Source organism: Microcaecilia unicolor, chromosome 8, assembly GCF_901765095.1.
Source record: "Microcaecilia unicolor chromosome 8, aMicUni1.1, whole genome shotgun sequence".
NCBI lineage: Eukaryota > Metazoa > Chordata > Amphibia > Gymnophiona > Siphonopidae > Microcaecilia > Microcaecilia unicolor.
In genome coordinates, this window is record NC_044038.1 from 71,226,839 (window position 1) to 71,359,678 (window position 132,840).

Below are 132,840 nucleotides of genomic sequence, written 5' to 3' on the forward strand. Positions count from 1 at the left end.
AGAACATGACAAATTATCCTATGGATTGCCAAACTAAAACACAGAGGGCTAGGTGCTCTAAAACAAATTACCAAGCATTGTTTACTACAGGTCCCATTTCATGCAATGGGACCTATTGACTAATGCATGGTAACAGATTTAGGGGAGAATAAAATGGGACCTGTGCTATAATAGCACAAGTTGATGGTAAAAAATAATATGGATTAACAGTAGCCCACGTTGATAATTTCCCCCCTCAGTGTGAAAGTCTGTGGTAACCAGAGCTCATATTGTGATGTCATAATACCTCATTCCACTAATACCTAAGAGCCAACTTCATCAGTGATGTCACAATGGCTTGATTGCCCTATACTTGGCTCACTTTTATTACATATAGCAGTGATTTTGATTTTCTAGAGACACTTCTTTTTTCTTTAATTACGGGGGAAGTTATCAATGTGGGATACTGTTAAGACATGTTATTTTACTGTTAACCCTAGTTATTTATAACTAGAGGTCTGATATTCAGTCGGTGGTAGTGAGTTTTGCTCACAGCTGGCAGAGTTATTCCCGAATATTGAAAGCCAGACACTATCGGGGCTTTGGCTTTGAATATCTGAATATTTTTGAACTGGCTAACACATATTCTCAGACAGCCTGAAAATTCTCGGAGTAACAATTGACCGTAACCTATCACTAGAGACCCAAGCAAAATCCACTATAAAGAAAATGTTTTTCTCAATGTGGAAACTCAAACACGTAAAACCATTCTTCCCGAGGGAAATATTTTGTAACCTGGTACAGTCCATGGTATTAAACCACGCAGATTACTGTAATGGAATCTATGCAGGATGCAAGGATCAAATCATAAAGAAACTTCAGACCGCCCAAAATACAGCAGCCAGGCTTATACTTGGAAAAACACGCTTTGACAGCGCCAAACCACTCATAGAAAAATTGCACTGGCTACCAATCAAAGAATGCATCACTTTCAAAATCTGCACGACTGTTCACAAAATTATTTACGGTGAGGCACCGGGATACATGACAGACCTCATCAACCTGCCAACCAGAAACTCCACAAAATCTGCACGATCATATCTAAACCTCCACTACCCAAGCAGCAAAGGACTCAAATACAAATCCACCTATGCAACCAGCTTTTCCTACCTAAGCGCACAACTATGGCACGCATTGCCAAAAGCAGTAAAAACTATACTCGACCACCTAAATTTTCGGAAAGCACTAAAGACAGACCTGTTCAGAAGAGCATACCCCACTGACCCAACATAAAAATATCGATCACTTGCGACACAACATAACCAAAGACTGCAACGGACATTATCCGACTCTTCTTCCCCCTTTCCCTCTCTAAGTTCCCCCCAACTGTTTCCTACCATATATATACCACAATATCACTTTGTAATCATTCATACTATGTATTTGTTCAAACCGTAATCGGCTAACACCGTTAACGGTTATATGTAAGCCACATTGAGCCTGCAAAAGGTGGGAAAATGTGGGATACAAATGTAACAAATAATAATAATATTCAGCATTTAAGTGTCCATGTAATAGTGTATAAAAATAGGACAGGCTTTTTTATGGTCCCATTTATGTGCTAAACCTGGCCGCTTAGGGGGAAATTCTATATATGGCACCTAGAAAATCTGAACACGCACAGCAAAGAATGGCAAGTGACTATTTTTTTTAGAGAAAGGGAAAAAGTCTCATACACATGTGGCAAAACTGTAACTTCTCATATGCACACAGCGCAAAAAGTAATCATACACATAAAAACCCCAAACACTTCTTTTGGTGTGTTTTTCTTTTGCAATGTGCCAAAATCTTTTTAGTTTTTTATGAAAAAATCTCTTTGAAATGTGCAAAAATCTTTTTTGAAAAAATGTCTTATTGATTTATACAACAGCGTGCTATAATCAAAATATAAATATAAACCACTTATCTTAAACATGCTGTCCAGTTGATGTGAAGAGTGGTACACCCCAGCTTCCAGAATGTGCAATCCCAACGGTCCCGTTTCGCTCCGCTTCTTTAGGGAACCACACTGCAGAACTTCAAAATTATGAAAGCGCTAGAGGATCCAGTGCGTTCATAATTTTGAAGTTCTGCGGTGTGGTTCCCTGAAGAAACGGGACTGTTGGGACCGCACATTCTGGAAGCAGGGGCATACCACTCTTCACATGAACTGGACAGCGTGTTTAAGATAAGTGGTTTATATTTATATTTTGATTATTTATTTATTTATTTGTATCCCACATTTTCCCACCTATTTGCAGGCTCAATGTGGCTTACATAGTACCGTGAAGGCGTTCGCCAGCTCCAGTAGAGAAACAAATACAAAGTGATGTTGTAGTCTAATAAGGTTCATGTGTTACAGACACATTGGGAATAGCAGAGAAGGAGAGTTATATAGTGTTCATTACGAGCTTTGGTTACGTTGTGTTGCAGGGTTCAGGCACTTAAGTTGGGTCGGTAGGGTATGTCTTTTTGAACAGGTTGATCTTTAGTGATTTCTGGAAGTTAAGATGGTCGTACGTTATTTTCACCGCTTTTGGTAATGCATTCCACAATTGTGTACTTATGTAGGAGAAGCTGGATGCATAAATTGATTTATATTTGAGTCCTTTAAAGCTTGGGTAGTGGAGATTTAAGTATGTTCGTGTTGATCTGACTGCATTTCTGGTTGGTAGGTCTATGAGGTCGGCCATGTATCCCGGGGCTTCGCCATAGATAATTGTATGGATCAGGGTGCAGATTTTGAAAGCTATGCATTCTTTGATTGGAAGCCAGTGCAAATTTTCTTGGAGGGGTTTGGCGCTTTCGAATTGTGTTTTTCCAAATATAAGTCTGGTTGTTGTGCTTTGAGTGGTCTGAAGTTTCTTTATCAGTTGCTCTTTGCACCACGCATAGATTCCATGGCAGTAGTCAGCATGGCTTAGTACCATTGATTGTATCAGGTTGCGAAAAGTTTCCCTCGGGAAGAATTGTTTCACACGTTTGAGTTTTCTTGGTTGTAGAGTTCACTTGGTTTTCGAGTGTAAGGTTACGGTCGATTGTGACCCCGAGGATTTTCAGGCTATCTGAGATAGGGAAGGTGTAATCTGGGGTGTTTAAATTTGTAGGTTTGTTCGTGTTGTGTTGGGATGAGAGGATCAGGCAATGTGTTTTTTCTGTGTTGAGTTTTAATTGGAATGCATTTGCCCATGAGTTCATAGTATTCAAGCTGAGCGTGATTTCATTGGTGATTTCGTTGAAAGGAATGTATATTGTAACGTCGTCTGCATAAATGAATGGGTTGAAGCCTTGGATGGCTAAGGACTTTGCTAGTGGGGTCACCATTAGGTTGAAGAGGATCGGTGATAGTGGTGATCCTTGCGGTGCTCCGCAGTCTGCTTTCCACGGAGATGATATGGGGTTTTTTTCATATTTTTATTAAAGGTTTTTTCAAAACATAATACACAAAAGCAAACACAAAGTCAAACATTATCAACAATCCATGGCAAATAAGCGTAAATAAAGATCAGAACAACATTATCATCTTTCCATGACAATACCTTTAGACAAATAGCATAAATACGTAAGGTTAATTAGTGCTATGGGATTCCTGACAAAATAAGTCTAAGCGAGTCCTAAGACAGACTTAACTCTGTTTATGGGCCAGAATTGTTTCATATTTTCTTATCACACAGATGTAACTCCACCATTCATTGTAATTTAGATTCACATTATTTTTCCAAGTTGAAACAATTAAATGCAGAGCAACAGCTAACAGTATATTGAACAATTTCTTATCTGAATCTAGAATAGAGATATTAGGAGAAGAAGCTCGCAAAATCACAACTTCATAAGAGATTGCTGTAGACTCAGGCAAGTGAAAAATAAGACACATTTTTGCCCAAATAAGTCGCCAGTATGCTCTAACGTTTTTACAGAAAAAGGCCATATGCGCTATTGATCCATCTTTGTCCTGACAAGACCAGCATTTGAAGTTGACACTCTTAGTAATCCTTGCTACTCAAGCAGGGGTCCAGTAGGCTCTGTGGAATGTAAAATATGAGGATTGGGATATCGCTGCTGACTTAGTGGGACACATGGAGTTAACCCAGAAGGTGTACCAATCAAATTCAGACGCATCTAAACTGAAATCCTCTTCCCAAGACAGCTTTACGGGAGCAACAGTGTCAACATACAAATCCTGAAGTATTTTATATAGTAAAGATGCCTTCTTAGCACCTGAGACATGTTGCGGCAGAAAGAGATAAAATCTGAAGGAGTCGTTAGAAGAGAATTGGAGACTTGAAAGGTGGAAATATATTTAGATATGTCCTTCCATGTGTGAGAATCTATTAAAGAGACATTATATAATGCAGATAAAGCATCAGGTGATAACAGATTACCAGCGATATATAGTTGAGATAACAGCCATATACCCCTTCCTATCCATTCCGCTTTTTGAAACTGCAGGAGAAAAGCTTGAAAGCCAGAGTTATACCAGAGAGAGACACCTTCTAGTGAGATAGTGCTAATTCCAAGACCAGTTCTAAACATGCGGATATCAGAAGCAGAGGCCTTTAACAGCCTAAGGCGTTTCGTGTATGGATACAAATCTGCATATGGGAGAAGATATAAAGGGCAAGGGTGCACCAAGGCGGCCTCAAAAATCTGCCACCTGGGCGTGAGATGAGAGAATTCCCCTTGGAACCACATTAAAGATTGTGCAAGTCGAAAGGCCATGTGATATTTTTTTAAATCAGGGAGATGATATGTTTGAGTTTGATTTCACTTGGTATGTCCTGGTGGTTAGGAAACCTTTGATCCAGCTACGTATATTTCCACCAATCCCGAAGTAGTCTAGGAGTCTTAAAAGTATATTATGGTTTATCATGTCAAATGCACTAGACATGTCGAATTGGAGGAGAAGTATGCTTTTGCCTGTTGCTATTTCCTGCTTGAATTTGGCTAGGAGAGTAGTTAGTACTGTTTTGGTGCTATGGAGGGGGCGAAATCCAGATTGTGATTCATGTAATATTGAGAATTTGTTTATGTAATCCGTAAGTTGTTTTGTTACCATACTTTCCATCAGTTTGACTGCTAGTGGGATGGATGCTACTAGGCGGTAGTTGGTGAGTTCATTTATATTTTTCTTGGTATCTTTTGGTATAGGGGTGAGTAGGATGTTAGCATTTTCCTTAGGGAAGAGACCTTGTTGTAGCATGAAGTTTAGGTGGGATGTGAGGTCTGTTATGAAGCAGTCGGGGGCGGAATTTATTAGATAGCTGGGGCAGGTGTCCAATTTGCAGTGAGTGTTGGAGAACCTGCAGATTGCATGGGTAATTGTTTCGGCCAAGACGAGAGTGAAGTTTGACCAGGTTCTGTCCGCTGGATATTCTCCTGAGGTTGGGTCCAGACCATTGATGAAGTATTCAATATCCGGTAGTGTTCTGAGGAAGTGAGTTGCGTAGTTTTATGATTTTTTCATTGACGTATTTGGCAAGTTTGTCTGCCATTGGGATGTCTTTATTGGTTGTGGTGACCAAGGTAGTGTCTAGTAGTTTGTGTACGAGTTGGTATCGTTTTTTCGTGTCTTTGTAATCTGGTCCTATTTTAGTTTTAAAGTATGACCTTTTGGTCTGTCTTATTGTGCATTTGTATTTTCTTTGCATTTGTTTCCAAGCGTTGAGTGTGTGATCATTTTTTATTTTTGTCCATGCTCGTTCAAGCTTTCTGGTTTGTGTTTTTAGCTTTTTCAGTTCGTCGTTGAACCATGGTATTGAGTTATGTCTTCGTGATGTTCTTGTTCGTAGGGGTGCTATTTCATCTAGTATGCTTCTGCATCTTTTGTCCCATTCAGAGAGGTAGTTTATGGAGTCCGTCTGTGCTGTCCATTCATTATTGTATATCTGTTGCCAGAATGTTTTCAGGTCTATTTGCCCTCTTGTGCTGTAGGTAGTGTGTTCTTATATACGGTATGAGCCCTTTTTCCACCAATTTAGGGATAGGTTTAGTTTATAGTGATCGGTCCAAGGTGTTTCTGACCATTTAATGTCTGTTATTATCAGGTTCTGGTCTGTGGACTATTTGTGTGCGATGAGGTCAAGTGTGTGCCCTTTGACATGGGTTGCTTGCATGTGTGGCCATTTGAGGTCCCATAGGTGGAGGAATTCCTTGCATTCACGTACGTTGGTAGAGTTTGGATCTTCTAGGTGAAGGTTGATGACTCCTAATACTAGTATATTGGAGTTGGCAACACAAGTATTTGAGATGAAGTCCGTGAAGTTTGACTGGCTTTTGTTCCAATTACCTGGTGGTCTGTAGAACAAGACACAGTTCAGGTGATCAAGAAGGGATTTGTTGTGGATTCTTATTGAGGCGATTTCAAGTTGGGTTGTTATGGACTCGGCAATGGTTTCGGTGGTAAAGTGGGATCGGTAGATTAATGCTATGCCTCCGCCTCTCTTTTCCTTTCTGGTCCAGTGAGTGATTTTGTATCCTGGGGGGGCAAAGGTCAAGGATTATGGGGTCCTTTTGATCATGGATCCAGATTTCGGTGATGAAGATTAGATCAAGGTTTTCTGACGTGATCCAGTCTGTTACTGTTGTTGTTTTGTTTACAACGGATCTGGCGTTAATATAGCCCACTTGACTTTTTTGATATGGGGCTACTAGGTTTGGTGTTGTGTGGATTTTTGTTAGTTGTCGTTTCTTTGTAAGCATGTGGTTGTTTTGTCCTTTCATTCTATTCTGTTGATGTTGTCCACAAGTTGGTATTCTTACTTTGTTTTGGTTATTATCAGTTTGGTGGGTTGAGGGGTATCTGGACAGTCTTTGATAGTTGTGTAATATCGGTATGATGTTGTTTTCTGAGAGTGGGGTGGTTAATGTTAGGTGAATCAGTGATAAGGAGTAGATTACTAGGAGTGATTTGATGGTATTCATTTTGGATCGGTACAGTTTGGGCTGGAGTAGACCGTGTACAATAGGGAGGGGTGAGGTTCTTATTTAAATTGTCTCCTATCGGTTAATTGCATCCACTGTGAGGAGATGGAATCATTGGAGTGAGCAGTGGCACACCAATCACACCTGGGTCACTTTCTTAACTTGGGTTTCTTTTAGTGAATAGATACAGATATTTTACTCACAGTCAGATGTTCGGAAGTGATGCTCCAGGACGCAGAGACTCCGTAATTCTGAATACTGTATCTGTGGTTTGAGGTAGGGGTCAAGGGAGACAGTTAAATTGCAGGATGAGAGCCATTTTCGATCAAATTGAGGTAGATCAGGGTTGGGTGGCTGGAGAGTACTATATCTCCTATGGAGAAAGTAGGACACAGGGGTTCCGCTTCGAGTGAGTGTGGGAACAACGTCCAGTGCACTTTCGTCCTTGCCCCCACTAGCCTGGGTCAGTGGCGGTGGATCAGCTGTTCAATGTTGTGTACCCGGTTCAGGAACTTTGGCTGCTTCCGGAGTGGCTGCAGGCTCATGGACTTGGCTGCTCTTGGATGGAGGCAGGCTGCTCCCTCTGCAGCCGTGGTGGGTGTCGTGGGCCCATAGAGCCAGTCCGTGTGCTGCCCAGGTCCCCGTGTTGTGCCACGAGGTTGCCATCTGGCTGCTCCCTTGACTGCCCTTTCGTCTCTGCAGCTTCATGCTGCTGGCGGCCGACCAGTCAGCTCTCTCTTGCACTGCTGCCAGCTGGCGACACTGAGCCTTGGATTGGTGTCAGTGTCCGCACCGGGTAGCACCGCAGTCCTGTGGCTGGGAGAAGCTGCGGTCGGCTTCCAACACCAATCCGTCCATCCGATTCCAGGTAGGAGCACCCTTCCGGATTGCTGGTGGGAGCTGGGGTCCCATCGGGCAGCGCCCCAGCCCTGCTGCAGGGAGGGGGCCGCGTTTGGTTTGGGCGCCCTTCCGGGAGCTGGAGTCTTGTCGGGGAAGCATCTTGGCCCTGTTGCAGGGAGGAGGCCGCGTTCGATACCCTGTGCCGGTCTGCTCAGGAGTAAGCCCGCTAAATTTACAGGGGGTGGCAGCTGACTGCTAGTATGCTGCTGTTGTATGGATCAATAAGATGTTTTTTCAAAAAAGATTTTTGCACATTTCAAAGAGATTTTTTTCATAAAAGACTAAAAAGATTTTGGCACATTGCAAACGAAAAACACACCAAAAGAAGTGTTTGGGGTTTTTATGTGTATGATTACTTTTTGCGCTGTGTGCATATGAGAAGTTACAGTTTTGCCACAGGTGTATGAGACTTTTCCCCTTTCACTAAAAAAATAGTCACTTGTCATTCTTTCTGTGCGTGTTTTGATGATTATCAGTTGGTTATACAGTGAAGTCGAAAAGATCACGTGATGTGTTGAGAGGAGCGGAAGCAGAGAAGCTCCTCTCTTAGGCCGAACCCTCCCCCGCATCGCTCATAAGTGCCGATTTGACCTCTGATACCGAACGAGTTCGATAAGAAGGACCCGCGAGTGCATGGACCAATTTGTTACAAGATTGGAGCCCAAAATGCCACCGAAAACAGGGAAAAAAGAGGCGGACAAGCCCCGCATTTCAGATCCCAAGATGGCGGCGGGCGCTTTGCCGGATGGGCAGGCGGTGATGTTCTCCCCCCCGCAACTACAGCAGCTGGCGGAGGCCGTGAAGCTGGCCCTGCAACCAGACCTGCAGCAACTTTCAGGTCAGCTAGCGGCAATGGAGAGCCTTTTGGCGGATACAACGAGGCGCACAGGGGAATTAGAGCAGCGAGTGTCAGCCGCCGAAGACGAGCAGACCGGAAGGGCAGCAGAGCTCGAAGACTTGAAACGGACAGTGAGGAAACAATCACAGATGCTGGATGACCTCGAGAATCGATCCAGAAGAGACAATCTTCGTATAATTGGCGTTCCAGAAACAGTACCAGATCGCTCATTATCCAGTAGGCAAGAAAAATGGCTGCAGACGGAATTTGCGCTGACGGACAGCATTGGAGCAGTATGCCTGGAGAGAGCCCATAGAGTCGGTAGGAGGAATAACACCGACATGCGGCCTAGAGTGGTTATGGTGAAAGTTCACAACTTTGTTCATAAAGTGGAAATCTTGAGAGGAGCGAGAATGAAACGAGACTCACTGACTTTTGAAGGAGCGTCCGTTAAGATTTTCCAGGACTACTCCCTGGCCTTACAAGAGAGACGACGGGCCTATGGGAAAGTGTGCCAAAAACTGGCAGACTCCAGCCAAAAATTCATGCTAACATACCCGGCCACTCTGCGGATCAATCAACAGGGTAAATGGCATGCCTTTAATTCTCCAAAAGAAGCGCAAGATTGGATGGCCGAGAATTTAAACCTTATTATGGACTCCAATAGCTATCAAAGCAAGCTCAAGTGAGGAGGAAGAAGGAAAAACAGAAAAGAAACTGGGGCTTGAGAGTTTGCCATTTTCCAATGAAGGTATGGGGGAATCAAAATATTATAGATGGGGGAGGGGGGGACCTCACGTCATTGATCCCACTGTTCTCCCGATAGACATCTGAGGGGGATAGAATGGAGACTGGAGGGAAAATGAAGGGATTGGGAGGGGGGGGAGAGGGATAGGGAAAGGGAAAGGGAAGGATTAGATTGTCAGAAGGGAAAGCAGACCAGAAGACTAAGGGAATCACTCCTGATGTCTAGAGTAGGACATGAAGATGAGAGGTGCCCTTTGTTGCAAGGGGGGATCTGGGAAGAAATAGGTAATAATACACCCTTGGGCGAGGCTGGGCGCCCGAGGAGACCACAGACAAGAAGCGCTAGAGTACACACAACCGCAGGAACACTTTAATACTAGGTCTATAAGGTTCGCCTCCTGGAATGTAGGAGGTGTCTCCACCCCGATCAAGCGAACAAAAATTTTAGCAAGCCTAAGGCGTCACAAGGTCGATATAGGTTGCCTACAGGAGACCAGGCTCACGCCCGAGGAACATGATAAATTAAAGAGGCAGTGGGTAGGAGAAGTCCATGCCGTGTCGTCAGGGGATCGAAAAGCTGGAGTGGCAGTGTTGATTCGTAGGGGGCTAGCCACAAAATCGGAGGTGGTAGAAGCGGATCCAAATGGGCGTTACATTTTGATAAGGCTATGGGTACATCAAAGAGAATTGCTAGTATTGGGGGTATATGGACCTAACACATATGACCCAAAGTTTTACCCAAATTTAGTGCGGGTGTGCCTCTTACATGGGTCAGCTCACCTTTTAGTGCTGGGAGATTTTAATTTGGTAATGGATCCTGGTGAGGATTGCTCAAACCCAGGGGCAACTTCGAGAAGGGGACCCAAAGCGCACGCCCTTTCTTATTTTCAAAGAGCCCTTAACCTCATAGACACATGGCGATGTTTGCACCCAGGGGAACGCGATTACACCCATTTGTCAAGGGCCCATGGAACATATTCCAGACTAGATTATATCTTTATTACCCAACCGGCCTTCCCCTGGGTCCTGGCCTCTACGATTGGACCAGAGGAGATAACAGACCATTCGTTAGTCTGGATTGACGTGGAGGTACCAAATTTTTACCAACAGACCCGTAATTGGCGGTTCCCAGGCTATCTTTCACAAAATAACGAATTTCGAGAATTTCTTAGACAAAAGTGGGAAGATTACCTTCAAAATAATAGAGAGCACATGGGTCAACCTGAATTGTTATGGAGCGCTGCTAAGGCTGTTATAAGAGGTGAGATAATCGCTTATGTACATGCAAAAAATAAAAAACAGACAATAGCCATAGTAAGACTAGAGCAAGATCTAAGAAAAGCAAAGGCCCAACATATTAGGCAACCATCCGCAGAGACAAGAGAACAGTTGAAAGCCATTCAAGTAACGCTTAACGCCTTAATACATGAGAGAGGGCAAAAATACCTAAATTCCCAACAATATAAATTCCGTAGATATGGAAACAGATCAGGGAAAATGTTGGCACAATTATTCACGGCATGGGGCCCTCGCCGTCCAATTTTGACACTTAAAGATGAGCGGGGACATATCCAAAATAAGAGTGAAGAAATAGCCCAGATCCTCACCAGGTTCTTTGCTTCCTTATATACAGCAGGGAAAGATCCAGATGAAGAGCAAATTAAAAAATTCCTGGATGAGGTAGAGATGCCAAAATTGACTGAGGGGGAACAGGAGGAATTGGAAGCACCCTTAGAGGCTAAAGAAATACAGGAGGTAATAAAAACACTGCCCATGGGATCCGCACCCGGACCAGATGGGTTTCCTGCAGAATTTTATAGAGCTCTACCCACCTCCTTTATCTCGGTGATCAGTGCTTACTATGAGCAGGTGATTGATAACGGCCGCCTACCAAAACATGGAAATACAGCATCCATTACACTGATTCAAAAACCAGGGAAACCAGCTGATCAGGCAGATTCCTACAGACCCATTTCCCTGATCAACGTAGACCTAAAGATGTTAGCGAAGATCCTCTCCAACCGACTAGCTAAGATACTACCAAGGGTAATAGGAGAGGAGCAAGTGGGGTTTGTTCGGTCTAGGCAGGCAGCTAGGAATGTTCGCAGGCTTCTATTAGCTATGTCCACAGCTCAAATATCGGAAACACCAGCCTCTCTATATGCCTTGGATGCCGAGAAGGCATTTGATCGGGTGGGGTGGAGATATCTGTTCGCAGTCCTGCGATATATGGGAGTCGGGGGTTGGTATTATAACGCGATAGCCACACTGTATACGGAGCCGAAAGCTTTAGTGTTAGTGAATGGAGTGAGCGCACAGCTTTTTGAAATTGCCAGAGGCACTAGGCAGGGTTGCCCTATGTCCCCGGCCCTGTTCATATTATCTCTAGAACCATTACTGAGGGCCTTAAAGAAAACAGACAACATTCCTGGGGTTGGGGTGGGGAGCACAATCATCAAGACACTAGCATTTGCGGACGACTTGCTGGTTGCAACCACACGTCCAATAGACTCTCAAAAACATCTGTTGCAGCTCATACAGGAATTTGGCGAACTCTCGGGATTCACCCTAAACATCAAGAAGTCCTTGGTCATGGAAGTATACCCTGATAGGGCGCAGCCGGGAGTGGACGGACCTCTAACAAGGGCAGACGACAAGATAAGATACCTGGGGACCACCATTCCGAAGAACTTAGTGCGACTGTATCAGGAAAATGTGGAACCATTGTTTGAGATAACCCGCACTAGATTACGGCTCTGGGAGAATCTTCCATTATCCTTAATGGGTCGAATAGCAGCTTATAACATGCTGATTGCGCCCAAATGGATGTACACGTTTCAGACCCTACCACTTTTTCTCAAACAGTCAGATGAAAACCGTCTAAATAAACTTATACAAAGATTCCTGTGGAGAGGGCGCAAAGCCAGACTTTCAGTTGCAACATTGCAAATCCCACGAGAATTTGGTGGCCTGGGCCTACTAAGTATAAGATGCCTCACCGTGGCCAGCGGCATGCGCCATATCTCGGACTGGTATAGAGCAACCTCAGATTTCTCGGACACTCAGTTGGAGATGACTCTAACTCAAGGAATACACTTCAGCTACCTGTTGCACATGGGAGGAGGACTCGTTCCCCAGGTCTTGCAACAATCACATATATTACCAGTGGCGCGAGCAGTGTGGAGATGGGTTTGCAGATATCATCATTTCAAAAGTAAGGTCAGCCCCTTTCTGGCTATTTGTGATAATCCGGCATTTCCGCCAGGCACTATTCATGGAGCCTTTCGCAGGTGGAAGGGTAAAGGCCTAGTGTATCTATATCAAGCTATAACTGCAGACGGGCAACCGAGGTCATTCGAAGACTTGCAGACACAATTTTCCCTCCAATCGATGGATCGTTTCCACTACTGGCAACTGAGACACTATATTAAAAGTCTGCCATGGGAATGTCTTGCGGAGGACGTGCAGGAAGAATTATCGTCAGCCTATTCCCTACAATCTCAGGAAAGAGTATCACTGACAATGCACCATCGACACCTCAGAGATATGGTGGTGGAGCCTGATTATGAAACTTTATCAAAAAAATGGAACAAAGAATTGGGCACAAACCTGACATCAAGAGACATACAGGAGTTTATATATAGGATACACAATTCATCCAAGATGGTCACGTACAGTGAAATGGAATACAGATTAGTAATGAGAACACACATCCCCCCAAGACGGGCGTTCCATATGGGAATTTCCCCAGATGGCGCCTGCCCCAAATGTGGAGCAGAGGGAGCGACACTTGGACACATGTTCTGGGTATGCCCTGATGTCCAAAGATTCTGGAACTCCCTCATACAATCGACATCGAAGATGTGGGGGGCAACCTGGAAGAGTGGACCCCAGACTTTGTTTGGGCGGCAGAGATTGGTGTGTCCTGTCCCTAGGGGCTTCAAGAGCTTTACTCATAGAGCCACACTGGTAGGGAAGAAGCTGATTCTCACTGAATGGATTACAAATAAAGAGCCAACATTACAGCAGTGGCGTTGCCTGATGATAGAATATATGAGATTCGAAAAGAAAATGGCAGACGGTGAAGGGGACCGGAAATTTACGGAGAAAGACTTCCACAGAATCTGGACACCATTCTGGCAGACTATTCCCTCAAAGGGCAGAGGACGCATTCTGAATATGTAAACCAGACATTTGGACATGAGAGAAGAATTCCCTGAGAGATTTTCCCTGGGTGGGGGTGGGTAGGGGGGGAGGTAGAAGAGGGAGGGGGGGAGGGATAGGGAGGGGGGATTTCTAGGTTAGCAGGAAGGACAGCAATCTGCCAAGATGCACGTAACTTATGGCGAGATAAGGAATGGACTATAGTAGTGTTAATAATGTTTTCATCTAGCTAATTCTCTCGTGTTCTAGGTAATGGTAGATGAGTTTCTTAACTAGATTAAGATGTTTAGGGGCAATGTATTTTTGTTCTGACTATTGAAACCTAATAAACAAATTGAAAAATAAAAAATACAGTGAAGTCGATCTGTGTTTGTGTTTATACCTAGAAAATCTGTACAGAAAACATTTCTGCCTAAGCTTATTCTATAAGGGGTGCCTATATTTAGGAGCAGTATATAGGATACACATACACTTAATTGATATCCTAAAACTATGTGCCTCCATTTACATCAACAAAACATGGCGTAAATCCCAGTGTATAGATTTAAGCGCATTGGGCCATATTCTATAACAATGCATGTAAATTTTGGAATGTCCAAAAAATGCCCATTTCCCTGCACATAACCACACCCCTTTTTGCCTACATGGATTAGAATTTAGGTGCAGTGTGTTACAGAATACACTTTGCAAGTTATATGCGTAACCTCTAATTATTGCCAATTAGTACTCATTATTGCTTGTTAAGTGCTGTTAACAATGCTGATTGGCTTGTTAAGCCAATTAAGTTATGCATATTATTACAGAATACGCTTGGATTTCTGCATGGAATGTGAGGTGCGCTATATAGAATCCGAGGGTTAAGGGCTGAATATCAGCTTTGAATTAGGTGCTAATTGCGAATTTCAGAGGCACTTAGCCAGTTAAGTGACACTGAAATTTAATGGCTAGCTCTGGTAAAGCAATTTAACCAGTGAGCAGCTGGCTAAATCGCTTTCAATATCAGCTGGTAGGACTCATTGCATAAAATGGGATCTGTGTTAAAATAGCATAAGTAAGTGTTAAAATAACAAGTTAGTGTTAAAATAACACATTTTAACAGTAGTCTATGTTGATAAGTATGTCCTTTTGTGGTAGCCCTCGTTGATAACTATGCCCCTACATGTTAGTATAACTAGCCTACAGTGATTAAAAACTTAAAGAAAAAATATTTATATAATACTAATAATGGTAACGTAAAAATATATTGATAGATAATATAAGATAACTGAGACTGAAGAAAAAGAATTAGAAACAGCACCTCCTCCTCTCCAAACTGATATGGATTTTAACTATAACAGTTAGCTAGAATGGTTTAAGAGTCTGATGCTTGGATCAAACTGAAACAGCTGTTGTTTTGAAATGAAAACTAAGGGGGTCTTTTACAAAGGCACAGTAGCGTCTCTAGCATTTAGCGCACACTAAAAACGCTAGTGCGTCATTGTAAGAGAACCCCATAATACAAAAAGTTCTGTGTGACTGACCAAAACTAGTCAACTTCACCCCTCATCCCCAGTCATTTTCTACTGTTTGTTCATCCAATCCTTCCCCAGACTCTACGATGTTGTCTGTCCATCTATTCCTCCATCAAGCATCTACTTTGTCTTTCCTTCTATCCATCGGTTCATCACCCTTTCTCATCATTCCATCATTAATTCACCCTTCTAGGACACAGAGAGGTTAACAGATGCCATAGACAAACACATACATGTTCAATGTACCAAACCATTCACACATTTCCAAACATGCAAAAATAGTACAGTGTGAGAGTGAGAAAATGCAGGGCCCTCACTGCAGCTGTTCTGCTCTATTTGCCACAGTCAGTCTGCACCACCTCATCTTATTGACTGCTAAACAAGCCACCGCTCTCCCCAGCAAGGCAAGAAGATAGCTGAAAATCACAGCACCAGAGTACAGCCATGCACGAGAGGAAGGCAAGGTCATTTTGAAATGCTGATGTTAGGGGTTATTCCTGGATGCTGATGAGGTGTGGGGAGCAAACGTCGAGATGTGAGTGTTTCTTCCAATCAGAGCGTCACACCACCTAATCTCCCTGTGGGTTAGACATTGAGATAGAATATGGAATTTTTAGCAATGACAACAGGAAGTTGTGCCATCTAATACCTTCAAGGATCGGCAGCTGTGCAGCTCCTTAACAGAACATTTCTGTTTGGCCATTTGTGACCTCCTTTTTTTAAGAGGGTGATGTAATCTGAGGATTTAGTTATCTTCATATTTAAAATGTGTATAGGCATATGAGTCTTTTTCAAAGAAGAAAGTTTATTATCCACTTTGTTCCTGAAGAAAATTCATCCAGTTCCATGGCTTTCTTGTTGTATCAGCATATTTGGATGGCTGATTACGTGTCTCTATGTATCCCTATATATCCTATACATAAATTGAGATACATAGGCATACGTACCAACACATAATCATCCTTCTATCTTCCCCCTAATAAAAAGAGGTCACAAATGGCCAAAGAGAAATGCCAATGCACTATCTGATCCATGTTAATGAGTAGCACAGCTGCCAAACCTTGATGGTAATGGACTGTCTGGGCTCCCGTTCTGATAGTGATAATTTAATGCGTTTTACCATTTGTTTGCTCTGTCTCAATGTTGTTTGTTTTCTTGACTTTATTATGTATGTTTCTATTGTAACCCACCTAGATTGGTAGTGCCGATAATAAAATGTATTAATTAAATAAATAGATCTAGCAATTCCACATTTCCTCTCAAACTGTGACCCTCAGGAAGGATAGGTGGTGTGACTCTCTGCTTGGCAGAAACATCTCTATTTTTTACATCCAGGAATAGCCCCTAACACTGGGATTTCAAATTAGCGTTGCCTTCTTGTACATACATACATACATGGGAAGATCTACAAATGTATGAGTGTGTGTGTGTACGCTTTGAGAATGTATGAAACCTTGTCTGTGTCTGTTTAAAAGACATCCCCAGTCCCACCCTAACCTGCCCCCTACTCCAGTCCTCACAGTTCTCTCCACAGAAAGGCAAGCTCAGTAACCTAGGGTGGGGTGTTCCTGGTGTGTGAGATGAGGGTGGGGTTAGCTGGAGGGGGAGTTGGCTAAAGATACACCAGGCCATGCATGCCACAGATCACCCATCACACCTTCCCCCCACCATGCCAGCCACCTTGAAGAAGGTGAACTCTGCAGTAAAAGAGGCGTGGCCCAAGAGAGGATGGAGTTTGGTTTAGCTTCCTGATTGGCTCTCAGCCTCCTGCTAGGTGGAGCTGAAGGGGGGCTGCAGCAGATCCCTCTTGCGTCGGGAGTGAAGAGCTGAGAGTGGGGTTTGGTCTTTTGCTGACCGAGGCTGGGAAAAAACATAGCCAAGTCCAAGCAGAAACCATCAAGGATTCCATCCAGCACACCTCCTCTCCTTCTTTTTAGTTCTATTTCTCTCTCTTGTCACATCTGCTTCTCCTGCTTCTCCTAGCTGTTATATTTTATTTATAAAATTAAGCATTTGTAATTTTTTTTTGTTCTATTTTGGCTCCGCGAAGATTTTCCGTTCATCTAAAGCTGTTGTGCCGGAATCAGGATGGGGGTATGTACTTGCACAAAATAACGGGGGAAAACTGAGGTTTTGAAAGGGCAGACTAGCTGTGTGTATGTGTGAAATAGCAAAGATAAAAGCGGTCTGTTTTCTATTTCCAAAACAATGCAAAACAAAACCCACAATTGAAGTTTGAAATGTCTCCCGTTTTATGCCTTGGAGAGATCGTCAGACATTAAATAATCATACGGAGAATCATAAGGAAATAATCTTTAGTCATTTGAGTCTTTAGTTGCTGGTGGAAAATATTCACAAGAAATGGGCATTTTTTTTATCTTTTGCAACAAAAAACCCCGGAGCATTCCATTTAAAAACAGGTAAAACATAAATCGTGTTATTTCATATCCAGGCGGAGGGTGAGTGTATGCCTGAGAAAGAAATGTGGAAAATATTCGTCTGTTCTTCGTGAAATACAGAACCGGGGAATTTGGTGATTCAGTGGCTGTTTTTTTTTTTTTTTGGGGGGGGGGGGGGGGAAAGGATGAACAGAATGAGCTCATGAAACAAGGAATTATAGGGGTGGGGGATGGGCGGTTGATATTTCCTTTGCTGATTGAGGGTATTCTGCATGTTAGAATAGGAAGGGATGGGGGGGGGGGAAAGAGAGAGGAGCGTGGACTGTGAGGACTGGAAAAAGAGAATGTTTGCATAATGAGGGAGAATGAAAGAGGAAAGGCGAGAAACAAAATGACAGATGCAGAAGAAAGTGCAACGGAGGAGGGGGGGGGGGGATGATAGAAAAGGGAAAGAAAGCCAGATAAGGGGTAGGAAGTACAGGAAAAAATGGAGACAGATGAAAGGTAAGAAAGAAAGGGGGAGACAGAAGAGATGGAGGGAGATACAGAGAGGAAGGAGAGAGAGAGAAAAAAGGATGGAGAGAAAAAGGGTACAGAGAGGCAGATGGAAAGAAAGAATTGGTGGTGGAGGGGGGTGAGAGACAGAAGAGGGAATCCAGGAGATGTCAGCATTCCTTGCTCTTGGTGTCACTGCAGCAATAATGAGGACGCTCAGACCTGCTTTCAGGAAAGGAGGAGGGAGAGAACAGGAAGATGAGGAGGAGGAGGGGGGAGAGAAGAGACATAGAACGGCCCCTTCTGTGGACTGGAGGTCTGGTCGCTCAGTCATTGACATTCTATGGAAGTTGCTATCTGAAGGTGCCCTGAGAGCCGGCAGTGAGGCAGTGTGGGAATGGATATGGGACAGAAATCATCTTGTCTGTGTAACCCCCTCCCCCCCCCCCCCCATATTGCAGAGAAGGACACTTCAACCTATTTGCTCCTAGGGTGGGGAGGATTGCTATCCTAGTAGGGATGAGAGATCCCTAGATCCCTGATATACAGTTTCCATTTTGTGTTTCTTGTAGTCCCAACACTACTGTCTCCAATCTATGGCTAGTGCAGCATTTTACTGTAGAAATCAGTCCGCCATGCAGCTGGAATCATGCGATAGTTTTGGTGAGTGCACAAGGGATTCTCATTTGCCTGCTCCCAAATCCAATATTCTAAACCTTTCTACAGCACCAAGATTACTGATGCCTCTTTTCCTGCCCCTCCAAACATCCAGTTCCGTTCAATCCCCTGCACCTTTTAATCCCTCACCTAACATCTGTCCCCCCCCCCCTCCAGTAACCTGCACCCTTCCTACCTCCACCAAGTGCTTAGTCCTCATCCAATCCCTAGAACGTTCTACACACCTACTCAATACCCAATCCCCATCTAGTCCCATGCATAAAAACCCCAAGCCTCCATCCAGTCCTGTACAGTCTTTACATGTAATGGGGAGATGCAGTGCTTACTAGAAAAATTATATACCACACTTCCCTATGCAAGAAATTATAGTGTGTAATTATATGTGAACTTCAAACCTTTGAATCACATATATAGCCACTGAAGTAATATGTAATGCTCCTTTATTTATACATACAAATTATTACCAAGATACTGTCTCCAGTAATAAATGAGAAATTATACCTTTACTTACAAACATCCCCACCAAGATCCCAGGCTCCATTCAGTCCCATGCTTACAAGGTACTCTTTACATGACACTCAACTCCAATCTCCTACACCTTTCCTATCTCCAGTTGACACCTAGCCACCATCCAAATCCCTTTATTCTTTCCATTTCTATTTAATTCTTATCCTCCATCATACCTTGCACCCTTCCTATCTCCAGCTGACGTTTAACCACCATCAAGTCCCCTGCATCATTTCATTTCTCACCTGACAATCAGCACTCATACAGTACTTTGTGCTATTACTACCTTTACTTGGTATCTGTCTCCTACAGAACCCCCACTCAGTAATGAGCCCACATTTAATCCACTATGGTTTGCTCATCCTCTAGACCCTTCCATCCCTGCATCTTCTCCATTCCCACCTGACATTCATCCCTCATCCAGTCTCATGCATCATTTTACCCCTCCAAATAACTAGCCCATATCTAATCCTTTGCTCTCTTTCTACCCACCTAAAATCCGCCCCCCCCCCCCACTCAATGCCTTATATGCCCTATCAGCTCACATTTAAACTCATACACCCTAATTACTCTGCATCTGACACATAATGTGATTCAATCATCCACACTCTTCTTACCCCACCTAATATCCAGCATGCATCATCCCCTGCACCTTTGTACCCTCACATAACACCCAAGTGTCATCTATTCCCCTGCATCTTCCCATTCTTCATCTAACACTGAACACCCTGCAGCCCTGTGCATCCTCCTGACTCCCATTCTATTCTTTACACTATTCCATCTTTATTCCTAATACCAACTCCCACATGACACACTACATTCTTATAACCCTCTATTTAAGAATGAGGCCTGAATATAAGGTGGGGGTAGTAAAGGTAGAAGGGACCGGATAGTGTATGGGTATCAAATAGAGCAGGGGTTCTGAAATGTATTATGGGGGAACTGCAGCCAGCCAAGCAATTTGGAGGAAATGTATGTAAATGTCTTTCATGAATATTCAATGTGGATATCCTGAAAACTTGACTGGCTCAGGGCCTTCCCCCCAGGACAGGTTTTGGAAATGCAGCTCTGTCTGACACCCAGGTAACTATCCAATCCCATGAGTCTTTTCCATCCCCACCTGACATTTCAACTTCATTCTGTCTCATGCACTCTTCCACCTAACACCCAAGCACTATCCAAATCTGTGCACTGTCTACTAGTCAACCCAGGTCTAATCCTTTGTTCCTGCTTACTTCTGATATCCAACCCCTACATATTTGCATGCATCCTTTTTGTATCCTGCCAAACACTTAACCTAATCCAATCATCCAAACCCTTCACACCCCTTCTAGATGCCTACCTATTGCATTCAGTTCCAATCAGCCTTTCCATCCATTGTTTTGTCCCTTCATCCTATCCCTTGTATACTTTTAATCAGCCACCTGATGCTGACCCCATCTAATTATCTCCTATGCTTTTCTCAATACAGTTTTATCCAAATAGCATTCAGTTTGCTGCAGCCTTCCCAGTGCCATCTGGTTTCCAAAGCTGATTCATTCCAATGAAGGCTTCCCATCTCCATCTGACATCCAGCACCATTCCTTATTCAGTTCAATTACTACTCTCATGAGTCATCTGGAGGGGCATAATCGAAAGGCAAGCTCAAGTTTTCCTGGGGAAACCCGTATTATCGAAACAAGATGGGCGGCCATCTTTCGTTTCGATAATACGGTCGGGGACGCCCAAATCAGCAAATTTAGGTCGGCCTTAGAGATGGTCATCCCCAGGACTTGGTCATTTCTGATTTTCAGCAATAATGGAAAGCGAGGACGCCCATCTCAGAAACGACCAAATCCAAGCCATTTGGTCATGGGAGGAGCCAGTATTCATAGTGCACTGGTCCCCTTGACATGCCAGAACACCAACCGGGCACCCTAGGGGGCACTGCAGTGGACTTCACAAATTGCTCCCAGGTACATAGCTCCCTTACCTTCAGCCAGATGCACTAACTGAATGGAAAAAGCCTTTCCCTTACCGATCTCTTAGCGATTCGGAAAGGAATGGGCATGCATGAAGGAAATCGCATGCAAATGAGCTGATCGCTGTTAGGTCATTTGCACACGATTTCCTTCCTAAGGAGAGGAAGCCAGTGCAGAGCAGCCAAGCATTATGCTTGGCTACTCTGCACATGCCAAAGACGGCTTCATACATGCAGACAAGCTGTGTGCATAATAGCCGTCTACAACCTTAGAAAAATACAGGTCCAGGTGAAAACGTCCAAGTGCTCTTCAGGGACATCTTTTTTTTTTTTTTTTTAGAGTATGGGTGAAGGATGTCCTTCCCGTCCAAAATGAGGATGTTTCAGTGAGAAGGATGTCCATGCCTTTGCTGTGCCTCTGATATTCCCTTTATTTATTTGGATTTTGGATCACAAGTAGCAGCAGTGGGATTTGAACTGGCCACCTCTGGATTGCAAGACCAGTGCTCTAACCACTAGGCCTCTTGTCCGCTCCACTCTCCCCCCCCTTGAAATTTGGCCGTCCCTGTGGGGGGGGGGGGGGGCAGTTCAGGATGTCCAAAATGTTTGAAAGAAGGATGTCCACGCCATCACACACACACCTCCCCGCTCCAGGGACCTGCATACTGCTGCGATGGACCTGAATATGACATTTCAGGCTGGCAAAAAAAGTTTTTAAAGTTTTTTTTTTCAGGGTTGGAGGGGGTTAGTGACCACTTGGGGAGGCAGGGGAGGTCATCCCCGATTCCCTCCGGTGGTCATCTGGTCAGTTCAGGCACGTTTTTGAGGCTTGGTCGTAACAAAAAATGGACCAAGTAAAGTCGCCCAAGTGCTCCTCAGGGATGCCCTTCTTTTTTCCATTATCGCTTGAGGATGCCCATCTGTTAGGCGCACCCCAGTCCCGCCTTTGCTACACCTCCGACACGCCCCCGGGAACTTTGGTCATTCCCGCGACGGAAAGCAGTTGGGGAAGCCCAAAATCGGCTTTCGATTATGCCGATTTGGGCGACCCTGAGAGAAGGACGCCCATCTCCTGATTTGTGTCGAAAGATGGGCGCCTTTCTCTTTCAGAAATAAGCCTGCTGGTCTCATGCCATTTCCCTGTAAGATTCTCACCTCCATCTTAAATCCAGCCACTGTCCAGTTCCTGATAGATTTTGTATCTTCCATCTGACATTTAAGCCTCTCTAATCCTTTGCCACATTCCTTTCCAGCTCCCAATACTCCTCTATATGCCCATCCAATACCATGCATCCTTCCAGGCTCCACTTGACATTATTCACTACCACTGTGTGCTTCCCATTCTGACCTGACACCAAGCCCTCATCCAGTCCCTTACAGCCTTCTTATCCCTGCTTGACATATAATCCTCATGTAATCCCTTTTATTCTTCTAAGCTACTTAACTGTCAAGCTCCATTCATGCACCCTTCCAGCTTCCCATCTGATACCCAGTATTCATCAACTCATCATCATCCTTCTTACCCCTCCCATTTATGACCCAGCCCCAATCAGTCATCTAACCCTTTGTGATCTCCATCTGACCCACATTCCTTTTTCCAGCCCATGCATCCTTCCCATCCTCCACCTGATACTCAAACCTTCATCTACTTCCATCCTTCTTACCCCATTCACTATTTAGCACCTAAAGCCCCCATTTACTCTCCTACAGTCTTATTTTTTATTTTTTTTTGTTACATTTGTACCCAGCGCTTTCCCACTCATGGCAGGCTCAATGTGGCGGGCAGTGGAGGGTTAAGTGACTTGCCCAGAGTCACAAGGAGCTGCCTGTGCCGGGAATCAAACTCAGTTCCTCAGTTCCCCAGGACCAAAGTCCACCACCCTAACCACTAAGCCACTCCTCCTCCTCATTCACTCATCCCATCCCCACTTGACACACCACGCAATTCAGTCTTATTTCTGTTCCTACAGTATGGCCAGTCCACAGCTTCTTCCTTGTACCTGCCCCATATCTATCTGACACAAGCCTTTCTCCAGTTCCTTGCAACCACCCAATCCCCATCTAACACCCAGTCCACATCCAGGTCCCTGCATACTTCAATACTTAGCTCTAAACCCTGCCCCTTTTCTAGGAATTTTAGATCCATTTATGTATACTGAGAAGGTTTTTGTCATGTGGTGGCACTGGTCCTGGATGAATTTCTGATAGTGACTCATTGACTGAGTGGAATCAGTCCAAAGAAAAGCTAGCAAAATGGTGCTGGATCTACTCCAAGAGTTGTCTGTAGTCTATCTCCAGTGACACCCAGTCAATGAGTGATACTTTCTGCTGTTTCCTATGACAAGGGGTGGTCCAGTCCACACAGGCATGGATTCCAAAGTTATCATAGGACTGAAAACGTGTTAACTGAAATGCTGGCAGCAGATGTTGGCAAGAAAATCTGCTTAGGTTCATGAGATTAAAGGTTTCTGGAGCAATGTAGGTGTTTGTGTGGGATCCATTAGAGTAGCTCATGATGTCCCAGAACAGGCTGAGAGACTTCCTTTGATTCTCAGCAAATCTCAGACTCAGTTGCTGTAATTTCTATTTAAGAGAACAGTATGCAGGGCCACTGAGAGACAAAGCCAGGCTTAGGTCAGGGCCACCATCCCTCCACTTGGGCTGCAGCTGCCACCTCATCCCCTCCCATTTGGTCTGCCACCACCCCCATGCCCTTACCTTCCTGTGTCTGCTACTCCCTCAGACTGTCACTCTTCTGTTCCTGTTTGCTGGGACCGGGTTAATGCGTTAGCACAGTCATTTGGGTCCCAGCACACAGGAGCAGGAGGGATAGACTAAGGAAATAGAAACTTCTGCCTGCCTTTGGAAACCTTGCTGGCGCCGGGCCTCCCTTGGAGGCCAGGCCCAGGGAATCGCCCCCTATCTCCCCTCTGGGGGCCACGACTGCATGCTGGGATTGTTAAGGAGTTCAAGAGCATAGCTGTTGTGTGGGGAATTTGGAGTGTCTTGTGGTATAGTCAACTGTGGCTGGAATTATAGGGTAAGACACAATCCTTTGGCTGTATCTGGAAGGGGTCCTGTAACAGTAGAAGGGAAAAGTAAAAAGAATTCCAGTGTTTTAAAACATGACATCAAATGCAAGCTGGCAGGTAGCAATTGTAACCTTCCACTGGTAATCTGGGGAGAAGGGTTAGGAACATAGATGGAGAGAGAAGAAATGCAGCAATGAGAACGAGAGACAGAGCAGGGCGAAAAGACATTGAGAGAGAGAGAGAGAGAGAGGGGAAAAATACAGGGAGATGAAGGGAAATGAGGAGTGACAGAGGGAAGAAGAATTTGAAAGATAGATTTATCTGCATAAATATAAGATCTATCTTTCAAATTCTTCTCCCTGTCATTCTCTCATTTTCTTTAATCTCTTTCTCACTTTCCTTCTTCTTTCTGTGTGTATATTTAAGGATGTAGAAGAAGAGAGGCATATTGGCACAAAAGGAGAAGCAAAGAGGCAGAGAGAGAGAGAGAGAGAGAGAGAGAATTGTGGCAGATAATGGAGAGAGAACACATGGAATGAAGGAAAAAAGAAGAGACAGTAGGTGGGAGGCTGAAGGTGAAATCAGTCTCTATTATTTGTTCAGATTTGTGTTTGTTGGTTCTGGAGGGCCTATTAGTATACATCCATCAAGAAATCCTTCTCTGGCTCAGGCCCCCTGACCAGACCTGGCATGAATGCTGGGAGATTGGAGTGGGGAAAGACCTGTACCAGTAGATAGCAAACCTTGCAGCGTTGATGATGAGCAGGCGAGATCTCCATTGCTATGCTAGGAAATGGCTAAGCAGTAAGAGAGAAAGCTTGGGCCAGAAGAGGGACATACACAGGATGTAGAAACCATGAAAAGAAAATTAGCAAATAGAAAAGAAGCAGGAAGAAAAGGATGAGGAACATGGAAACAGTGGGACAAGAAAGGACATGGGTGTTGGGACAAGTGAAAGGACAAAGGGATACAGAGAGTGAGACAAAGGGAGAGAATAATGAAGGTGTTATTGGAGGAGAAGAGAAGGTTGTGGTGGGAGGGAAGAAGGGAGGGGGTGGTGAGTGTGAGACAGCTAGCAAGTGAGTGCCAGACACACACATGCTGCTCACTCCTTACTGATTACTACAGTGTTCAGCCCTCTGTCCCAGCTGTCTCATGCATACACAGTTGCCTCATTTTATCTCCTTTCAATCAGCTTCCATCTTTCACAGAGTTTTAGGGGGCTCATGGTGTCTTCCTTCGGGACTAGGAGTCTCACAGCATCACTGTCAGTTATGAATAGTCTCATGATGTCTCTCCCCAGGAATCTTATGGGATCTCTTTGGTATTGGGAATCTAATGGTGCTTTGCCAAAAGTGTATCCCCTTTTGGTCTTTTCTTGGGAATGGGCATCCAAGCCTACTAGGATAAATATATAATAGGAAACGTTTTTGGTAATTGCTACATGTATTAATGAGAAATTTAAGTCTGTAATTCCTTTCTTTGTGCTCAGACTTTGAGGCAGCTTTGTCCTGAATTGTGTTGGAAATAATGCTGATGTTAATGAATATTTGTATATATATATATATATATATATATATATATATATATATATATATATATATATATATATATATATATATATATATATACACACACAGTGCATTTTGTCTAGCAAAAAAGGTGCCGGTACTCAAATGCCAGGCCACCCTTCAGGGGTGGAGTGATCATTGAGGGACTCACCCCACAATAGCCAGGACCCCTGCAACCAGTCATAGAATCTATGACAAGGCAGAATTTGTATGTAGAACCTGAGCTCTTTCATTAAAATACGAGAACCATGGGTCAAGTTTAGCAGACAGTGGAAAAGGTGCCGGTACTCAGTACCCCCAAGTACCCCCTCAAAAAAAGCACTGTATATATATCAAGTTCAATTTCACAGCACTCAAGAGAGCAGGGGAGCCAAGGTCAATATCACAGGCACTCATGATCATCCTGTCCTTGGGCTGACCTCTCAGCAAAATGTTAGATCTATTCTTTGAAGAGTAAAATCCTCTCTAACCTTCCCACAATCAGTCTTTGGGAATTTCAGGCACAGGGTGGGAATTAGGGTAGAGTGACTGGGGTATTTCCCTATGTGCTGGATTTTTGTGTGCAGCAACATCTGTTCTTTGGGAATAAGAGGGTCACTGTGGTGTTGTTTTAGTGTGGTGGTGCTCTAGACAACACAATACCTGGTTCTGACAATGCTGAGATAACTAGACTGCATGATTTGTGGCTATTTTTAATAGAAAGACATCTCCTCTGGACAGAACTAGGGTCAGCTTATACCCCAGAGAAGCTTCCTTTGTTAGTCTTTGAACATGTACTATTACTGCAGCTGGGTTTATTTGTACCAACTTCCAAAGATTCAGAGTGTCCCCTATTTTCCTATTGTGACTTAATATCCATTTATGCAGTGACCACAGTGGCACCTGACATTCTGTGGTACCGCAGCACTGGCTCTCTGCCAGCTGAGATATTCTCTCTCTCAATCCTTGTCTTACTGCCTCCCTCCACCTTCCACCGCAGCACTGCAGAGGGAGAAAGCGAAGACAGGTAGACACACAGCAAGGTCAGAGCGGGATTAACACTACTGGCAACTGAGCTTCCGCTAGAAAGAATTGAAGTGGCGTGAGTTATAATCTGGAGACAGACATAAAGAAAGAAGAAAAGTAAATAACAAGGTATTAATGAGAGAGAAGGATAAATGAGAAAATGCGAAAAGCTTTTCCATAAAATATATTGTAGTCTGTCTTTGGTGATGGGATTTATTCAGTGCCACTAAATGCTTCCAGGCCAGTAGAGACAGGTTGAGCCAATCTCGGTTATACCCAGTTGACAAATAGCTGCAATTTTTCTTAAGAAGCAGGAACTACAGGTCCCTCAACTCACTGGAGTAAAGGCACAACTTCATTAACTTCTACTCATAACCTGAAGCTAACTGGTCAGCCTAGAATTACTGTATGGGAAGAAGGCTTCATTTCCCTCCCCCCTTTAGTTTATGGCATCTTGGAGAATGACAAGCTGGTACTGGTAGACCTGCCCTCACATGAAGAAGGGCCATTCACTCTATGTCATAAGGAACCTAAACACCAGTCTAAGAGTTCCAACTACATCTTGGGAATGCTTCAGTAAGAAACAATTTGCAAGAGAATGTCCAACATGACTCACCTTTGAACGTGAAGTCAGGAGTCACTACAGATGTGCAGAGGGGTTAAACCAGATGGACTTTGATGACCTGGAGCCATCTGCTGACTCCATATGCCTTGAACAAGCCTATGGGAATCACTGGGGCAAGATTGTCATTTATTTATTTATTTGTTGCATTTGTATCCCACATTTTCCCACCTTTTTGCAGGCTCAATGTGGCTTACATATTGCCGTTATCGGCGTTAGCTGATTTCGGTCTGAACAAATACGTGGTTTGATTGAATACAAAGTGAATTGTGGTAGAATGAGGTACACGTGAGGTATGTACAATTAGGGGAACTTAGAGAGGGAGAGGGGAGGAAGAGTCAGATAATGTCCATTATGGTCCTTGGTTACATTGTGTCGCAAGTGTCCGGTATTTTATGTTGGGTCGGTGGGGTATGCTCTTCTGAACAGTTCTATCTTTAGTACTTTCCGGAAATTAAGGTGGTCGAGCGTAGTTTTTACTGCTTTTGGCAGTGCGTTCCACAGTTGTGCACTTAAGTAGGAGAAGCTAGATGCATAGGTGGATTTGTATTTGAGTCCTTTGTTGCTTGGGTAGTGGAGATTTAGGTATGAACGTGCAGATTTTGTGGTGTTTCTGGTTGGCAGGTCGATAAGGTCTGTCATGTATCCCGGTGCCTCGCCGTAAATAATTTTATGAACAGTTGTGCAGATTTTGAAAGTGATACGTTCTTTAATTGGTAGCCAATGTAGTTTTTCTCGGAATGGTTTGGCTAATGCAAATAGTGCTGCATCACACCCCACATCTGAAGGGGCCCCTTCATGGTTGCACTGTACAGGCATTAAGATGGTCTTGCAGAGTGGCACTGATAGGAAAAATAGCTAAGTGTTAATGGTCAGAATGGCAAGCTTGCATTCAGGATTGGGGTCAGGCAAAAACTGCCAGAAGAGTAGGCTAGCAGGGTAGAAGAGCCAGCCTGAGCTAAAGGAGGGGAAGAGGAAATGGGCAACATGACAGTGAAGAGGGAATGGAGGATCTGAGTGGTGAAGCCAGATGAAAGTGGTAGAGAGAGAATGCTGAAAGAAGAGTGGTGAAGGTAGAAAAGAGAGTGGGCGAATAAGAATAAGGAGATAGAATGAGAAGGAAGCTGGGGAGAGAAGTGTTGAAAACAGAGAAAAGGAAGGGGATGGGGAGAGAGGAAAGATGAATGGGAAGACAGAGGAAAGGATTAGTCAAGAGAAGAGGAGGGGGTGAAGGGAGTAAGAGAAGAGCAAAGGGGAAAAGATAGACTTCAGACAACTCTTGAAGTACACCCAGCACCATTTTGCTAGCTTTTCCACCACTGAGAGGACTATCTGGGACAACTTCTGCAATCAGATGGTGTACTTCTTTGCTAGAAGACATAAAAGCAGCAGATGATACCCCAAATGACCTGCCACTACTCTGTCAGTTTGAAAATGTTGATGCCTCAGAAGAATCCCCCATGCACCCTTCAAAGGAATATGTGACCTGGATCTCCCCAGAAGAGGACAGAAAGAAAAGATTTATAGAAAGGAGGGACTTTTTCTTTTATATAAAAAGATAGTCTATTTAATTGAAGTATTTTCAGTTTATTGATGTAATATTGCAATTTGTATGTATTTGTTTACTTTGTAAACCACCTCATGTTGAAGCTTGGTTTAAAGAAAGAACAACATAAAGTAGCACAGAAGGAGAAGGTGGGGAGAGAGATATGGAGGATAAAGAAAGAAGGAAGGAGACAGAACAGGCGAGGGAAAGGGATGGGAGAAGGAGAGATAAAGGAAGGTTTGAGAGAGGAGAGATAAAGGGTTGCCAACTTTAAACTTACTGACAGTCATTAAAAAAAGAAAAAAACAAAGAATGATGTAATTTCATTGCAGTAAAAGCAGCCTGAGTAACGGTGCCTCTAGTGGTGGGCTCAGGCTCTGCAAGGCGGTACAACAGAGTTAAGAACTACATATTGTAGTATAAAGAGGTAAATCTCTTACAGGAAATTCAGCTGTCCATAATAAGGCAGCAATAAAACATGTTTTCATAAAAAACATAGACTATCAATAAAATGTATTTTCATGCACTAGCAACCCTGGTGAAGAGATGAAAGAAAGGGATGGGGGGGGGTAAGGGAAGTATGAGAAGTGAAAGAGGCTGATAAAGAAAATGGAAAACAGGAACAAAATAGACACAAAAGAAATAAAAGAAATATAAAATGGTGGAATGAGACATGGAGAAAGTGAGGAAGCAAAGCCTGGAGCAAAACAGGAAAAGACGGGAACAAAATAATACAATTGCAAGATGAGGAAATGAATTGAAACACTATAATTATAAGAACATCAAACAGAAGAATACAAGAAACCAAATCTAGAACTAGGAAGAAGAGAGAAGCAGAAGAAAAGTGACCCAAAGGCTAGAGCAGAGTTAGATTATTGCTAATTGTTAATGTATTAATTACAGTATAAAGGGAAGGGAAAAGAGGGTGAAAATGTGCAGGAGTAGGGGGAGAGGCTTTCAATTCTTATATCCCAGTATATACCCTGAGTGAGGTATAGGAGAGGGGGCAAGAAGATGCCAATTTAGGCAATGGGCAAAGAGTGAAAACAACATAATGTAGGACCCCATCTCCTCACTCTTTCCATATATGTATAAGGTTAGGTATATAAAGAATATCAGTCATGCATTTAAGGTGTTTTTATTTGTTATATTTGCATTTTGTCCAGCCACTGAAATGCTCTAGGTGAGGTATAGCATTAAAATAATGAAGTCCGAGGAAACAATACATAGTAGGGGATGAGATGTACCAACCAGCAGAGAGAGAGTACACGGTAGTGAAAATTGTGATAAGGTGCTAGCAAGATTCAATGGAATGCTGGACAGCATTGGGAGAAGGATAAGCAGTAGAGACAAAAGACGTGATCTTGCTTTTTCATGGGTTCTTGGTCAGATCTCACGTAGGGGCCTGTTTACTAAGCTGTGTTAAAAAGTGGCCTGCACTAGGGTGGGCATGTGAAATGGGCACGCGCTGGGCCATTTTTTACCATGGCAGGTAAAAAGGCCTTTTTAAAAATGGGCAGTAAATGGTCAGGCACTAATATTAAAAGTAGCGCATGGCTATTTACTGCCTGAGCCCTTACTGCCACCTATTTACTTGGCGGTAAGGGCTCACGTACTACTCATGCAGTAATCAGGCAGCGCATGGCAAAGTGGCTGTGCTGCTGATTACCATCGGGAATACCCCCACAGTAGATCAAAAATTATTTTCTACCATGGGAAACTGCATGTGCCAACTTCAGAATTATGGTCGGACGCCCAGGTTTAGGATCGATTTGGCACATGCTACCCATGCAGTGGCCCTACTATGGCTTAGTAAAAGGGCCCCCTGGAATATTAGGCCAGATTCAGTAAATGGTGTCCAAAATTAGACACTGTTAAGATCCGTGTTAAGTGCCAATTCGTAGAACTAAGTGACCTTTATAGAATAACACTTAGAGCGGATTCCCATGTGAGGACTTATGCCTGCTGAAACCTGGTATAAATCATCACACATAATTGATGGCAGTTGGGCATGTAAATACAAGTATTTTATAAGGTTGTGCCTAATTTCTGGGAACACCCCTAACCTGCTCGTGCTCCTCCTATGGTCATGCCCCCTTTTGAGTTGTACAATATAAAATTGTCTATTAGATTGTAAGCTCTTTGAGCAGGGACTGTCTCTCTTTGTTAAATTGTACAGCGCTGCGTAACCCTAGTAGCGCTCTAGAAATGTTAAGTAGTAGTAGTAGTAAAATTTAGGACTTAGGTTAGATATGCATGTTAATCCTAATTACTGCCAATTAAATGCCAAATGACTCCAATTAATGCCAATAATTGGTTGTTAGCACCTAATTGACTAATTAGTTTATTCGCACATTGGGGATCTATGGGTGCCCAACTTTGGGTGACCTATATAGAATCCATGGGATTGCGTCCAGTTCTGGAGGATATACCTCTGAAAAAATATAAACAGGCTGGAGCTGGTCTCAAGAAAAGCTACCAAAATGGCAAAAGGTCTGAACTGAAAACATATGAGATGAAACTTAGACCCAAATATGTCTACCCTGGAGAAGAGGAGAGAAAGAAGAGAAACAGACATTCAAATTCCTCAAAGGTATAAATCAAGGAAATGGAAATCTCTTTCAGCAGAAAGAAGACTCTAAAACAGACTTGTAAACTATGCCCAAGTGCTACATATAGGCTACAGACATCCTCCTCCTAGTATGTAACAACAACATCATCACTTTCACTAGCCTGCTCGAGAGGAAGTGACATCTGCAGAGTAGTGAAAGTGATATCACTACTGCTGGGCAGTGGCGTTCCTAGGGGGGCTGACACCCCCCGCCCCCCGGGTGCAGCACCCCCCCCCCCCGGATGCAGCGTGACCCCCTCCCGGCGAAAGGACACCCCCCCCGCAAAAGAACCCCCCACCCTGGTGCACGCCACTGGGGGAGTGCCGCACACGCCTGTCCGTTGTTCGTTCCATGCTCCCTCTGCCCCGGAACAGGAAGTAACCTGTTCCGGGGCAGAGGGAGCATGGAACGAACGACGTAGGAATGCCACTGCTGCTGGGTGGGCTAGAATGTACAGTAAGTCTCCACCCACCACTGCTTCTCAATTGGAGCCTAGATGGCTGAAGAACCCCCCTATTCTGCAATTGGAGCTTGATTTTCCCTGATTGAGCAGCCCATCATTTAGGCAAGCACACCAATGTAACCTTCAGGCCAGTGGAGGTGATGCAAAAATGGTAATACAATTATTAAGGGCACAGGAGAAACATGGAGAGTTTTTACCAATGAACAAGTGAGGGGAAATTCAGAGATCAGCTGGAGTCTGTAGCATTTTATCAGCAGTGAGGCTGGGGAATTGTACTTGATTGACCAAATAAGAGGAGATTGCAGTGCCACAGGTAACCCACCCTTCAGACTCTTCAGAGCAGAAGCAAGGGGAGAGCTGCTAAGGACAGAGCAAAGGGACAGAAAAGGAACACACAACATAACAATACTGAGCTAGGCTGTTAGTCATAGGCAATAACTTCCTAGAAACCAACTAGCCACTGCTAGTGGCCAGGTACCATCCGGGAATGCCACAAAGACCTTGATGGCAAAACAACAACAACAAAGCAGGCCAAGAAAGCCCAGTGATTATCAAATGAAGGCTGAAGTACAGTCTAAATAAAAGCAGTGATTATTAACATAAGATCACTCTAGTGACCATATTTTGGCAACTGCCTGTATCAAGGGTTATTGAACTCTTGAACTGCTGTAACACATAAATGTGAGACCAACGATGGATGATCAAAAAAAAGCCAATAGGGAGATTTCCTATGTCCAATCTTTCTTTAGCCTTTCTAGGGATAAACAGAAATGCCTCCACTTGACATTAAACAAGTGCAGACAGAGTAAAGGGGATTGAATTTTGGACTAAACAGAAGCTCTCATTCTAAAAATCTGATATCATAGCTGAAACACAGATGCACAGGGCTCTCTGGCAGGCTATGCAGAGTGAGAACCTGGGAAGCCAAGCAGTGTGGCAACAACAATAATACTAGGCTGCGATGATAGAATTTAACTAGCAGCTTGGTCTATCTGGCAGGCTACAAATGCCATTAAAGCTAGAGTTGCTTATGTAACTGGACCTGTTTGATAGGCTGTGTAGGGGAATTAAGAAGCTGAATACTTGGGCTATGGTCACACTAGTAACTATTCAGACCATTACAAAGCTTTGTAGTTAGACAAGGAAAGGCATAGGTGTGAACTAAGTAGGGAATTTGAATGTCCCTGTACTCAAGATGATAGAATACGAAGGTAAGCAGTTCTTTCCATGGCTGGCACATAGAATATAATGTTAACAATGCAGACAGGAATAACTAGACGCATTAGATGGGATTATTGATCTTTTCTGCCATCATCTGTTTTGTTTCCATGTTTCTGTATGTATGTGTGTGTACAGATGAAAAATGATGGTCCCAAAGTTCATTAATGCCCCAGGTCCCACTCCAGTCACTATATTCCACTGGCCAATATAGGCATCTTGGTTTATTTAGGCTGTTACAGTGTCAGTGATTGGTGGATTTTTATGTGGATGATAAAAATGGACTGTAACAATATCAGTAATTGATACATTGTGGGATAAATACAAACTCCAAACCCTTTATGTTGCTAATGGTTGCTGTGTTCAACAATTTACGGTAGAGCATTACAGTGATTGGTGGAACATTATTCTGTAAATGATTGGTGGGTTGTGTTGTTGGTGGCTGGTATTCTGTTACATTGTCAGTGATTGGTGAGTTGGCATGTTGCTAGTTTTTGTTAATATGTTGTTACAATGCTAGTGATTGGTACCTCCTTCGGCATTCTTCACCCCTACAGCCATACGTGAGGTTCCATGTCCACCACACCCGTACTCAGTACTGCAATCCAGGGATGTACAAAGGAAAATTTTTCTTTTCCTTTAAAACAATTTAGCCTGTGGTAACACAAAAAAAATTATTATTTTTTTTTTTTTTTTGGAAGGGGGGGGGGTGATTTCTGTCATTTTGGATGCGAACTAACAAAATGAAACAACAAATGTCAGTGTTTTCCATGTCATTTTTAATAATTGTATATCACTAATACATCCATATATGAGGAGCCGAACAGCTCTCCTCAGTACTACAGTGATATGTGAAAGACCCAGATCCTCTGCAGCACTCCCCGGTAATACAGTCACATGTGAAAGTCCCAAAACCTTGCAGCAATCTTCGGTACAACTGGCACCTGTTTGAGTCCCATAAACCCTACAGCACTCTCCAGTAATACAGAGACATGCGAGTCCTACACTCTCTGCTGCGCTCTGCAGTAATACAGAGACATGTGAGAGAGTCCTACAATCTCTGCAGCAGTCTCCAGTAATACAGATATGTGAGTCCTATACTCTCTGCTTTGCTCTGCAGTAATACAGAGACATATAAAAATCCTGTACCCCCTACAGCTCAATACTGTAGTGATATGCAGTGTGTTTTTTCTAGCAAAAAAGGTGCCGGTACTCAAATGCTAGGCCACCCTTCAGGGATGGGGTGATCACTGAAGGGCCCACCCCACAATAGCCAGGCTCCCAGCAACCAGTCACAGAACCTATGACAAGGCAAAATTGGTGTGTAGAGCCTGAGCTCTTTCATTAAAACTTCGGGACCCTGGGCCAATTTTAGCAGACAGTGGAAAAGGTGGTGGTACTCAGTACCCCCAAGTACCCCCTCAAAAAAAGCCCTGGTGATTTGTGAAAAATGAACCCTCCCCCCTCACACACACAAAAAACAGTGCTTACCAGTAATATAGCCACAGAATCCTAACTACATATACACAATGCTAGATTCCTGTTTAAGAGTTACCATCCAAGAAAGGATCTTGGGTTAACTGTGGATAGCATTTTGAAAGTCTCAGCTCAGTGTGCCACAGCAGTAAAAAAAAAAAAAAAAAAAGAAAGAAAATCAAATAGAATGTTAAGAATTATTTGGAAAAGAATGGAAATTAAAACAGGATATTTATAATAGTTTTGTACAGATATATGGTGTGCCTGAACCTTGAGCACTCTGTGGAGTTCTGGTTGTCTTTTCTCCAAAAAAGATACAGCACAAGTAAAAAAGATAGAGGCCAAAAATAAAAATGATAGAAGGACCCCCTCTATGAAGATAAACTAAACAAATTAGGGCTCTTGAACTCGGAGGTGAGTGTGAGGGGATATGCTAAAAGTTTATACAATGATGTGTAGTGTGGGAAACGTTAATAGGGCATAGTTACTCCCTTTCAAGTCATTCTGTGATAAGACAACACACAATTAAGCTGTGGAGTTTGCTGCTGAGCCCACAGATGTGATCAAGATTCATAGTGTAAGTCTTGAAGGACAGATCTATTAATAGTTACTAGCTAGGAATATGAAGGATCATCTCTTCTTACTTCTGGGAGTAAGCAATAGAGTACTTCAAGTGACTTGGATTGGCCACTGTCAGAGACAGAATGCTGTGCTTGATGACCATTGGTCTGATCCAGCATGACATGTTTGGTTCCAAATTCCTTGCAGCTGTACTACTACTACTACTTATCATTTCTATAGCACTACTAAACAGTTGAAAGGATGGAGTTGACTCTTGTGGCACCCGATAGCTCAGAGGAAGAGTGAAATTCATCCAGAATTACTCACCAAGGTCTTCCTTTTAAAGATGGTTTAAACCATGCTAAATAGTACTTGCCAACTGAAATTCCAAAAACTGAACTAATAAATATTGTGATCTAAGTGCATTTGTCCAAGAGAGCGAATGCACAGGTCATCCAGTACTGTCAACTAGATAGTCTCAACCCTGAAATTCAACTGTTCCTGGCATTGGAGTTGGAAAGTATCCATGAATTTGAAAATATATGTAGCCATTGTCCATTTGATTGACTTCCTGTAGCTCTCCCCCATACTACAGCCACATTTCTCCTGTCCTGCAGTGCTCCTCAGTAATTCAGCCACCTGTGAGGATCTCACGATCCATGTAGCTCTCCTTAGCACTTGAATACATGCAGAAATTCTGTGGAAGGGGTGTGTGTCAGAGGCAGCTGCCTCTGGATAGCAGTAGAAGTCTTGCTCTGTGTACACAGATTGAACTATTTATAGATAGGGATTGTCAGTGCAATAAGGAACAAAGCCCATTAGGATTAGGTGAAAGGAGCTGCAGGCAGGACCAGCAAGCTATATTTAGAATGACAGAAGTTTAAGTAGGATCAGAAACACTGTCCTGAGTAAAACTGGGCCAGCCATAGCAGCCTTGTGACCCAACTCACTCTTCTGACAATATGACAAGCTGAGGAAGTGTTTCTCTACCTGCCTCTGTTCCCTGGCTCTACATGCCTATTTTAAGCACCACCACCACAACTTCCAGACTGTTCTCTCCCTGCTTGACTTAAATGTGGCTGCAATAAATGGCTTCCTGTTCCTGCAGCCAAGGCTGGAGGAGCAAAGGTACTGTGTGTTCTAGGTAAATCAACTTGTGTCCTCTGCTGTCGCCTTGCCCTACTGGCTTGACGTACTTGCTGTTCTTAAGCAGATTCAAAATGAGTGTGTGCATGGCATCAGGAAATGCAGGTCCCACCACCCCATGCTTTCAACATGCTCTCAACTTGTGCACTCTGCTGTCCCCTTGCCCTACCAGCTTGACGTACTTGCTGTTTTTCAGCAGATTCAAAATGAGTGTGTGTGGGGCGTCAGGAAATGCCGGTCCCACCACCCCATACTTTCACCATGCTCTCTGTCTGATCTTAAGGAAGAAGTAGAAGAATGGTAAGAGCCACAGGAGATTTCCACCACCCCAGCTGGCCAACCCACTTCTCTATTCGGCTGGTGAGTCATGGGGATCCTTGCTAGTCATACTGCTTAATTCAACTGGTTCTACTGGCTGTTGACTGTCTAGGTTTGCCTAATGGTAGGGCCAGTCCATCTGCAGCTGTCCCTTCCCATCTTGAATCTGCTTCTTGATATACATGGACTGGAGAAAGAAAAAGGGAGAAGGAATAGCTGGAGGTGGAGTGAAGAGCAGAAAGACAGTATGGAATTGTCAGGAATCAATTTTTTTTTAACAGAGAAAGAATCCATCTCAGGGAAGAGGCACTATAGGAAATTTAAGGGTGGTGGTCTTGGATCCTCTTCTGCTGTGCTTTCAATGTGGCTACCACCACTACTGTGAGCTCCCTCTTCTCCTACCCCTCCACCACCCACATTAATAAGTACTCTACACTTGGTCATTGGTGTACAAGGTTGCAGTGACATCATAACTTGAGCCAGTCCCAGTTTTCATCAGCCAATCCCCTTACCAGTCCTTAGCCTACTGTCCAGGGCCAGCCCACACCCCTCCAATCAAGTTTTTACCCAGTCGACCAGATAGTGCATGCCTCCCACCTTTACTTGTTTACATCACTCACTATACCCCTTTTTCCTGGGGTCAAGCATACTGGCTAAGGTATCACCACAGCCTCGGGGGCAGTGGTTGTACTTCCTTAGGCCCTCTAATATGAATTGTGAGTTTACCTACTGCGGCCTCACAACTCTCTTAGTTGCAGCCATTTTGAATATGTTGTTCCCAATGTCTGTCAGCTGCACACCATCTGCATGGTACAACCCTTTCGCGTCAATGGTCATTAGTTGGTGTCAATCACATCTCTGCCTCTCTGGTGTATAAAGTCACTGTTTTGCATGGTGGCCTTGTGGCAGGCTCAGTCGAGCTGCTTCCAGGTGCCCCATGCTGGGCCATGGTATTTGACAGATGGGTAAGTAGTGCATGGGAAGAATGAAGTTGAGGACTGTTTGATGGCTTTTCAGGAAATGTCCTTGGAGAGACTGAGGATATTACTCCATTCTTTGAACCCTACTTTTTCCAGGTTGCACCTTGCACCTAAAAGATTATTTAAGCATGTATCTGATATGATATTCGGTAGCCAGCTCTTTGGGTACAATGGGTGCTGAGCACTCCCAATATTGAACAAACTCCTTTACTTGTGTCAAGGGAGGGTAATTTGTATTGTATTTGTCATCTCCAGTCATAGTGAAATGTTTGAGCCTTTGCTGGGTGTTGGATATAGTGAACACTTCCTATAGAGAAGGAATAGTTCCACCCTGGCTTAAGGAAACAGTTGTTGCCCCAGTTCTGAAGGAGTCAGGAGCAGATAGATAAGTTTGTGCTAATTTTAGGTTGACCTCATTTGTTAATGCTTGCTAAGTTGAAGTGGGGGATAAATTAGTGTATTTTTAGAAATTAGTAAATTTAAAACAAACTGAAGAAAATATTTCTTCACTCAATGTGTAATTAAACTCTGGAATTTGTTGCCAGAGAATGTAGTAAAAGCAGTTAGCTTAACAGGGTTTAAAAAAGGTTTGGCTAGGTTCCTAAAAGAAAGTCCATAAGCCATTATTAAGACAGACTTGGGAAAATCCACTGCTTATTTCTAGGATAAGCAGCATAAAGTCTGATTTACTGTTCTGAAATCTTGCCAGGTACTTCTGACCTGGATTGGCCACTGTTGGAAACAGGCTACTGGGCCTGAATATGGGGGCCTTTTACTAAGCCGAGATAAGTGCTTACTGCAGCTTAAACGGGCTTAATGCAGGATGCACAAGCACTTAGTAGGCCTTTTACAAAGATGTGCTAGCATTTTTGGAGCATGCTAAAATTAGCATACGTTAAACACTAGAGACGCCCATATATTCCTATGGGCATCTCCAGCATTTAGCATGTACTAATAATTAGTGCTCACTAAAAAAGCTATCTTGCCTTTGTAAAAGACCCCCTTAGCTGGTTAGAGGTGATTTTCAGTCCACTAACTGGCTAAGTAACTGCATAAAGTTAGGACAGAACAACAGATGTCCTAACTTTGTGCAGTGAGTTAACTGGGCACCTATCTGAATATTAGCCAGCATCTGGTTAACTTCTAGACTGATTGACATACCTGCTTATTAGTTCCAGAGGCCATATTTGCCCTGGCATTGAATATCCAGGGTTCAGCCCGCGGTTAGAAGGGGCTTATCTGCCACTTACCATCATGGGCTGAATATTGACTCTTAAGTTGATATGACAGATGGCTGTTCTTAGATGACAATGCATTAAGGGTGGTGGTCCAGCCTGCTGTCTTGGTACATTTGGGTACCAATGACACAGGAAAATGTGGGAAGAAGGTTCTGGAAGCCAAATTTAGGCTGTTAGGTAGAAAGCTGAAATTCAGAACCTCCAGGGTAGCATTTTCAGAAGTGCTTCCCATTCCATGCGCAGGACCCAAAAGACAGGCAAAACTCCGGAGTCTCAATGCATGGATAAGACGATGGTGCAGGGTTTTAGATTTGTTAGGAAGTGGACAACATTCTGGGGAAAGGGAAGCCTATTCCGGAAAGATGGGCTCCACCTTAACCAAGGTGAAACCAGGCTGCTGGCATCAACATTTAAAACAGAGTTACAGCAGCTTTTAAAATAGAAATTGGGGGAAGGATGACAATCGCTTAAAAGTGCATGGTTCGGAACAAGGTATCTCTTAATAATATCACCAAAACAGGGAATATAGGGCATCCTGATAGTGAGGTTGCAATAAAGACCATAGTAGACCAGGTGTCTTTAAATAAGAGCAGATTTTAAAGATTGCAAATTATCACTGTCAACTGCTGAGCAAGTTGTAAATAGGAATAGCGAATACTGTTTGAAATGCCTGTATGGAAATGCCAGAAGCCTAAGAAATAAGATGGGAGAGTTAGAATATATTGCACTAAATGAAAAGATAGATATAATAGGCATCTCTGAGACCTCATGCAAGGAAGATAACCGATGGGACACTGTCATACCAAGGTACAAATTATATCACAGTGATAGGGTGGACTGAATTGGTGGAGGTCTAGAGTTATATGTTAAAGAGGGCCTTGAATCAAATAGACTGCAATCCCTATGGTATGGATTGAAATTTCATGTGTGAAGAGGAAAAGGATAGTGATAGGAGTGTACTACCATCCACCTGACCAGGATGAGCAGACAGATACAGAAATTAGGGAGGCTAAGAAACTGGGTGACATAATAATGAGAGTGATATTAATTACCCCGATATTGACTGGATAAATGTAACAACAGGGCAGCAGGCTAGTTCCTAGATGAAATCAAGGACTGCTTTATGGAGCAGCAGGTTTAGGAACCAACAAGAGGGTGAACGATTCTGGACCTAGTCATTAGTGGAGTGCATGATCCGGTGCAGGAGTTAATAGTGTTGGGGCTACTTGAAAATAGTGAATATAACATGATCATATTTGATATAATATCTGGAGTAAATACACACAGGCATTCCAATATGTTAGCATTTAACTTTCAAAAAAGAAACTATGATGAAGTGAGGAAAATGGTTAAAAAAAAAAAACTTAGAGGAGCAGTGCAAAGGTCAAAAATTTACATCAGGCATGGAAGTTGTTCAAAAATACCATCCTGGAAGCCCAGACAAGTTATATTTCACATATTAAAAAAGGTGGAAGGAAGACCAAACAACAGCTGGCAAGCTTAAAAAGTGAGGTGAAGGAAGCTATTAGAGCTATAAGAACGGCCTTCAGAAAATGGAAGAAGGATCCAGCTGAAGATAATAGAAAACAGAATAAAGAATGGCAAGTCAAATGCAAAATGCTGATAAGGAAGGCAAAGCAAGACTTTGAAAGGAAGATTCTGTTGGAGGCAAAAACACATAATAACAAAATTTTTTAGATATATTAGGAGCAATAAGCTGGTAAAAGATTCAGTTGGACTGCTAGATGACTAAGGGTTAAAAGGGTACTCAGGGAAGACAAGGCTATAAAGGAGAGACTAAATTAATTCTTTGCTTCAGTTTTCACTGAGGAAGATGTGAGGGAGATACCAGTGCCAGAAATGGTATTCAATGCTGATGAGTCAGAGAATCTGAAGCACATCTCTGTAAACCTGAAAGATGTAATGGGGCAATTTGATAAATTAAAGGGTAGCAAATCACCTGGACTGGATGGCATACATCCCAGAGTACTGATATAAGTAAAACATGACCTTTCAGAGCTATTGCTAGTAATATGTAATTTATTTTTAAAATCAGGCATGGTACCAGAAGATTGGACAATGTAATGCCAATTTTTAAAAAGGGTTCCAGAGGTGATCTGGTAAATTATAGATTAGTGAGCCTGACATTGGTAATGAGCGAAATGGTACAAACTATTATACAGTATAGGGGGTGAAGTGCTTCTGTGTACAAAAGAAGAGCGAGACTTGGGGTGATTGTGTCAGAAGAGCTTCAGGTGGCCAAGCAGGTATAAAAGGTGACAGTCAAAGCCAGAGGGATGCTTGGGTGCATAAGGAGAGGGATGACCAGCAGGAAAAAAGAGGTGATACTGCCCTTATATAAGTCTCTGGTGAGGCTTCATTTGGAGTACTGCATGCAATTCTGGAGTCTGCACCTATGGAAAGATACAAACAGGATAGAGTCAGTCCAGAGGTTGGCTACCAAATTGGTAAATGGTCTCTGTCAAAAAGCATATAGGGACAGGCTTATGGACCTCAACATGTATATGCTGGAAGAGAGGTGGGAGAGAGGGGCAGTGCCGTAGCGAGGGCGGCTGACACCCGGGGCGAGTCACCGCTGCACACCCCCTCCCCGGGTGCAGCACGGCGCACCCCCCTTTGGCGCGCGCACCCCCCACAGCGCATTCTTACCACTGGCGTACGAAAGGGGATGGGTGGGAGGGCCGCTCCACCCCGATTGCACGTCGCTGGGAGCTGCGTCGGCTCTGCTGGTTCCCTGCTCTCTCTGCACCGGAACAGGAAGTAACCTGTTCTGGGGCAGAGACAGCAGGGAACAAGCGGAGCCAACACCTCCCCAGCGGCGTGCACCCGGGGCGGACCCCCCCCTTCCTACGCCACTGGAGAGGGGATATGATAGAGATGTTTAAATACCTCAATGGTGTTAATGTACAGGAGGAGAGCCTTTTTCAAATGAAGGAAGACTCTGGAATGAGAGGGTATAGGATGAAGTTAAGAGGAAATAGGCTTAGGAAGAATCTGAGAAAATATTATTTCATGGAAAGGGTGGTGGATACATGGAATAGCTTCCTGGTGAAGGTCATGGATGTGACTGTGTCGGAATTTAAGAAAGCATGGGATCCCTTAGGAAAACAAGAAGCCAGTGGTTAATAAGGAGGGGCAGACTGGATGGTTCATTTGGCCCTTATCTGCCATCATGTTTCATGTTTCTATGTTTCTATAAAGAACAAAATTACTGAGCATATACATAGGCATGGATAAATGAGACAAAGCCAAGGGAAATCTTGCCTCACCAATTTACTACGTTTCTTTGAAGGGGTGAATAAACATGTGGATAAGGGTGAGCAGGTAGATATTGTGTATCTGGATTTTCAAAAGGCATTTAACAACGTACCTCATGAACAACTCCTGAGGAAATTAGAAAGTCATGGGATAGGAGGCAGTGCTCTATTGTGGATTAAGAACTGGTTAAAAGATAGAAAACAGAGTTGGTCAATATTCTCAATGGAGAAGGGTAAAAAGTAGAGTTCCCTAGGGGTCTGTGTTAGGACTACTGCTTTTTAACATATTTACAAAAGATCTAGAGATGGGAATAAGAGTTACTAGTGAGGTAATTAAATTTGCTGATGACACAAAGTTATTCAAAGTTGTTAAATCACAAAAGGATTGTGAAAAATTGCAAGTGGACCTTACGAGACTGGGCGTCTGGGCATCCAAATGGCAGATGATATTTAGGGCCCTGTTTACTAAGCAGTGCTAAGAGTGCGTTAGCGCACACTAAAAATGCAAGCACAGCTTAGTAAACAGGGCCCTTAATGTGAGCAAGTGCACAGTGATGCATGTAGGAAAGACAAACCCAAACTATAGCTACAGTATATGAAGCAAAGTTCTACACTAGGGGTCACCATTCAGGAAAAAAAACCTAGATGTCATTGTTGATGATAACGTTGAAACCCTCTTATCAGTGTGCCACAGTGGCTAAGAAAGCAAACAGAATGTTAGAAATTATTAGGAAAGGAATGGAAAACAAAACTGAGAATATTATAATGTCTGTGTATCGCTCCATAGTGTGATTGCACCTCGAATACTGTGTGCAGGTTTGGTCACCGCATCTTAAAAAGATATAGCAGAATTAGAAAAGGTACAGAGAAGATTGATGAAAATGATAAAGGGGATGGGAGAACTTCCCTATGAGGAAAGGCTAAAGCGGCTACGGCTCTTCAGCTTGAAGAAGAGATGACTGAGGGGGGGATATGATAGAGGTCCTCATGTTTCTTTGCTACCTGCCGTAGCATTGACTGAAGATGAGTCTGAAGAATTGGAGGAGGTTCTCCTGCTGAGTGGTGACAGAACTCCAAGAATATCTTTCTATTTTTAAGGTTCTAAGAGCCGATTTACCACCCCTGAGTTGTCAAAAGCAGGCTGAAGCCTGGTCTAGAGACTTAGGGATGTCAATTTCAGCAGATTTATTACAGCAACTTTTATGTAAACCTTTAGTAAATTTTACTTCTATAGTATATTGGGAACAGCAATATAAATTTCTCTACAAAGCCTATATATCACCTCATAGAACGTTCCTAATGGGAGTAGTACAAAGTAGTCTATGTTTAAAATGTGTGGAATGTGAATCCACTCTAGGCCACATGTTTTGATCATGTCCTGTGATACAGCACTTTTGGTCAGAAGGTCTTACTTAAGATTCAACAAATTCTTGATTTACATCTCCCACTTTTGGCTACTGTTTACTTGTTTGACTGCTATGCTACTGTTGTACCCAAACCAAATAAGACTACACATACTCTGCATTATTTGTCCTTGGTGGCCAGGCGAGTCGTTTTGATACAGTTGCTGAGTGATATTGCATCCACTCGGACTCAATGGCTGAATTTGCTGTAAGCTGTATTGATTATGGAATGCCACAAGGCGGGTTGGAATCATCCCGCTCATTGGTGGAAATTTCAACAAATCTGGGAACCCTTGTGGACGGAACTACCACATAGGGCATGTAGTTGGATTTTGAACTGTTAATTTTGTAACTCAGTACATGGCTCTTAAACCATTATGTATACTTTTGGGCTTGGATAAGAGTCCACCAAGCCTGAAAGTTCAGTTCATCTGTCAAGGGGAGGAGGAGGTAGGTGGGTTGAGGGGTGTGGGATGTAGGATATGGGAGAAAAGGAAAGAAAATTTTGTTATCCATCTTGCTGCTGTTGTTATCCATCTGTTTCTTTTTCAATAACAAAATATGTTTTTAAAAATCCTTGAAACTTAATGCAATGGTGGCAAAGGATCCCTTAGCTTGCTGTGGCAATACAATCTATAGGCCACGGATTTCCATGTCCTAATCTTCTGAATGGTGGCCCTTGGCAATCCCTGATGGGCCACCTCTGATGCTGCACCTATGTGGAAGGAATGCGTTTCTAAAGCTCTCAGTTCAAACCCGATAGCATGATCAGAAATCTATTAAGAGGGGGTTCATCTTCATATGCTAACATATGGGTTCCCCCACCAGGCTTTGACTGCCGAGTAAGCCCAGATATTGCTATCTGGGCAGGTGCCCAGTGGAGCTGATCTTACGTTCAGGTAAACCCTTTTGCTCTCCTGGTCTGTCTTGGACCTTAACCTATGGTGTTACCAAGAGGAACAAACTTTTCAAAATGATTAGGGTGCTAAACTCAACAGAAATGAACCCCTCCAGACACATTCAAGGAGTTACTAGGCGTGCTCAAGTACCCACAGAGCTGGCATCTGTGGTATCACCTGTAATAACCACATTGCCCGTAAGCAATCCCATTGGACCTGTCTCCATATTCCAGCTGTCCAAAATGCTACTGAGGAGGCTGGGTTGAATAAGATTGTCTCATACCCAGGGTGGCAAATTCATGACAAAACATTCCAGAAGGGAATCAAAAAATTTCTAGTTTTAGCCCAGTGACATAACTAGGATTGAATGGTTCCCAGGAGGAAAAATTAAGATGAGCCCCTATAACACCATCTTTCATCTTGTCGTACATAGTGGGTACAGGAAAGGATTGGGGTCCCCTCAGAGCTCCAGACAGAGAGAGAGAGAGAGAGAGAGAGAGAGAGAGAGAGTGTTAGGGGTGGGGTAATATAAAAATTAATGGCTATCTGGGACAGCCATAATCTATAGTTTACCAGGTGATGAGGTAAAAGTGTGTGGGGGCCAGGGTTCTGGTATGCTGGCAGGGGGTTACATGCAAAGTATTTAGGGAGGTACCTAAGATAGAAGGGGTGTGTAGAGTATGTCTGCTGTGAGTAAGGTGTCTGAGGTGGGGGAGTAGAAGCTTGTGTATGTTGGTTGCACAGTGGTTGTGTGATTTGTGGGAGTATGTATAGGTGAGGCATGTTAATGTGGGGTGTCTGGGGAAGTAGTGTTGGGGGGAGGGGTGTTCAGTGCTCAGTAAAGGCGTGGGTCAGCCTGGTTTGAGGAGGTGACAAGGCTGGGAGGGGGGGGACTAGTGTCTACAATTTATGTAGTAATGGTTTTTATTTTTATGACACTTTCATTTTAGAGCTTAGATTTGTAGGAATCATTCCATTTTATATCTGTAAGAAGCTCCTAGTTACACTGTGATGTCATTGGAATACATTTGCGTTCCAGTGCCATTTCTGTGAATACTAGGATTATTTATCGTAACTTCTACAACAAAAGACATCTCTTTATATTCTGGATTTGACTTTTTACTTGGTTTTACTTAATTTTTTATTTAGCTATTTTTGCTGCTCCACCGTACAATCGGGGTTGGAACACATATGTGTTCTAAAAGCATTTTCATTTTATTTTCAATATCGTGCTCAAATAATCTTTAACCTTTTGGTTTGTTAAATCATATGTGTGTATACATAAACAGGTATTAATATGTTTGATCTACGTTTTTGCTACTTTTAAGAAATACGCAGGCTGGAATGCATGTGTGTTTCAAAACATAAAATAGCTACAATAGACGGCATCTGCATTTTCTGTTTGTACGAATACTGCTTGTTAAGAGTATTGCTGCATTTTGATTTGGAATCCAGTCAGGTAAGACAGGGTCCTTTATGTATTCATATGCTTAATTTATGCAAGCTTTATCAAGGAGAAATTTGCTGAAAACATTCACACTAATGCTTTTTTCGGTTTTAGAATTTGGTCTTGAAGCGACTTTGATACATGTATGCAGAGTTGATCCTTATGACAGTTTACTTGCGTGTTTATGTCTTCACATTATGTTTTACTAAGCTTATATTATTTTCTGTTTTATAAATTTATCCTTTAAATTTTCATCATTCTATTTTTGAGGTAAAGCATTTTTCATTTATATTCTTTATGTATTTTTATGATTTAGTTCATTTTTATGTATGCATTTTTGTCATTATATATGTTTTTTATTTGTGGTATTCCCATGATGAGTTTTATTGATTTGCTAACAAAGGGGCCCTTTTATTAAGCTGCCTACTTGCGCCCAAGGCACGTCAATTTTGAGTTACCGCCCAGCTACCACATAGCCCTTGTGGTAATTTCATTTTTGACCCTCGTCTGCTACGCGCACTGGAAAATAGTTTTTATTTTCTGGTGCGTGGCAAAAACCAGGTGGTAATTATCATTCTACGCACTTAGATGATTACTGCATGGTTACCACGTGAGACCACGTGAGACCTTACCGCTAAGTCAATGGTTGGTGGTACCAAGGTCTCAGACCCAAAATGGACGCGTGCCAATTTTTATTTTGCCGCACATCCATTTTTGGCAAAAAATTTTAAAAAAGGCCTTTTTACAGGTGCGCTGAAAAATGGATCTGCGCATGCCCAAAACACGTGCCTACACCAGCACAGCCCATTTTTCGGTGCACCTTAGTAAAAGGGCCCCAAAATGGCTAACATAAACTATGTGGGGGGAGGGGAACTACAAACATCTCAAAATGTAAATAAACAAGGCCTCAAAGCTCAAAGAGCATCAGTCAGACCAAATGTGTCAGTTTTCCCAAAGGAATTCCCAGATATTATCATTGGCCTCAATAAATCATCAAACTCCAGAAAAAAGAGAGCAATCAAAAAACTCTCAAAAATGGAGAAAAAAGTTGCTCATCAAAAAAAACAAGAGAAAAATAGACAAAACCCACACAATCTCTTTTAGTCATCAGAAAACAAACATTTACACATCAAAACCCCATTAGTCCCAATAAATGCCACTGGTAATTCATGAATTATATCAAAATACAGTTCCACAGATACTTAGCTTGAATAAAGACCTGTTCCCATAGGCGGTTGGTGGCCCAACTGTTTGGGGAGGCTAAAGGGGGCGGGGTTGGGGGTGGGGCCAGGGGTGGACCTTAAATCCATAATTGTCTTATAACATGCAGAAAAAATAAATAAATAAATAAAAATAAAAGTCACAATTAATACCTTTTATTAAATTTAGATATTAGATATGTATCATATGTCAAAGAATAAAGTGGTTGCTCAACTAACCACAATCGCCCAACTACAAAACACTATGCACAACTTTGTGCAAAAACACACTCAGAACCTTACTGTACCATAAATATTACACTGGGCAGACCTAATACACCAATATACCACCCATACGGAAAATGCAGACTGTCAACAATATGAAACAAGGGATCATATCATCACAATTCTCATGTAGAGCCACAAAACACCCTAATTCATGTTTAATGTGGGATAAAATGCCATAAATAAGTAAATAAATATAAACTTTTAATGTTGAGCACCTGATTCTCAAAGTGGACATATTCCAAACACTATAATGAAAATAAAATGATCTTTTCTACCTTTGTTGTCTGGTGACCTTTTCTGATCATGCTGGCCCAGTATCCGTTCTGCTGCTATCTGTCCTCAGTGCAGGTCAGGAAGTCATCCTCGTTAAATATCTCCCTGGCAACCCAGGACACTTCCAGCCAACCCCCCCTGCTTTCCCAGCAGTAAGGTAAACAAACCATAAACCAATTTCTACAACTGCTAGAGGGCTTTCACTGCAGCTCCTGCTGTGAGGATGGAGGTAAATCAACAATTTAATCCCCTCAGAGCAGCTGGACTCCACAGCTGATCCATTCTGCTGCAGCAGGGGGGAGGCTTAGCCTCTCCAAGCCTCTTATACCGGGCGCCTATGCCTGTTCCCATACCGCATCATCAAAACCACTACTGCTCTGGTGCATAAGACAGCTCTCTTCCAGTGCTGTGATGCATAAACATATTCCAGCTATCCAAAACCTCGACAAGGGTCACTTGTTTTGCATACCTGCTGCTTCAGGATATGGAACCAACTTCAAAATATGTCCAAAATGGCCACTGGCTTTTATAACAAACACTCGCAGGAACAACCAATCACAGACTGGCCAATTCTTAAAGGTATAGTATTCAATAAAAGGCTTGCCACTCCACAGTCATATTCAAACCCCTAGGTTCAACAGTGTTAAGAGAAAAGATCCAGCGTTTCTCTCGCTGTCTAAATACTTTGTAAAAATCCACACCTCCCCCACCCTTTGGGCACTGTTTACTAAGATGCACTGGCGTTTTTAATGCGCACTAAAATTAGCATGAGCAAAATGCTAGCCGCTCATATGTTTCTATGGGTGACAACATTTAGCACATGCTAATCATTAGCGCACGCTAAAAACGCTAATGCGCCATTAGCACTGTTTAATAAACAGGGCCCTTAGTCATCTGTTCAATCACCCAAAAGCACAAATCAACAAATTCATGTTTAGCCTTAATACAATATTGAGCAAGAGGGGGTTTGACTATTTTTCACAGGTTTTTTTTGGTGAGCAACCTTTTTCTCTGATTCTGGGAGTTTTTTGGTTGCTCCCTTTTTTCTGGAGTTTGATGATTTATTGAGGCCAATGATAATTTCTAGGAATTCCTTTTGGAAAACTGACACATTTGGTTAGACCAATGCTCTTCGAGTTTTGAGGCCTTGTTTATTTAAATTTTGAGATGTTTGTAGCACCCCCCCCCCCCCCCCAATAGTCTGTGTTAGCCATTTTGGGGTCCTTTTACGAAGCTACGGCAAAAGGGGGCCTGCGCTGGCATTGCCATGTGTTTTTGACATGCACCAAGACCCCCCTTTTAACACAGCGAATAAAGGACAGTCCTTTGGGTTTTTTTAAAGAAATGGTTGCCCGGCAAGTGAAGCACTTGCCGTGTGGCCATTTCGGGGGGAGCACTTACTACCACCCATTGAGCTGGCGATAAGTGCTCCCACGCTAACCTGGTGGTAACTGGGCAGCACCAGAAATGGTGCCACTGGGGGAGAGAAATGGTGCGTAACTACCACCAGACTGCTGTGGTAACCCGTGGTACTTCCCTTTTAGTGAGCAGTAAGCCCACGTCAGGCCTACCGCTGCATTGTAAAAGGGCCTGTTTGTTAGTAAACTGTTGAAAGTTTGCTACCCCTTGTGTATTTTTTCTGAGTTTTATTGATTACCATTGATTCATTTATGTATTTTATGTTTGTTTTACAGATTAACCCTTGTTGCAGCCCATGCTGAGTCTCAGTTTTAATATTGGTTTATGTTGTAGAATAAATTTCATTACTGAACAGACATTTGGGGCCCTGTTTACTAAAGTGCACTAGCATTTTTAGCACGTGTTAAAAATTAGCACGCACTAACCGTTTAGATGCCCATAGGAATATTATGGGCATCTACATGGTTAGCATGCGCTAAAAACGCTAGCACGCCTCTAGCGCGGCTTAGTAAACAGGGCCCTTGGTCTGTTCTTTTATGCCTTTGATCCCACTGTATTTTTATGTTTAACTAGCCGTTAAGCCCGTAACAACGGGCTAGCTTTTTGTTTTCCTATGCCCCACCCACAGCCCTGCTCTCTCCCCTGCCCTCCCCCCAGCGTGTTTCCCTCAGTTCCGCCCCCTCCTTCCCTCCCTGCTCCCTCCTCCTCCGATTTCCACGCCCATGTCCAAGCCCTCCTCCCTATTGGGCTGTATTGCTGGTGGAGGCGGGGCTTGGACTTCTACACTCTTAGTGTTCTAACTTCTGACTCTACTGCGCATTTGCAGGTGAGTCGGTCACTTGCCGTTTATATGTTTGATGTTTGGGTGTAAATTCTAAGACCTGTCACCCCTGAATTTATCGGGAATCAAACTATTCCTAGAAAACACCAGGAGACAGCTTTTGGGGAAGGGCCCTTTCCCATAGCAAGTAGGGAACCAGTGGTGGATGGACGATTGTACTGGCTTTGCCCACCCTTGAATATTTACATTTAGATTTGCATTTATATACTGTTAACACCATATAGGAGTCCTTTTACTAAGCCGTGGTAAAAAATGGCCTGCGTTAGAGTGGGCACGTGTTTTTGGCACGTTCTGGGCCACTTTTACCATGGCTGGGAAAAAAGGCTTTTTTCAATGGGGGCAGTAAATGGCTGTGCGCTAGAATTAAAAGTAGCATGTGACTATTTACTGTCTGAGTCCTTACCCCCCATCCATTGACCTAGGGGTAAGGGCTGCTGATTATTGCTGGGAACGCTCCCTGTGGTAGAAAATAGAAAAATATTTTCTACTGTGGGAAACAGCATGCACCAACTTCGATATTACCACCAGGTGGGCATGCTAACTGAGTGATAGTGTCCATTTGGTACATGCTACATGTGTGGTAGACCTACTACTGCCTTGAAAAAGGGCCCCATAGTTCTTAACTGTTTACAATAGGTTTAAAAGAAAATCAAGACAAACTTTTGGGAATTACATAGGATAGCATAATTCTATCCAGAATTTAGTTATCAATGACTGAGGTAAAAAGCAAAACTTCAAATTTGTCCTAAAAATGCAATAATTACATGAATGATTAAAAGAAGGCAGTAATAATTTCCAGGTTTTCATCACATGGAAGGCAAGACATTTATCACAAAAGCTAATTCTTTTTATACCTTGAGTGATGGAAATGTGAATGGAAACTAATTACACAACCTTCTGGACCTATTAGGAGTCATAAACTCAAAATGAGAGATTAGTTCAGGGCATTCTCCATTCAAAATTCTATACAGCACACATGACAATTTAAAATGAATTCTGGCCTCATCGGGTAACCAATGCAGATCTACATAATAATTTGAAATTATACCATACTTATGCAAAGAAAAAAAATCAACCTTACCCCTGTATTTTGGATTGCAGTTTTTGAATAATCCATTTAGAAGCTCCCAAGTATATGAGATTACAATAATCCAATTTAGATAAGATTAGGGATTACATAAGTAATCTAAATTGTTCAAATACAAAACAAATGTTCTAATATGTCTCAATTTCCTCATCAAAAAGAATGATCCTTTTCTCATGGTGTGAACATGATACTCCAAGGATAGGGTTTGATGTAAATAGACACCCAATATTTTAATCACAGATGAAAGTGGATACTTATTGTTGTCTACTAGAATGTGACCTACCTGCAGGTCTGGACTCTAATAACAAAAGTTTAGTTTTATCTGTATATATTTTTAATTTATATTTCCACATCCAGGAACTTATTAACTTTAAACACTTGTGAACAATCACAGGTATTTGCACTAAGGTCGAACAGACAGGAATCAGCACTGTGATATCATCAGAGTAGCTATGAGTAAAGAAACCGGCATTAACTAGTTGATTGGAAATATCATCAAGATTCTCTGAGTGACCAAGGAGTTAACCCTGAGTAAATGTTAGGGATGGCACTGTCTTTGTGGGATCCTTTTACTAAGCTGCAAAATGCTGGTAAAATGCCCCCCCCCCCCAAACAAAAATGGCCACTCGGTAAGATAACTCTTACAGTCTGGCCATGCAGCAAGGAACATTTACCGCCATTTACGGTAGCCTGGTAGTAACCACCTGATTACCACCGGGTTAGCGTTGCTCTAGGGAAAATAAAGTTTCATGGAGCACCGGAAATGGTGCACGCTCCAGCCGGAACTACTGCTGGTGGCTGCGTTGGGCTGCTAATAGTTCTGTTTTAGCATACGGTAAGCTCGCATTGAGCTTAACATTGCTTTGCAAAAGACCCCCTATGTGAGACGTTCATTGTTTATTTATTTATTTAATTAGTTTATTTGTTTATTTGGATTTTGCTCACACCTTTTTCAGTAGTAGCTCAAGGTGAGTTACATTCAGGTACACTGGATATTTTTGTTTGGTTAATGAGTTTATTGCTTAAGATAGTTTTTGATATTTTCTCATTTCACAAGAAGAAACGTGAAATCTAGTAGTTCAGAAAGATCTTCATTGTGATTTAGTTCTATGATTCACAGGATAATCATGTCTTTATTGCTGTTTGGCAGCTGTTCTGATGATTTGAAGCATGCGTCTCCTTCCAGCAGTAACCTTGAAAAGAAAGGCAATGAGGAATCCAGGAAACACATAATGGAGGCCATTCTTGTTAGAAATGGAATTCTAATTTTTATGGGTTTCTTCAGCAATGGATTGGATGTATTTATTATATTTACTGGCTATTATTATTTTCAGTCTGCTAGCTATTGCCCTATGAGTTTTTTGTTTGGGTTATTTTTCTTTATTTTATAGCCATCCCTCTTTATTTATTTATTTTTAGATTTCACTGATGATGTACTTTCATTACCTTTTACTTTTACTCTTATTATGCTCGTGGCCTGTCTTTATTGATTTTTATGTTTATTTATTCACTGACTAAGCAGTTTCTAGGAAGGTGCTTTATAAATTAATAAATCAAACTATATGAAATAGCTACAATTTGTATCTGAATTTTGAAAAAAAATGTTTGTCATATTTTTATTCCCTAATAAAAGTGCTTAAATTGGAAAAATGATTTGGTATACAGTTTTTGAAATGCTATTAAACTGTGAGTGAAGGAGTAGTCTAATGGTTAGTGCAGTGGCCTTTGATCCTGACAAGCTGGGTTTGATTACCACTGCAGCTGCTTGTGACCTTGGGCAAGTCACTGACGGGTCCTTTTACTACAGTGTGCTGAAAAATGGGCTGCGTTAGTGTAGGCACATGTTTTGGATGTGTGGAGATCCAGTTTTCAGCGCGCCTGTAAAAAAGGCCTTTTAAACATTTTTGCTGAAAATGGATATGCGGCAAAATAAAAATTGGCGTATGTCCATTTTGGGTCTGAGACCTTACTACCACCCATTGACTTAGCGGTAAGGTCTCATGCGGTAACCGTGCGGTAATTGTCTACGTGCGTAGAATGACAATTACCGCCCAGTTTCTGCCGCATGCAGGAAAAGAAAAATGATTTTCTGATGTGAGTAAAAAACAAAATTACCGCCTGGGCCATGCGGTAGCTGGGCGGTAACTCCAAATTGATGCATGTAAGATGCGTGTACTTGCCTACGTGGCTTAGTAAAAGGGCTCCTTAATCCTCCATTGTCCCAGGTAGAAAAAATTTGTGAGCCCTCTAGGGACAGAGAAAGTACCTGCATATAATATATACAGTGCTGCATAAGTCTAATAGCGCTATAGAAATGATTAGTAGTAGTAGTAATTGACTGATACAGTATACCCCAAATTATATTAATGGCGTTCAAAATTTTGCACAGAAACTTAATTGAATAGCAAGCCAATTAGCACCAATAATTGGCTGCTAGCAATTAATTATTGGTGCTAATGGGCAACAATTTGCATTTATGTGCGCATCTTCCTAGTCGGTGTTCTATACAGATGCGCATGCAAATTTTTATTCATGCATCTGATAAGGGGTGATGCCATGGGAGGGGCATGGGCAGGTTAGGGGTGTGCCTAGAATTTGTGCGCAGTGCTATAGAATACAGCAGATTCACATTTAATTTAGGGGTCCTTTTACTAAGGTGCGCTGAAAAATGGCCTGCGCTGGTGTAGACGCATGTATTGGAAGCATGCAGATCCATTTTTCAGCATACCTGCAAAAAAGGCCCTTTTTTCACCGGACGTGCGACAAAATAAAAATTGGCATGCGTCCATTTTGGGTCTGGGACCTTACCACCAGCCATTGACTTAGTGGTAAGGTCTCTCGTGTTAACTGTGCAGTAATCGCCTATGCACGTCAAGTCAGAGTTATCGCCCATTTTTTAAAAGTTGTTTTTTTGAGGGTGGGAGGGGTTAGTGACCACTGGGGGAGTCAGGGGAGGTGATCCACGATTTCCTCCGGTGGTCATCTGGTCAGTTTGAGCACATTTTGGGACTTGGACCTGAAAAAAAGGGACCAAATAAGTGGACCAAATTCTCGCCAGGGGACGCCCTTCTTTTTTCCATTATCGGGCGAAGGACGCCCCTGTCTCGCCTTCGCTACCCTACCGAAACGCCCGCTTGAAGTTTGGCCGGCTCCGCAACGGAAAGCAGTTGGAGTCGGCCAAATCGGCTTTCAATTATACCGATTTGGCCAGCTTCAGGAGATGGCCGGCCATCTCTCAATTTGTGTCGGAAGATGGCCGGCAATCTCTTTCGAAAATAAGCTGGATAGCGGACGCACATAAAAAATGTAATTACCGCACGGGCTATGCAGTAGCCAGGTGGTAACTCCAAATTGACATACGTTGGGTGCACTTAGGCACCTACGCAGCTTAGTAAAAGGGCCCCTTAGGCACAAGGAATCCTTGCACCAATTGCTATTCTATAAATGGTGCCCAACTCAAAGCACAATTTATAGAATAGCGCTTACTGCTCATTTTTTTTCAGTGCCCAAATTTGGGTGCCATATACTGAATTTAGCCTACATGTAATAACTGACAAGTGATACTGCTTGCAAGTGATATGTAAAATGCAATAAATGCTATTTTTGCTATATTTTCTCAGGGAGGAGATGGAGTCAAAAGGTGCAATTTTTCCCATCCCCTATGAAGTCAGTAAAGCAAACATGGAGTGTCTTTCAAACAATGTATATTAACTAGGGCTGCACTTTAATTGCACTTACATATGCAATTAATGCATGAAATCATCCAGCACAATTTTAAAAATTAATCGCGATTAAAAAACCTAATCACACTACAGTGTTTCCTGTCTCCTCAAAACACCTTTTCTGCTCTCTTCCACTCCCAGCCCCTGTCCTTGGTGCAATCCAATATCTCCCCCCCCCCCCGATCACGATTGAACATCTCCCAATCACCCCCTGCACCAGTCTACCTTACAGGTGGTTTTCTGTTGATCCTCGTCAGTAGCAGTGTTGCACATATGCTTCCTGCTGCTTGGTCTGAAACATTCCCTCTGACCTGTCCCATCCAGGCAGAAACAGGAAGTGATGTCAGAGAAGGCAGGATGGGCCAGAGGTAAAGCTTTGGTGTAGGCCACAGGCAGCATATGTGCAATGCTGCCACTTCCAGGAGCAGCAGAATACCACCTTTAAGATAGACCAGCGGAGGTATTGAGAGAGATGTAGATGCTGAATCCTGGGTGGTGGAGAAGTGTGAGCTGCAGACTGTGGTCTTTGAGAGACAGAGCTGGGCCAGGGGCAGGGCTGCCGCCACCGCCACCCCTGTCCCCCTTGTCTTCCTGTGTCTGCTCCTTCTTTGCTCTGTCACTCTCCTGCTCCTGTGTGCCGGGACCGTGTTATTGCTTTAACACAATCACCTGAGTCCCAACCCACAGGAGTAGGAGAGAGATAGACAAGAGAGCACAACCTTCTGCCTGCCTCTTGAAGCCTTGCTGGCATCAGGCCCCCATTGGAGGCTGGGCCTGGGGAATCTTGCTCCCCCTCTCGGTGGTCCTGCTGCAGACCCACAAGCAGAACTGGAGGGGTCACCAATGACCAAGGTAATTAGCTAGAAACGCCACAAGAAGAGCTCAGTGCTATTCACCACCAAGTTTGTGTCACTACTCATGGGGGTGGAGGGGAGGGATGGAAAGGTGCTGGACAATGTGAGGGAAGAAGGAGAAAGAAAATGAGAGTGAGAGAGATTGACACAGAGAGAGAGAGAGAGAGAGAGAGAGAGAAAATAGACCCCAGGAAAGAAAGAGATAATGGACCTGGGGGAAGAGAAGAGGGAGGGAAGGTTGAGAAAGGGAAGGATGTTTAATCTAGGGGTGGGAAGAAAGGAGATTATCAGTCCTTTAGGGAAGAGATGGGAGATGGGATGTGATATACCACCTTTCTGTGGTTACAATCAAAGTGGTTTACATATTATATATAGGTACATATTTTGTGTGGCAATGGAGGGTTAAGTGACTTGCCCAGAGTCACAATGAGTTGCAGTGGGAAATAAGTAAATAAAATACCTTCAATTGTGTGATTAATCACAATGAAAAAAAATTAATTACATGATTAATCACAATTAAAAAATGTTATTGAAATGTAGCCCTAATACTAACAATAGTAAATAGGAAAAAGATGTCCTGCCATCAAAGTATGACAGAAGTGAGGACTTCCAGAGCAGGACAAATCTTCATTGGTAAGTTATTTGCTGGGCATTTGCTTTTAAACTTGGGAAAGGTAGATTTAGAGATAAATAGGTTATCTCAGTGTCCTTATTTTTAAGTTACTCTACTTATTTAGCAAAGGCATTTTAAGGAATTTAGGGATTTCTTTGTTTAGCATTTAAAGTCTCTATTCCAGTTTCATAGGCTAGCAGTTAAGAGGCTATTCTAGAGTTTACCATAGCATCAGTGTACAGCAGAGCTGATAGTCACAGGAAACCCCACTATAGAATTTTAACTTTAGTTTTGTAGCACAGCTTAGCCAGTTCAAATAAGGAATGCAGGTTGATAGTCACAGGAAACCTCAGTTTAGAGATTTAACTTTAGGTTTGCAACTCAGCTTAGTTTCCATAGTATAAAACCCTTTTCCCTATAGTTTTAAAACTTTAGAACTTTCTGCCACAGCCTACAACATTAACAGATAGCCTCTAGAAGGCACAGCAAGGTCTAGTTTAGTCTTCATTTCCACCACTCTCCCCAACTCCTGCCCACCCCTAGCACAACTTTTCATTTATGGTTAATTACTCTAATTAGGTTAACAAGGGAGAAGTCCTCTTACAGAGTGTTAATTACATTTTATCTTCCAGTTGGTGAGCGATTATATGTGTGGCCTGATGCAAAGAGCTCCTAGCTCTCAGAGAATGGGTCCATTCTCTTGAGGCTAGAGTAGCAGACTTGGAGGATCTGAGGAAGACAGAGAGGTACATAGAGGAGACCTACAGGGACATTGTAGAGAAGTCCCACCTCCACTCTGGCAGCCCGTGTGCTGCCTTGGAGGAGAGAGGTCTTCTAAAAGGAGAGCAGCACCATGGTGAAGTACTCCTGTAGCCAGGACCTGCCCACTAGGAGATGCACTATCCTCTTGCACTGAGAATACGCGTCCAAGAACTTCTGCCCAGGTGGGAAGGGTTAGGACAGTTGTTGTAGTTAGTGATTCAATCATTAGGCATGTAGATAGCTGGGTGGCTGGTGGACATGAGTATCACCTGGTCACTTGCCTGCCTGGTTCAAAGGTGGCGGACCTCACGCATCACTTAGACAGGATCTTGGATAGTGCCGGGGAGGAGCTGGCTGTCTTGATACATGTGGGTACTAATCATATAGGAAAATGTGGGAGGGAGGTTCTAGAAGCCAAATTTAGGCTCTTAGGTAGAAAGCTGAAGTCCAGATCCTCCAGGGCAGCATTTTCATAAATGCTCCCCGTTCCACATGTGGGACCCAAAAGGCATGCAGAGCTCCAAAGTCTCAATGTGTGGTTGAGACGATGGTGCAGGGATGAGGGATTTAGATTTGTTAGGAGCTGGGCAACATTCTGGGAAAGGGGAGACTGTTCCAAAAGGATGGGTTCCACCTTAACTTATAAAAAGGAGATAGAGCACCTTTTAAACTAGAAAGGGGGGAGGGAGTCGACAGTTGCCCAGGAGCACATGGTCCAGTGTGGAGTATCCTTGAAGGGTACAATTGAAACAGGACATTTAGGAAATCCCAGTAGAGAGGTTTCCATATTGCTGAAAGTAAGCCAGGTGTGCTTAATGAGAGAGCAAGATAAAGGATGCACATTATCCCCATCAACTTCTAAAGCAGCTTGTAGATCAAAGGAAAAAACACAATTTGAAGTGCCTGTATACAAATGCTAGAAGCCTAAAAAATAAGATGGGAGAGTTAGAATATATAGCACTAAATGATGAGGTAGATATAATAGGCATCTCAGAGACTTGGTGGAAAGAGGACAATCCCGGGGCGGACTGACCATTTGGGCAACCAGGCAGTGCCCAAGGGCCCAGAGGCTCTGGGGGGCCAGAGGCTCTGCCCGGATGCCTGCCACTTTCCCCACTCCCACATAATACCCTCCTTCCAGAAAAAAAGATCACGGTGCCGCACTATTCCTGCTTGCAGCTGCTGATCCCACCTTCCTCTGACCATTTCCTGTTCTGTGGAAGAGCCAGTCAGCCAAGAGCGGGAACAGTGCAGCCCCATAAGCTTTTTTTTCTATTTTTGCCACCACTGCTGAAACAGCAGCAGGGCAGCAGCAGTGGTGCCCACAGCAGGGGGATATTGGGTAGAAGTGGGGAGAGCCTGGTGTGCCAGTGGTAGTGGGGGTGTCCGGTGGGGGGAGGAGAGAGGGTTTAAGTGTTGGGTGGGGGGGGGCTGAAAAAAAGACTGAACCTGGATGGAGGAGGAGGGGGACAGACGCTGAATGGAGAGTTGAGTGGGAAGAGGGAACAAATGCCGGATGGAAGGGAGAAGAGATGGGACAGATGCTGGATGGATGGGGGAGGGGGACATGCTGGATTGAGAATGAAGTGGGGAGGGGTACAGATGCTGGATGGAAGGAAGGAATGATGGGACAGATGCTTGATGGAGGGGATGAAGGGAGGACAGATGCTGGATGAGAAGGAGAGAAAGGACAGATGTCAGATGAAAAGAGGGAGAGGAGAGACAGACACTGGATGAGGGGGAGAGAAGGGGGAGAGAAGGGACTGGATGGAAGGGGGAGAGAGAATGCAGATGTTGAATGGAACTAGGGAGAGAAAAGGGGCCTGAGTGGATGGAAGTGAGGATAGAGAGGGGCCAGATGCTGGATGGAGGAGGGAGAAAAAGAGGAGAGACTGTAGATGGAAGTGAGGAGAGAGAAGGGTCAGATGCTGGATGGAAAAGTGGGAGAGAGGGAGCAGGAGCCGGCTGAAAAGGGTGAGAGAGGGGGTAAGCACTGGATGGAAAGGGTGGATAGAGGGGGCAGACGCTGGACAGAAAGGGGAGAGAAAGAGGGGACAGACACGGCATGGAAAGGGGAGAGAGAGAGGGGACAGACACTGGAAGGAAAGGGGAGAGAGAGAGGGGTAGACACTGGCGAGAGTTAAGAAGAGATCGAGGAAAGAAGAAACAGACTGGGACCAACACAACAAAAGTAGGAAAAAATGAATTTTATTTTTAGTTTAGGATAAAGTAGTGTGGTAGCTGTGTTAATACAGAAAATGGAAAAAAAGGTGATACCTTAACAGCAGTATAGTGCCTTGACCTGAGGAAAGAGGCTTTGGCCTCTGAAAGCTAATTGGAAAATGTATTTAGTGCAATAAATTTCCATTTTTTGTTTTATTTGTATTTGTTAACCTATAGTATAGTGATTTGAAATATGTCAGTTTTTGAAATTTGCATCTGCAGGCAGGAAAGAACCGGGATGGCGGGGGCATCGGCTGTGGCTGTAGGGGGGCATGGGACAGCGGCCAGGCGGGGGACCCAGACTACTCTCAGTCCGGCCCTGGGACAATCAATAGGACACTGTGCTAACAGGGTACAAATTGTATCACAATGATAGAAAGGATCAAATTGGAGGGGGGGGGGGGGGTTGCGCTATATGTTTATGAGGGAATTGAGTTAAATAAAATAAACATTCCACATGAAACAGATAGCAGCATGGAATCATTATGGATAGAAATTCCATGTGTGAAGGGAAGGAGTATTCTTGTAGGGCTGTACTACCGTCTGTCGGGACAGATGAAGAAATGTTTACAGAAATTAGGAAAGCTGGCAAATTGGGCAACACTATAATGGTGATTTCAATTACGCTGATATTGACTGGATAAATGTTACATCAGGGAGTGACAGGGAGATAAAATTTCTAGATGTAATAAATGACTGCTTCTTGGAGCAACTGGCCCAGGAACCGACAAGAGGCGGAGCCATTTTGGATCTGGTCCTTGGTGGCGTGCAGGGCATAGTATGAGAGGGGGAGGTGTTGGGTCCCCTGGGAAACAGTGATCATAACATGATCCAGTTTGAGTTTCTATCTGGGAAGAACCCACAAAGGAAATCTACTATAGCTGCATTTAATTTTCGAAAGGGCAACTATAATAAAATGAGGAAAATAGTTAAAAAGAAGCTAAAAGGATCAGCAGCAAAGGTTAGGACACTAAATCAGGCGTGGATGTTATTCAAAAATACCATATTGGAAACCCAGACCAGATGCATTCCATGTATTTGCAAAGGTGGAAAGAAGAGAAAACGACAGCCAGCTTGATTAAAAGGTGAAGTGAAAGAGGCTATTACAGCCAAAAGAATATCCTTCAAAGAATGGAAAAAGGACCAAATGAAGAAAATAAGAAGCAGCATAAGCACTGACAAGTCAGATGCAAAGCATTAATAAAGAAGGCTAAAGGAAAATGTAAAGAGAAACTTGCTACAGAGGCTAAAACTCAGTGTAACAACTTTTTCAGGTACATCAGAAGCAGAAAGCCTGCAAAGGAATCCATGGGATCATTAGATCAGGAAGAAGAAAAAGGGGCACTCAAGGAGGACAAGGCCATAGTGGAGAAACTGAATGAATTTTTTGCTTCAGTCTTTACGAAAGAAGATGTAAGAGAGCTGCCAGTACCGGAAATGGATTTCAAGGGTGATGATGCAGAGGAACTGAAAGAAATCTCGGTGAACCGGGAAGATTTACTGAGCCGAATCGACAAATTAAAGAGTAGTAAATTACTTGGACTGGATTGCATATATCCAAGGGTACTCAAAGAACTCAAGCATGAAATTGCTGATCTGCTGTTAGTAATATGTAACCTGTCGTTAAAATTGTCTGTAGTACCTGAATATTGGAGGGTGGCCAATGTGATGCTGATTTTTAGAAAGGGTTCCAGGGGTGATCTGGTAAATTACTGACCGGTAAGCCTGATGTCGGTCCTGGGCAAAATAGTGGACACTATTATAAAGAATAAAATTAAGGAACACGTAGACAAACATGGTTTAATGGGACAGAGTCAGCATGGGTTCAGCCGAGGGAAGTCTTGCCTCACCAATTTGCTTCATTTCTTTGAATGCGTGAATAAACATGTGGATAAAGATGAGCCGGTTGATGTAGTGTATCTAGATTTTCAGAAAGCTTTTTACAAAGTTCCTCAAGAGAGACTCCTTTGAAAATTACAGAGTCATGGGATAAGAGGCAATGTTTTGGTGTAGATTAGGAACTGGTTATTCGACAGAAAACAGAGGGAAGGTTTAAATGGTCATTTCTCTCAGTGGAGGAGTGTGAACAGTGGAGTGCCGCAGAGATCAGTATTGGAACTGGTGCTATTTAACATATTTATAAATGATATGGAAACCGGAATGACTTGTGAGGTGATTAAATTTACAGATGACACATACTATTCAAGGTTGTTAAAACATGTGCAGACCGTGAAATATTGCAGGAAAACCTTAGATTGGGCATCCAAATGGGAGATAAAATTTAATGTGGACAAATGCAAGGTGATGCACATTGGAAAGAATAATCTGAATCATAGTTACCTGATGCTAGGCTCCACCTTGGGGGTCAGCAACCAAGGAAAAGATCTAGGTGTTGTAGATAATACACTGAAAATCTTCTGCTCAGTGTGTGGTGGTGGCCAAAAAAGCAAACAGGATACTAGGAATTATTAGAAAAGGGATGGTGAATAAGACCAAAAATATTATAATGCCTCTGTATTGTTCTATGGTGCAACCTCACCTTGAGTACTGCATTCAGTTCTGGTCACCATATCTCATAAAAGATATAGCAGAATTAGAAAAGGTTCAAGGAACAACAACCAAAATGATTAAGGAGATGGAACTCCTCTCATATTTATTTATTTATGCACATTTACACCCCACTTTTTTCCACATGCATGCGGACTCATAAGTACATAAGTACATAAGTAGTGCCATACTGGGAAAGACCAAAGGTCCATCTAGCCCAGCATCCTGTCACCGACAGTGGCCAATCCAGGTCAAGGGCACCTGGCACGCTCCCCAAACGTAAAAACATTCCAGACAAGTTATACCTAGAAATGCGGAATTTTTCCAAGTCCATTTAATAGCGGTCTATGGACTTGTCCTTTAGGAATCTATCTAACCCCTTTTTAAACTCCGTCAAGCTAACCGCCCGTACCACGTTCTCCGGCAACGAATTCCAGAGTCTAATTACACGTTGGGTGAAGAAAAATTTTCTCCGATTCGTTTTAAATTTACCACACTGTAGCTTCAACTCATGCCCTCTAGTCCTAGTATTTTTGGATAGCGTGAACAGTCGCTTCACATCCACCCGATCCATTCCACTCATTATTTTATACACTTCTATCATATCTCCCCTCAGCCGACTCAAAGTGGCTTACAATGTACCAATAAGGCAATCGCCAGACCAGTGGATATACAATTACAATGACATAAAATAGGATAGAAGGAACTGGGAAGAGAAGGATGAGGGGAGATATGATTGAGGTCTACAAAATCATGAGTGGTGTAGAATGAGTAGAAGTAAATCAGTTTTTTACTCATTCCAAAAGTACAAAGACTAGGGGACACTCAGCTTCTTCAGAGTAAAATCAAGAAAGAAAAGCAGTCTTGTTGACAGCCAGTAATACATTTATTAAAAGAGCAACTTTAAAAACAAATAGGGATCTAACAGGTCCTTTTACTAAGTTGTGGCAAAAATTGGCCTTATTGTGCCTTTGTGGGGTTTTTTCCTGCATGCTAAGGTCATTTTTGCTGCAGTCGTGAAATGACCGATTTTCTATTTTTTGAATTAATGGCCATGTTCTAATGCTGCCACAAACGCATGGCCATTAATAAAATTATCACATTTACACTTACCTCCACCCATTTTGTAGGTGTTAATGGCTCACCTGGTAATTCTGCACTAATCAGTTAGCACAAACTAATGTAGATACTCTAACAGATTAGCACGGGAATGACCCCTCAAAAAAAAATGTAAAAACGTTTTAGTGCGCAGTTAGCAAGTGCACATTTTGAAGATACCACAGAATGCTTGAGCATCAGGGCAGCTGGGGGGGGGGGGGGACAAAATTCCCTGAGCCAGGCCTCCAAGGGGGGGCAGGTATGGGGCCGCCGCAGACAAGCTTCTTCCTGCCTGCTTCAGGGTCCTCTCCTGCTCCTGCATGCAGCTCAGGACCCAGATGATTACATTAATGTAATGTTGCATTAATACAATCATCCGGGTCCTGACTCCCGATACACAGGAGCACTGTAGCAGGAGAGGACAGAGCAAGGGAGCAGCGTAACACTGACTCAGAGACAGAAAGGTGTATGGGCGGTGGTGGTCTGGGGAGGGGGGTGGTGCACATGGGTGGTGGTCCAGTCCTACCCCGGTTGTGTCTCTTGGCGGCCCTGCTGAGCGTGTCCCACAATATGCAATTTTAAGCTGTGTTAGGTACGTGTTAGCACCCAACACAGCTTAGTACAAGGGCCCCTAAGTGCTCACGATAATCAGTGAAATGCCTCACAGGCAAATTCAACCTTATTAGGATTTTGATCCGATTTATGAGAACCTACAAATAAAGGATGTATAAGAACAGAGACAAATCAAAAATCAAAACATACAAACAGAAAATAAAAAGGAAGAAACCATAGGACCCATGAAGGATTAAAGAAAAAATCTTAAACTGCACCCACACCATTATAAAATTGTTAAAATACAGTGGAAATGAATTTATTTGTGAAAATATCTTTGGTGTAAACATCTGAAATTCTCAAAAGTTGTCACAATGAATCCCAGAGCAAATTCCTAGAAAAAATAACTAGATAAAACTCAGTTTCTTTTCTGTTTGTATGTTTTGATTACTGGTTTGCCTATAGAAGTATTTTTATATGTCCCTTATTTATATGTTCTCATAGATGGGATCATAAGCTGATAAAGTTGACTTTGCCCCTGAGGCAGGCAATCTGTGCCGAAACATGTCAGGCATTTGTCTGAATATCTTGAACACTTAGATCCCTATTTTTAAATCTGCTCTTTTTAATAAACTTATTACTGGTTGCCAACAAGGCTGCTTTTTCTTCCTTTCTTTTACTCTGCACTGTGGTTGCATTTTAACTCTTGTTTTTCTGCTACTCCACCTCTTCAGGTCTGGAGAACTGCCCAAGACTACTACTACTATTACTACTATTTAGCATTTCTATAGCGCTACAAGGCATACGCAGCGCTGCACAAACATAGAAGAAAGACAGTCCCTGCTCAAAGAGCTTACAATCTAAGACACCTTATAGCATATGTAAAGATGCATTCATATCTGTTATTATTTTCTAAATTTACATAGGATATTACAAGGGTGAGTATGAGAAGATAGCAGTCAGGGGACAATGCCTGACCTGTTCTTCCAGCTTCTACTTACTCACCAGGTTCTCCAGACTCTGTTCTTTTGTAACCAATGGAACTTCTTTGTCTGTCTCTCCACACAGTATGGACGGTCGGACAGTTACCGTGTGGCTACCACGCAGGACAACAAAGATAGCACCGATTCACCTAAGACAGGCAAAGGGATGGTCCCAAAGAAGGAGATGGATGATTTGAAGAAGGAAGTGGCCATGGTGAGTCAGGTCAAATAATGAGGAAATAGTGCTGGGAGTAGCAGGAGAGCTTACCGCTATGCCAACTGCAGCCTGCAGGAGTGCTGGCTGTGGGAAGACTCACAGTTGAAGGTGCTGTAGGTAAATAATATCTTCTATATATCACAATAACAATTAAAATCTGTTTTTGTTGTTGTTTTTATCCTTTTTGGACAGACGGAGCACAAGATGTCAGTGGAGGAGGTCTGTAGGAAGTATAACACAGATTGTGTGCAGGTGAGTAAAGGAGAGAAAAAACTAGAGACAAAATACACTGTGTCTTGAAGTTCATCCTCTGAGACATCTAGTCCTTGCATTGAAAGATGCTGCTTCCTTGTTCCAATCCTCCGAGCCATGTGTTCCTATAGATGACAGGCTCTGTATTCCTTTGCCAATGCTCTGAGTCACCCAGTCTTAAAAGTGAAAGTTTTTGCATCCCATCCCCATGAGTTACCCAGTCTTAGAGATGAGGGGCTTTCAATTTCTAAATTGTTGTGTGCCTCTGGTCTTGCTCCAGCCGACTTGTTGACAATTTATTTATCTGAGTGTATTTGTTACTCTCCCAGGGTCTGACACTCAGTAAAGCTGCTGAGATCTTGGCTCGTGATGGTCCAAATGCCCTCACACCACCTCCTACTACCCCAGAGTGGATAAAGTTCTGCCGACAACTCTTCGGAGGCTTCTCCATTCTTCTGTGGATTGGTGCCATCCTCTGTTTCCTTGCCTATGGTATCCAAGCGGGCATGGAAGATGATCCAGCTGGAGACAATGTGAGTGAAAAAGCAATCATCTTTGTGCCCAGGGGCATAGTTCTCCAGAGTATTTATATGATATCTGTTGTTAGGCTGTAGGGATTTTGTACTTTTTGTCATTAAAAAGCAGAGACTATTATCTACTTGTGTGTAACAGTCCCCATGCTGCAGCATCACTGCAGATTCTTACTATTCTCTGTCTGTCAAACCTTTCAAATATTTTTTCTGCTTTCAGCATAATTTCTTGAGAAATTCTCTCTCTTTCTCAGTCTGGCTGTTTTGTCAAAGTTTGTCTAGTGTTACTTGTAATTTTTATTTTAGTTATTTTTAAAACCTTATATACCAGCAGTGCCATCAGTCATTCAAGCTGGTATACAATATAAAAACATATCAGAATAGAAATAAAACAATCATATCTTCAATTCTTCAACTGCAAGGGAACCTCCAGCTTGGCCATTAAGTCCTGCCACCCACAAGCAGGAAACTATTGTATTCCTCTACCAAATCTCTGTCATGGAAACAAGACAATTTTCAAATGTTTACCAACAAAAAAAGCATTATTCATTGACACAAGAGGGCATCCCACAACTCAAAAGCCACCACTGAAAATGTCTTAGCCCATCTAGTCCAAACATTTTGATAGAACGTTAATCGGGATATTATGCAAAGGCTGATGGCGTCTACCCAGTCTGGTTTCTGAGTACTGTGAAAGTAGAATATCTGTCTTTCAACGAGAGCCAATGTAATTTGACCAATGTTGGGTATGCACTCTCTTTCCTCCATACGTTTGTAAGAAAACGTGCTGCTGGGTCACAGTTCATCTGGAATTTCCAGATTACTTTATTAGAAATGTCAATGTACAGAGCATTGCAATAGTCTAGAACACTTATTACCATAGTCCGTACAACTACCTGAACAGCCTTGTCATCCAAATTAGGCAATAGCTATTTTAGCAATCGTAGGGCTCCTTTTACAAAGCAGTGCTACCGATTAGCATGTGCTGAATGCAAAGAAGCCCATTCAATTCTCATGGGCTTTTCCGCATTCAGCGCACGCTAATTGGTAATGCTGCTTTGTAAAAGGAGCCCATAGCTTGTCATAAACACTCCTTAATACACTACCAGTCTAAGCTTCACTCACTGCATTGTGTCCTAACTACACCCACACTTTGTTCATCTCAGTCCATACCTCCAGTACAGAGGCATTCAGATGTTAAAACATTCAAAACGGTCTGCTTTCCTGCTTCCAAAGCTGATTGCATATCAGGCATTTATGCAGCTGTTTAATGAACCCATTCACATCCTTACCCAGTGATATCGCCAGCTGTATATCAGCTGAATAAGCAATAAAGCCCAGCTCAAACAATCACACTAATTCTCGCAATGATTGCAGATAGATATTAAAAAGCAAGGGGATCAAAGGGGAATCCTGCAGTATACCCCAGTTTAACTATTTATCCTCTGACCACTCACTCCTATATCAAACATGAAATCTGTCAAAAAGGAGGTGATCCAGTCTGAAACCTTTCAACTTATCCCCAAGTTTCTACACCTGGGACTCAATAACATGGTGTCCACTAGAGCAAAGGGTGAAGAAAGTTTAAAGAACACCAACAGCACTGATTCATTTTTATCAAGATGATAATACACCAGATCCATCAGGATAGCCAATAGGATTTTGGCACATTTCCATGTTTTATTACTTTTCCAGATCTCTGCCTTGCTGGTCTGATACTTTCAGGCTTATTTTCAAAAGATAAGGGCGCCCATCTTTCAACACAAATCGCAAGGTGGGCGTCCTTCTCCCAGGGTTGCCCAAATCGGCATAATCAAAAGCCAATTTTGGGCATCCTCAACTGCTTTCCATCGTGGGGACGACCAAAGTTCACGGGGGCGTGTCAGAAGCATAGCGAAGGCGGGACTGGGGCATGCTTAACAAATGGGCATCCTCGGCCAATAATGGAAAAAAGAAGGGCGTCCCTGACGAGCACTTGGCCAACTTTACTTGGTCCATTTTTTCTTGCGACCAAGCCTCAAAAAGGTGCCCGAACTGACCAGATGACCACCGGAGGGAATCTGGGATCACCTCCCCTTACTCCCCCAAATGGTCACTAACCCCCTCCCACCCTAAAAAAAAACTTTAAAAATATTTTTTGCCAGCCTCAAATGTCATACCCAGCTCCCTAACAGCAGTATGCAGGTCCCTGGAGCAGTTTTAGTGGGTGCAGTGCACTTCAGGCAGGCAGACCCAGGCCCATCCCCCACTACCTGTTACACTTGTGGTGGTAAATGTGAGCCCTTCAAAACCCACCACAAACCCACTGTATCCACAGGTAGGTGCCCCCCTTCACCCATTAGGGCTATGGTAGTGCTGTACAGTTGTGGGGAGTAGGTTTTGGGGGGGCTCAGCACCCAAGGTAAGGGAGCTATGCACCTGGGAGCAATTTCTGAAGTCCACTGCAGTGCCCCCTAGGGTGCCCGGTTGGTGTCCTGGCATGTGAGGGGGACAAGTGCACTATGAATGCTGGCTCCTCCCATGACCAAATGGCTTGCATTTGGTCGTTTCTGAGATGGGCGTCCTTGGTTTCCATTATCACTGAAAACCGGGGATGACCATCTCTAAGGATGACCATCTCTAAGGTCGACCTAAATGTTGAGATTTGGGCATCCCCGACCGTATTATCGAAATGAAAGATGGACGCCCATCTTGTTTCAATAATACGGGTTTCCACGCCCCTTCGCCAGGACATCCTGCGAGGACGTCCTCAGGAAAACTTGGGCGCCCCGTTCGATTATGCCCCCCCCCTTTATTTAGTAGGACTGTCCTGGCAAGCCAGTGGTCAAACTTCTTTGGGGTGCCTTTCTTCAGTGAACAGGAACATTTCTTTATTTGGCATCAATTTTCTTCACCATATCCTAGCAAGAAGCCAGTAGCTTTATCAGAAATTCAAATAAATGTTTGAGACAAGAGCACGATGACTCCAGCAGCAGGTGTCCTAGCACAGATGTCACTCAGAGTGGCTCAGAAAGATAGCTGTGAGTCTCTTAAGTGCTACATATGTTTTGTGGTGCTATATAAACAATAGCGGTAGTAGTAATAAAAAGACTTTGGAGGAAAAAAGTGTTGATCAACCAATTGTGATTGGAGCTGTTGGAGCAATTCCAATTGGACTCCCAAAATACTTGGAAACTTTAAATTTAAAATACATACAGTAACTCCATCAATTTTGTAAAAAAAAAACAATCCTACTTGGAATAGCATACATTCTATGCCAATATTTCTACGATTCTCAGAACTTTGAGTGGGCCCGAATTAATGGCGTTACAACCAGTCAAGACTGGTTGTGATGTGCCACACATGAGGGCATAACCAACATCATCATTATCACCATCTGTGTTGCAATCACTAACTTTTACCATCCATTTTCCTACCAATTGTCAAAATAAGGTAAAACATCTCTCACCTTTTCTACATAGACAATCAAAAATTATATGCTAAACTAAACTTGAAATGGAATCATTACTAAATACTGTTTAGTGATGACAGGGGTGGCCCTAGGCAATCTGCCACCTGAGGCAAGGATGAGTTGGCGTACCTGGACCCCTGCCCCCACCCGCACCCATCCTCTTGCCCTTCACTCTCCCATCTTGCTTCCCCCTCTGCCATGGTCTGGCATCTCCCCCCTACCTTTCTCAACCTCCTTCCCTGAGAGTACCTTTTTTGGGGGTTTTCCTGCACTATTACTAGCATTTGGGTTTCCCCCGCACTGAGGCCACCTTTTAAAGCAGGGTTAAATGGCCGATTTTTGTATATTGGCAATAATGGCCATGCGCTAATTTTTTCATGAGCGCATGGCCATTAGTGCATGAGCCCTTAACTACATCTAAACACGCCCACTCTCTGTCCCCAAACACATGTGGGAAGTGTGCATACATACCAAAAGTACCACGGGATACCTCAGTGTGCCCTGTGGTAGGTGTTTTTAACGTGTGGTAAGCTCCTAAATTACAAGATTGCATACAACTTGCCAATGCAACAGCCATCAGATGTTTAGCACCTGATGAAGCTTATACATATTTGGGCATCCTGGAAGCATCAGATATTTTGCACAACCTAATAAAGACAAATATAAGCAAATAATATTGTAAACAATGAAGGAAAATCCTTAAGGTGGGCCTAACTCTATTTGATACACTGCAAGAATAGTCAACTGGAATCAGATAGACCTCAAAAACTTAACTAACAAGTCAGAAAATTGATGACTCTTGAGTCATGCCCTGCACCCTCACAGTGACATCGATAGGCTACACATTTTAAGAAAAATAGGTGGACAATTCTGCAGGTAAAACAAACAATGGAGGAGGAAAAAAAGAGGGCTAAACAATTATGGGAAAGCAGCACTGAAAAGATACTGACTGAAATTCAAAAGGAAGGACTATATACAGAGCTGGATCCTAAACAAGAATATGTAAAGCAACAACTTGAAAGAGATTAAAGAATTGGAAAACCAGGGAATTTGTTTGAAAGATACAGAAGGAAAATTGGATATCAGAGCATGGCAGTGGCAAATGGGATTGATTTTTGCTGTCCAAGAACCAGAATTATGCATAAATGTCATCAAAGCAAAACCAATAAAGAACAGCAGTGATAGTAAATGTCAGTTGTCAAACACAAGATGAAATGGTTGATCATACTAATTGAATGTAGCAAATGTGCGCAGACTGAGTATATAACCAGACATGATCGAATGGGCAAAATAATACAGTGGTTTTTATGCAACAAATATGGATTCCCAGTCAATAAGAACTACTGGAAGCATGAAATTATGGATAAAGTTATTGAAAATCATCAAGCAAAAATGTATGGGATTTCAAAATCCATACCGACAAACACATAGAGCATAACACCTTGGACATTACTGTCATTGAAAAGAGCAATGTTTGATTAGTCTTCTAAGAGACAGTAATGTGGAAGATACGACATTTCAAAAGGTCACAAAATACTGAGATCTGCAAATAGAACTGGTGAAAATTTGGAAAAAGAAATCAATAGTGGTACTGATTGTCACTGGGGCACTAGATGTAATATGGTGAGGACTCAGAAGAAATTTGGACTACAGACAGCAGCACGGTTGGGAACTTCATAGATTATTAGTTGCCACCTGTGTGACTCCCAAACCCTTGGGTAGAGCTCAAATCATGATGAAAAGAACCAGCCTGTGACATACTGTTTGTGAATTGTGGATAATCATCACCTTCTACATGTTGCAGTCAGTAGATTTCATCATTCTTTTTCCTAAGTCCAATTGAGCCTGACACTTCAATTGAAATTTTTAGGGGGTCTTTTAAATATGATTTTCAAAATATAAGCTGTTTGTTGTGGAAGAGATCATTTAGAGTTAGCTGACATCCATGGTGAGAATATTGAACCTAATGGAATGCTCTACATGGATGGACCCTGAAATCCTAGTGAAACTAAATTGCCAAGAGCTTTAGGGAGAGCATATATGTGACAGAGGAATAGAAAGACTCCTTATCCTGGTGACTTCTTCATTCCAATGGGACCTTGGGTTTACCCTTCCAAATCCCTCCTCACTAAATTGTCTTTGCCTCAGATATATTCATTCTGCACTATGGAGTTTCCTTGAAAGGGCTTCCATGAAGGTAGAGCTTGGGAGCCATGCAATAGGTTTACATTTTAACACTTCTTGAATTTTTAGATCTTTATGCTTAGTGATATTTAATTTTTTTGAAGGTTTTTGTCCACAGTGCTGCTTTTTTGGTTGTAACTGGAGGAACATCTAACATGTGATCAGACCAGCAATCTGCACCTCTAGTAATTTATCTGATCTTTACATCATGAACATCCCCTCTATCTGGCAGTGTTATCCTCTAGAAGATTGCTCGAACTTGGAGCATGAAGCATCCAGTTTGTCTTTTATTTATTTAGCTGCTGGAGCATAGTGTTGGTGATTGGAAGCTTATGCTCAGTGCATTTGGACAGAAGTGGTAGACCATTTCCATTGGTTCTGTCGATGCCATAGTGCCTCAGCACTCTGGTCCATGAGACTGCTACCACACACAATTCTGGCACTGAAATTACCTGTGATTATTGATGTATCATTACAAGGGATGTCGCTTATGGCTTTCTCCAGCTGATAAAAGAAGGCATCCTTGACATCATCAGTGTGAGTTTTGGTAGAGGTGGAGGTTCTAATGATGGTTGCATACCTACTTCTGGGGAGACTTATGTGGATGGACATTACTTTATCATTGATTCCTTTTATAAGTTTGTCCAAATTATATTCAAGAGATATACAATGTTTGATGGACAGCCAGGAACAGTAACCTCACAGGCTGTATGTATGTGTGTTGAGGGGCAGGGGCAGGCATGGTCCCTTTTTAGTGTTTATCTCCACGTTGGGAGAGCATTGCTATTCCTGAAAAATGTTACTCTTTCACCCTGTAGGATGAGTGTCATGCCTACCCTAATCTGTGAGAAATGACTATCACACATGGGCCATGACTGGAGACTCCCAGCAGCATCCTCAGGCCATCCCCATTGGTATTTGACATTACTACAATATTTGGAAGATATAGTAACTGTTGCTTAGTCACTTGATGTTGCTGAGTAGTCTGCATGTGAGTAGATTATAGTGAGAGAAGTTTGTGCAGTCCCATTCCCACTCTTTCCTCTACATACATGATACAAAGGATGCCACAAGTTTAGGAGTGCACATGTATGCAGGTTTTACACTGGAATAGCTTCTCCTTGGAAAGTTGCAAAACCAAGGCTCAGGAGACCCACCTGCTTATATGTAATAATGCAAATATAATAATCTCCATACCAACCTAACCACTTTCCAAAAGAGCATGGTAAACTCGGAATGTTCCCCCTGAACAGGGCTGAACATTGCCAAAGAGCCAGGTTTTTAACTTATGATGGAATAAATGATAGTGCTCTGCAGCTTTCAATCGCAGAAGTAGCTTACTCCAGACAATAGGTTTCTCCAGCTGAAATGTGTCTGGTGAGGGCAATACCGGGTTCATTGTCTGAACTACAAAAGACAAGATGACTTGTATTTGGGGATTTTCTCCCTTAGGGGTCCTTTTACCAAGCGGTGGTAGGACTACTGTGTGGGCAACATGCGACAAAAGAGCACTACCGCTGGGCACTTAGCTGCACCCGGAAGTAATTTGAGTTTGCCACACACCATTTCCCGCACTAGAAAATCAAATTTATTTTCTAGCATGGGGGGAGTAGGAGTTCCCGGTGGTAATTGGGTAGTGTGGGCACATTGCTGTGCACTGCTCAATTACAGCCAGGTTAGCGTGTGAGCCCTTATCATCTGCTAAATAGATGGCGGTAAGGGCTCAGGCAGTAAATGGCTGCATGCTAACTCTGATGTTAGTGCACGGCCATTAATGACTCAAATGTCTTTTTAATGCTGTTTGGTAAAAGGGTTCCTTCAATAGCTAAGGCCCAGATCAGAAATAGACGGATAGACCAAATACACTGATTAAAATTATATATAAGATTCTTTTGATAAGCAATGTAGAGTGCAAGAGAGGAGATACCTTATCCCATCTAGTACCACATGTAAACACCCTAGTGGCCACATCCTGAACTATCTGTAATATACTGATCATGTTTATGTTTGAGTAGCCTAGTGGTTAGTACAGCAGACCATAATCCTGGGGAACTGGGTTCAGTTCCCACTGTAGATGCTTGTGACTCTGAACAAGTCACTTAACCCTCCATTTCCCAAGGTACCTGTATATACTATGTAAACCACTTTGAATATAATTACAGAAAGGTAGTATGTCAATCCCTTTCCCTAAATAGTGTTACAGACTCCCTGTAGCTAAGAACAGCAGCAATAATCCTATGGTTTCAGGACAGAGCAGATCTCAGTGCTTTTTCTTTGAGACTGCTGACATCTGAGCCTCTAGGTTTAGAGTCAGAATAGAATCCAAATGACACCCATGCTTTTTTACATATGCTTTAACTGTAAACCATTACAACTAAGCATAGAAAAGACTTCTAGTAGAGAAGAATTACTGACTCTTAAAATGTCTATTTTCCATGATTTTATTCCTGTTCATTCAAAGTTGAAGGGCATTAGAACAGTTGTTAAATTATTTTAATGATTCCGTTGAATTCCAATTCCAAGGGAACAAAATTTGTATATCATCTTTCTAAATTTAATACCTTAACCCCCAAACTTTATATGACTAATTCTAGGGATCAAAATTATATATTAAGTAGATCAGAGACGGGGATGGAGCAAGATGATGGATTCCTGTTTATCTCTTTTTTTTGCTATTATCTTTGATATGGTTAAGCATTTCAGAGTCTTCATCACCAGTTGGTCCTGCTGAGCAAATTGTTCAAGCAGCAGCTGCAGCCCAGCATCAGTGAAAAACCACTGGCGGGTGTGATATGGGAAGAAGAGCTGCTGCCCTGTCCAGAACTTTTTCCATCTCCTAAGCAGAGGAAGAACCCCATCTGATCAAACCAAGTCCTTTTCATTGGAGGCACTCTTGGTCCAGGATGAAGATGTCATTTTGTTGGTGGGAGAGGGGTGTCTCCCTCCAGGAATTCTTGGAATGAGAAAAATGTGATTCCAACATACCACAAGGGTTTTGATTGGGATGCAGAGCAGACCAGTTTCTAGGTCCTGGAATTGCAATATACTTTGAGATCAGTTTGGTGTGAAGAGCCTACTGGATGAAACACTACGGTGATGAGAAGAGTGATCATTACTTCTGTTCCTGTTACTCAGCTGAAGCCTAAGATTATGAGTTTGGACAACATATGGGATGCTACTGCAGAATTAGAAAAGATTTTAGTATTCCAGATTCAAACCTTAAGTACCCAATTGCACGGCGTGACTGTTAGAATCAGTAATTTAGAACAGACTGTGGATGGAAATTATAATCATCTGAACCTATTTAAAGAAAAACTGGATAATAGGGATGTTAGAGGACTGTCTGATTAAAGATCATCTTCTTTTATATAGCAAAATGGAAAACTTGGGAAATGTGACCAAGCAATTAATTTGTATTGAATATATTTCATAGTTATATACTCAAGAAAATCCAAAAAAATGTAGTTTGAAAATAATTTTTACAGTGCTAGCACCTAATTCACAAGGAAACTACCCTTAAATGAATTATTAAATAAACATGACCTCAAATCTCCAGATAGGACCAACACATAAAGTTACAAATATGCCACTATCAAATATGGGACTCCAGTAATATCATTGGCCAGAAACAGGGTAAGAGGAGAAAAAGAACCAGCACAAAATACTCCCCTAAAAGGGAGATAAATTGCTGGTTCAAAAAACCCCCACTTAACAGAATAAGGTACAAGCACATGCAAAAATCTATAAATAAGTCTAACATTCAAAAAAAGTGTGAAGGTACAATAATGCACATAAACACTAGAAAAAGGGAACAATCCCAAAATTCAAAAAACCCCAGTTCAAGCTGGCGTGCTAACTGCCTCCAAATGGAGAGAAAAAGGCCACCAGCAATCTCAAACAATTATCTATCAAGAAAAAAAAATGGAGCAACATCAACCCCCCCCCCCTCCAAAACAACCCCCCCCCCCCCCCAAATGCCACTTAGCTTGAGAAAGCCTTCATTGCTCCATCATATCAGGAAATAGGACACCCATGCTGTAATTCAAAGTAACTGCAGACTGTCTAAAACTTCAATCCGGTGCAGGGCACTGCCAGATCATCGTGAACATAACATTTCACATAACTTTTTCATATAAACAAACATCTCCTTTCTGTCTTCATATATACTCTTTATATACTTAAGATACCCAAGAATTCCTCCCTCCCCATGTTCAGAATTTACTATCTTTTCTCTTTTGTTGAAAAGAAAGGTGAGAAAGTTCATGATAAAAATTCTTAATTATCAGCTGACTTTCTTAATTTAACTCAGCTCTTGGAGAATGAAGAAGGCAAAAGTAACTTTGACTACACTGGTTGCTAATTTAGGGGCCCTTTTACCAAGCAGTGGTAAAAAGTGACCTGCGGTAGTGTTGGCGCATGGGATTGCCATGTGTATGGCCACTTTTTTACCGCGGCAGGAAAAAAGCATTTTTTAGTCATTAATGGCTGTGCACTAATATCAAAATTAGCGTGCAGCCATTTACTGCCTAAGCCATTACTGTCACCTATTTAGCAGGCAGTAAGAGCACAAGCCTAACCCTGAGGTAATTGGGCAGTGTACAGCAATGTGCCCACGCTGCCTGATTACTACTGGGAATGTCTACTCCCCGCCCCCCCCCCCCCCAAGAAAGTAAAATTTATTTTCTAGTGCAGGAAATGGCATGCAGAAAACTCAGAACTACCGCCAGGTGCCCGGGTATGCCCGGAGGTTGTGCTGTATTGCCAGATGCTACCCAAGTGGTATCCCTACCGTTGCTTCATAAAAAGACCCCTTAGTGTTGGAAACAGACAGGGACTGGATTCTCTGGTTGATTTTCAAGCATCAGAAGGTCCAGCTCCTGAACTGTAAGGTTGGAATATTTTCAAATGAGGTGAAGATTACTCAAACAAATCAAAAGAAGCATGAATAATGTTTACCGTTACAGCCTACAGTTCTGTAACTGTGTATGTGGGGGGGGGGGGGGGGGGGGGGGGGAGTGGGGAGGGAAGGACCTCCTCTGATAGAATTTTCCTTGCAAATGCAGTATAAAATATAATCTCTTAAATATATTTTCTATGATCCTTCCCACCTCACTGCTGCTCTGACCACCAGAATTGGCTAGGTACCAGTTGCTGCCTCATCTCTTGCTCCATTAAATCTTGTGAATTCTTAAGTCCTTTTTCATTTCTTATATGTCAAGTTTCATACAGGTGCTCTTTTATTTTATGAGACTGTGATGCTTTATTTGTGTCAAGTGCTTTGTCTTCCAAACAAACAAGGGTGGACTGGAAGCATTCATGAAGACATTTCTTCTTTCTGTCTCTTTTGTGTAATTCATTTTACTCCTTTCAATGCAGTGGTGTACAAGAAGCGTTTTTCTTGATTTATTTGATAAAATCTGATAAAAAGGATTGAAGAAAAAGTTATACCTTAGGGAACAACCCAGGGCAATACTGGCATTGAAGATCCTTGACCATCTAAAAGCACTGCATTTATTTATTTACAACATTTATATACTTCTATGTCTTAACAGTCTAAACAGTAAACAAAGTACATTCATACAAGATAATACAAATGCAACAAATAACTAAAAAAATGTTTAAACAAATACTTAAAAATAATATACAATCAAAAAGACCAAATGTAAATCAAGGGTAATCACCAAATGCTAGCCTAAAAAAGTATGTGATCTATATGAAAGGAAGAAACCAGCAAGCTGCTCATTCAGCTGATATAATAAAATATACTGAGTAACCATATTGAAGGCTGCTGATGGACTGAGGAGGAGAAGTAATCCTGATTCCCCTCCCCGATCCATCAACATCTACATGTCAGTCAACAATAAAATCAGTAGAGTCTTTATCCTATAATCTGATCTAAACCCTGACTGTGGTGGGTCTTGCTTATCAGTGGTTAACAATAAAATCATGCAATTTTGAAGAGATACATGATTCAATTATTTTAGCTATTACTGAAAGATTAGAAACTGGACAATAATTCTGAGGAAGGGTGGGATACAGATTATGCTTTTGTAACACTAGCTGAAGCTGTGTTTGCTTCATCAACAAGGGAAACTCTTCTGTTGAGAGGGAAGTTCCCACAGTATCAATGAGGAGTAGCAACACTGGGGCTATGAAGACATTAAAACAGATGGGACGGGCAGGGTCTACCTTTAGCTGTGAACCACGGTGGTGGGAGGCGGGGCTGGTGGTTGGGAGGCGGGGATAGTGCTGGGCAGACTTATATGGTCTGTTCCAGAGCCGGTGGTGGGAGGCGGGACTGGTGGTTGGGAGGCGGGGATAGTGCTGGGCAGACTTATACGGTCTGTGCCAGGGCTGGTGGTTGGGAGGCAGGGATAGTGCTGGGCAGACTTATACGGTCTGTGCCGGAGCCAGTGGTGGGAGGCGGGGCTGGTGGTTGGGAGGTGGGGATAGTGCTGGGCAGACTGATACGGTCTGTGCCCTGAAGAGGACAGGTACAAATCAAAGTAGGGTATACACAAAAAGTAGCACATATGAGTTTAGCTTGTTGGGCAGACTGGGTGGACCGTGCAGGTCTTTTTCTGCCATCATCTACTATGTTACATGGTTTTCCATCATCTTAAAATCCAAAATATCAAAATTGCCAAATGTATCACACTTCAAATTTATAACCATTCCATTCTCTTCTCAATAAAAGGCTGAGTAACATCTTTCAGAGTACCCCTGGGCAAATTGAATGGAATAGAAAATGACGATTAGATCTCCACAGTTTTCTTATTACAGACAACTGCCAGCTCTTGAGTAGATTTTGCCATAATCAAGTTTTGAGATAAAGGGGCACTTTCTAGCAATTCATTTTCTATAAAGAATAACTCCTTAGTTGAATTGTAAGCCAATAAAATATAATCCTTCGAAATATCCCTTTGGATTTTTTCCACATCTATTCTATATTTTTAAATTTTGTCCATGTTATGCTAGGCTTATTCCAATTGGTGAAGTTTCCTTTTTGATAACCTTAAATCATTGAAATAACCCTATCCCACCACAATTCTTCTTTCAACGGGGAAGATGATGGCAATGCTTAAATTCCAAGCTTGAACTGTGGCATCATCAATGTACTTAGTCTGCTTATTTTGAGTGGATAAAGGATAAGGAATCCATATTGGTAGTGGGAGGAGGTGGTTCTAATTCAGCATTAGAACGTACAACAGGGTTGGGTATCACTCCCCACCCCAGGCTTACTGCAAACTGTGCCTATGTTTGGCATTCACAATATCACTTCTTATGTCTCTCAATTTCCCTCAGTGGCTGCTAGGAATTTCTTTATATCAGTTTTACCCCTGGAATAAATCTTCTACATAAGTTTTCTTTTGTTAACGTTTTGAAATATACCTGAAATGGAGAACTCAAAACATGATCTGTATGTATAACTAGGAAAGATTTTTAAATATGTATCAAATTTCCATGGATAGACTACTTAGGAAACAATAGAAGAACTGATGAATTGTCCAGTGTATGAGTGGATGGGATGAATGCAACTGTATCTGTCATAATATAGGAGGCAGTTTGTTTCCATGTGTTCGCTGATACTAGATGACACTGTAGTCCTCGGAGTGATGATTGTCTTCTTCCCTCTTTCTTTTTCACAGCTTTATCTGGGTATTGTATTAGCTGCTGTTGTCATCATCACAGGATGTTTTTCCTACTACCAAGAAGCGAAGAGCTCCAAGATCATGGAGTCCTTCAAGAACATGGTGCCTCAGGTGAGGGAGTAGGGAAAATGAGAAAAGAAAGGAATTGGAAAGAAAAGGGGTGGGTAGTAAAGGATGCTTCTTTTTTTGTCACGGGAAGCTCAAAAGAGAATAGAAGAGAGAGAGAGATGAGAAGGGTTAAGGACAATGATTACAGATGATGACTTCTTGGGGACATCCAAATGGAATGATGTAAAGAGGAACACTGTCCATTGACTCCTGATGAGAGAGAGGTGGAAAGTAGTAGGGACATAGATAAGAAGTAATGCATTTAGCCTTCTGATGAATGTCAGACAGAATGATCATTCCGTTGCTAGTGCTGGTGTTTCTGTATGTGCAGAGACATTTCTCTTTAACCTGAGTTGCATGTATACCCTATTACATGCAGCAAGCACTGGTGATCCGTGAGGGGGAGAAGATGCAGCTCAATGCTGAGGAGGTCGTGGTGGGAGACCTGGTGGAAATCAAGGGAGGAGACCGAGTCCCTGCAGACCTTCGGATCATCTCAGCCCATGGCTGCAAGGTATCTAGTTGGAGCATCATCTCCTATGCTGGGGTGGACAAGCATAGTCCTCAAGGGTCACAGGTTTCAAGATTTCCACAATGAATATGCATGAGATTGATTTACATGTACAGTATTTCTTCCATTGTGTGCAGAGAAATCTCATGCATATTCATTGTAGCAATCTTGAAAATCCAACTGGGTTGTGGTCCTCAAGGACCATTGTTGCCCACCCCTATCCTATGACAATCTTCTGCCCACTCTATCCTGGTGGTGTAGCCAGATGGCCAATTCTGGGTGGGCCTTAGCCCAAGGTGGGTGGGCATACAATTCTCTCCTCTCCCCCATGCCCCGATCTCTGCCCTCAGCTCCTAAAATTATAAATACCTGAGCCGAAGACCTCTCCTACATGAGTTGCGCCTGCAGCAGTACTTATTCAGAAGGTGTGCTTTGCCGCTAATGCTAACTCTCCTGAGCATGCTCAGTTAGACCTGAACTGAACAGGTGCAAGAGAGCCAGCATTAGCTGCAAAGTGTGTCTGCTGAATAAGTGCTGCTGAAGATGTGACTCAGGCAGGAGAGGTCTTTGGCTGATGGGGCTTGGCATCTTTACCAGCCAGGAAAGCAGAGGGGTCCTGAGCCAAAAGTGAAGGGGCTCAGGCCCCTGAGGCCCCTCCATAACTACGCTATTGCTCTATCCTGAGAGAAGTCTCAGTTAATCTGCTTTATCATCTCAAGCTCCATCTGACTAGTGCAGGAGGAGAATCTCTCTGAGAGGTTTCCATAAATGCTTGACCTCGGCTACACAAGAAAACTAAAGCACGTAATGTACATAACTCTACTCCTCCACTCTACGATTCTTATTGTGGCTCTGCCATATAAACTTCATCTTACCACAACATCACATTGTATTTGTTACACCAGAATCTGCAAACGCCTTTCTGGCACTATGTAAGCCACATTGAGCCTGCAAATAGGTGGGGAAATGTGGGATACAAATGTAACAAATAAATAAATAAATTCACTATAGCAGGCTTGTCCAAATTCTAAAAGGGCTGCAAAGAGGCTAGGTTTTCTGGATATCCCTAATGAATTTTAGTGCATGAATACCTAATCCTCTCTGTCTCCAATACCTCAACTATATATTTCTCTTTTCTGGAAGTGGTACTTCACCATTACGGAACAATGTAAGCCACATTGAACCTGCAAATAGGTGGAAAAATGTGGGATACAAATGCTACAAATAAATAAATAAGAGAGATTTGCATGCCCACTACCTTTACTGTATGCAACTCTCTCTCGTACACATTTATTAGGGATGTCCTGAAAATCTGGCCTGGTTGTGGCCCTGGAAGAGTGAACTTGGACAAGCCAGTACTAGTTGTTAATAGACTGTTCCACTGTAATTTGTCTGGCTCATGACTTGTTTCACTGTAGCTGGGTTATCAACTTATTTTATTCAGGGAAATAGCTCCTCATTTTAGTGAAAAATAGGGTTGCCAACTGGATCCAGGTTCATTTGCCAGGGTTGATCAGTTCTGGGTTTACCCCATTCCATGCAGGGACTTATTATTTTACTTTTCTTAAGGAATGCAATGTGGAAATCAGAACTACAAGTCCCAGTATCTAATTGGGTAAACCTAGGACTGGATCAACCCTGACAGGTGAATATGGATCCAGTTGGCAACCTTAGTAAAAAAACAAAAACAAAAAACAAAACATGCATTTGGTCTGTTCCACAAAACCACTTTCACTTTAGGGCCTTGTTCTTCATACTCACCAGGGGTGTAGCCAGACACCCAATTTTGGGCGAGCCTGAGCACAAGGTGGGTGGGCATAAGAACCCTGCCCCCATCTGGCATCTCTCCCTCCCCTCCCCCCCCAGGCAATCGGGGGTCTCTTAACTGCACTCCTCCAACCTCCAGTACCTTTTAAGTCCTTTAGTTCTTCACCAGCAGCGAACAGCGACTTATTGTTTATTGTAAAAATCTCATATTCCATATTATTTCATAGATTCTAAGTGGATAACAACATTTACATATATAATATTAAACATCAACAATTAAAACAAACAACAAAACAAAGCATAAAAATAAATACAATTATGAATGCCACCTAGATACATTCACACATCTTCAGAATCACCTGTCTGACACAATTAGCTGAACATAACTCAATGCATAGATTGATATCCCCATATCTTATACATTTATAATATCAGTACCAAAAGCTTGCTAAAAGAGAATTATCTTTAACATCTTCTTAAACTCAGTGATGGACTGCAAAGAATGAACGTAATAAGGTAATTCATTCCATAATTTTGGCACAGCTACATGGAGAAGTGGCCTAGTGGTTAGGGTGGTGGACTTTGGTCCTGAGGAACTGAGTTCAATTCCTACTTCAGGCACAGGCAGCTCCTTGTGACTCTGGGCAAATCACTTAACCCACCATTGCCCCATGTAAGCCGCATTGAGCATGCCAAGAGTGAGAAAGCACAGGGTACAAATGTAACAAAAAAAAAACAAACATCCTAGCCCTACATTTCTCAAGTGTAATCAATCGAAAAGAAGGCCCGTAATGGTTGATGCAAATGCAGAGTAGCAACAATAGTCCAAGAAATAGTATTTGTTAAAACTTTAAACACAAGTAATAAAATTTTGTACTGAATTCTAAACTCAACCAGTAACCAATGTAAACTCATCAAAACTGGTGAAATATGATCAAATTTGCTTAAACCAAACAAAATCTGGGCCACAAAAGTTTGTGCAACTTGGAAAAATTTCAGACTTTTCTTAGGTAACCCTAAAAGCAAACTATTACAGTAATTGAAACAAGGAATTACTGTACTTTGGACTACGATCCAACAATTTTGTACTGACAAATACATTTTCAAACATTGCACTACTCTAAGCCTGGAGAAAGTAATACAGATCATTTTCCTTATATGTTCTTGCATATTTAGAGCAGAATCAAGAATAACACCTAATGAGTGAATCTTTTTCACCAATGAGATGTTTACATTATCAATATTAAAAGATAAAGGAAAATCTGATATTGGATAACTCAACAATAACATCACTTGAATCTTTGCCATATTCACATAATTGACTGAATCAAAAGCAGCTGATATATCTAACAAAACTAAAAAGAAGAAATCACCCTTATCAAAACCAGTTCTTTTAACATCAAACATAGAGAACAACAGAGTTTCAGTATCGTGTTTAGAATGAAATCCAAATTGATATTTATCTAGAATTTGGTAACATTCTAAAAACTCAATCAACGGCTCATGGACAGCCTTCTCAATTATTTTGGCTATAAGTGGTAACGAGCAAATAGGTCTATAATTAGACACGACAGGAGGGTCCAAAGAAGGATTTTTCTTAACAATAGGATGACAAGCATCATAGGAGCAATAAGAATTAGTCACACTAGCAAAATAGTTTTCAAATGAACCAAATTAATATCCTCAAACAAGGACCAATGATCTTCCTTCACTAAAGGGCATTCAATTTCGGTAGGCAGTGCTACAGGTTCAAACTCTTCAATAATTGATAATACCTTACCCAAAAAGCCCTCAGCAAAATCCTGAGATGAAATAGTCAGTGTTTGATGAGTAGAATCTAGTGAAGTCAGTCTCTTAATTGTTGAAATCAATTCTCTTGATTGTAAAGGAGAATCTTCAATCCTCTTGTTATAAAAGGTCTTGTGTACAATACATGTCTTATATTGTTGTAAATTCAAATGATAATTATCCAGATTGGGCCTAGATGGACACTTCTTCCAAACTTTCTTACTAGCTCTCAATAATCTTTTACTGACTTTAACATCATTAATTTAAGGGACTACTTGACCATATTTAAAAAACACATCCTGCCTTGGAGCTAGTTCATCAAGAACCATTTCCAAAGACTCATTCCATAGTTTTGTAGCTTCATTTACATTCAAAGATTCAAAATCAACAAGTTCCATCACCTAACTTTGCTTCTACATCAGATACCTCAAAAGGAGGTCTCTTCTTCAACATCTTAGGACAATGATAATTAATCTTAGACTTTGTAACCCTCAAATTAAATTTAATTAAACAATGATCACACCAAAGCACTGAATTTATACTTTGTAACTACTACATTTGCTTATTTCCGATCTGACGAAGAAGGGCAACCTTCGAAAGCTAATCAAGAAATGTATTAAGTTATGTCCAATAAAAAAGGTATCATCTTATTTTCTTTTCCATGTTTTATTTTGTTTGATTTCTATTGATAACCTTTAAGAGTGGACTAACACGGCTACCACACCTCTCTACTTTGTAACTTAAATATAGAGCAGGCTGAAATATTATTGATAAAAACTAAATCCAAAATATGTCCTTCCACATGTGTTGGTTGCAGTATCATCTGTACCTGCTCCTGGTGCCGACCCTGAGCCTTCACTCTGACGCAAATTCCTGGTCCTGCAAACAGGAAATTATGTGAGAGGGAAGGTTCAGGGCCGGTTCTAGCAGCATGTATGAGTCACTGCTCGCCACTGGAAAAGAACTAAAGGACTTAAAAGGTACTGGGGGGAGGGGATTGGGGGAATGCAGTTAAGAGACACCCAATTGGCTATGGAGAAGGGAGGGAGAGATGCCAGGAAACTTCAGTTGGTGGGGCTTGGTGACTGCCACCAGCCACATCACACCTATGACACTGCTGGGTGGGCCTGAGTTCAAAGCAGGTGGGCCCTTGTACAAGGGCAACAGAGAACAAGTTAAGTCTAGATAAGATGGTTTCATTGAGCTTTTTAGAGCAACCAGCTAAATGGTTCAGTATATGGTTCTACTGTAGGATTGGGGAGTTGTATATAATATAAATATACACACAAAACAAAGGTTAGTTTAAAAGTATGGGGCTAGATTTTATATATGGTGCTTGAAAAATCAGTGCCAAAAAAATATGCCTAGGCATAGCCTAGTGCCCATCCACATGACTAAATTTAGTTTTACTTGGCGTAACTGCCCGTGATTAAATTTAGTCATGTGAATTGGCACTAGGCTATGCCTAGGCATATTTTTTGTGCATATTTTTCTGGCGCCATATCTAGAACCCAGCCCCTCCCCCACTCTCCCGATCTCTGCATCCCCGCGGAATCGGTTCAGAACTCCAGATCTGATCATAGAAGCGAGGTTTCTTCCTGATCTGAAAGAGGAAGGTGGTTGGGGCGCCCTGCTAACTTCCATTCCCATGAGCAAAAAGTAGCAGCTGCGTTAAAGTAATCGTGTTTTTCCCTACCTCTTTAGTTGCAGGGGAAATGGTGTACTGATGCCTACTTGGGATCTCTGCGGTTTGCAGGAATGCAGATGGAGTTTTCTAGCTAGCTAGCTTTCTGTTTTGTTTTAAGATGAAGCCTTACCGTACTGGGACAGACTGAAGGTCCATCAAGCCTAGTATTCTGTTTCCAGCATTGATCAACCTAAGTCAGGAGATTGGAACTGGACCAGTCAGTATAAGCTAGATGGCCGCTACCTAAAGGTCACGGAAAAGTGAGCTCCGTAGACCCCGGCTGAAATCTAGCTGTAAAATAGCTGAAACTAGCTATAAATCAGCAGGGACCAGACGCCCGATCCAATTAGAACCTAGGTGAACAAACGGAACGTTTACTTCGTTGCCTGGTAGGCGATCCTACTGAAAAAAGCGACCACCAGGCGAGCCGACCGACCTTGTGGCCAACGGGCGAGCCGACCGACCTTGCAGCCTTCCTTGCAGCCTTCCAGGCGACCACCAGGTGAACAAATGGAAAGCATACTTCGTTACCTGGTAAGCGATCCTGCCGAAAAAAGCGACCTCCAGGCGAGCCGACTGACCTCGTGGCCAACAGGCAAGCCGACCGACCTCGTAGCCTTCCAGGCGGACCAGCGGGGCGATCACTGTGAGACCTGGCAGACGATCCAGCTAAGAACGGGGACCACTAGGCGAGGAAGGACCACCAGGTGAGCTGACTAACCCGTGACCACCCACCCGCCGACTGACCCGTGGTCACCACCCGCTGAGATCACAAAGAGCACAGGACAGATAGCAAAGCACAGGGTGAGGAGAAGAGTGGCAAACGCTACCTCGACGGTTCCGGAGCAGGGAGAAGCAGCTGCTCCTCTCCCCAGGAGAACCGAGTGAGACCCGAATGCCCATTCCCTCCCGCCAGCTAACCCCAAAGCAGATAGACCTGGTAGACAACACACTGAAACAGCGATCACCTGGAGAAACGACTGACCTCATGATCATTCACCCACCTGGATCGCAAACCTCAACACAGGACGCACGAGTCGCATAAGGACCAAGAGAAGAGTGGAAAATGATACTTCAACAGCCCCGAAGCAGGGAGAAACAGCTGCACCTCTCTTAAAGGACCACACGAGACCTTTACGCCCAGACTTACCTCCCGAACGCCGACCTCCCTCCGACACAACAAGAACCACTCAAACCATCCCACATCTCCTAACCGACGCAACACAAGAAGTCTGCACTCTCACTACCTCGACCCAACCGGACCCAAATTGAGGACGCCGGACGAGGAGAGTAACGACGGACAAACCCACAGCCAATAAGCCATACTAAATTGAGATGCATGAGTGCAACACTGTGGACTACTATTGTGTAGTATGTTGAGTGACTTCCTAAAATAACTTTCTAATCAGTATTTTGTGTAATTGGGTAGGTTTGAGGGAAGCACGGCAGACTTCTGATTTGCAGCATGCTAAGCAACCTCTTAAAATAACTCTCTAGTCAGCATTTTGTGTAGCTAGGTAGGATAAATCATAAAATCACTGCATTATTGAAATGTTTGATGACCTAATCCTCTAATGCTTTCAAATACTTTCTATGTATCTCATAACACTGTACCAAATTGCAAGCATGTAAACGGCTAAAACTGAACCTAACCACTTCCCCTACTCTACTCTTTTTATTTATTTATTTATGGCATTTATATCCCACACTTTCCCACCCATGGGCAGGCTCAATGTGGCTTACATTAGTTCAAAAAGGTTAACAGCAGTATAGAAAGACACATCAATCTAGTAATAGACAAACAGACACACTAAGGGCGAGGTAGTCAGTGGGGAGAGACAGAGGGAGAGAAGTGAGAAAGGAGGTAAGGAATGCAGTACGGTCACATAACAGTAATAGGTCAGAAAACATTAAGGCAGTGCGGAGCTGCAGTGTAAGCTTTCCTGAATAAAGCCGTCTTCAGGGAGATTCTGAAAGCCTGTTGTTCGGAGGTAGCTTTTACTGAGTATATTTTTACTCTATAATATACTGAATTGTACTATGGACTGTAAGTACATACACGGAACTGCATGATCAACTGCAAACCTTAATCAATCACCATTGCTCTGCAAGGCTGAACACTAACTCACGCACGCTTCTGCTGCACTATACACACTACCACCAATATGAATACTAACAAACTACTCCTAATCATTTACTGTCTCTCCCTAATTCACTACATACTCACAACCCATCTCACGGACAACAATGTACCCACAGTACATAAACCATGCACACAACCCAAACACAATATACCTACCCAAAAGTTCAAAAAAATGGAACGGAAAACCTATCACCTATGGACACAATCAACAGAAAAAAAAGAAGGGACTCAGCAAACTCAAATACCAAGAAGACAGACAACTAATAGAAATCAACACAACCTCAAACCCAACTGAACCCCACCAACTAATACAAATGGGTTATATAAATGCTAGGTCCATAGTTAACAAAAATACAACAATAACCGACTGGATCACAACTGACAATCTCGATTTCCTACTTATCAGCGAAACCTGGATCCATGAATCCAAAGATCCCATAATTTTAGAGCTATGCCCTCCAGGGTACAAAATTACCCACTGGACAAGGAATGGAAAAAGAGGAGGAGGCATAGCTATAATCTACAGTTCCCAATTTACCGTCCAACAATAGCCAAATCCATAATTCCCCAACTTGAAATAGCTTCAGTTAGAATCAACCATCCAACCCTACAAGACAACCTCAACCTTATCCTGTTTTATAGACCACCAGGCAATTGGCAAGACTCCCAAACACATTTTATGGATTTCATATCGAACACATGTGTTTCCACCCAAAACCTTCTTATAGTAGGCGACATCAACCTTCACTTTGAGGACACTAACCTAAGTAACGTATGTGAATGCAAGGACTTCCTCCAACTATGGGAGCTTCACTGGCCAAACATGCAACCCACCCATAATAAAGGACACACACTAGATATTATCACATACAAATTCTCCTCAGAACCAAATCTCGCATTAAAAGAGATAAAATGGACAGCTACACCATGGTCCGATCACTACAGAGCTAACCTGTCCCTTCACTGGTGAACAAAAGATTCACAACAGCCCCTCAACAACTCAAAACAGACCTCACGAAACATCTAAACTACATGCTACAAAATGGCCTCTTCCCTGTGGATAAAGGAAACATTCTACTTACTCCTTTACCTAAAGATGCAAAGAAAAGTACAAAGGACCTAACCAACTATCGCCCAGTAGCATCTATTCCACTAATATCCGAACTCACGGAAGGTGTAGTGATGAAGCAACTCAATGAATACCTAATTAAACACTCAATTTTGCACGAGTCTCAATCAGGATTTTGGTCGAACCACAGCACTGAAACTGTACTAGTGACCTTAATGAACTCATTTAAACAAACAATTGCAACTGGCAACAACATACTCCTCCTACAATTCGACATGTCAAGTGCCTTCGACATGGTCAATCATGGAATACTACTACATATTCTAGAATACTTTGGAGTTGGAGGTAACGTTCTTATGGTTCAGAGGATTCTTGACCACAAGATCATACCAAGTAATAGCGAATGCAGATATGTCAGCCCCATGGATACCTGAATGTGGAGTCCCCCAAGGATCCCCCCTCTCACCAACCCTCTTCAACCTAATGATGATACCCTTAGCCAAGCTACTAGCCAATCAAAACCTCAACCCCTACATTTATGCAGATGATGTTACGATTTATATCCCATTCAAACACGACCTAAAAGGAAATCAGCAACGAGATCAACCAAAGCCTCCAAATCATGCACTCCTGGGCGGATGCATTCCAGCTAAAACTTAATGCAGAAAAAACACATTGTCTCATATTCACCTCACAACATAACACAAGTAACTTCACCACCATAACTACACCAAACTTTTCTCTTTCCGTCTCAAACAATCTGAAAATTCTTGGAGTCACCATTGATCGGAATCTCACACTCGAAACACACGTGAAGAATACAACGAAAAAGATGTTCCACTCCATGTAGAAACTCAAAAGAGTAAAACCTTTCTTCCCAAGATCCATTTTCCGCAACCTGGTACAGTCAATGGTGCTAAGCCACCTGGACTATTGCAATGCACTGTACGCTGGCTGCAAAGAACAAACTATCAAGAAACTTCAAAGAGCCCAGAATACTGCAGCCAGACTCATATTTGGAAAAACAAAATATGAAAGTGCAAAACCCCTAAGAGAGAAACTTCACTGGCTCCCACTTAAAGAACGTATTGCGTTCAAGATCTGCACGATTGTTCATAAAATCATTCACGGAGATGCCCCGACCTACAAGCTAGACCTCATGGACCTGCCTCCCAGAAATGCTAAAAGATCATCCCGCAAAGTTCTTAATCTACACTTCCCCAGCTGTAAAGGACTAAAATACAAGCTAACACATGCTATTAGCTTCTCTTACATGAGCACGCAGTTGTGGAATGCACTACCAACTGACTTGAAAACAATTAACGAAAGAACTAATTTTCGCAAATCTCTGAAAACCTATCTCTTCAACAAGGCCTACAATGAGAACCTATAGCTTAATTATAACACTTCACCACTCCATTCTCATTCTGAATGTCATCTTTCTATAACTGTCTGCTTAGACCTCTTTCCTCATCCTTGATCTCTTTGTAACACCAATTGTACCCTCTACCCTGGAATGGCAATGCCATAACAGGCCCTTGTAAGCCACATTGAGCCTGCAAATAGGTGGGAAAATGTGGGATACAAATGCAATAAATAAATAAATTGTTTTATGTGTATATTTACATTCTATACATTTATCTGGTTGCTCTAAAAAGCACAACGGAACCATCTTATCTAGACTTAATTAGTTCTTCTGTTGCCTTTGTAGACAAAGCTGTTTGAAGGACACTTTGGGAACAAGGCTTAGCTGTGGATGGGCACAGGCCCACCCACTTTGAAAAAACGAATGGCTGAGTGTGCCCCAAAGACTGGGTTGAGAACCACTGATTTACTCTTGCACCACCAGGGGCATAGCTACGGGTGGGCCTGGGTGGGCCCAGGCCCATCCAGTCACAGCTCAGGCCCCCCATTCTTTCTGACCCTCCAATCAGCATCAGTTGGCACAACAGCAGTGAATAACAGCAGCCCTCTGTCCTCCAATCTGTCTAATTTTTCTTGCCAGCAGTGGAGCGTGCAGTCTGCTTGAGCTTTGAGAATGGGACCTCCAGATCTCAATGGTTTTTGAGAAGCCAGAAAAACAGAAATCAAGCTGGTTTTCTGCCGACTGCCAGTTTCACTCCCTCCTCTGCTGGCGTCGCTGTTTGCACCGGATTATGTGAAGACCTGCAGGCAGTAGCGATTTCATCATCTGAAGGTAGTACGGGACCTCCTAGCTACATGCACGCTGACGAATCTGCAGCGTCCCGCCCCTTAGAACACAAACTTCCTGTTTCCATAAGATCGGGATCCTGCAGAGCTGTTAGCGCGTATGCGGCTGGGAGGTGGTGTCGTGCTGCTTTTGAGGTTGACATCGCGGCTGCCTGCAGATCTTTGGGTGATCCAGTGGCAGCTACTGCTGAAGGGCTGGCGGTGTTTCAGGGAAGGGAGCTGTTGCAGGGGACAGAAAGATCTGGAGGAAAGCTGATGGAGAGAGGGGAAGGGAAGTGATGTAATGTGATGGGAGGGGTGGTTGTCCAGCCAGGAAATACGACCTAGAGGACAGATGTAAGCAGTTTAGGAGGATAAGAAAATAAAAAGGAGATGATAGATGGGGGGGGGGGGGGGGGGGAGAGAGGATACAGAGAGAGGGTGCTGAGCCTGAGGGAAGGAATGGAGGAGATTCTGGACACAGGGAGGGAGAGGACACAGAGAGGGTTTGCTGGACACAAGAGAAGGAATGGTGAAAGATTCTGAATGAGAAAAGGAATGAGTGGAGATTCCAGACACAGGGAGAGACAGGCCATAGGGGATCCTGGGCATGAGGAAACGAATGGGGGAGATTTGGACATGGAGAAGGATAACGGCAGGGTCATAATGGTGAGATGCTTGCCCTTTGGAAGGGTAAAAGCAAGGAACCTTATGCTGGACACAGGGGAGGATATTACAAGAACACAGAAGGGAGATGGATGATGGAGAGAGAAGAAATGTCAAATGGACAGGAGATATGGAAAAAGAGTTGAGAAGACAGAGGAACATAGAAACCAGAGACTGAGACCACGTGATCAGAAAAATAAAATGACCAGACAACAAAGGTAGAAAGAATTATTTTATTTTCTATTTAGTGATTGAAATATGTCAGACATCACTAGGGCCCAAGGTAGAAATTTGGGAAGGGGCCCCAAAGCTTGTTACCTGGATGTTCCTTCTTTAGCTTCAGGCAGGCTTGGGGCCCAGATCAGTTGCCCTAATTGTAACTACTTCCCCCCTCCCCCCCCCAAGTGCTGGCCCCTGACAACTTGCTAGCTTTATATTTTTTACAGTACAAGGGGAAATATACATATATATTTTTTCATATTGTACTACACACTAGAGTCTGGTTTCTTGGGGATTCAGCTGAATTTTTATCTATATATTTCTATTAGATTACAGTCGCCTGTACCACAAGCATACTCAATTCTCATGTCTGTTCAATTTATGTGTGAGAACTATGTAAGCATGCCCGGGGTGCTGGTTTCAGTGGCTCAGAGCACTCTGCCTTTAACTGCTGCACTTGTCTAAACATGGCTTGGTGGGTTGTGAATGTCTTCAGCTGGCAGGGCTGGATATCTTTGCTAGCTAAGGTATTTAATTTTTAAAGTTGGGGAGGGGGGTGGTAAGGGAAGAGGACATGCATGCCCACCCAACCTACCCACTGGCCCACCCAAAATTTGCCTTCTGGCTACGCCACTGCATCAGCCTTGGATAGAACCTCCTTTCCTGCTCAGTTTTGAGTCACTAACTCTTGACCTGAAGATGACTTATCAAATGGGAAAAGTTACAAAGCAATAGAAATGGCTGATTTGTCTACGTTTGCTATGCTCTTCTTCCATCCAGGTGGACAATTCTTCCCTTACTGGTGAATCAGAGCCCCAAACCCGATCACCTGACTGCACCCATGAGAACCCACTGGAGACTAGGAACGTCACCTTCTTTTCCACTAATTGTGTTGAGGGTAAGAACAGAGCACACTCAGGATCCACCAGGCCCCCTTTCAGGCAGTGAACAACTGTACTGGATGTTGTGCTTTCCAAGCAGTGCTATCTGAAATGTCTTGACTGTTGAGAGATCAGAATTTGGTTTAGTCTGGAGGCAATAGAAGGTCATTCCCATCTGTTTGCTGCTTGAGGATCAGTGTGGCATAAGTTGGTGGTCCTGTTGAGTTTTTCTGGATAGAACTAATTTGTTTTTTAAAGTTGAGATACTGCTGAGGAAGAATGGAATGCAAAGTGCAGTATGTGATTTTGTCTGCTTTCACATTACTACATGTTTTTTTCAGGGACTGCCCGTGGTGTTGTCATTGCCACCGGAGACCGCACTGTGATGGGGCGCATAGCTACACTGGCATCAGGGCTAGAGGTTGGCAAGACGCCCATAGCTAAAGAAATTGAGCACTTCATCCACCTGATCACTGGTGTGGCAGTCTTCCTTGGCATCACCTTCTTTGTGCTCTCTCTTATCCTGGGCTACTCATGGCTGGAAGCAGTTATCTTCCTCATTGGGATCATTGTTGCCAATGTGCCAGAAGGACTCTTAGCTACTGTCACTGTACGTATTCTGGCCCTGTCCTGTCTACTGCCACTGCACTGTACATACTGGCTCTGTGTATTTGCAAACTAATCTCCTATCTATACAAGCCCTATTCTTGCCTTGGCCCTTGCATGCATTACTGGCCATAGACTGGACTAGGTTATTGTACATTGCACATATTTCCAATGTGGTGACCTTTTTCTGCTGATCTGACATCTCTTTCTTCTCCTACTCCCACTCTTTTCTCCTCACACTTAGGTCTGTCTCACACTGACTGCTAAACGCATGGCCCGCAAAAACTGCTTGGTTAAGAATCTGGAGGCCGTGGAGACTCTAGGTTCCACATCTACCATCTGCTCTGACAAAACAGGGACCCTAACTCAGAACCGCATGACTGTGGCTCACATGTGGTTTGATAACCAGATCCACGAGGCCGACACCACAGAGGATCAGTCAGGTACATTACAGAACTTACAGCATTGTAACACTAAAAGTATATATTGTACCACTCATTACTAGCATTATATAATGGGCAGAACTGCACTTATGACATGCACAGTACCATACCAGCTGTTTCAGGAGATTTTCCTGATGGCTGAGGAAGGATTTGCATGACTGCACACACTTTTGAAGATTGAAACATAAGTGTGGAATAATTTCAAAGCAAAAATACAAGTGGGCTTATGCTTTGAAAATTTGGCAAAGTTTACAGAATGAAAAACACATGTATGTTTTACCCATGAACACAGTTATTAAATTATAATCATAGTATACAAAGCAATGTAGAACTACAGTTATGTACTGTGCAGGGCATTGTAACACTAGGGTTCACTGTGGCACAATCCAGAGGTGGCCTGTTCAAATCCTGCTGCTGCTCCTTGTGAAATTGGGCAAGTCACTTAACCCTCCATTGCCTCAGGTACAAACTTAGATTGTGAGCCCCCCTGGGATAGAAAAATATCCAATGTACCTGAATGTAACTCACTTTGAGCTAGTACTGAAAAAGGTGTGAGCAAAATCTAAATAAATAAAGTATATACTGTATAAGCAGTGGAACACTAAAGGTCTACACACACAGTGCATGCGGTGTAATTTCAGAGCTATATATAATGCAGACAGTATAACTTTAGAAGCATAAACAGTATAGACAGTGTAGCACTAGAAATATATATAGTACTGGAAGTGTAACTTCAGAGAAATATACAGTGCAAGCAGTGTTACTTCAGAGCTATATGTAATGCAGTCAGTATAACATTAAAGCATATACAGTATAGGCAGTGTAACACTAGAGGTATGTACAGTACTGGAAGTGTAACTTCTGAAAAATATACAGTGCAGGCAGTATAACACTAAAAAAATATACATTACAAGCATTAAAACACTAGAGGTATATACAGTACATGCAATACACCTTCATTGTTATACAGTGCAATTTTTCTAGCAAAAAAGGTGCCGGTACTCAAATGCCAGGCCACCCTTCAGGGGTAGGGTGATCACTGAGGGACTCACTCCACAATAGCCAGCCCCCCTGCAACCAGTCACAGAATCTATGACAAGGCAGAATTGGTATCTTGAGCCTGAGCTCTTTCATTAAAACTTGTGGTCCATAGGTCAATTTTAGCAGACACTGGAAAAGGTGCCGGTACTCAGTACCCCCGAGTACCCCCTCAAAAAAAGCCCTGTTGTTATATATAGTATAGACAGTGTAATACTGGTCGTAAATACTGTATAGGAAGTGTAACTTCAGAGGTATATACAGTATAGGAAGTGTATATATATATATATATATATATATATATATATATATATATAGTGTTACACTTCCTATACTAAATATGCCTCTGAAGTTACACTTCCTATACAGTATTTATGACCAGTATTACACTGTCTATACTATATATAACAATGAAGGTGTATTGCATGTACTGTCTGTTCAGAACAGGAAGTAAAACTAGAAATAGATGCAGTACACAGAATAACTTCAGATATATATACGGAGCACAAAGTGTAACATTAAATGTATAGATAGTGCAGGCATTGTGACAGTATTTATTTATTTATTTGGATTAATTTACTGCCCAGTTTGAAGAAATTCACCCAAGGAAGTGTACAGCAGAGGTATATGGAGTGTAGGAAGTGTAACACTTGAAACAGACACAATGCAGGCAATGTAACACTAGAGGTGTTTACAGTAACTTCAGTGCAGGAAGTAAACTACTAAAGGTGTATACAGTTCAGGCAGTGTAAGACTAGAGGTATATGCAGTGCAGGCAGTGTAACACTACAGGTATATATAGTAATGTCAGTGCAGGAAGTATACCACTAAAGGTATATGCAGGGCAGGCAGTGTAAAACTAGGAGTTATATACAGTCATTTCAGTGCTGGAAGCTTACAAATAAAGGTATATATAGTCCTGGCAGTGTAACACTAGAGGTATATGCAGTGCATGCAGTGTTACACTAGAAGAATATACAGTAACTTCAGTGCAGGAAGTATACCACTAAAGGTATATATAATGCAGATAGTGTAAGACTAGAAGTATATATAGTGCAAGAAGTATAACATTAACAATATATACATTAGAAGAACTGTAACTTCTGAGGTACATATAATGCATACAGTGTAACATGTGAGGTCTGTACACTGCAGTGAGATATAGCACTAGCTAAAATATTATAGTATGAAAAAAATAAATTTTACAGTGCATGCTAATATTATACACAGTTTGAACATTGCTGATATCATCATGTCTTAATTTTTCAAAAATCTGCCCGATAGAAAATTAAGTGGGCACTTTTAACCCACACAGCTTTGGTGGAATTTAAAAAGAAAATGTAGGTTTTTTTTGAAAGTCTGGCATAGATTGTAACTTGTATGGGGAACCTAAGAACATTAGTAGTGAATGGAAATGAACACACGTAAACTACAGCTCCTCCACGGGATGCTGTCCTTCCTTTCCCTCTGACAATCCCCCTTGATAGTGGCCTCTCCCAATAAATTCCTGCACCACAGCATCCTCAGGCCTCCCCCTCCCCCTCAAATTGTGACCATCCTCAGCTATCTTCTGCAATCACAGAATGGGCTCTCCCAGCCCAATGATCCCTTCCCATGTGGTTCATAGTTCACTTTGTTTCTATCTGATTCCACATCTTCAATAGAAGTTGAGAAGCATGGAGAAAACAATGTCAACTTTTTCCACCTAGTCCTCAGGATTGTTGGAGAGCTCTGAGGTTCTGGAGTCATATACTCTAAGGTCTTGTGGTCTGGGAGGAGGAAACTTAGTGGAGAAGGAATTACCAGGAGAAGGGGGATAATCAGGGTGGCTTTGAATGAGTATGAGATCACCATGGGCAGCAGTGGTTGGTATTGCCATGGGGAAGGGAGGCTGCATAGTGTAGAGGCTGTGCTCCCTAGAGAGTTACTGGCAGGAGAGGAGAATTTTGAGTGGTAGGAAACACTGGGAGGGGTGAGATTTGGGGAGGGATGTGCGTGTGATGGAGGGTCTGAGGTCTTGATCTTCAGCGTTTGAGTGGCAGTAGTGTTTTCAGGTGATTGGACAGTGAGCTGGGTCTGTGAGTTTACAGCACGTTAATGATAGAGGCAAATCTACACTGGTAAATTTGCAACAAACATTCTGAAAATTCAGTAATATTCTCCTACAGCCAAGTCACACCACCTGAACACCTAGAAATTGTGTGGCTAAGGGTACGCACCTTGTGAAACAATACAGAAAATTGGCTTTGTGTGGATAAAGGCAACTGACTTACTTGGGTTACATGGGTAGACAGCCATCAATGTTTTGTAAATCTTAAATGTAAAGAGGAACAATGAAAGTGGCTTGAATTCTATATATCAGGCAGTGAGAACACCCTCCTCTTTTCTCTGCTCTTTACCTCATCCCTGCAGGTGCCTCCTTTGATAAGAGCTCTCCCACCTGGGTGGCTCTGTCTCGCATCGCCGCACTGTGTAATCGGGCCGTTTTCAAAGCTGGCAATGAAAATATTCCTGTCCTAAAGGTAATTGATGATGCACAAGAAAAGGATTTATAGGGAGACCAGCACAAGCCAGGGGAGCCCCTCTTTCTGACAACTGGGACCAACTAGAGGTGGCATTGGCACTGACTGAGGGAGCTCTTCTCCATGACACTAGGGCAGACTGAGGGAACCTCTCTCCCTGACTCTGCCACTAACTGAAGGAGCTGCTTCCTATGACACTAGCTCAGTTTGAGGGAGCCCATCTCCGTAACACTAGTGCAGACTGGAGAAGCCCCTCTTCCTGATACTAGCAAAGACTGAGGGCGCTCTTTTCCTTGACGCCAGCACTAACTGGAGAAGCACCTCGGTTTGATATTAGGAAGTTACTTTCCCTCACACAAGCTCAGAAAAAGAGAGCCCCATTCCTTGACACAAGCACACACTGAGGGAGACAACCTCCCTGTGATATTTTTTGATGTCTTCTGTTAATGAGGCCATTTTACCCACAAAAAAAATTTCAACTTCTTTCTAATTTGCTTTTCTGATCCTGTTCCCATTCCAATTTTTCTGCCTCCACTCTCCCTATGATTCTCCATCTTCATTGTCTTCATTCTCTTTGTAACCTGCCCTCTGCAGCGTGATGTTGCTGGTGATGCCTCGGAATCTGCCTTGCTGAAGTGTATCGAGTTATCCTGTGGCTCCGTCAAACTGATGCGTGAAAAGAACAAGAAAGTGGCAGAAATCCCTTTCAACTCCACCAACAAATACCAGGTAACCTCTGACTTCTCACCTCTGACCCTTCAACTCCACAAGCAAATGCCAGGTAACCATTAACTTCTCACCTTTGACCCTTCAATTCCAGAAACAAATGCCAAGAAACCCCTGACCTTCTACCTTTGACATTTCAACTCTACCACCAAATGGCAGAAAAGCCTAACTTTTACTTGGCATGTGTCTAGTTAGATGGTAACAGCATGAACTTGAAGTTTAGGCCTCTCATATCTCAATATCCATTTATGTTTTAGAAATGATCATTGCAAATCTCTATCCTCTCAGCTCTCCATCCATGAGACTGAAGACCCCAATGACAATCGCTACCTGTTGGTGATGAAGGGAGCTCCTGAGAGGATTTTGGACTGCTGTAGTACAATTCTTCTCCAGGGCAAGGAGCAGCCACTGGATGAAGAGTTGAAGGAGGCTTTCCAGAATGCATATTTGGAACTGGGAGGCTTGGGGGAAAGAGTCCTGGGTAAGCACATTTATTACAATGCTTGGAAGGAGGGACTGAAGAATAATTCCCCTGCAGTGTGCATTGCATAAGAACTTAAGAACATAAAGATTGCCGTATTGGGACAGACAGACGGCCCATCAAGCCCAGTATCATGTTTCCAATCCAGGTCCAAGTACTTGGCAAGATCCCAAAAGAGTAAAACAGATTTTATGCTGATTATCCTAGAAATAAGCAGTGGATTTTCTCCAGTCCATCTTAATAATGGTTTATGGACTTTTCTTTTAGGAAGTGGTCCAAACCTTTTTTTAAACCCTGCTAAGCTACCTGCTTTTAGCACATTCCCTGGCAATGATTTCCAGAGTTTAATTACATGTTGCATGAAGAAATGTTTTCTCCAATTTGTGTAAAATTTACTACTTAGTAGCTTTCATTGCTGTACACCCTGCATCAATGCTGGGGGCACTGGGGACATCTCACTGAGGATACTGTGTCCAGTTCTGGAGACCATTCTTGCAAAAGGATGTAGACAGTCTACTAGAATAATACAAGGTGTATACCAAATGTCAGAAGATTCTTAAGGATCTACATATATAATTTTAGCCAAACTAAAAGAGGAGAAATGGCAGAGAAGTAGCCTAATGGTTGCAGCAGCAGGTTGGGAACTAGAAGGCCCAGGGTAAAATCTCACAGCAGCTCCTTATGGCCTTGGGCAAACCACCCAACCCTCCATTGCCCTGCAATGGACAGTGATGGTAGTGGCAACTTCACCCTATTTAAGGCCTGACATCAAAACTGTCACACGTGGCAGCCCCATGGCTTCCTGCTTCTGGGAAGGGAGAAAAGAGAGAGGAGAGGAGTGATAGAGACATTCACATACCTCAATGGTATAAATAATGTATAAGAAGCAACCCTTTTTAGAGCAAAGAACATTCTAAAGCAAGAAGCCACAGCATGAAGCTCCAAGATAATAGACACAGAAGCAGCATCAGAAAATATTGTTTCATGGAAAGGATGGTGGGCAAATGGAATGGCCTTTCAAGGGAGGTGGTGGAGATAGGAAGCGTAACTGGCATCCAGAAAGCCTGGTATAAGCACTGAGGCTCTCTAGATGCACAGAAGTGAAGGGAAAGCCTGTACCAGGAATGAAATTGGGCAGATTAGAGGGGTCTTAGTTGTCCTTGTATGTTGTCATTTTCTGTTTCTGTCTTGCGGCACTGTATAAATAAATGGTAATAGTAGTTAGAGTAATGTAATGGTTTCCGCTGCACCATACCATACAGTAAAACTGAATGATGACTTCCCTTGTAGTTCAGACCAGTATTTCTCAACCCAGACCTCAGGGACTGCTCGGCTGTTCCAGTTTTCAGGATATTTTCAATAAATATGTGTATTATATATCTGCATGCAGTCCCTCTACTGTATGCAAATGTATCTCATGTATATTCATTGAGTATATCCTAAAAGCCAGACTGTCCAGGCATTCCCTGAGGATGGGGTTGAGAGCCACCAGCTTAGACTATAGTTTGCTGTGGGTTTCCAGAAGCTTCCTGGTTAAAGGTGTTCAGTAAAACCCTTCCACTGGCTCTTCAGATGTCAAGTATGGTTTCAGAGTTCCTGCCTTTTTTGGGGGTGGGGGGAGATTTTATGTAAGAAAGCATCTTCAGCATGCAGTTGGAGGCGCTCTTGGCTATAATATCTTTCCAGGAGGAGATAAGCATGCTCTTAGACTGTTCATACGTTTTAATTAATACAGATTTATTAATGCATTTTGTACCTATTTCCCAGGATTTATGGCAGAATTAAAGGGCATTTTCTAAGGATTAAAGAGGACTTGTTGCCAAACCAAGCATATCTCTCTCCCCTCATTTCTTTTCTGTCTGGCTATTTGTTTTTCTTTCACCTTGTGTCTTGCTTTTGGTTGATAAAGAGAGATGTGTCTTAGCCTTGCTGTACCCTGTCTTTATCACAGCTAGGTGATAAAGACAGGGTGATGAATAACCTGCTCTCCCTCTTATTCTTAACCTGTGATTTTGGTTTGCTTGCCAGGATTCTGCCACTTTCTTTTTCCCGAGGAGCAGTATCCTAAGGGCTTCGCCTTTGATACAGAAGATGTGAATTTCAGCACTGACAATCTCTGTTTCGTGGGTCTGATGTCCATGATTGACCCACCCAGGGCGGCTGTGCCTGATGCAGTGGGCAAATGCAGGAGTGCAGGAATCAAGGTTAGAGACTGGCAGTGCTGATCATGGAGATATTAAGCCCAGGGATACATGGCCAGGGTTAAGGGAAGTCCTACGATGTAGGGGCCTGGGACTGCAATTTAGTAGAAAGGTCTGGAACTGAAAAGCCCAATCAGTGTAAAGCACATAGAGATAGAAGCCCATAGGTGAGAAACTCAGGTATAAGGAATTGAGGAATACAAGGCCTGAGGTGTGAGGCTCCTGAGGACGGAAAGGCCAGGAGTACAGGGCTCATGGATGGGATACCTGGAGATGAGAGGCCCAAAGATAGTAATCGAATGGAGGGGTACAAGAATCATTGAACCCAGGGATTCAGAGCTGAGGTATGTAGAAGTGTTCAGATATGTGAAGTCTAGGAATGAGAATCCCAGGGTTATAAAATGGAGGCTGTGGAATACAGGGAACAGGGAGATAAGAACAAGATCAAGGGATGTGGAGCCGAGGAATGCTAGTTAAAAGAAGATGATAGAACAAAGGAAGAAATGGGAAAGAAAGAAATTTGAAGTGTGGAAAAGAAAAAAAAAAGGATAAGACAAAGGGGGTCTTTTACTAAGCCGTGGTATCATTTTTTGCTCATGGTAGAAATCAGTTGGTGGTAAACGCCGAGATGTCCATTATATTCCTATGGGTGTCTCAACATTTACTGCGAGCTAAAAACGTTACAGTGGCTTAGTAAAGGATCCCCAGAGACAGGAAATAAAAAGTCAAACAGACTAAGCCTCTCGTGAACAGTTTTTCTGAGACTGCTTTTGGCTGTCCTTTGGATTATCAGATAATTCTGTGTCATCTAGGGCAGGCTTACCCTGGTTTTACCCCACTGTGTACATGAGCTAGTAGTTCTGAGTTCCATATGGAAGCAGCATCTTCATTTATGTAATGGAAGTAAATGCAAGACTAGCTATCTCTTAGTCAATGGCATGGAATCATATGATGACTCTAGTTCATTATTATCACTGCAGGACAGTAGCAGAAGCATTCTGTCAAATATGTCACATCTGATTCAGTGGCACCATCTATCACCCAAGTATGATCTTGCAACATAACTAAGGATCAACACAGTCTCCAAAACTTCATGCAGCAACCTCTGACCCCTAGTATCTTTCTTTCTTCCACCTCTTTTTAATGACCTTTTTTTTCCTTCCTGCAGGTCATCATGGTAACTGGGGATCATCCAATCACAGCCAAAGCCATTGCCAAGGGTGTTGGAATTATCTCTGAGGGTAATGAGACAGTGGAGGACATTGCAGCTCGACTGAACATCCCGGTTAGTCAGGTTAATGCCAGGTAAGCCAGCTGATACTAGAAGAATAGTTTAAACAAGTGAAAACTAGTCTAAGGTGTTCTGCAGCCATTTTTGATATGGGCAAGAAGCAACACACAGACATCACAGGGATTTGGGAGGTAAAATAAAAATAAATGTAAGAAAAGCATGACATTACAAACTAAAACTGAAAGATAACAGCTGAATGCCCCTCCCCAAAATACATGATACTGAAGTAATATTTTTTTCAAATGCATTAGATATTTATTTGGCAGTAAGATCCAAAGAGAAGTAACTAGCTAATACTTCAGGATAATTTTATATTTTGTTAAAACATATTTGCTTACTAAGGGATTCTTTTACTAAAAGTTTGGGCACACTAATGGAATTAGCACTTGCTAACTACTAAGAAGCCCATAGGTATAAATGGGCTTCTTAGCATTTACCCCTGGATTCTATATAGCGTGCCTAACTTCGCGGCCACTTCAAGGGTCTATCCCCAGCTCAACTCAGGTCTGCCTGCACCTGCCGCTTGTGCTCTACACTAGCACCCCCCTCCCACTGACTGGATCACAACCACCTCTGAGCGAGTCCTGCTCTCAAATTATCCCCAGTGATTCCTTGGTTACTGGGGCCACACTCCCAATAGTCCTACAGTTCCTAGAAAGCACCCAAAGACCCAATACACAAACCACCAGGATTCTTAGTGTAGCGCTCCTACCTGAATCCTGTCTGTCTGAGGCTCAGTGGCATCAAACCTAGTCCTATGACAGGAGTAGCCAACAACCTTGAAGGTCTTCACACAGCCAACTGCCTTTCCTCGGGGGTTGAGCTCCCAGGTGCTGGCAGCCAGCGGGACGTCCAGATCAGAGAGTGTCTGAAAGGAAGCAGGAATAGGAGTGGAACTACTAGGCAGTAACAGGAACAGGTGTAGAGTTACTAGGCTGTATCAGGAACAGAAGCAGAGCTTACGTGGCTGAAGCAGGAACAGAAGCAGAGCTTACTTGGTAGACTGTAGTAGGAATAGAAGCAGAGCTTACTTGGCTGTAGCAGGAACAGCAGCAGACCTTACTTGGCCGTAGCAGGAACAGAAGCAGAGCTTCCTTGGCTGTAGCAGGAACAGAAGCAGAGTTCACTTGGCTTGTAGCAGGAACAGAGACAGAGCTTCCTTCGTCAGCAATCCACAAGAGAAGAGCTGTTGCCAAAGAACTGAGGCAAGTGAAAAGAGGGCTTTTAAAGGGAGCACCGAAGGTGAGAGGGATGCGACGAAGCAAAGATGCGCCACGGCGGTTCTGATGTCAGCAAAACTCTGCCTGGAAGCTGGCAACCCACCACACTGGAACCCCGCTTTCTCACCCCCATGTAGAAACTTCACCAGGTAGGACGGGGCGTGACACTTAGTCCAGACAAGCAGATGCAATAAACTAAAATTGTTTATTGTCATGAAAAATTAGAACAATGAACAGAAAAGGTGCAATCAGCAAAATAATAACAAGTAACTGAAATATGGATTAATTATAACACTATCTAAACATTTGTATACTATCTAAATAGTACCTGGGGAGATCAGGACATATAGCTGCTCACAGGTTATCAAATATAACTGTTCACAGGGCCTCAGCAAAGAGATCTTTCTCTCTCTTCTCCCTGGCTGGGGGAAAAAAGCCAGTGCATCCTAGATGAATTGAGCTCCTGGGCCAATCAGAGCCCAGAGCAACAAGTTTTCTTTGTTAGACTAAAGAAAAAAAACAGTCATTTCTCTGTAACAGCTTTAAACATATGATGATGTATACACAGAAGAAACAAATCCTCATAGGATTGGAAATTTGTAACATAATAGTGAAGGTGGCTCAAGAATAAGTAGACAATGCTTCAGATGGTGTAAAAGTTTATTGTGGAACAAACGAGACTCGACACACCTGTGTTTCGGCTGACAAGGCCTGCATCAGGAGTCTCTTGGGTTGTACCGAATTGTCCACTTGAAATAATATCTGTAGTCTGTATGAAAAAGCAGCAAACAAAGTGTTCCATGTGCCAAAACAATCAAAGGTGTCTGTGGAAGCAACTAACGAAGCGCACTGCGCTCCAAGGCAGTTACAAGCTCACATGAATTTCTGAACTCAAGTAAAAAAGACTCCTGATGAAGGCCTTGTCCTGAAGCATCATCTGCTTATTCTTGAGTTATCTTCGCTGTTGGGTTACATACAGATTTAAACATAAACATGCACCACTTGCTGGCCAAATGAGGGAAATACACTTCAAGAAATAATCAATACTGTTTACAGGCTTAAAACCCACTGTTTTGTCACATAGTGCCTAAATCTATGCGCTAGGATTTACACCATGTTTTCATTGTAAATGGAGGTGTGTAGTTTTAGTCGCTGGGATATCAACTAAGCACATTCTAAATACTGTTCCTAAACCTAGGCGCTGCTTACAGAATAAGCTTAGTTGGCACTGATTTCCGCTCCAATTCTTTAGGCACCATATTTAGAATCTCCTCTTTAGTGTGCAGTAATTCCAGTAGTAGTCAAATTTTGTTAACTTTGTTGCTCAGATTAAAGATGGCTGCTACATGCATAGGCATTATTTGGATTCCAAGATAATTTCAGTTGATCCAGATTCAGACTGAGTAGGAGGACATGGCAGGAGATGAAGAGCTGTTTTTTAACAGCTCAGATGTAGGTTGAAAACATTCTTCCTGCCCACCATCACCATCCCATTTTTATAGGAATATAATGCTCCTGATTCTTAACAGCGTCTTGAGGGGTGTGTGAACTAGACTCACAGTTTTCTAATGCTAACAGTGGTTGGTTATGCTTAAGGTATGCCTTTCTTGCCCCTTCCCTGAACTTCCAACTCACTTTGTTTTCTGAGGCACTCTTTTTTTTGTTTTGTTTATTTTTCTGTTTTTTATTTTTTTGCATTTCCCCAGGGATGCTAAGGCCTGTGTTATCCATGGAACAGACCTGAAGGACATGGGGGTGGAACAAATAGATGAGATCTTGCACAACCACACCGAGATTGTCTTCGCCCGCACCTCCCCACAGCAGAAACTCATCATTGTGGAGGGCTGTCAACGACAGGTGCTGCTCGTACCCACTCCTACTCCCACTCATACCTCCATCTTCTCTCCATTTGTGATAGTTCTGTGCTGTAGCTATAGTAAACCTGCCCAGTGCATTATGGTATTTATAGTCCAGTTTTTTAGTTAAAAATATCTAGATGTAATAAACTCCAAAAGATGAATCTGAGGAGGGTTGGCAAGTTCTTTGTGTTGAGGAACAGATGGAAAGAGGTTCTTATATGTCAGGAACTGAAGGTTCTTCTGCTATAGTGGCTGTGACATCTCATTTTTCTTCAGGTAGCAGCCCTCAGCTAAAAGGGAAAGGAAATTTCCCACACAACAGCATGACCCTTTGCTATGTTAATTAAATTCCATTGTTTTGCATAACAAAATAGAATTGGCTACACTTGCATAGGGTGTTTCACCTTCCTCTGGAATGGATTGCCTTCTAGAGAGAGTGGCTAGCCTTTTAGAAGAAGCTAGATGCCCTAGACTTGTGATCTTCTTCCAAACCAACTAACTACTGACAGAACAGTGGTTTAAAATTAAGTAACTGTGACCCAACTCTAAGATCCCCCTTTCTACATAGAATACTTGCATATGAACACTTGTCCTCAAAAACTTATGTTTCAGTACATCTTAGAGTTGCCATCAGCCTCTGTGCCATTTTTGACACTCTAATATAGCTACCCTTTGGATGATTTATTCACATGTCTTGGTGTGGAAAATCATAGTTAATAGTCCTCTTCTATCATCAAATTCAGTACTTGCCTAAAACTTGATCTATTCCCAACTGTCTTGATTTGTTCTTTCTCTTTGTTTCTGTTTGCCTTCCTTTTTCCCTTTGGCAGGGTGCCATTGTAGCTGTCACAGGTGATGGTGTGAATGATTCACCTGCCTTGAAGAAAGCTGACATTGGTGTTGCCATGGGCATTGCTGGTTCTGATGTATCCAAACAAGCTGCTGATATGATCCTTTTAGATGATAATTTTGCCTCTATTGTTACAGGAGTGGAAGAAGGTGAGATAACCCAACTCAACCCAACCCATCCCTTTCTCCACCTCCATTATTCATCTGCGGCTAACTTCTCGCATGCTCTGGACTTCCTTCATCTATGATTATGCTCATGGTGTTCTACCTCTGCAGGTCGTCTGATCTTTGATAACCTCAAGAAGTCCATTGCCTACACGTTGACCAGTAACATCCCTGAGATCACACCCTTCCTCCTCTTCATCATGGCTAATATACCCTTGCCTCTGGGAACCATAACCATCCTCTGCATTGATCTGGGAACTGACATGGTGGGTTTCAGAAATATTTCCTGTAATTTACTTTATTCATTCAATCCCAACATCAGTCCACCTATTGTCCAGCTAGCCGTCTATCTATTTTTTGCCTATTTTCATGCATTTATCTTCTACTGTGGTCATCCATCTTTCCATTTTCCTTACATCATCTTTCCTTTCTTCCATTTAGTTTCCACTGTGTTGATTATCTATCCATGTTTATTATCATTTATCCACCTTCATCTCTGTCCATTCATCTTCTCCTCATTGTCTACCCATACCTATGTCCATCTATCGATCTTCCATCCATGTTTTTCATCATCTATTCAAATTTTCCTTTAGTCATCCATTGTCTATCTGCTCATCTTCTTGTCTATTCATCATTCCATTCATTATTCATCTTCTCATCATTCATATTCCCTTTTGTTCATTAATAATTACTAATCTGTGCTATTTTTTGTCCTTCAAACCACCCATTGTTGATCCATTCATCATCCATCCCCTTTGTTCATCCATTGCTCCCAAACTTTCAGTTTTTAAGGGCCGGACTGGAAGACTCAGAAGAGCCCAGATTTAAATGTTCCTTTCTTATCTCTTCACATCTGCCTTAGGTGCCTGCCATCTCCCTGGCATATGAGGCAGCAGAAAGTGACATCATGAAGAGGCAGCCACGTAACCCACGCACAGACAAGCTAGTGAATGAGCGACTTATCAGCATGGCATATGGGCAGATTGGTAAGGGCTGATCTTCTAATCACAGTCAGACATAAATATATCCACCTATGTTCTGGAGATATGTGCATAACTTAAAGGGTACTATCAGTTATGCACATACTTGTACACCTTGCCCATGTGTAAGCTCACCTGCAAACTGCATGCTATCAGACATATATGATAATAATCTTATTTCCCAAACATTCACTTTTGCACAAATTATATAAATCTAATTTCCTCTGCAGAGGTTTGGCTTGTTTGCAAAAATTGTTGCTGCTAAAAGAAAGTTAAGTACTATATTACTTATAAGTAAAAGTGAGATGACCCAGTACTTATTTAATTGTTAAGAGAGAATTTTATGGAAGTTAAAGAATAGACAAAAAAAGATAAAAAAAGAGCAAAAAAAAAAGGAAAAACATTGGGTTGATCAATGAGGAGGTATACGGCACCCTAAGGATGAGGGACATTGTGCCCATAAGGGATTGCTGTTAAAGATTCTGATGATCCCCATAAAGAACTTATTTCTTTAGCTATATGGAAATTAGATTTATATAATTTGTGCAAAAGTGAATGTTTGGGAAATAAGATTATTATCATATATGGAATAATCCCCATATTTATAACGTCAGGTCTTTTAAATTTGCTATCAGACATAAGCACATAGTTTCACAATAGTGCTTAGGCCCACTTTTGGCATGCACATGCGAGAATGCCATCTAATCATATATGAATGCAATCAGCACATATTTGTTGCTGTTGTTATTATTACATGCTGTCAAATCAATGTCAACTCATGGCATCCCTATTAATGATTGTCCTGAGCTGTGTTTAGTTGTCAGTCAGATGGCTAATTGTTGATAGAGGAGTGTCCATAGCTGTTGCTATTGATCAATCCATCACATTGCCGGTCTTCTTATTTTGCATATTTGGTAGTGTATACTGTATAGAATTACCTTCATACTGCCTGTCATCTGCCATCTCTTACACCATGACCTCTGTTTCATAGTCCTCTGTTTTCACCACAACAGGCATGATCCAGGCTCTTGGTGGCTTCTTCGCCTACTTTGTCATCCTTGCAGAAAATGGCTTCCTTCCTTCACACTTGGTTGGAATCCGGTTGAATTGGGATGACAGGACAGTCAATGATCTGGAGGACAGCTATGGACAACAGTGGGTGAGTATCTGGAGTAGAGGGGCCTCAGAATTAGCAGAGGTAAATCCTTCTGTAATTTTATATCAGGTTCTTTCAAACAAGGCATGTAAATATTTTCACAAAAAATAAATAGGAAACTTCCATATTCTGTATAAGGAGTGCATGTTTTTCCAAAGAGTGGCAGCCTGCACTTGGAACTGGAATAACAGGGGGTGCCACGGGTCTGGAAATCAGTCTCCTTGGGACTCCTGTTAATGGTACCTGTGAACTGTTTTTCAGACCTATGAGCAACGAAAGATTGTGGAGTTTACCTGCCACACAGCTTTCTTTGTCAGCATTGTGGTGGTGCAGTGGGCTGATGTGATCATCTGCAAAACCCGTAGGAACTCTGTGTTCCAGCAGGGAATGAAGTAAGTGCTAACTGGAAAGATCAAGAAGGGTGTGAGGAAATATGGGAATGGAAAGAGGAGTGTGGTAGATGGAGAAGGGAGATACAGAAAAAGAAGAACGATAGGACAGAGAAGAGGGAGGGCATCACAAGGTGGATGGATGAACACAAAAGACCAGATTCAGTAAATGGTACCCAAAGTTAGACGCTGAAAAGATCCATGCACCTTTTGCAGACTACAACTTGGTGTGGATCTCGCGACTAATGTTGGACGTTTTGTGTGTGTGTGTGTGTGGGGGGGGGGGGGGGGGGGGTTCTATATATGTTGTCTAAAAAGTCCACACGGAAAACATTTTCACCTAAGTGTATTCTATACGCAGCATCTAGATTTAGGTGCGGTATATAGAATACGCTTAGTTGATATCCCAGCGCCTAAAATTATGTGCATCCATTTATACCAATGAAACCATGACGTAAATCCCAGTGCATAGATTTAGGCACAGAGGGCCATACTCTATAACTATGTGTGTAAATTTCAGAATGCCCATGAAACACCCATTTCCCTACCCATAACTTTGCCCTTTTTTGTCTGCACACGTTAGGTTAGGCATAGTGTGTTACAGAATACGCTTAGTGAGTTGTGTGCGTATATTTTAATTATTGCCAGTTAGTGCTCATTATTGCTTGTTAAGTGCTGTTATCAATGCTAATTAGCTTGTTAAGCTTGTTAAGTTATGTGCATTGTTATAGAATCCGCCTGGATTTTGGCGCAGATCTCTAGGCGCATTATATAGAATGCGGGGTTTTACGTCTGCTGAAACCTGATGTAAAGCCGGCACCACTTAGGCGCGGATATGACATTATTCTATACATCACGCCTACTTCTGGGAACGCCTCATGATCCGCTCATACTCCTCCCATAGCTATATTCCTTTTGAGTTGTGTGCTATGAAATTTAGGTGTGGATGTTTTAGAATAGTGACTAGAGCAGATGTGTGAGCAAATCCAAATTGTTGCCAATTAACCCCAATTATTGATTGTTGATGCCTTGCTAATTAATTAATTTGTGCAGGCATCTGTCCTAGATGCCCAAATTTGGGCAACCTATATAGAATCATGGGGAAAGAGAATGGAAATTTTTGGATAGATAATTACTGTTTTCTCTAACTCATATCTCCAGGAACAAGATCTTAATTTTTGGTCTATTTGAGGAGACAGCACTAGCTGCTTTCTTGTCCTACTGCCCCGGGATGGATGTAGCCCTTAGAATGTACCCCCTCAAGTAAGTATGAATGGCAGATGACACACTGCACAGACCTTCCGCAGAGTCACATATAAGGTCAATAACATATAGTAGAGTCATGAAAAGTGCAATTGACTCACTGAAGACACCTGCTTATTTTCATGAATATACTTCAAAGCCATGTGTGGTGACAGATACCATGGACTAGTTCAGGGAGGCAGAATTGCTTGTGAAAATGTGAGATGGCCCTGCTATGGCTATGATAAGGGGACCATGAATTCAGTGGCAATAGAAGGGATGGAGATTGTTGAAAAAGAGGGGAACCATGACTCCTCCATTTCCAGTGTCACTAGACTAATTGTGGAGTCACACCCAGTTTGTGGTCACATATAGTTACATGGATTGGCTATGAAGTATGCAACCATGTGTAGTGCTAAGGATTTACATTTACATTAAGAACTTATAGCCCACAAGATCCCAAAAGAGCTCCCTGAGGTTTACAATAAATCATAAGCAAGGCATTCCCTGTGAGGTACAGTAATACAATTCTATATCATTACTTATTAAACAATTGATAATGATAAGTTTTAAGAGCTTTCTTGAACTATTTAGAGTGGCCTATAGTTCTAATGCTGAAAGGTAAAGAATTCCACCACTTTGCAGACTGAAAAGAAAATAGTTCATCAAAAACAGATCTATAAATAACACCTTTAGGATTAGGATACTGTAATTAAAAAAAAAGCCATCCTATCTAGAAGACCACCTTGACGTTGTGAAAGAGTTATTAAATCTAGTAGATAGGCAGGCACTAAACCGTTCATAATAGAAAAAGTAATAGTGCACAATTTAATTACTATTCATGCTGTCACAGGCAACCAATGCAGTTTTTGCAAGAGTGGGGCAGTTGATTCTTACCTAGAAGACCTACAAATCAATCTGGCCACTGTGTTCTACAGTGTCTGAAGCCTTTTCAAAAGACCTTCTGATAGGCCTACAAATACAGCATTACAGTAATCTATCTGCGGCTAAATTAAGGATTGTGCCAGAAGTCAAATGCAACTTGAATGGCATTGCTGTGTTTATATGAGTGTACTTCTGTAAGCTGCACAGAATGATAGATGTTGTGGGATATAAACTTTCAAATAAATAAAAATAAATAAATAAATAATGTGCTGCAGAGTAATAGAGGACACTATGGAACTGCAGGATGGTAGAGATCTGTTGATGTGTCATTCAGAATGCTATGGACCCACCCACTGCAAATATAGAAGCAGCTTCACTGAGATTCTACAGTGGCAAGGATATGTATGGAGCCATCCGGGGTGTGATGGACCCATTATGAAGCAAGATGCAGTAATATGGAGCCACTGTAGAGCTACTTGTGGTACCAGTACCATGGACCTGCTTAGTAATTATTATGGCTTACTCTGATGATCTGTATCTGCTTTTCTTGCCTCTGTAGGCCCAGCTGGTGGTTCTGTGCCTTCCCTTACAGCTTCCTCATCTTCATCTATGATGAAATTCGTAAACTCATTCTCCGTAGGCATCCTGGAGGTAAGAAACATATCCCATCCTCTCCCAGCACTACCAGCTGGGATTACACATCAGCAAGGTGACATTAGTTAAAGTTAGCTCATGTTGCAGGGACCAGATAACTGAGATGGGCCTAACCAGCTAACTTTGAGGTGCTCATTAATGTGGACACTGGTTAAGTACACAGGGGTGTCTATTACTGAATAAGTTCTGGCTAGTTGGTTGACAGGTACCAATAAACTACACTCCACATTGTTTAATGTAGGTATGCCATTTAGCAGCTTGGAGCACTAGTTGGCTGGTTTCGCAGTGACATCTACTGAGTTTAGGCCAAGAAACCACCAATACCTTGATAGTGTTTAGCAAAAGGAAGAGAAACAGCAGAGATGGAGCTGTCTTTGTGGGAACGGTGCAGGAGCTGGGCCTAAGGTTATTATGATATATGTTGTAAAATGCTAGACAGGTTTTTCTTTTCATTTATTTCTTTATCATACTCGACATACCACCTTTAGGGGAGAAACCTAACAAAGCAATTTACAATTCAGTGGTTTAGTCCTAAAAATGACTAATTATAAGAAACAATAAAATCACAAAAGCAATTTATAAATTCCAAAAGGAACAGAACCTAAAAGGGTGGAGACCATATAGTATAAACAACCTGAAGACAAACAAGCGTCCCAAAAATTATGAAACAGCTAAAGTAAAAAGCCAAGGTTTTCAGACCCTTCATCACCTAGGGAGGCAGTTCTACATTTATCATTTTGGGGTTTGAGAAGCTCTCGTTCTATTCCTTGTCTTTCCTTTTTTCAGTTATAGGATGTGTTATTTGCAACTAGCGCATGCTAAAGATGAAAGAAAGAAAATGACATAAAAAAACAAAGGGGCCCCTTTTACCAAGCTGCGGCATTGTTTTTGACGTGCACCGAGGCCCCCTTTTACCGTAGCCAAGTAAAAGATAGGTTTTTCTTTTCTGTTGGAAATGGCCGTGCAGCAAGTAAAGCATTTGTCACACGGCCATTTAGGGGGAGGAGCCCTTACTGCCACCTATTGAGGTGGCAGTAAGGGCTCCTGCGCTAATCCAGCGGTAACCGGGCAGCGCATGGTACTGCCCGATTACCACTGGATACACACCAGCACTACAAATATATTTTTGTAGCACCGGATATGACGACATTCTGCGGTAGACCGGTCGTAGTTCCTTTTTAGCGAGCAGTATGCCTGTGATGGCCTTACCGCCGCTTTGTAAAAGGGGCCCTTAGTTTAGTAGAATTTTAAAAAATAAATTTAACATGAAATAAAAGGAAGCCATCTTATTTTGTGTGTGTGTGTTGGGTTCATTTTATTTCAAAACAAATGCAGATTCGCTGATTCTCTAAATCTGTGTCTGAACATTCAGCCGTGGGCTGGAACCCTCCGAAGTTTGGGATCCTTTTACTAAATGGCATTGAGTGCAAAAATGCTTACTGCAAACCATGTTAAAGTGTTTTGCAGAAATTTGCAGGTTTGCATGTGCTAATTATGCATTATTTATTAAAATCTTTTGGGGGAGCAATGCCATGAGTAGGAAATGTGTATGGAAGCATTATCCAGCATTCTGATCAGCTTGTGCTAACTGGATAACATGGACTTAATGCGGGAGCACTTAATGCTTCTTAAATAGGAGGCAGTAAGGGCTCCTGTGTTATTTTTTTTTGTGGAAAAATTAGTGCAGGACCTGCAAAAAGGAAAAAAAAAACCAAAAAACAAGACAGATCCTAACTATAAAACTTAGGGCCCTTTTACTAAAGGGTAGGCGCACAGCAACAGGTTTGTTGCGCACCAATCTGTAAATATTGCTGCAGGAGCAGTATTTCCCATTTCCGGTACTACAAAAATATTTTTGTAGCACTGGTGCTTACCTTGCGGTAACCGGGCAGCACCGCATACTGCCTGGTTAGCACGAGAGCCCTTACCGCCACCTCAATGGGTGGTGGTAAGCGCTCACCCTTTGAAAAGGTCACGCGGCAAGTGGTTCACTTACCGCATGGCCGTTTCTTTCAGAAAAAAAAGGAGAGCCTTTTACCCACTGAAGTATAAGGGAGCCTCAGCGTGCATCAAAAATGAGTGGTGACGCTAGCGCAGGCCCCCTTTTACCACTGCTTAGCAAAAGGACCCCTTATATTGGGAGTCCTCTGGGGACAGAGAAAGTACCTGCATATAACGTGTACCAGGGGCGTAGCCAGACTTCGGAGGGAGGGGGGTCCACAGCCCGAGGTGAGGGGCACATTTTAGCCCCCCCCGGTACCGCCAACCCCCCCCCCCACCATTGCCAACACCCCCCTGCCATTACTGACCCCCCCGCCACTGCTGCCACCACCACCACCAACTTTGACCCCCCCCCCCGCCGATGACCCTCTCGACCCCCCTCCTGCCGTCAACCCTCCCCCGCCGTCGCCTACCTTTGCTGGCGGGGGACCCCAACCCACGCTACCCGAGGTCCTCTTCTTTCTTCGTTCTGTTTCTGAGTCTGTCATGCAGGACGTCAGACTCAGAAACAGAACGAAGGAAGAAGAGGACCTCGGCTGGTGGGGGTTGTGGTCCCCCGCCAGCAAAGGTAGGCGATGGTGGGTTGGTGGCGGGAGGGGGGGTCGAGAGGGTCGTCGGCAGGGGGGTCCAGGGCCAAATCAACGGGGGCCCAGGCCCCCGTGGCCCCACGTAGCTACGCCCCTGACATGTACAACACTGACTACACCTAGTAGCGCTATAGAAATGATTAATAGTAGTAGTACTTACTCTGTCGTAGAGCTCACACTGTCCTTCATATTTTTCTTCCTTCCTAGGTTGGGTGGAAAAGGAAACCTATTATTAGGTCACCACAGCGACCCTCCTTTCACCTTGTCCCCTCCCTGTACCTCTCTCCTCTCTCCTCCAAAACACAACAGAGAAGTATCCTCAGAGAAACCTCCACAGAAGACCAGATGGACAGACAGACCACATCTTCCCACCCCTCTTTTCGGAAACCAATCTCTGGATGTCTTGTTCAAACTATTAATATATATATATATATTTTTTAATTTTTATTTTGCATTTCTGTCATCTTTGCTTTATGTTTTTTTTCCTTTCTGTAAAATTATAAATATATATATGTGTATATATATATATATAAATATAAATATAACAAAGTGTATTTTTTATTTTAATGATGGCTGGCCAGAGGCTCTCGGGGATCAGTTTTCAGCAAATTGCCAGCTGAAACTGATCTTTATTTTCCACATGGGAAGTGAATAAGTGAGGAGGCTGCAGGGTTTATCTTCTTTTCCTAGCATTTTCTTTCATGTATTTCCATGTTTCGGCAGGAGAGGGAGGGAGAGAGTCTGTCGAGTGGGCACAAGGGGGATGAGACAAGGTAGAAAAATCATAGAATTAATACAATAAAAGCTTGTGAAGCTCATTAATGCTTTCTGGAATTTTAGAAGATTATTTTAAAGTGTGGATGATTGTTATTTTACATTTTTATGCTAGACCCAGTGCAGTATCCTGTTAGAGTGTTTATGAAATAAGGGCCAGCAGTCAACCTGTTGGTGAGATCCTTTCATTAGACTAAATTCATACCTTTGTGTGATGAGTTTCTGAGAGCTATACTGTTCTTCCTTTCTGAGGACAGGGCACAATAAGTGAAGTATAATTGTCCCTAGCTTCCCAGTTCCCAGGGTGGGGATTGGTGGGAACTATCTGGCTAGTCCTGGTTTGGAGCTTACTCCAAAAGCAGTACAGTATTTGTAATCCCTGATTCTACCCATTGAGATCCCTGCTGCTGATCCCGTAATACATTCTGATAGAACTGACGGGAATTCCGAACCAGCCTAAATTCTGCCTTCTGGAAACTAGGCAGCTCCAGAATATAGAAGCAACTTGTGAGTTGCACTAGAATGGTGATGCTTCTTTCCAAAGATGTATTTATTGCATTTGATAAACCACCTTTCAATATAACATCAAGGTGGTTTACAATAATCCAAATAAAAACGGAAATACAATCTAAATCTATTCAATATACAAAATTGTAAACATACAAAATAAATAAATAAAGAGAGGCATGTGAATAGCACACTAATCAAACCCAAACAGACTAACACATATCCAAGATACATAAAGATGATTACAAACAAGCCCCCTCGTTTAACTGCCATGCGTTAATGCCGACACAGCCCATTCACTTTGAATGGGCTGTGTTGGCATTGCTGCGTGGCAGCCGTTAATGCAGTTTAGTAAACAGGAAGGAAAATAAATCTTATTAAAAGAAAACATAATTAATTAATTACATTAAAATGACATGAAATGAAATAAAGAGCTTAAACCAGGTTCTAAGTAAAGAAACTAGGAAGAAATGGTGGAAGGAAAAATGGAAGGAGGCAAACAGCAAAATATACAGCTATAGGACTGCAGAGTTCTAGTCCCATTTTGAAAGAATTATATTATCTAGGAGTTTAATTTCATTCTTCATTATCAATGTATTCCTAGTTGCACCTTACTATAAGGACTGTTTTAAAAAAAATAAACTTAGGGGGCCACAGATGAAACAACAAGGCAGAGTCAGAATTCCGAAGAAGGAAATTTGCTTCCTCTGAATTCTGACTCCGTCTTGTTGTTTCATCTGTTGCCTTCTACACTACTATTGCTTCATCATCATTTGTGTTGCTGTTTCCCTCTGATCTGCTCATTTTTCTAAACCTAGGGGCCCTTTTACAAAGTAGCGGTAAGCACGCTATAAAGGTACTACTATAGGATGTGCTCAGGCATCCTGTGGTAGTTCTGGGATTGGCATGCACCAATCCTATGCTAAAAAATATAAAATGTTCTTTAGCATGGGGGGGCATGTTTAGAGGCAGAGAGTAGGCATGCTCTGCGCTATGTTTAGATATATCGACCCCTGAGGCAGGCATTGAATTGCCGAAACACAGTTCCGTGTCAAGTCTGATAGAAGTTTGTGTGTTATTTTACAGTTTTGTAGGACAATAAATTTGGCATATACACTTTACGTACTCTGGCTTGAGCTCCCTTCTGATGCTGCCCTACTTTGTTTTGCTTTGAAATTAGCATAAGGCCATTAAGGGGAAAATAGAAATTCCAGCCATTTTACCGCCATGCTAAAAGTGACCTCAGAATGTGGGAAACCCATGCATTAAAAGAGTGCAGGTCACTTTTTTTAGTCTGGCTTAATTAAAGGGCCTCTTAGTCTCATGTGTCCTCTATGTGATTCTCTGGACTTTGAAAAATTTGAGTAGTGAGTCAAAGTTTGGTTTTGCCCCATTTCAATTATTGTAATGCCCTTATTTGGACTTGCATTTGTATTGATTGTATGGCTTTTCAAACTCCGGCCTAGGCCTTTTGGGTCTCTGGACAAGGACTTGTTTGGTTAGATTTTCCAGATAATTCCCATGTTGGGACATTGAGCTTGTGATGTATACAGTATTTCTTCCTTTGCACTCTATCAAGATTGGCAGTTCCTTCATTTTCTTTCATGATTGCTGACATTTATTTCTATTATTATTGATTCCATTGTAAATGGCCTAGATGGTGAATCCTTAGGTGGTATATCAAAAAAGATGAACATTACAGGTTGTGCAATATGCGGCTGCTTTTTGATCATCTCTCTGTGTTGCTTAGTTTGCATTGGCTCCCAATATATTGGTGCACCCTGTTCAAGACTTTAACTCTTGTTTTGAATTATGATGCTCCCTTTCCTGTTGTATCTTCACTATGAATTTATTGTCCTCCTAAGTCACTTTATTCTTCAGATAAATTTCAGTTGGAGGTGTCTTCTTTCCAGGCAGCAGGAATATCTGTCCTTGATATTTTATGTTGCTGGACCAGTTCTGTGGAACTCGTTAGCTCTTGAACTGCAGTTGGTTTTGAATCAAGCTTTGTTCCAAAGTTACTAAAGGCTCATTTGTTCAAGTAAGCGTTTCACGATATTCTGTTAGGTTGATACCATAGGCAGTCTTATGAATGTATTCGTTGAAAAGCAAGGTAATTTATTTTTATGATCTATAGTTATATCGCTATTGATGTTTTATGATGGTCTTCAGGTATAATGATGCTTCATTTGTTTGTTTTAATTTGCTTTATAGTTGAACGTATGTATCTTTTTATTGTTACCCACCTAGAATTGTAGATAGTGCAGGCAATAATAAATTTAAAAAAATACATAAATTGCATATTTCATTTCCAGAGCTAGCAGCCTCAAATTCTGCAGTTTCTATGCTTCTGCTCTCCTTCTGCCATTTCTCTCCCTTTTATATGCAGGAGTTAATAAAGTGAATTTGAGTATACTAGCAGTTAAAATTCACATTATTTACTCCCTTCCCTTGTACTTTACAACTCTATATAGCTTTGAAAGGGAACACTTCCATTGTATATTCTGGCACAATCATCCTTCATTCATTGTGCTCTGTCCTGCGGAAGGGAGCACAGTTCTCAGTTACTCATCACAAATGTATGAGGTTAATCCAATAAAATGGTCTCATGTAAAATTTGTTTCTTGGTCTTGATTTCTACACATCCAAGTGATCCAACATAGCACCACACTAGTGAATTTTAGACAGTGAAAATAAATTATATGTGTGTACATGTGTGTGAGTGTGCGTGTGTGTGTGTGTGTGTGTATATATATATATATATATATATATATATATATATATATATATATATATATATATATATATATATATATATATATAGCTAAGCCAATGAAACCCAGGTTTTTGGGTGCCAAGCCACTCATCACTTGACCCTTTATCTCTCTCCTTCCCATAATGCAAGCACAGAGTGTAGGGGAAAGTGGTGAAGGGAGAGTTAGGAGATATTATGGGTAATAATGGGTTCATGGTTCCCTCTATACTCAGAATGATGGTGGTGGAGCCCAGGGACAGAGGTGGGGGAGCAGTGATTATTGAGGTGGAACTAGGGTACAACTTGTCTTTCAACAAATCTAACAGTGAAATAAATGGACATCCAGCAGTCCAATCTGCTCCTCATCTACTGGGTTTGTCTTCCAGATGTGTATTGAATTATGTGGTATAGAGTAATGACAGTCCCTATGAGACTGATCTCCAATATTATCCTCTCCCCTCCCATGTCTCTCCTACCTTTTATCTCTCCTGCTTCCCCTCTCTCTGTTTCTCTACCTGCTCCTCAAGAATCAGTCTTGCCTTTTCACTGTGCCCTGGAATATGTGGGGAGCTACCCCTCCCACCCCCGATGTGAACTGATCACCAAAGCTATTATAGGGATATGGCAGGAGACTAGGAGAGGGTTTCATTAGGGAGGGCTATCCAGGAAAGCCAGTGATGGAACAACACACTCAGTGGGCAGTGTTTTTCTGAAGGTCAGTGGAAGGTCACTCTGCCCCAGCCCATGAGGTGGAAAAGGGGGTGGTGAAGTCTATCTGCAAGAGCATGCACACTCCTGAGCAGAATCTTGCTCCTGTGCTCATCTTCTCTCCGTCTGTCAATCCAGTCCTCAAGCATTAGTCTTTTCAATCATTCATCCATTGTGTTATTTCACTGTGCTTTTTCTCATCCGTCTGTTGTTGTTTTATTTTTATTTTCAAACTTATTTATTTCTTGTGGTTTTACAAAAATATTAAAAAAGAACTCTCTCTGTTGTTTTATTTTATTTCCTTATTTCTGCACAGTGGATGGGGTGGGGAGGGGGAAGGGCACAGCATGGTGCAGTGTGGGACATGGAAGAGCAGAGACCTGCCCTAGGGTCAGTACATTACTACTGTTGACCTTCTGCCCAATGCATTGTGGAATTTACATTAGAAATATGAAGTGCCAAGCTGGGTCAGACCATTATTGGTCCATGAAGCCAAATAGTGTGTCCCCAACAGTACTCAGTCCAAGTCACCTGGAGAACCTGTCAGATTGCTGACAAGAAAGCCCATTTGATGATGCCACTTCTAGAAGGGGGAGGTGGAGCTAAATAATGGTTAATGGACCTGTCCTCTAGAACAGTGGTTCTCAACCCAGTCCTCAGGGCACACCCGGTCAGTCAAGTTTCAGGATATCCATAAGAAATAGATTTGCATACAATCGAGGCAGTGCATGTAAATTTATCTTGTGCATATTCATTGTGGATATCCTGAAAACCTGACTGGCTAGGTGTGTACCAAGGACTGGGTTGAGAACCTCTGCTCTAGAAATTTATCTAATCTAATCTAATCTAATCTGAGATTTGTAGACTGTGCTACTCCCAGCATGGGGTTCAAGGTGGTGAACAAAGCAAAATGACTCACAGAACATGAGCAGCTACATAAAAACAATCTACAATTTGTCAAATAAAAATTATTTCAATTTCTCAATTGTATAGAATTTAGCTCTGAGCGAACACACTGAGGAAGCACATTCTAGATCGTAACAGCTCAAAAAGAAAACATAGCCTCAAAATGATGCTTCAATTGAACACCATTAAATGCAGGAAGTTTTAACATATAAATTATCTCGCAATTGGGAAGAAAAAGAAAAAGGTCTGAAAAAGATCAAATTAGCAACTCTGAAGTACAACCATTTAAAACTTTAAAAAGTCACACAAATAGATTTAAAAATAATTTGTGCCTTAAGAGGAAGCCAATGCAATTTTGTAACATATTGAGATACACGCTTATATTTTTTCAGCCTAAACACCACAAGCGTGCAGCTGTATTTTGAATCATCTGTAACTTATATAAAAGTTTAGCACTCAATCTAATATAAAGAAAGTTTAAATAGTTCAGGTGCAACAGTACCAACATCTGGACCAATACAGCAAAATGTGACTCAGAAAAATATGACCTAATAAGACACAACTGCTTCATTCAATAAAAGGTTCATTTCCATAAATTTTTTTAACCTGAGATTCATAAGTGAGCAAGGAATCCAATATAACTCCTAAAACTCTGGACTCTTTATCCTCCTTTAAATTTTTACCATCAGGCAAAGGTATACTAACAGAAACAGTCAACAAAGAATTGGAAAACCATACCACCTTGGTTTTAGAAGGATTTAACGTAAGCATGTTCCCTAAGGCTCAATGCTGGATTTTATCCATACAACCAGTAACCCAATCAAATGTATCATGCAAGGTAACTCCAGCTAGCACCAACTTTAAAATATCATCTGCAAAGGAGAACAAACATTCTCCATTATTAAAAATAATAGATCCAAGGGAATTCATAAAAAGATTATACAACATAGGCGATAAAGCACATTTGCTGGCAGCAAATTCCATAGTTTACATACTTTAAAAAATATATTTTATTTTAAAAACAAAATCTTGCTACAGAAAAGACGTTTAAGATACACACAAATCCAAAGGGAAATTATCAAAAAGAAGATAAGGATCCAAAACTTCACTAGTCCACAACTTAGGAGAGATCCATTCTACCATATACAGGAAAAGGCAAAGATGAAAGTAACATTAGTGCTTATAGTAGTAGCAGTATAAATTAAACGCGGTTACTAGAAGCCTAACATGCAAGTAAGTTAGTCACAGTGGGGGAAATTCTATATATGGCACTTAAAAAATTGGCATGGAAATCATTGCCAACTAAGAGTATTCTTTAAGTGGTGCCTAGATAGCCTACAAAACTACCTCAACAATGCACACAGTTATTACAGTTCACCTCTATCCTACCTAACCACCTTCCGTCTATCTTCCCTTACCTAACCTTCAAACATCAATAATTGTACCTGTTATCATGAAATGATTCTGTAGATCTTCCCTTACCTAATCTTTAAACATTAAGCACTGTACCTGTTATCATGAAATGATTATGTCATAACCACACTCTGTAAGCCACATTGAGCCTGCAAATAGGTGGGAAAATGTGGGATACAAATGCAATAAATAATAATAATAGACACAGTATATAGAATACAATTACAGTAATATCTCAGTTTTCGTTGACTTCAGTTATCATCAGTTTCGGTTTTCTTCAATTTTTTTCCGTGAAAAATTTGTCTCGGATTTCGTCGGCGTGCCCACATGGCCTCGCTGCTAATTTTGTGAAAACAAAGGGCGACCCACGCATTCTGCTCAGTGTGGCGTTGTTTCTCGTTGTGTGAGCATCACCCCGCGCGTCTAGCCAAACAATTCCATTGCTTACCAGTGTTTTTGTGCTTTTTTAATTGATTGCGAGTGCTAATACTACAATTACATGTAAGTGATTACTGCTTATACAGTATTCGGTGTAACGTGTTTATTTTGCTTTTTTCAGTTTCAAAATGTATGTAACGCAGGTAAGATAAAATCACATGTGCTCAAATCTCATTGTCCCTGTTAAGTGTTTCCCTTGTTAATAAGTTAACCCTTTCCTTTTAGCTCCATCATGGGACCAAACACTATATTTATTCTCTATAAAATCTGTTTTTGGTATGTATTTTGGAGTGTCTAGAATGAATTAATTGGATTTACATTGATTCATATGGAAATAATTGCCTCGGTTTTCATCGGTTTCGGATTTCGCCGATTGTTTTTGGACAGATTATCGACGAAAACTGAGGTATCACTGTAGTTGGTATCTTAGTGCCTAAAATTATGTGTCTCCATTTACATCAGTGAAAATGTGGCGTAAATCCCAGCGTGTAGGTTTAGATGCACTGGGCCATATTTTATAACTGGGGGTGGGGAAACGCCCATTTCCCCACCCACAACCATGGCCCTTTTTGCCTGTGCGTGTTAGAAGTTAGTTGCACTGCATTACAGAATGTGCTTAGCAAATTGTGCGTGTGCTAATTCTAATTATTGCCAATTAGTGCTCATTATTGCTTGTTAAAAGCTGTTATCAACACTGATTAGCTTGTTAAACCAATTAAGTTATACGTGTTGTTATAGAATATGCTTGGATTTTGGCGTGGATATCTAGGCCGCTATATAGAAGCTGGGGGAGTACCTACAGTAGAAACTTCAACTAACTGAGACTCAAGAGATTTAGAGGTCACAAAGGTAGTCAAATGTTGCGCTTCATAAAAAATGTAGCGAACACCCTGATATTTGATTAAACAATTACAAGGTTAATGTAAGAAAAATAAATCCCCTAGCGTCAGAACTGCTGGTTTGAGTAATGAGAATTGTCACCTTCTTTTCTGCGTGTCTCTAGACATATCTGGGAAAAGCTGGATTTTAGCATTCATGAATGTAGTGTTTTTCACCCGGAAACACATTTTGAGAAGCCAATCCCTATCCGGGTCCAATACGCATGTTTTCAGTAGGGTGGCCACCACAGGGTCAGAATCCAATCTTTGAAGAAAATCAGTTAGTTCCAAACTATCCATTTCTAGAGATGGTGTCTACACTGCATTTTCTCACTTCTTCGCCTATCGAAGATAGAATACTCTAGAAATTGGAGGAACAGACTCAACAGGCATCCTGAATATAGTTATAACAAATTTCTAATATATATCTAAAGCTGATACTGTTGGCAATCATGGAAAATTTGGTAAATTCAATTTTTTTTCCTATTTGAATTATCCAGGGCCTCCAATTTTTTACGGTGTATAACAAAAATATCCTTAACAATAGTAACTTCTCTTTGTTGAACATCTTGGAGACTCTTCTCTGTATCTGAGAGATGCTGCTTCAAACCAACTATGTCAGTTTCAACGGTGTCCTGCTGTGGAACAGTCATTTCCATTTTTTGTAAAATAGTTCCCATATGACCAAGAAAGGACTATTCCAATCTCAAAATGCCCTCCCATAAAGTTTTCAAGGTGAAAATTATAAGTCTCACCAGTGTCAAAGACAGGGGATCCTATACTTCTGCTGCTGCTACTTACTGGGAAGAAAATGATATCCCTGTAGCCTTCACCTCCCTCAAGGCTTGAGGCAGCTCACCTGTTGTCTGTGTGAATTCCCTGCCGCAAAGATCTCTACCTGCACAGGAGCTACCTTCCTGCTCCTCTCAACATCAAGCTGCAGTTTTTGACTCCCATGCTGCTGGTAACACATATTCTGCCAGATTCTATATAGTGCGCCTAGCATTCCGCGCTGAAATCTAAGCGTATTCCAAAACAAAGTGTGTAACTTAATTGTCCAACACGCATCAATTTTGAGTAACCATTCGGCTCCCATGTGGCCCTTGTGGTAATTTCATTTTTGCTGTGTGTCCACTAGGCGCGACAGAAAATATTTATATTTTCTGGTGCGCAGGTGGTAATCAGGCGGTAATCGTCATTCTACGTGTGTAGACCATTACTGTCCGGTCACCGCATGAGACCTTACCGCTAGGTCAATGGCTGGTGGTAAGGTCTCAGACCCAAAATGGATGCGCTGCAATTTTCATTTTGCCGCATGTCCATTTTTGGCAAAAATTTTAAAAAAGGCATTTTTTTACAGGTGCACTGAAAAATGATTCTGCAGATGCTCAAACATGCATCTACACTACCACAAGCCATTTTTCAGTGCAACTTTGTAAAACGGCCCCTTATCAAATTAATAGGCGTTGGTAATAGCACCTAACAAGCAGTAATGAGCACTAATTGGGAATAATTAGAATTTATGTGCACTACTCACTAAGCATATTCTGCAATGAACTGTGCCTAAATTCGAATGTGTACAGTTCAAAAGGGGCATGGTTATGAGTGGGGAAATGGGTGTTTTGTAGGCATTCCAAAATTTACATGCATAGTTATAGAATATGGCCCAGTGCATGTAAATCTAAGCACAGGGATTTAACGCTATGTTTTTATTGGTGTAAATGGAGGCATGTAATTTTAGGTGCGCCTAAATCTAGATGCCACTTATAAAATACGCTTAGCCGGAAATGTTTACTGCTCGGATTTTTTAGGCACCTTATATAGAATCTGGCCCTTTACTCCAATATTGGTTGCCAGTGAGGAGTAGAATAAAGTTTAAAGTTCCTTGTTATGTGCATCAGGCTATTTATAGATCCGCACCAAAGTACTTGAAAGATAGTTTTGTTGTGTATTGTCCTGTTATTTATTTATTTGTTGCATTTGTATCCCACATTTTCCCTCCTATTTGCAGGCTCAATGTGGCTTACATAGTACCATGGTGGCGATCGCCAATTAGGAGTTTGAAGTCTGAGATGACAATGCATTTGTCATCTGATGTGGTGGCCCATACAAGATATTGTGAGACTAGATCTGCTGCTTTTTCTGTGGCTGGGGTACATCTACAGAATGCTTTAAAAGGCCAGTTGAGATTGTGCTCTGAAAGTTTGCAGTTTAAGTGGCTATTAATATGGAAGTATTTTTGTAAAGATGGTTGCAGTTCTGATTCATCATGGATATGAGACATCAATAGTAGCATATGCTTTCCATATATTTTATTGATTTTATTGTTGGTGCTGTATGTAGTTTGCTTTGTATGTTTTATTTTTGGAAACCACTTTGATTTCAGCGGTCTATAAATGTGTAAAATAAATAAACAATAGGTGAGGCAAGCTGCTACTCTGGGGAGAGAGACACTTCCAGCTCTAGGGGTGTCACTAGCCCTCCTTCTGCTGTTGAGATCCCCTGCAAGCTGCCCAGAGTTCAAACCACCAGCTTGGCTCAGTGAACGAAACTGTCCATTGGGCCGGAAACCACTGGCACAGAAAACTTCAATAGCCATTGCACTCCCTTACATTTCTTACTCAAATGGTAAGCTTACTAGGCAATATTTTTAGAGGAAATCACAGTGCTGTGGAGCTCTGTGCAACACATCAGCAATCTTGGATCCCCGTTTACATACGTTTTGACTGAGAAATGTTTTCTAAAATATGTTGCTTTTAATTCATTTATTGCATTTAGCTCACACATTTTCAGTAGTAGCTCAAGGTGAGTTACATTCAGGTATACTCGGTATTTCCCTGTTCCTAGAGTGCATACAATCTCATTTTGTACCTGAGGCAATGGTAGGTTAAGCGACTTGCCCAACGTCACAAGGTGCAGCAGTGAGATTTGAACTGGGCTTCCCTACTTGTCAACTTGTGCTTTAACAATTAGGCTCCTCCTCCATGGAGTATCTCCTAATCCTAGTACAATTTGAAAGGGTAATTAACCATTCCCTATTAACTTGTTCCACACTACTCATGATTTTGTAAATGTCTATCATATCCCCCCTCAGATGAGTCTTCTTCAAGCCAGAGACCTAGGGCCCCTTTTACAAAGCGGCAGTAAGCCCAATGCGGGCTTACCGCTCGCTAAGCAGGAAGTACCACCGGGCTACCGCAGCAGCCCGGTGGTACTTCCCATCCCCAGAGCGCTATCATATCCGGTGCTACAAAAATATATTTATTTTTGTAGTGCCGAGGTATACCCGGCGGTAATCGGGCAGTGCTTTTACTTTAGTGGCCCTTTTACAAAGCCGTGGTAGGGCTACCGCAGCAATGGCGCACGGCAAGTTGGCCCCACTGCTGGGCTAACACAGGATCCCAGTGGTAGTTCTGGTGTGTGCGGCACACCATTTCTGGCACTCTAATATATATATATATATATTTTTTTTTTTTTTTTAATTTTTTTTTTTTTAGTGCCAGGGCTTACCCAGCAGTAATCGGGAAGCCATTAAGATGTATGAGGGGACAGCAGTCTTAGTAGACTGGCCACATAGACATCCCAGCAAAGCAATGGGGCACCCTAGGGGACGTTGCAATAGGCTTCATATAAAAGGTCCCAGGTACACTTCTCACTGTTACCCCATTATATTGTATGGTGAGCACTCCAAAACCCACCATAAACCTACTGTACTCAACATACACCACTACAACAGCCCTTATGCCAGCTGGCATCACCTCTATGTGGGCACAGTAGGTTTTTGGTGGGTTCCGGAGGGCCCACACTTTCCACCACAATTGTAACAGTTAAGTTTGATAAGGGACTGGGTCCCCTTAGAGAGTGCACTGCACCAACCACTAGGCTACTCCAGGGACCTGCTTTCTGCTCTAATATGACTAGCCATAACATCTAACACTGACATAGAGGATGGTACGTACTGTTTCTCACACATCTTTGGGGGTGGGGGTGGGAGGGGTCAGTGATCACTGGGGGAGTAAGGGGGGTATGCCTTAATCCCTTCAGTGGTCATCTGGTCATTTAGGGCACCATTTTATGACTTAGTCATGATTGAAACAGCTCCAGACTAAAACATCCAACTTTTAGCCCTGGACGTTTTTGCTTTGTAAAAAAAGAAGGGGGGGAAGAGTCCTTCCACAGTAGTCAAACAATCAACAAACAGGGTGGAGGAATGTTCCAAAGAGCGAACAGAAGCCAACAATCTTCCAAAAGGTTTGTTCTCCTCAAACCATGTGTCACCTGGACCCAACATGGTCTGTGCTTTGGCAGTAAGCCTTCTTCAGGGGTCACAACTATGTTACAAATATCAAATATCTCAGAATGTGACTTTAGAAATGGTCAAAGGAAAAAACATAATCCTTGGCAATGTGGAGTTACACATAGTGATTGCACCAACTAGCAATGCCTATGAGACATTGATAACTGTTTAAAAGTAAACTATTGGGCTAATTTTCGAAAGAGGACGTCCATCTTTTGACATAAATTGGAAGATAGACGTCCTTCTCACAGGGTCATCCAAATCGGCATAATCGAAAGCCGATTTTGGACATCCCCAACTACTTTCCATCAAAGGGACAGTCAAAGTTCAAGGGGGCGTATCGGAGGTGTAGCGAAGGTGGGACATGGGCATGCCTAACACTAGGATGTCCTCAACCCAGAATCGAAAGAATCAAAGACGACCCTGACGAACACTTGGACGACTTTACCTGGTCATGTTTTTCTAACGACCAAGGCACAAAAAGGTGCCCGAAATGACCAGATGACCACCAGAGAGAATTGGGGATGACCTCCCCTTACTCCCCCAGTGGTCACTAACCCCCTCCCACCCTCAAAAGACATCCTTAAAAATATTGATTGCCAGCCTCTATGCCAGCCTCAGATGTCATACTCAAGTCCGTCACAGCAGTATGCAGGTCCCTGGAGCAGTTTTAGTGGCTGCAGTGCACTTCGGGCAGGTGGACCCAGGCCCATACCCCCCTACCTCCCTACGTGTTACGTTTGTGGAGGAAACAGCGAGCCCTCCAAAACCCACCACAAACCCACTGTACCCACATCTAGGTGCCCCTCTTCACCCATAAGGGCTACGGTAATGGTGTACAGTTGTTGGTAGTGGGTTTTGTAGGGCTCAGCACACAAACTAAGGGAGCTATGTACCTGGGATCAATTTCTGAAGTCCACTGCAGTGCCCCCTAGGGTGTCCAGTTGGTGTCCTGGCATGTCAGGGGGACCAGTGCACTACAAATGCTGGCTCCTCCCATGACCAAATGGCTTGCATTTGGTCGTTTCTGAGATGGATGTCCTTGGTTTCCATTATCGCCGAAAATCAGAACAACCAAGTCTAGGGACGACCATCTCTAAGGACGACCGAATTTCAGGATTTGGACGTCCCTGACCGTATTATTGAAACAAAAGATGGACATCCATCTTGTTTCAAAAATACAGGTTTCCTTGCCCCTGGATGGGGACGTTTTGCGAAGATGCCCTCATCAAAACTTGGACGTCCCTTTCGATTATGCCCCTCCACGTCTCATTGTAGCAAAGGCCACTGTAATATTCCTCCTTGATCCAACAGCAGCTGCAGATCATCAATCACAGATACTAACCGCATCTATAAAATGGACTGAATAATATCCAAGCCCTGTGAATCTTTAAAAAAAAACCTCAACTGGGTTCTAACGAAAGACTCCTGGCCATTTAAATTGCTTGTGCAGGACTAATCAGCAGCGCTTAAACAGACAAGAATATCCCCTCTAACTGCCGATGCTAAAACCAGTGAGTTTGTGGGCAGTCTGGGGGCAAAGTTAAGGTGTTGCATAAATCTATCTGGTTAGCACAGATTTTTAGTCAGCTGAGCAACCACATAAAATAAGAACAGAAAAAAAAGGCTGCCCATACTTTATACAGCAAAGTCAGCCAGACACCGGTCTGAATATTGGCCGGTACCTGGTTAACTTCCAGGTCTTGGCATGAAGCGCTGTCATCTCCCTCCCACCCTCACAACCCCACCCCCAGAACAATGCCCTCCAATCCCACCCAGAAGCACAGTAATACAAACCCCTTCTGATGCCTGCTCCCCTCCCCCACTGGATCCTCCTGCCTTCTTCCCCCCCCCCCCCCCCCACTTCCCTAGAACAAGCCCATCCCTGAACCTGCCCATTTCCCCACTGGACTACCATGGAAATGGGCAGGAGTGATGCCCATTGCAGCTGCCTCCGTAAAATAGCTGCCACTTCATTTAGCAGCAGTCTCTTGGTACTTTAAGGTAAGCCCACAATCACCGGGGGGGGGGGGGGGGGGGGGGGGGGGTTGGGGGGGGAATCCAACAGGGTGCTGTATTGCTTTGCTTCTGGGGGAATCAGGTATTGGAAGGGTGCAGATCTACTTATGTGGGTCCTGGAAGATATCCAGCAGGGACCTGAATAAGTGTCTTTTGCAAGTCCCAGCTGAATATCACATAAGCTCTGGCAGCTAGCACATGAGGAATTAATTTTGGATATTCACTGCTGATGGCCTTCTTTTCCTCTTACTTTTATTTACTTTCCATACAACGCTCTTATAATACCTTTTTTCAGTTTTGCCCACTGCTTTCCAACTCCTTCCAGATGTTCCCATCCAGACAATTGCATGAGGTAATCCCCCATCTGAAAAAAGTGTTGTTGTTTTTGTCTTGAACCTTCACTTTTGAATGAACCCTTTCCAACCTATCTTAATATTAAACCACATCAGCCCATGATCACTGGATTCCAGATGATCACCTACATCAGAAACACTCTCCCCATTCATAAACACTAAGTCCTTTATGGCCCCATCCCACATAGGTTCCATTACCAATTGCTGGAATAGTTCTTACTGTAGATATTCCAGGATATCCCTACTTCTAGAAGACCCTGCAATAAAGATACCCCAACCAACATCTAGCATATTAAGTAGTACTTCCACTTTCACAGCTATATTTTGAACATCTTCAATTAAATCTGTCCATTTCTTCCGTCTCTGAAGGAGGCCACCATATCACACCAACATACATACATTTTCCATTTCTTCTTTCCAGATTGACCCACGGTGCCTCTTTCTTACCCTGTATGTAAATCCTGCACTTTTGTGACTTGAATATTATCTTTACCATATGATGCCACTCCCCCTCCCTTTCTTCCTAGCCTGGTATAATTATATCCCAGTCATGGTTCTCTGTGAACCATGTCTCCTTGACTGCCACTAATCCAAATCAGCCTCTAGATTCAAAGCCTTATTTCCCATACTACAAGCATTAGTATATACTGCTTCCCAGACATTCCTCCTTTTCCCCATTTGTGTTAAAGGTATTTAAGGCTTTACTTCCCTAAGGGAAACCAAGAGTACACTGTATCAGAGAGACTGATGTGAAAGACGTTGAAGTAGAAGAGAGTGATGCACTAGATTGAATGCTGCCACAAGATCTAATGTTAGCAAAACCACCTGGTTGTAGATTATATGCTGCTGCCATGTAACTCAATGAGCTGAGACAGTGGACTGGTGAAATAAGGGAGGCACTCCTTATCAGCAGGTGAGAAGCAGAGGGGATTTCCCAGGCAGAGATTTTCAGCTGTGATCTGATTTGCTGAGTAAGCATATGTGAATGCCACAGAACAGGCAGTGTGTGCAAGAGGGAACAAAAGATGAGTCACGCCTGACTGTTGTTGATGAAAGAAACTAGTACATTTTCCAACCACTTGACCACTGCAATCAAATCACTTTCTTAAAGATGAATTACAGATAATCCCATTGATAATAGTGGTGTTACTAGGGTTTTGTCAACTGGTTAATTGCTGGCAGCAAAACACAACTGTGATGAGTCAAGACACACTGAGGCAACAACTGATTTAGTGTGAACATGACGTCAGATGCTTTCATCTGGCGTGTGGAGAGTCCAGACGCGAACCCACTCAGGGTTTAGGTGTCCGAAAACAGTTAAGTTTGGTATTTTTCCCTTTCTGAAGAAGATGCATGAAACTCGGCCAGAGTTAAAGGGAAGTGGAGCTGGCTAGAATATTTTGTTGAATGGACTGATTTGGTTTTAACAGCACTAACATGAGCACGATATATCCTCCAAGGGAAGTGGTAAAACAGATCTGTTTATTTGGGTATGATTTGTTTTGGGAGAATCTTAAGAACTGTATGTGGGTTATATATGCAATGTTATTAAGTGCACTGTACCTCCTTTTGAACACGCTAGAATGTAGATTTGAAGGTTACACTTGTTTGAGCTCATTAGTTTAGTAGTGAGACTTATGTATATTTTGATTGAATATATGCTATATACAGAAGGTTCTTTGGTTTAATCTATGCTATATGCGTAAGAGTTCAGAATGAGCCTAGATGTATGTACATACATGGTAAGGACGTGGAACACTAAATGTGCAATGATGGTTCCATCTGTGATATCACCACATACTCCCTTTGGGGATATAATGGTTGGAATGGGTATGGTCTGAGCACATTTAAACACTATATAATTGCATTATAAAAAATTAAAAAGTATATTGTTTATCCAAGGTATAGTAGGTAGTAACAACTGATTTAATGCCAGTTTTTTTGTAAACAAGGCACATGTCTCTAGCACAACTGACTACTGGTCATCTGTGGAAAATCTTACATTGTTTTTATCGTCTACTGGCTAGATGTAGACATTATAGTGAAAGTCTGTCTGTTTGGCCTTATGAAGACTGAAGGTTTTCCATACATTTGGCATATGTTCATGGGTTCTTAAAAACATTCATACCAAATTTGCCATAAGATGAAAATTGCCAGAACACTAGATAACAGTTCCAATTTTATAAAAGCCTTTATGACAACTTTCAAGCCTCTGGTGATTGTCCTCATAAATGCTATTGATCAGTGCTTCTCCAAAACATATCTGGAATCAATTTTAGCAGCAGTTCTGTATCCCGAGTTTCATACTGGATGGACTGACAATACAACAATGTTGGACAAGGGTCTTCAACATAGCAGACATCTGTTTGGCATAGCCTTAAAACAAGCTTTGCCAGCTAGTAGGTCATTTGCTGCAAATGACAATGATAAAGTATTGTTTGGAATAAAGAAGATGAGTTCTTCAAAGAATCTCTTGATCAATACTCTACAGACACAATCTAGACACTGGTTGCAGTGCAGCTTGGCTTCATTTGACAGAACTCTTTATTCAATTGAATACTCCACTTTCCTCCAGTGCAGCAGTGGAATGCCTCTTTAGCTGTGCCGGTTTGACAATGACAAATCAGCACACTCGCATGAATGATAAGCTTTTTGATAATTTAGTTCTCCTAAAAATAAATAAGCAGCTGGAACTATAGATGCATTAGTTGGAAGAAGGGGTTTTAAGACTATAGCTTGTCTAAGATTGTTCTGTAAAAAGTGATATGCCTTGTTATAAAGAAGTAAAAGGTTATAATGACCATGAACTTAAACGTGATAAGCACTTTTACTCCCATTTATGTATTTTAACACTACCACTGATTTATTTGACTACTGATTCATGTGTAACTGTAACTTATCATCACTATGGGGTCTATTTATTGGTTCCCACACCAGGAGGTTGCAAGTCTTGCCTTAACTGCCTCTACCCCACATATGAAGGAAAACCTCCCCCCTCCCCACTGGCAAAGTCAAAGCTACCTCAGCACCTCTCCCTGATCCTTACAGATGATCCAAAGCCCTCTAGTTCAACATGGGCAGGAGTGATCCCCAGTCACTCCTACCCAGTTGGAATCATGATTCAAAACAGCACTGGCTGCCCCAATGCTCCCTTTTGTTCCTTACTTGTGGGGCAAATGAGATCCTCTGGTCAACTGATGCCATTTTAATCACTTGTGTCAGGAGTAAGTGGGGATTGCTAGTGTGATATAGGAGTAGAATACAGGGATGGGGGGCCACATCAAGATTTACAATATTTATTCTTATATTCCTCAGAATATCAAAACTGGTTGTTCACACATCAATAAAAAAAAGACTAGCCATATCTAGAAAGGGCAAATAAAACCAAACTCATAACAGAATACTAATAATCTAATGCTGTAAAAAGAATTTTCCAAACAGATATAGCTTCAACTTCTTACAAAAATCTAGACAACTCCTTTCTGCTCACCAAAGTAAAGAGTTCCACATTAAAGCAGATTGAAAAGATAATCACCTATTAGCATAGCAATTATATGCTGTGGGAAAATATATTGGATGAAGACAATCTCTAGTGGGGAGGGGGTGGTGGTAGTGTTAATTGCAATGAGCAGGACTTCCTCACAGGATCAAAGAAACAGATATGCCAGATGTGGGCCCCTTCAAGCAGGGGGGGGCTTCATATGAGGCTTGTAAACCCTTTTAATATGCTGTCCAAGAAAGGAGTGGGGGCAAGGGCACTGGCAGGCACCTTAGCACAGTAAAGCTCTTGGAGAAAGTCTTGTAGCTACATTTCTTGAGGTTTTACAGAGTAGAACTGGTCACAAGAACTGTTGTGATTTGAACTTCATGCTACTACTTCCTTACTTATGATACTCTGCAGGCAATGCATCTGATTCATTAGAACATTGCCTAATTAAGGCAGAAATATAACTAGTTATCTGTAAATATTGAGTGCTATTTCCCAATACTTAAAGATAACATGTGGTAAATGCCAAACTCAACATTTCCCATATGCTAACTCACTATACGGCTTGGTAAATAGCCCAATGTGAGATACGCAAAACATTATTGTGTGTGTGTGTTTGGGATGGGGGGACGACAACTATGGATACATCAGACACGCTCCGACTGTTGAGTTGTGTGTGTGTCAGTGAGTTAGAGACTCTCTGTGGTAAGTTAGAGAGCCATTACAATTGTTAATGCTATCTTTTTTAGGTGTTAAATATAAGAAAATTTTGGAAATGTCCTATTGCTGTTTATCTCCTCTCCTCAGTTTTGGCATAGTCTTCCTCTTGAACTTCAAAGTTTTTAGTTATTTCAAAATTTTGTAAGAATCTTATGACTTACTTGTTTAAACATTTTCTTTCTTAACTGACCACTTTTTTTTTTATTTTGTTACCCGCTTTGAACCACTGATAGTGGGAGTTAGCGGGATACAAGAGATACATTACATTACAGATATGTATCAATCTCAAAGGCATTAATGTACAGGACGTGAGCCTTTTTCAACTGAAGGAAAGCTCTGGAACGAGGGGGAATAGGCTTAGGAGTAATCTAAGAAAGTATTATTTCACAGAACGGGTGGTGTAAGTGTGGAATGGCCTGGTGGAGGTTGTGGAGTTAAGAACTGAGTCAGAATTTAAAAAGGCATGGGATAAGCATGTGGGATCGCTTAGGAAAAGGAAGAGTTAGGGGTTACAGAGGATGGGCAAACTGGCCTTTATCTGCCATCATGTTTCTCTGTTTC

General features: G+C 42.3%; 1 protein-coding gene across 2 annotated transcripts; it reads left to right on the plus strand.

Moving 5' to 3' along the window:
- The first annotated feature begins 17,142 nt into the window (after positions 1–17,142).
- Positions 17,143–113,387, plus strand: ATP1A3 (ATPase Na+/K+ transporting subunit alpha 3). Of its 2 annotated transcripts, none has more exons than XM_030211516.1 (23): positions 17,143–17,193; positions 64,500–64,628; positions 64,824–64,883; positions 65,213–65,416; positions 78,698–78,811; positions 79,188–79,322; positions 91,629–91,746; positions 92,071–92,339; positions 92,580–92,778; positions 96,229–96,338; positions 96,933–97,067; positions 97,353–97,545; positions 99,574–99,749; positions 100,915–101,051; positions 103,964–104,114; positions 104,947–105,115; positions 105,242–105,396; positions 105,993–106,116; positions 107,124–107,269; positions 107,528–107,658; positions 108,817–108,918; positions 110,342–110,433; positions 113,232–113,387. In XM_030211516.1, exons 1-23 carry the CDS (start codon positions 17,188–17,190, stop codon positions 113,258–113,260), a joined length of 3,084 nt encoding a protein of 1,027 aa, XP_030067376.1. In that variant the 5' UTR covers positions 17,143–17,187; the 3' UTR covers positions 113,261–113,387. The 2 variants fall into 2 exon arrangements, with proteins under 2 accessions (XP_030067376.1, XP_030067378.1); XM_030211518.1 differs by lacking the exon at positions 17,143–17,193 and adding an exon at positions 58,882–58,905 and having other exon boundaries at positions 64,593–64,628.
- Positions 113,388–132,840: the final 19,453 nt, after the last annotated feature.

Coding starts and splice junctions, on each gene's coding strand:
- ATP1A3 (XM_030211516.1), top strand. Junction 64,629..64,823: donor TGAAGAAGGAAGTGGCCATG/GTGAGTCAGGTC, acceptor CTTTTTGGACAG/ACGGAGCACAAGATGTCAGT. Junction 65,417..78,697: donor ATGATCCAGCTGGAGACAAT/GTGAGTGAAAAA, acceptor TCTTTTTCACAG/CTTTATCTGGGTATTGTATT.